The following is a 144179-nucleotide window of genomic DNA, read 5'->3' as shown; positions in this document are numbered from 1 at the left end:
TAGTTTATCACGATGAGTTGTCGGATGGTTGCGTTCAAAGAATTCTCTCTACCGTTCCCACACACATCAGATATTCGTTTCTGACCGACAGACAGACAGACGGACAGACTGATAAGCATCACAAACACACACACACACACACACACACACACACACATACATATTCAAAATGCAAATTATTACATTTCTAGTTACGATTCTACTCTATAACGTGCGTCCATCTGAATGTCTATGAAAGAATAATAATAGGTTTAATATTTAGAACCAATTAACTGCTCGACTAGGCTCTTTAAAGGAAACCAACAACTTTTCTTATTTATTTTTAAGATTTTGCTTATTTTCTAGTATATTTTGTTTGGTTTTTAAAATGTATTTTCTCTTAATAACGTGTTAGCGAACCTAGTAATAGTGTCTAACTTTTTATCTTTGTGACGTAACAAAAATCCATCTCTTTTTTAGGGGTTTCCTTTCCCACCTACCCTCTCATCCTTCGATTTTTGTTACGTCACAAAGATGAAAAGTTAGACACTATTACTAGGTTCCGTGTTAGCAAAAACAGAAACTGTGATACTTATAGATTATTTACTTGGATTGATGTATAAACAGATAGATAGATTGTGATAGTTATGTAATAGATAGTTCGATAGATAGATAAGCACACATTTAGATTGATAATTTGTTAAATAGAATTAGATAATTAGAAAAAGACAAAGAAGTGGATAAATTTTGTAGATTTAAAGATTGATAGATAGATGGGTTGATAGATAGACAGACACACAGATAAAAAGTAAGACAGATAGATAGATGGATGGATAGATAGATAGATAGATAGATATATGTAAACAAATAGATAGATAATTAGATAGGAAGACAAACAGATAGATAGGTTGGTAAACAGAATGATAAATAATTAGATAGATAAACAGCTGGATAGAAATAAAATAGATAAATAGATAATTAGAACTGCGGTAGGTTGTCTAAATTTTGCCAGGTTAATGCAAAAAATTTCGCATTCTATGTTTACTACCGTCAAATATATCAGGGAGGGGAGAGGACAATAATAGATAAATCAATTTACAGCTCTTTCTTTCCCTCAATATTAACAGTATAATTATTTTATAAGATAGCAAGGGGAAGATTATCCTATCGTCTATTGTTCTATCCCCCTCCTTGTATCTATCTATCTATTCATTTTTACTACCTTAAAATAGACACTGCGAAGTATAGTTACACAAAATTTACAATTTTTCAGGTTTGATTTGTTCCGGAAAGAATGTGTCCTAACTTTTGCAATTTCTTTTTAACCCATTCGTGACGAGCTCCCAAAGCTCAAAGTTTTGATTCAACGGGGTTCAACAAAATACAAAATTGATGGTGTTAAATTACAGATCTTACTATTTTTGTTCATAACGACAATTTTCTTCTATTTTGTTGCATTTTAGTACCTTAAAATCAACTTAATTAAAAAAATAAATAACTTCAAAAATGAGAGGTCTACAAAAAAAAAGATTGCATATCTAAATTCTATGGATCATTTTACATCTACTACTTACTAAAAGCATCGACTAGCTATTTTTTTTTAAATCACAAAAGTCACGTTCTTTCAAATTCAATTTTATATTACTATTAGCTTTGCTATTCTCAGAAGGGGGTAGATGGGGTTAAACAATAATAAGAACAGCAAGGAAGAACCCAATCGGTCCAATGGTAGCTTTTGCCTGAATCGAACAGTAAGACAGATTGACAAACAGGCATTGTTTTCACTTTCTAAATGCAAATATATTTAATAAGATGAAGGTGATTTTTTCTTTAAGGTTTCAATTTAATAGGACAGTTCAATTACAATTAATCAACAAGGTTTCATTTATGTAGGGCGATTCTATCAAACCTTTTTCATTCTCTGTTTGAATTAACGTTGGATACTTTAACAAGAAATATTTCAATCCTATAGGATAATTCTTTCTAACTTTAAGTATAGCAGATAGAAAGATAGAAATTGTTTACTACTCGCCAAATATTTGTTGCAAAAATGTAAAAATTTACAACGTTTTAATAGCCGCTAAGGTTTATTTGGTGGGATATAAAATAAACATTTGCACGGCCTAGGCTAGGCTTCACTGAAAACTAGGTATGGCGCGAAAAAGATTTAATTGTCAGACTTAAAAGTTGCAATATTCAAAAAGTGCACACAAATAAATGGCAGACTCAATATTAGCATTATTAAAAATGTAGTGTATCTCAAAAATTGTATTATATAAAAAGACAAACTGTTTACAAGTAGGCATGGAGTTTAAATTTTTTTCAATTCATAGAAAATTTTCTGCATTTTCTGCATATGTGTTAAGGGTAAAAAAGTTTTAACCAAAAAGTACATAGATTCAGATTGAATCATCTTACTGAAAACTTGATTTGTACTATTTTTGGAGGGTAAAGTGAAACTTTAATTTTTTCCTATTAAAATTACATAATTATTGTGAATAATGCTTTTGGCTATAGGCCAATATATAAAATTCATAAGAAGTATAAAGAGTTGTATCCATGAGTAAAAATATTTTTCTAATAAAAAAAATTTAAACTGTATAATATAAGGATATGAGCACAGCCCTATTTCTAAATTTTGTTTGTTTTCTAAATCTATAAAAAATTAATAAATGTAAATATGTTTAATTGATAATACAAATTTAACAGGTACTTAATGCCATTTCGAAGATTTTACTACTAGAAAATTGGAATAGGAAAAAAAATTTAGGTATACAAATTGATTTTTCTTTTGAAAAAGAAATCAATAATATATATCTATACATTTGTTCATAATATATGAATAACTTTGTATTAAGAACTTGTTAGAATTTGATAATTAATATCAAATTCCTAAACTAGTCGCAAATCACATTTTAAAATTGGTTATTTTAACTCATTTTGTCCTTTCATTAAAGAGATTTTAGGACAGTATAAATTAAGAAAAACAATAAACATTTTTCTGCTTGTTGAAGTAAGTTTGTGAGACTTTCACCAAATTTTTGAAGAAAAGACAACAAGAAAAGCGATAAGTTTTAATGTTAGTAGCTTTTTAGTGGATATTAAAGGGTGTTTATGCATATCAGCTTAAGAATCTACTTTTCATTATCAAAACACAGAGTAGCAGAAAGCTATGGGACAATATTTTTATTGTTGTGAAAACCTATCTTTTTGACATAGCCATATTGGACACACAAACATCTCAATTTTAAAGCATTAATCTTATTAATTTTATTTCCTTTGGTAGTTTTTATTGTGTGGGACTGATTTTTGAGTCTAGACTGGGTTGAAACTGTTGAGTCTAGATTGGGTAGAAACTGTTGGGTTTAGATTGGGTAGAAACTGTTGAGTCTAGATTGGGTAGAAACTGTTAAGTCTAGATAATTTTTAACTGTTAAGTCTAGACTGCATAGATGCTGTAAATTCTAGACTGAGTAAAGGTTGCTAAGTCTAGACTAAGTAATTGCTAAACTAAATCTAATATCTAGTCAAAGAGATTTTATTGTGTAGATTATACATATTCAAAAATACTTATGTACATACACAAAAACATTAAACTTATCATAAATTAACTGTGCTACTAAAAAACAAATGGTTTTGCTATAGCACCTATAAAAGTGGGAGGTCTCCGCATCTTATCTTTTCTCTTCTAGATAACAATTTTTCCAAATATCTGTTAACACTTTACTAAATGGTTCCACCAATGGACCCCCAGTTTTTTGGATGCTGGTTTTTAATGTCACAATTTTTATGTTTTACTTTTTATTTCTGAAAATGGTATTCTCTACCAGTAAAGCCAGTCTAACACTGTGGTATGTAGTTTCCAATCATGGAAAGAAAATGAAGTTGCAGATTTTGTCTTTTTTCCACAGTAGCTTTATCCTAATTCTAGCCCCCGCAGGGGGCTCTAACCCTGCAAGGCAATCATAAAAATTTATTTAACCTAAAATAATCAAAAGCTACTGTGAAAATACAACGAAACCTGCTACTTTGTTTTTTTCCATGATCATGTAGTTCCATAAAAAGTTTTAAAAGTGTTGCACCAATAAACCCCCAGCTTTTTTTGTGGTCGCCTGTTTTAAATCACGCCATTTTATAGATATTCTCGAGTTTTAATAATACTTAAATAGCATAGCTATTCCATGACTTTGTCCTTCACTCTTAATTTTATTTTCTGAATATATTTGTTGATTCTGCACTATATTTTTAAACATAATTGTCCTTATTCAAATAAGTAAAAACAAATCTATTTTAGTTTGTTTACAGAAATTTAATAGTTTAAAGATTGGTTCTTTAAATGTAAATCGGCAACGGAATATCTTTGGGGGTTTTGTTCATAGATTAAACATTGTTTGTTTGATTATTAATTTTTTGAATACCAGCCATCGTTAATTTATGCATGTTAGAATCTTTTTTATCTATTCTATGACTTTCATGAGGATTCCTGTAACAATGAGGTATAATTCTATAATCATAACCAAAAAGTTTTCAAATATCCTTTGTTCAAATGAAGCAAATCTGTGAACAAATTTTAATGAGCTCCAGAAATGTATGTAAATTTTAAATCAATAATACAATTCTAACATTAAATTTACTGTAAATCTATAATATGATTAATCAATGCTCTAAACCTAAACAGTAGAATTTAACATCATTTACCTCGTTAACGATATACGTCCGGACAAACAGACAAAGTTTATTTGTAGCGAAGCTTCTCTGTATGTTTTAGATAGACGGTAGGTTAAGCAATTTTAGCCGTCATAAGAAATTCAAATTAAATTATACCGCTAATCTTGCTGGAAGGTTTCGTATTTCTTGTCTTGTAAATAATACTAAAATAGCTTCATTTTTGTATTTATTTAGTGTCTATAAGGATCTCATAACGGCAAGATTGGTTATTTTTTAATTTTTTGAAAAGTTGGTCTTGAAAACTGTTTTTAGGCCATATAGTGGGAGGTAGGGGTATATCGGCAAATCATTACAGGAAAAAACTGCTATATCCACCCTCGAAAAACAGCCTAAAACCTGTCTAATAGAAATATAAAGATTCCCTAAAATCATTTCCAAGATGTTTAACACATCTATATGGATACATAATTTCTGCTTCTATAATATACAAGTTTAATGTTGTTTTGAAAGAACATAAATTTAAATATACATAAAAATGTATATTAACTTACATATTTCTAACTGATAAACAATTTTAAAAAAAGATTTTAAAAAGTTTCTGTTAATATATTTTCCTAAACACTGCACTGGGGCGATTAGGGTCTCCTTTTCTTTGAAGCTTTTTATGGGTATAGGTATATTTTTGAGGAGGATATCTAGATCAAAGAAATTGCCCCTAAAAGGTATAACCCTGCGAGTCCCCCCCCTCCGTTTTTGTACTATTTATTTTAATGCAAATTCCCCTATTGGAGCCAAGCCCCAAGTAGCTAGGGGCGCAGCCGCTTTTAATGAATATTTTAGGGATAGTTGAGGAATTTAAAGCAGTTTCATAATGACCACATTTTTACTACTTGTTAGTAAACTAACAGGGATAAAGGTATTAGACAATGGACAAATATTTACAACTTGTTAGTAAACTAGCAGGAATGTAGGGATATGATAATGGAGAATAAATTAATCTTAACCATCAATATTTACTACTTGTTAGTAAACTAGCAGGGGTGTAGGGATAAGATAATGGAGAATAAATTATTCTTAACCCAAATATTTACTACTTGTTAGTAAACTGGCATGGATGTAGGGATAAGACAATGAAGAATAAATTAATCTTAACCACTTATATTTACTACTTGTTAGTAAACTAGCAGGGATGTGGGGATAAGACAATGGAGAATAGATTAATCTTAACCACTAATATTTACTACTTGTTAGTAAACTAACAGGGATGTAGGAATAAGACAATGGAAAATAAATTATTCTTAACCACTAATATTTACTACTTGTTAGTAAACTGACAGGGATGTAGGTATAAGACAATGAAGTATAGATTAATCCTAACCACTAATATTTACTACTTGTTAGTAAACTAACAGGGATGTAGGAATAAGACAATGGAGAACAAATTATTCTTAACCACTAATATTTACTACTTGTTAGTAAACTAGTAAGGATGTAGGGATAAGACAATGGAGAAGAAATTAATCTTAACCACTAAAATTTACTACTTGTTAGTAAACTATTAGGGATGTAGGGATAAGATAATGGAGAATAAATTAATCTTAACCTTCAATATTTACTATTTGTTAGTAAACTAACAGTGATGTAGGTATAAGATAATACAGAATAAATTAATCTTAACCAACAATATTTACTACTTGTTAGTAAACTAACAGGGATGTAGGGATAAGTAAATGGAGAATAAATTAATCTTAACCACTAATATTTACTACTTGTTAGTAAACTAACAGGGATGTAGGAATAAGACAATGGAGAATAAATTATTCTTAGCCACTAATATTTACTACTTGTTAGTAAACTAACAGGGGTGTAGGGATAAGACAATGGAGAATAAATTAATCTTAACCACTAATATTTATTACTTGTTAGGTAGTAACCTAACAGAGATGTAGGGATAAGACAATGGAGAAGAAATTAATCTTAACCACTAATATTTACTACTTGTTAGTAAACTAACAGGGATGTAGGAATAAGACAATGGAGAATAAATTATTCTTAGCCACTAATATTTACTACTTGTTAGTAAACTAACAGGGGTGTAGGGATAAGACAATGGAGAATAAATTAATCTTAACCACTTATATTTATTACTTGTTAGGTAGTAACCTAACAGGGATGTAGGGATAAGACAATGGAGAAGAAATTAATCTTAACCACTAATATTTACTACTTGTTAGTAACCTAACAGGGATGTAGGGATAAGACAATGGAGAAAAAATTAATCTTAACCACTAATATTTACTACTTGTTAGTAAACTAGTAGGGATGAAGGGATAAGACAATGGAGTAGAAATTAATCTTAACCACTAATATTTACTACTTGTTATTAAACTGACAGGATGTAGGCATAAGACAATGGAGAATAAATTGATCTTAACCAGGGATGTAGGGATAAGACAATGGAGAATAAATTAATCTTAACCACTAATATTTACTACTTGTTAGTAAACTAGCAGGAATGTAGGAATAAGACAATGGAGAATAAATTATTCTTAACCACTAATATTCACTACTTGTTAGTAAACTAACAGGGATGTAGGTATAAGATAATACAGAATAAATTATTCTTAACCACTAATATTCACTACTTGTTAGTAAACTAACAGGGATGCGGGGGATAAGACAATGGAGAATAAATTAGTCTTAACCACTAATATTTACTAATTGTTAGTAAACTAACAGGGATGTAGGGATATGATAATAAAGAATAAATTAATCTTAACCACTAATATTTACTACTTGTTAGTAAACTAACAGGGATGCGGGGGATAAGACAATGAAGAATAAATTGATCTTAACCACTAATATTTACTACTTGTTAGTAAACTAGCAGGGGTGTAGGGATAAGATAATGGAGAATAAATTAATCTTAAATACTAATATTTACTACTTGTTAGTAAACTAGCAGGGATGTGGGGGATAATAAATTAATGTTAAATAGAAAAAAGGCAGGTATAATTTTTATTGATTTAAAAATTACTCCATTAATAGATTAAAATTATTGGCCTTCCCTTCTTCCTCCAATGAGGTCAAAGTTTAGTCATTTATTTAATACAAAATAATACAAAAATATTTTAGTCAAAGATTTTTAAATATTACGACAGTCACTCTATTAAATTAATATATATGTGTTGATTTTAAATTTTAACTTTCAAATATTAAACAGTAAAAATTTTGAATTTTTATTTCCTTATCATATTTTGACTAAATATATACATTTAAACAAAAATTTGAAATTAACAGAAAGTTTTTGTTAAAAGAATATTTATTTTTTCTTTAAATTTGTAGTGACTTCTAGTGGAATTTATTTAAACTATAACTTTATTAAACAGTTTTTGTATTGGGAGGGGCAACGGTTTGAAGTCCTGCCTCTTCAAATAGAATAATCAGTCGGATTAATTTGGAATTAAAGGGATTGAAAGGGGGAGATGTGCAGGTACAATTCAAAGGGGCCTTAACACAGCTCTGGATACAGAGAGGGGTAAGGATGACAAGGGATCGGGTAGGGGTGGGGTGGGTTAGGTAGAGAAGGGGTAAAACAAAATAGAAGGAAAGATAACCAATGCAATGGAAAATTTTGGAGATTATCAAGTTGGATTATATCATGCACTTACCCAAAAGTTTTATAATAACGTTTTCTTGTTGGCTCAACAACTTTTGGTACTCTAGTGGATTTTGATTGGTTGTTTTATTAAGTTGAGTGTTTAAACGTTTTAACCACTAATTTTGATCTATACATAGGGTAATTTTGTGCATCATTTTTTGGGATGTACATCAAATTATCGGCTATTGGGTTATCCCTTTAGATCACTGGCAAGAATGTCAAGTAGCGAAGGCCACAAAAAATCATGAATGGACAAACAAACAAAATTATGTGTCTCTCTTGTGGCATGAATGACAGACCGATGGACCAAGTAAGTTTAATGCAGGATGCTCTTTTAAAAGAGTGTCTTAGAGGGACAGTGACTCCAAAATCAGCCAGGTGACGTCATAAAAATGAGGGAGATGAGAGGAGAAGTGGGAAAGAAAACCCCTAAAAACAGATGGATAATTTCTTGTTTTTATGACGTCACATGGCTGAATTTTGAGTCTCTTTTTCCCACTACAAGAATATCTTCACTAATACAAATCAGCAGTCTTTCATATATATATAGCAGCCGAGAAAACCACCTTTCTCCTGTAGCGTTACGAACGTACTAAAACTAAACTAGGATGACAGCTATAGCTATCTTGGGGGGGGGGGGGGGGGTATCAACGACCTCCCAAGAGAATTCGCCCATAAAAATATGCCCCCTTCCCTCGATTTTTTCTACCTTTTCTTTCTGAAAATACAATTGAACTAGGGGTGTCGACTTCCCCCCCCCCCCCTTTCCACTCAAAGGCCCCTATAAGCCTCTAGGAGCATAGCCGCTATAGCGTAGAAAGATAGTTAGATGTAGGAATATAATACAAAGATAGATAGATAGACGAAAGAAAGAAAAGTAGAAAGATAGAAAGAAAGGTAGAGTTAGATAAAAAAAATATACATAGATATACAGAATTTCAGTAATTTATTTCATGAGCTAAGTAGATTATTACAATATATTTTATCACCAAATTAAAAATTGTTTAACAGCAAGAAAAAGATGTCAACAACTTATACTTTCGCTTAGCTGGTTTAAAGATATTTTTTGGAATTGATTATTAACCTAAAGTCACAGCAATATTGATTTCAATTATAAGTGATTGGAACCCGTCAATAAACAAGAAAGTTACAGAAATTAACGGACGGAAACCAATATGCCCTAAATATTGAGTAGCTTCAATACAAAATAGTAAATTATAGCTTCGTCGAATAAACTTATGTCTTGGAGTGTTACATGTTATGTCTGACTACAGATTTAGGGTGCCATCACTTCCGCTTTGTTTCATATTGTCAATTCATCATATTATTACAATAACCCCATCCACTTTGCTTTTCCCTCATTATTTAAGTTCTTCTTGATGAAGAAAAAAGTCAAAAAGTTTTTGTGGTGTTGGTATTTTTTCAGGGCGATTTATCTTTAGAGGGTGGCTGTACTCTCTCCCAAAATATTTAAAAACCTTTCCGGGACCTATGAGAATCTTCACTGTAAAGGAGAACCATATCGGTCATTCGGTAAAAATAGTCAGACATCTCGTTATCTAAAAAATAGTATTGTACCTTTTTTTTATTACAAAACACATAGCATAAGTAATTACAAGCGGAAATGAATGTACACCTTGAAATTTATTTAAATGTATTGTCTATATGAAAGAATTGCCATTATTTTCTTATTCAATCTTTGTTAGATTAGATAGATAGATAGATAGATAGATAGATAGATAGATATAGATAGATAGATAGATAGATAGATAGATAGATAGATAGATAGATAGATAGATAGATAGATAGATAGATAGATAGATAGATAGATAGATAGATAGATAGATAGATAGATAGATAGATAGATAGATAGATAGATAGATAGATAGATAGATAGATAGATAGATAGATAGATAGATAGATAGATAGATAGATAGATAGATAGATAGATAGATAGATAGATAGATAGATAGATAGATATATATATAGATAGATAGATAGATAGATAGATAGATAGATAGATAGATAGATAGATAGATAGATAGATAGATAGATAGATAGATAGATAGATAGATAGATAGATAGATAGATAGATAGATAGATAGATAGATAGATAAATAGATAGATAGATAGATAGATAGATAGATAAATAGATAGATAGATAGATAGATAGATAGATAGATAGATAGATAGATAGATAGATGGATGAATGGATAAATAGATGGATAGATAGATAGATAGATAGATAGATAGATAGATAGATAGATAGATAGATAGATAGATAGATAGATAGATAGATAGATAGATAGATAGATAGATAGATAGATAGATAGATAGATAGATAGATAGATAGATAAATAGATAGATAGATAGATAGATAGATAGATAAATAGATAGATAGATAGATATATAGATAGATAGATAGATAGATAGATAGATAGATAGATAGATAGATAGATAGATAGATAGATAGATAGATAGATAGATAGATAGATAGATAGATAGATAGATAGATGGATGAATGGATAAATAGATGGAGTCAAATAGATGAATAGATTTAAAGATTCATAGATTAAAATTTAGAAATAGATATAGTGAAATTATGATAATAATATTTTGTCGAAACAATATGAAATCTCTAGGCCAACACTGGATCTATATTTTACTACACTTAATGGGACAGCAAAGTAATTTATTGCTGAATCTTGAGCCTAACTTCTCCCCTTTTTGCCCTATCTTTTTTCTCCTTTTATCTATTTTGTATTATGTCTCCGGGAGACAAAGGATAGGATAGATAGATAGATAAAGAGGTAGATGGATAGATAAAAAGAGCGAAAAAGAGTAAAGTGATGTGTGTCTGTGTGTGCCGAAGGATCTTACTAACCGCTAATTCAAAATGATTCTCCTTTACAGTGTAGCTTCTTATAGGGTACCACCACCCTCCTAAGAGAAATCGCCACTAGAAGAAAATTACTCCCCTCTTTAGATTTTTTACTTTTTCTTTTTAAAACTAAAATCCCCCCCCCCTTTCCCCACTGTTACCCCAATTGCCTCTAGGGGCGTTGCCGCAAGAATAGAAATAAAGAAATACCCAACTAGCAGAATTGCCCATTTTACGCTACCGATACGGGTTGCTGAAAAGTTTGGACACTTTTCTTTATTATATCCAGCTTCATGACAATTTGAATGTTTGGAAATGATTTATTACAAAGTTCGGTGCACCTTAACGAAAGATAGCTTTTTTCATTGTAGTGAAACTACTCTATAATTATAATTTCCGTTAGTTTGTTTGACAGTGTAGTTTGTCTATCCGTCTGTATATCTGTTTATCATTTTTTGTTCTAGTTGCGCGTCAGTCTGTCCATCTGTCTATCTCTTTGTAACCACCTGATTGTCCGTCTATCTGTCCATCTGTCTGTCCGATTCTTTTTCTGTCTGTCAGTCTATTTGTCCATCTATGTCTATTTCTTTATCTGTCTCTTTCTCTGTGTGTCCGTATTTTGTCTATCTGTACATCTGTCTGTCTCTTTGTCCACCTGTCTGTCCGTCTCTTTGTCTGTCTTCCTTACCATCTGTCTGTTCATCTATCCGTCAGTCTGTCTTTAAGTCTGTGATTCTGTCTGTCCAACTTCCAGTATCTCTGTCCTTATGTGTGTCTGTCGACTGTGTATCTGTTTCAAACAATGTAAAAGGAAAACCATATTTTCTCGTTTTCTGTTAAAGATAGACGGCTTATATTTTGTGTGAAGATTCGACAATCAATAAGAATCTTCTCTATAATTACTTTGTCGTTCATATGTCTGTCTGACATATCGTTAAAACTAATTTTTTCGTCTGTTTATTTTGCCGTTCTTGATATATTATGATGTATTATTTCTCAGGGACCAAAAGGGATAAGATAGAGGCCGAAAAATTGATGTACATCCCCAATGATTATATACACAAGATAACACCTTCTGTAGATTACAATTCGCGGTTGAAACGTTTGGACACTCAATTTAAAGAACCAAATAATTAAATTTCAAAAAAGGCTCCAAAGTTATGAAGCCAACGAATATGAAACCGTTATTGTAAAATTTTGAGGCCTATCGTAATAAACAGCCCAATGTCACCTCCCCCTTAATTATTTCTGCTATATACAACTTATGGATATTATCATTCTTGTTTTCAAGACATGTCCTATAAATAACTTTTATTATTTTTAAATTCACTACTGTTCTGCCCTTGATGGGTGGGGTGGGGGGAAAACCTCCCCTACCTGTAATTTTAATCTAAAAAATAGTTCTTAGTGGTGTTTTATTTTTTTGCGGTGATATTTTAGTTGTTCTATAAGTCTCTATGGAAAATAGTCTAATACCTTAAAAAGAAATATTATAGTTTATATGCCGTTTAAGAGATCTTACATTACACTTTCTTTATTTATAAATGTTTATCATTTATGAATATAAACATTCTTGTGAAATTAAGTTTTTGACAATATGCGCATTGAAGAGAATATTATTTAAATCTTTAGAGATAATCCAACAGTTAATGGATATAGAATACGTGGATATATTGACAGGAAAAAATTTGTCGTCAATTTAGGTTGCTAATAAGAAACTCGTTTATTGTTCAGTTCATTCATACAGTATAAGGAGAGGTAATGGGGTAAAGAGGGTGGAAAAGGGGGGGACATCGTTATTTTAGCCAGCTGCGAGTATCACTCTATTAGAGCACATGAAAATCTGGTGCATCATCCAAGTAATGATATATCGATTCAAACATATATGTATTTCATTTTAAATCTCAAATATTATTCAAAAGAATTTGAGTGAAAAACTATATAATCAATAATTCAAACTATTTGTCTGTCCTTCTGCCAGTGATTTTCTCAGCTGGTATTTAAAAAAGACGGCTATAATTTTTGTGAAGATCCTCCTATAAAGATTTTCTACTATACAACTTACTTGGTCCGTATGTCTGTTTGTAAAGATCTAGGACATAAAATTTCTTTGTGAAAAAGATGTGTTTTATGGTACACACAAACATTATCAAATTTCAAATTTATTATTGTTTTATTCTGCTTAATTACATGATTTAAGAAAGTCCATGACCGTATACCCATGACCGCGACCGCGGCTCAACATGTAGCGCATCTGCTAATCCTCGGGGTTCGAATCTCGGCTTTACACCGCGTCATATCTAAAGACGTTAAATTGGTTCCTACTGCAGTTATGATAGGTGCAGGATATTAATTGTTAGATTAGGGGAAATGCCGTTGCCCAAAACAGGCGCAAATCATTACCATTTGCACAGTTCGAACTTCCAGATAAAAGTTGTGCAATCAAAGAGTTGGTGGTCTGTTGGGTGTTACCTGACACCCAAGGTGTTTGGACTGAAAAGGAGAAATTTTGCTCCTCTTAGCTATCCTGTGTTGTTGGACCTGACGTTATAGTGTCATGGACAGCAGCGACGAACCCCAATCTGTCACACTTTGAGAAAAACGATTCCAGTGACGTCATATACGTTTAGGGAAGGGGGGAATGAAATCTCTTCCCTTTTCTCCCATCTCTTTTGAAGAGATTTTCTTCCCCCCTTCCCTTTTTCTTTCACGAAACGTATATGACGTCACTGGAATCGTCTTTCTCAAAGTAGGACAGATTGGGGTTCGTCACAGCAGCCTCCTTAGTATGAGGTAATAATCAGGGATCTAAAGGGATAAGGCAATGGCCGATAATTGTTGTACATCCCTTATGATATGACACAAAATTATCCCCCTGCAGATTAAAGTTAGTGGTTGGATCGTTTGAACACTCAACTTAACAAAGCAACCAATCCAAATTTCATAAAAGTCTCCAAAGGTGTTAAGCCAACAAATAAGAAAATGGTATTGTAAAACTTTGGGGACTAGTGCAATAAACAGCCCTTTATTCCCTCTATTTTTGGGTAATAAAGGGTATACCCGACGACTAAAGATCCTACAAATGAATCCAATTTAGTTAAAAATGACCGTGTGAAGCTTACCTTAGGTAGAGAACCCAATCGGTTCAGTAGTCATCGAACTTAAGCTTCTGACAAAAAAAAACTTAATACTTTCTTTTAAAAAATGATTTAACATTGTAACTTTTTATCTATTTCACTCTTTTTTGTGCTTATTTTACAGTTTAGTAAGATAAGTATTTAGTAATAGGACAAATTTTACAAAAACTTCCACAAAAACATAATTCCCCTTTTTTTTTAAAACATCGCTACTCAATAATTTAGGTGTTCGTTACTCTGTATGCAAGGTAAGAAGCAAGATAAGACAATGGACTAATTTTTTGATGATGAAAACAAAATTACCCCTTCTGTACATTAAATGTATTGGTTGAAAAGTTTGAACACTACTAGTCTACACAAACTAATCACACATTTACAAAAGTACCCACTAGTTTTGGTCCAACAAAGAAGAAACGTATTTATAAAAATTTTGGTACCAGTTGATTTACAGTCCAATGTCCCTTCCCCCCTGGATAAATGTCTATGGAATAAATTTATAACTTTTTTTCTGAAGATGCCATTCACAAGCAATCATGTACTTATCATATATTTGCACTAAATCTAAGATATAATTTCCTAATGTATTTCGTTACTTATGAACTCAACACGTAGCGCATCCGCTCGTCGTCGGGGAGGTGATAGGTTCGAATCTCAGTCCAACACAGCGTCATAACTTTGACCGTTAAAAATGGTCCCTACTGCTGCTATGTCATAAATAGTAAACGCAGGGGAAATGCCTTGGCCCAAAACAGGCGCAACTCATAAGCACGCAAAGTTAAGACTTCTCAGACGAAGCTAAGGTCGTGCAATCAAAGGGTTGGTTGTCTGATGGGTGTTGGATACCCTAGGCGATTGAGCGCGTTGCACTGCAATTCAAAATGAGAGTATGTCTAAAGGTGACGTGGAGAGGACTTGTACCCGAAGCGTCACTTAGCCCCCTTTCATCATCATACTTATGAATGATGTCATCCTTGTTTGTAATAGGAAAATTAATAGTTATATGTCAACAGCATTTAAGTAAACTTTTAAAATTAATCTTTAAATTATTCTTATAGCGTAGCTAAAATACAAATTTAGTTTAGGAAGGTCTGTCTGTCTGTGTACCATTGTGAGTTTATAAAGTATTTTACCTTTTGTCATATTAATTAATTGAATCCATGCAAATGGACTTAAACCTGCCCTGATAAGCTCTTTAGATAATCTGGTTGTTTTTCCATATAGTTAGACATGTGTCTAATTATATCCACCCTCTAACTATCCATCTATATGCCTAACTGTTTATCTATCCATCAAACTATCTATCTATATATCTGTTTATTTTTCTATATAGGAGATATCTATCCATCTAACTATCCATCCAGCATTTAATCCAGTTCTCCAACATTCCTTATTTGGGTATAGTTCCTTTCGTGACATCGCCTGTTCAGTGGCGTTTCATCGTATTTTTACAGTAGCCTTTCTCCTATTTCTAGCTCCTGTAGGGGGCTCTAACCCTGCGGGGCAATCAGCTAACCTAACCTAAAATATTCTGTAAAAAGCAACTGCATAACCCTCTATCTATCTTTACATCTATCCATCCTTCTGCCTAAATTTATTTCTCTCTTCATAGTTCATTTATATATTATTGTACATATATATTTATTTGTGAACTAGCGGCTACGCCCCTAGAGGCATCTAGAGGCACTTGAGGGGTTGAATTCGACGAAGCCCCCCCCCCCACATTTTCAATTTTTGTTTGAAAATATTTTTATATCGGGGGGGGGGGGGATTTTTTCTGGGGGAGATTTCTCTTGGGTGGGTGATGTTACCCTCCCCAAAATAGTTAAAGAAACTTCTTAGGACCAATGAGAAGCTACCCTGTAAAGAAGAACCATATCATTTCAGCGATTAGCAAGATCTTTCGGTACAAACAAACAGAGAGAGAGACAAACAAACATCCTGTTACTTTATAAATAACAATTTATGTCGAATTATCTATCTATCGTTTTTTTATTAATATAAATTACAAAATGTCAGCAACGATTACTAAAAAGTTAAAATTTAACTCAAGTATAGAATAAGGTGTTTAGAAAACTAACAAAAAGTGGAATAGTCCGTTTTTAAGTAAGTGGAACACTAAGAAAGAGAGAGAGAGAGGGGACATTGGGCTATTCATTACATTAGTCCCCAAAATTTAGTTTACTAATGTTTTCTAATTTGTTGTCTTAACATCTTTGGGAACTTTTATTAATTTTTGGTTGGTTGGTTCATTAAGTTGAGTGTCCAAAAAATTTAACCACCAATTGTAATCTTTTTAATTAATTTATCGGCCATTGTCCGTCCATTTTAGATCCCTTTATTATATTTACCTTCTATGAGGAAGGATAGCCCTTTAAGATTTTTGAAACCTATTTTAACCTGGCTGATATGGTTCTTTTTTAAATTTAAGCTTCTTATAGGTGAGGTAAAGGTTTTTGTCTATTTTGTAGACTCTCCCAAGAGAAATAAGATTTTGAAAAAAATCTCTGATTTTGTCTTTATTATATAAACTTAAGTTGGTGGGTTGCCACAACCCCCCCCCCCTCCTATTCGAATTACTAAAAAAATCAAATTTAGAGGGGGGGGGGAGGTTGGATTACGCCTAACTAGAAGTATTTAGTAATACAACAAAAAGTTAACACAAAACATACTCGCAGAGATCCAAAGGGATTAGACGATGGCCGATGAATTTATGTACAATGTACATCCCCCATGATGATAATCAAAATTACTCCTTTATAGATTACAATAAGTGGATGAAAGGTATAGACACTGAACTTAATCAACCAACCAATCAAATTCAGTATTAGACACCAAAGTTGATAAGCCAACGAATACGAAAATTTTTTTCAAAAACTTTGGATACTAAGAAGAAAATAATTTTTATTTCTTATTTACTATCTCTTAAATCCTGTGCAAGAGAAATTGAGCTAAAAGTGTTAAGTTGTTTTTATAAGAATATTTTATGTCTCTCAGAGCTAATATAGATACATTTAAATGAACAAATTCGCCAGCTACTGTTAGTTTATGTCTATTAGAGCTAATATAGATACATTTAAATGAACAAATTCGCCAGTTACTGTTAATTTATGTCTATCAAAGCTAATTTAAATACATTAAGTTAACATAATTCGCCAGCTACTGTTAGTTAATGTCTCTCAGAGCTAATTTAGATACATTTGAATGAACAAATTCGCCAGTTACTGTAAGTTTATGCCTATTTATGCTAATTTAAATACATTTAAGCTACTGTCATTTAATAGATACATTTAAATGAACAAATTCACCAGTTATTGTTAATTTATGTCTATCAAAGCTAATTTAAATACATTAAGTTAACATTATTCGCCAGCTACTGTTTATGTTTATGTCTCTCAGAGCTAACATGGATACATTTAAATGAACAAATTCGCCATCTACTGTTAGTTTAGTTCTCTCAGAGCTAATATAGATACATTTAAATAAATCACTTCGCCAGCTACTGTTAGTTCATTTCTATAAGAGCTTTTATAAATACATTTAAATAGACAAATTCGCCAGCTACTGTTAGTTAATGTCCCTCAGAGCTAATATAGATACTTTTAAATAAATTAATTCACCAGCTACCGTTAGTTTTTGTCCATCAGAGCTAATCTATATACATTTAAAGGAACAAATTCGCCAGCTACTGTTAGTTTAGTTCTATCAGAGCTAACTTAGATACATTTAAAGGAACAAATTCACCAGCTAATGTTAGTTTATGTCTATCAGAGCTAATATAGATACATTTAAATGAACCACTTCGCCAGCTACTGTTAGTTTATTTCTATAAGAGCTTATATAGATACATTTTAATAAACAAATTTGCCAGCTATTGTTAATTTATGCAAATTACAGCTAATATAGATACATTACTGTTAGTATTGTCTTATTGATTTTAAACTTTGCTTATGATTCCTTTAATAGTCAGATAGAATGTTTTAGGTGCCTTATTAAGCTCTTCATTTATGGTTGTTGTTCTTCTTGTTTTTTTTTCCTATACAGGGCGTTTAAAAAAAAACTGCGTTTTCCAAATTTGGGAAACAACCATTAGGAGTTCAAAAAAATTAATTATATGTCAATATTCTCTATAAAAATATGCATCGAAATTGTTACAGGTGTTTTTTTAAAACCTCTGAAAATAATGGCGCATTTTGAAGCATAAATATTTCAAAAGATGCATATAATGCTTTTTTCTGGTAGAATTTTGTGCCTTAAGGTTGGTTTTCAAAAATTTATTCACTTGAAAACAACATCTTAATACGGCCAATACAATTTTTATACCAATTACACTAAAAATTTCATTTAAAATTCCCTCACTGAAAACAAATATTCAGTTTTTCTTTTTGTATACCTACTTAAAGGAAGCCTGCAAGAAATACCACGCTTTAACTGCTGAAAGACTGCCACAAGTAGACCAAATACCCCAAATTTGAAGCCTTCAGCTTCTATAACAAAAAAGTTCTAGGCATTTTAAAATGACATTTTATGTACAATGAAAATTTTGAAAGAATTGCAATGCTCATGTTAAAAACTTTGAAATTAAACTACGTGGCCTAGAAACAAAATTATAAGCTTATTTTTGTCAAAAATTTAGGTTTCCAGTAACTAATTATATTTTTACAATAAAAATACCCATTTTTATAGTCAAAATCATTAAAAAAAAATTAAGTTTTACTTGCGTTGTATCGAATGTACTGTAGCCAATCAGAAGGCTGAATCAGCTTAACAACCAATCACAGCTAAGCTTGTATTAGTTTACCCCTTTGTTTCCGCTATGATTTTCATTTAAAAATGCAATCTATATCGAATTTTTTTCATAGATTTTGACTATGAAATGTGGTGTTTTTATTGTAAAAATATAATTAGTTACATGCAATCTAAGTTTCTGACAAAGATAAGGTTATAATTTTGTGTCTAGGCGACGTAATTTAATATTGTTTTTTTCTTTTATGAGCATTGGAAATCTTTCAACAATTCCATTGTACATAAAATGCTATTTTGAAATGCCTAGAACTTTTTTGTTATTGAAGCTGAAGGCTTTAAATTTGGGGTATTGGGTCTTCTTGTGGCAGTCTTTCAGCAGTTAAAGCGTGTTATTTCTTGCAGGCGTCCTTTAAGAAACATGACCTTAAAAATTGCTCATGTTTGTAAATCCCCACCCCTCATTTATTCCTATTATCCTTTAATTTGATTGACAGGTTAAGATATAAACTCATAATCTATCCATAATTTGTAATTAAATGCTTTAATAAAAAAAATTCAAACTTCAATAACTTTTTTGTCTTTAGAGATTTTTTTATCAAATAAAAAAGAGGTTTTTTTTTACTATAACCTACGTTATTAAAGAAGATTCTTTTACTGCAAATGCATCACAATCAAGAAATGTGAAAAAATGACAAATTGCAGTTTCTTAAAATGCTTTTGTGAGGAGCTAAAAAGCATTTTACCTTTAAAACTCATTAAGGTACTTTTCTTATACCTTTTTCTAAATTAATATTGAAATTTTACGATTTTTTTAATACATAATAAAAGAGTTATTTTAATTTTTCTTGCACAACATTTTTTACATAAAGCATTTTTGGAAACTATGTACCTATCATAGAGGCCATATTTTTAGAGATAATGAAAAACACCTGTTATAAATTTAATGTACTTTTTTACAGAGAATACGGACATATAATCGTTTTTTCTGTATTCCTTCTGGTTGTGTCAGAAAAACGGAAAACGCAGTTTTTTCTGAAACACCGTGTATATCTTTGTCCGTGCAGTCACTGGCGAACGTTTGATAATGCGCTTCCCATTAAATCCAGAGTTTTTGTCTCTCCTAAAATTTACGGGAATTAAAGAGATTTGTTCAGGGAAGGAGAGGACAATGGAAAATAAAGCAATATAAAATTTGAATTTTTACCCAATACTTATATAAAGCAATAGGTTGTCTTTCTGTCTGTTCATGTGACTGTCTGTACCAAAGGATCTCACCTGATATGGTTCTCCTTTTCAAAGTAGCTTCTCATAGGCCTAGGAAAGGTTTATAACCTTGTGGGGGCAGGGGGAGGAAGGGGGAACCATAATCCCCCCAAGAGAAATAGCCCCTAGAAAAAATCTCCCCCTCCAAAAAATTTATGGGAGATTAATTCCATGTTTTATCCCTCCATCTGTGAGAATTAAGGAGATTTAGATTAATACAAATAAATTGGGGCTTTTGTGCTCATAAAGTTAACACATGCAGAATCCATCATTTTTAAAAGGACCTATTTAATAACCCCCCAAATTAAGGCCTGGGCTAACAACTGATATTAATGTTACGTTTTTTTTTCATATTGTAATTCGTAGAAAATTGTTTGTAATAGGAAACGATACATGATTTTTTAGTACGGCCCAGAACCGGTTATAATACAGCAGATATTAATTTATTTCGATGCCATACTGGAATATTTAGTTATTTATCGCATGTTATTATGGACAGCTTTCTGTGGTTATTAAAATAAAAATTTAACCAGTTTTTTTTAGCCCCGGAGGCCCATTTAATTGCTGGATCCTTGATTTCATGTCATGGGCATAGGCATTGCCGAAACTCTTACAATTAATTGCATTCAACGAACAAAGAAGTTGAAGGAGATGTTTTTAAAGTCTTTAGTATGACAGTTTGGTGTAGACTTGAACATAACACCTTCCTATTAAATATGTAAGTTATGTGGGGGGGGGGGGGGGGTTCAAAACTCCACATATGAATTAAAGGATTTTGCCTAGAACAAGTAAATCTTACGCTGAGACACTTTTTGTGATTATAAATTTTACTTTTTTTGCTTCCTAAGAAAATACAAAATATAAAGTTAAATTTATTTGAATTAAATATTAAAATCAAAGCTTTGTGATAATTAGGGTCGGTCCGTACATCCATCCGTAATTTTTTTTTTTTGGGGGGGGGCCATTTTTCTTGAAAAATAATAAAAATAAATGAGGTTAGCGAGATCTTTTGTTACATACACAGTGACAGACAGACAGATTTTTAAAAGCCACAAATAGATCGATCTTAATACAAGGGTGACAACATTCAATAAGCTTAATGACATAATACTGTTTAATGACATACTTACATTTTTAGTAATTGATTATAGAGATGCTTCGCTTCCTTGTTGTCTAGGTATAATATCATACAAAAATATAATTAAAAAACTTGAAAATCTGCATGCTTTTAATTTACTTTCTGGTAAAGATGATAGAGTTACTACGTACAGACTGACCCTTAGTATAAAAAAGGTTTTCATTTTAACAAGGATGACAAAATCCATAAAAGCGAAGCACTGAAACGATAGGACAAACTGACATTAACACTTGTAGATTGTCAGAACTGAATAAACTTTATATTAAGTCTATACAAAATTGTAAGTAAATTTGTTGCAAAACTGATCAAATACATAATACTGTTTTTGATCAGTATTTGAACATATCGACGTTTTTAGGACTTGATTATACAGATGCTTCGCTTATAACATTGTACCTTGATATAATAGGAATCAGTAGTCAACAAATCAGATGAATAGGATAATTTTAACATACAAAAAAATTTGTCAAAAAATTTTAAAAATCGCTTGTTTTAAATGGAAGTACGAACTTTCTGGTAACGATTACAGAGTTGCTACGCTTTATAAGACGTACCTAACTGTTATAGGAATCAGTATGCAAAGTTTTAAATCGATAGGACAATTCTAATAATTACAAAAAGCTTCGCTTTTAATAATGATATGACATATAAATAGATAGTTAAAATTAGAAAAAATAGAAAGAAGTAGCAAATATAAAGAAAAATAAAAGATGCAAAGATATAATCCTGTTGAACTTAGAGGTATTTTCTTGACATAAAACTAACTATCAGGGATCTTAAGGGATAAGACAATGGATGATAAATTAATATACAGCCCCATTGATGATAAACAAAACTATTGGTTGTAAAGTTTAGACAAAACTAGTTTGGAACCGTCATATAAGAAAACGTTGTTAAAAACTTTGGGTACCAGCATAATCTTCAGTCCAATATCCTCTCCCTCCTTAGAAGCATTTAGTTGACATGAATATTCATTGATGTCTGTCGACTTATTAATAATAAATAAAGTGTTCTTGGCTGACATATCATCGAAATGCTGTTTTAGGAATGTCAGTTTTGGCAATATTCATAAGCTATTTTTGACTTATTAAAAGTGGTCATAAATGACGTATTATTAACATACCGTTACATCAGGGGATGAAGGGACATTGTTTGTTACACTAGTCCCCAAAGTTTAATAATAACCTTTCTTATTTGTTGAGTTATCAACTATGGGGACTTTTATTGAATTTGATTGCTTGGTTCATTAATTTGAGTGTCCAAATGTTTCAACCACTAATTGTAATATGCAGTAGGGGTAATTTTGTGTATTGTCATTAGGGATGTACATCAATTTACCGGCCAATTTTTTATGCCTTTAGATCCCAGCTGTTACATCGACATTACATTACAAAAAAAGTGACAATGGCTGACCTATTATCAACATTTCAGTGTATTTTATTTTATTTCGACCTAATAACAACATCTAATGTTTGGCAGGGAAATTAAAATGTGAATGTAAGTTTTCCCATGGTCAAAGGAATCTTGAAATTTTATCTGATCCTATCTACAGGTGTGCATCCATTTCCGCCAAGGATCTGAAGGGTTAAGACAATGGCTGATAAATTGAAGTACATCCCCAATTTGATACACCATATTACCCCTTCTGTAGATTAAAATTAGTGGTCAAAACGTTTGGACACTCAACTTAATTAACAAACCAATCACAATTCACTGAAGTCCCCAAAGTTGTTATGCCAACGAATAAGAAAATGTTATTATAAAACTTTATAAAACTAGTGTAATAAACAGCCCATTGTCCCCTTTCTCTCTGTATTAGAATCAATTCTATAAAATCATGTATTAATCATGGAATTAATCTTTTACTTTTCATTTTACAATCCGCGGATAGCTGTCTTATAATACGATGCGATTGATATATATTCTTTCCGGTAATCATGTAAAGCATCGTATTACAGACAATTTTCCACAAGTACTAAAATAAAAATCATAAAATTATCAAAAATTTAGTCTGAGCCTTCGGCCCTTTGGGGCTAATAAAACTGCTTTTAATCTTACAAATTTTTTATTTTACTATCCGCGAATATCTGTTTATAATACGTTGCGATTAATACATATTCTTTGAAAATCCACACAAAAAAATTTGCTCAGTGTCGTTTCTGTCTGTCTGTCTGTTTGTCTGTCTGTCTGTCTGTCTGTCTGTTTGTCTGTTTGTCTGTTTGTCTGTTTGTTTGTCTGTCTGTCTGTCTGTCTGTCTGTCTGTCTGTCTGTCTGTCTGTCTGTCTGTCTGTCTGTCTGTCTGTCTGTATACTTTATATGAGAAATTTCAGTTCAAATTAGACGCAGTGACATTTTACTGTTTATTACACTGGTAACCAAAGTTTTATGATTATTTTATCTTATTCGTTGGCACATAATGTTGGGTATATTTACTGAATTTTAATTGGTTTAAATTACTAATTTTCAATTTCAAAAATTTCAAAAATTTTCAACTAACAGTTTTAATCTACCTAAGGGATAATTTTGTTTATAATCATTTGACTTATCCCTTTAGATCCCTGCATAAGACGTAACAATAGCTCAACTTCGCCAAAACAAAAATTATAAAGTAAAAAATTTCGTAATGTCGTATCCTTTCTGTCTGTCTGTATTTTTTATTATTTGGTCAATTTTACTTTACATTAGTTTACACGAGGCGTGTAGGGGGTTTAAATTTTCTTTCTTTAAAAAATTAGAGGTTAAATAACACCCCCCCCCCCCCCCTCCCACCAGTTGTCCAAAATCTTAACCAAGAATTGGAATAACAACTTGATTTTAACATCTATTGTCCTATTTGTATGTGTAAACATAGATTTCAGAGATCTTAAAGGATACGACAATTAACCACACAATCCACAAATAAAATTACCACCTTCTGAAGATTAAAATTTTTGGTTGATTAAAATCACTATTAGTTTGGAACAAACGTACTCAAAGTTCTTGAGCCAACAAATAAGATAACGTGGTTATAAAACTTTGTTTATCATATATATTGTTAAAGTGTTCGAGAGAGAAAGATAGAAAAAAGATAGATAGATAAATAGATAGATAGAGAGAGAGAGAGAGAGAGAGAGATAGGCCTAAAAGAAGATACGCTTTTAAAAAGGACACTATTTTACAAAATAGTTTTTATCATAATAATATAGCGGGAAAAAGTGTTTTAAATATCAGCCATGTGACGTAATAAAGATGAGAGAGATGAGATGAGAAGTGGGAAAGAAAAAAAAGATAATCCCTCATTTTTATGACGTCACATGGCTGATTTTTGACACACTTTGTCCCGCTACAAAAATAAAGTGTATTGTATTGATTCTGGGCTGTTTTTGATGTAACAAGGGGCTGCACCCTTAGAATTTAGGGGCTCTGTACTAATTTTTTTTAAAAATAGTCTAAAACCTTCCCAGGACCTAAATTGGAGAACTCAATAGATTCTATGGTTTGCGAGATCGATTAATAAACAGTATAAAATCTAATAATGGAATGCTATTATTGTTATCAACATGGGAGATTTATTTTGACCAGCGGAAAAATTCTATGTTTGATAGTGTCCTTTTTACCAAGTATGTATTGTTTGATTCTACATATGCTTATAGGTTAGTAATATGCGTCGATTTTATATTTTTCAATACGTATTTTTTCTGCGTGTACCGCTGGTCTTGTATGGTTCTCCTTTACAGTGAAGCTTCTTAATTTTGATTTATTTTTAATACCATAATGTAAATTTGTGGGACGACCCCCGTCTCTCAAATGCCCCCAGAGGCCTCTAGGGGCGTGGCCACTAATCTTATTATAGATGACATTCCGCAGGATACTATCAACCAATAAGCCCCAAACAGTATCAAATATTTTTTTTAAGTCTCCTAAATGATGACCAATTTTTGTAAAATTTAATAGTTATAAAATATGCCCTCATTATTGTGTAGGGTTTCAGCCGTTAATGTATAACATGTCAAAAATGAATATAGAATATATACCTATTGTGAGAGATTCTCACATACCCTGATAAAATCTTTCTCCCAGCTGGCTAATATAATACCTCGCATCCCCCCTTATAACTTTATCCCATCCCCTGGCCATGGAGGAACATATTGACCAATATCTAAGTACTACATTAGCAACCTAAATTGAAGACAAAATTAATCTGTCGCAACATCAGCGTATTCTATATCCATTATTAGCGGCTACGCCCCTAGAGGCCTCTAGTGGCACTTTTAATGTTTTTTTATTTAAAATATCTAATTACAGAAATAATTGGTTTATGTTTCGTTCAAGTCTCTTTTTCGGGAGAGGTAATTTTTTTCTTGTGGCGATTTCTCTTGGGAGGGATGTGATACCCTCCCCCAAAATAATTATAAACCTTCCCGGGACCTATGAGAAGCTACCCTGTTAAGGAGAACCCGATCGGTTCAGCGGTTAACGAGATCCTTCGGTACAAACACACAGACAAACACAGAGACATCCTATTACTTTAGTATAAGGATGTCAAAAAATAAAATCGATCCATCCTATGAACCAATACCTCAGAGACAATATTAAAAGTCCCTAAAACTAAACAATGCAGTGTTTAAGATAACTTTGACTCTAAAATAGTTGTCTTAAAATACAGCCAAAAATATTAATAGCGAAGCTACTTAATGATTAGGGCATGAACGAATGTCAGAATGCAAAAGCAACAGCACTCGGAGCAATCAAAAGAAGTTGTTTAAAGAAAATGAATATTTAACGGCGGAAAAATATAAAAATAGCCTTAAAATTATCTTTTAACTAAGATTCGCAATTTTTGTACATTTGTATTGTACGAACGTTCGGCCGTATGGGCCAGTATGGTTTGCTACTATTCAGGGAGGTAGGGGACATTGGACAGTAAATTACACTGGCACCCAAAGTTTTATAACCTCAAGTACTCAAAATACTTTGGGTACTTTTCTTTAATTTTGATGGTTGGTTCATTAAGTCGAGTGTTCAAACGTTTCAAAAATTTTTAGAAGGAATATTTTTGTGTGTAATAATTGGGGATATCAAACAATTTATTAGCAATTGTCTTATCCCTTTAGATCCCTGGTTTGTTGTGCTACTATCAGCAGGCCTCATCTTAAAAGTAATCTTCCCCCAAAATCTGAGAATACCACATTGACACGTATGGGCCAGAATCACAATTAGCCACACAGGACAGTTATGTCCATAAGAAGCGTAGAAATAACATCAATTGGTTATTATTATAAAGGCTAAATATTATATTTAAAAAAATGTTTTTAATATATTGCAGGTTTATAATTTCTATCTAAAAAGAAAATAATATTCAAATATTTTAAAATACCAAATAATATTGAATTTACAACTTAAAAGAATAGGCAACACAATTTGGGATCAGCTGAAAATGGATTTCCTATTCGAGCCCTAATTTCCTAAAGTGTACAGCAGATAACCCAATTATTGCAGACCCTATTTTCAGCGACTCCGGTCAAATGGAAAAGCGATTTAATGTATAAACGATTTATACATTATACATTCAAAAATTTAAATTTTTCAAATTTTGATTTTTTTTAAGTTTGAAGCTTTTTTAGCTAGTAGCAAATATTGAGATAGGACGCGGAAGCTACGCACACTTTCGGAAACTAAAATTCAGTTCATCCAATTTGGAGGGACAAAGTAAGTTAAAGTAGATATTAATATTTTTTAACATATATCTTTAATATCAGACGATATAGTGTGGCCGTTTCTACATCTAGAAGAAGTAAAGTAACTTTGTTTTTTTTACAAAAAGTAGGTGTTTTTTTTGTCAAATTTTAATTGTGGATGCATAAAAGGCAATTATACTTAATTTTGAGGTATTAGGAAGTAAACCTCTCCCCCTTACTTCCCTAATAATATTTTGAAAAAATAGAAGAAGGGAGAAATAGGTGGGGGGGGGGTGTTTTTTTCAGACAGTTTATAAAGCATATCAATGATTTACAAACTGATTATCATATTATGAAATATGTCATTGTTAGTACAATGGATATAGAATACGTGGATATTGTGACAGATTCTCGCTAACGCTGATAGAATGTTTCTCCCAGCTGGCTTATATGATGAAGCCCCCCATTCACTTCATATAAATTTACCCCATCCCATCCTTTACCATGGAGTAACGTATTAATCAATATTTGAGGACTTTATTAGCAACCTAAATTGACCAGTGGCGTGCGAACCGAAGGGGGCATTTGGGGCAATCGCCCCCCCCCCCCTAGCGACCAAAACGCGCCCCCCCCCTGCCCCCCCCCCCTAGCCACCGCCCCCCTGCCCCCCCCTAAATGTTGAAAAATGCCCCATTTTGCCCCCCCCTGGTCAACAAAAATGTCCCTTTTTGCCCCCTACCCTACAAAAAGCAAAACTATCCCAGTTTTCAAAAAAAGATCAAGAAATACTCAAAAAAAAAAAAATTTGGCGCTTCGCGCCAAACAGACAGTTACTATTCATTTAACCTTACCAAATTTTTTAATTAGTGTAGAAATTAGGTTATAATCTTTTTTCACTGAACATAACAAACCAGGTAATAGGAAGTATTTTATTTTGTATTATATAAACTTTTTACCAAAGAAATTTTGTACATCCCCAATGATGATACACAAAATTACCCCTTATATAGATTACAATTAGTGGATGAAATGTATGAAAACTCGACTTAATTAACCAACCAATCAAAATTCAATTAAAGTCCCCAAAGTTGTTGAGCCAAGGAATAAAAAATTTTTATATGAAATATTGGGGACATGATTATCAAATTATTAGGTTATCAGAATTGCATATCGTTATAATAAAGTAACAGGATGTCTGTTTGTCTGTCTATGTGTTTGTGTTGAAGTATCTCGCTAACCGCTCAACCAATACGGTTACCCTTTACAGGGTAGCTTCTCATAGGTCATGCGAAGATTATAACTTTTTTGGGGAGGGTACTAAATAAAAAAAATTGGTTTTTGAATTCAACTCCACCCACCTCAAGTGCCTCTAGAGGCATCTAAGAGGCCGCTAGCTAATATAACAGCACAAACTGTCCGCTTCTATCACAATAATTGTTTAACTTCATTAATTTCTATTGTGTTTTTTGCGAATATTAAACACTATGCATATTTGATAGTATGCGAAAGTGAATGCATACCTTTTAGAAGAATGGGCAAATATTTTGATAAACAAAAATTTAAATAGGACAGACGAACATCCAATTGCTAGCTGCTTTGCTGAAAACTTCCCTGAAAATTGTGTAACACTCGGTCATACAATTTAAAATATCTTCTCTCAAAATTGTTATAAACTCTCCACGGACCCATATGGGCTTCACTGTAAAGAAGAACCATGTCGGTCCAGCGGTTACCGAGATCTTACAGACACAGGAGCATCTTGTTAATTTTGATATAATATTTCCTGCTTATGGGAAAATATTTAAATGGTTCTTAACCAGATGTTTATCACCTATAGTAAACCAATGGATATAGAATACCTGGATATTGTGTCAGGGGAATTTTGTCGTCAATTTAGGTTGCTAATATGGTACTCAGTTATGGGCAATACGTTCCTCTATGGTCTGGGAAGGGGTTAGGGTTTATGGAGGGGGATAATAGTAAACCAATGGATATAGAATACGTGGATATTGTGTCAGGGGAATTTTGTCGTCAATTTATGTTGCTAATATAATTCTCAGCTATTGGTCAATACGTTCCTTCATGGAAAGGGGAGAGGATAGGGTAAATTCATAAGGGAGGGGGATAAGGGTTATTGTTATATTTGCCAGCTAGGAGAAACATTTGATAAGTTTATGCGAGAATCTCTCACAATATCCACGAAAACCTAGACCTTGATTACAGACACTCAGTATACCTAGAATGTACATTGGTTTAAATAGTACAAGGGCAAAAAACTAGAATATTTTGCTATAAAAGTTTGACGAACCCCAAACTGTCCCACTTTGAGATAGACGATTCCAGTGACGTCATATACGTTAAGGAAAGGGGGGAAGAAAATCTCTTCCATTTTCTCCCATCTCTTATGAAGAGATTTTCTTCCCCCCTTCCCTTTTTCTTTCCCGAAACGTATATGACGTCACTGGAATCGTCTTTCTCAAAGTGGAACAGTTTGGGGTTCGTCAAAAGTTTACTTAATATTTAGTTTTGTACATTTTAGTAAGAAAATCCATTGAAAATATTATTAAAACTCGAAACAGCTTACAGTGTCCAATAAAAAATGACGTCATACAATACAAATGACCAATGATAGGCCAGTATACATTGTAATTGGCCAATGGTAAATTGTATACTGTCCTATCATTGGTCATTTGTATTGTATGACGTAATTTTTTATTGTACACTATACGCTGTTTCTTAAGACTCTAAAAAAAAACACAAATGTACTATACAAAATCGGACCCTAAACTACTATCTTATAAGTGTAAACGCGCTTGCTTGTTGTCAGGAATGTGATGGGTAAGACTTTTAGCCCAAAATGTGTCATAACTGAAGATGTTAATAGTTATTTCTCGCATCGTATTATAAACGGCTTTCCGCGGATATAGAATGTACAATTATAAGATTAAAACTAGTTTGTTTAGCCCCGAGGTGACGAAGTCACCGGATAAAAAAACTAGTTTTACTCTTATGATTGTACATTTCTATATTCGTAGAAAACTGGATATAATACGATGCTAGACATAGTTTTTTTCGTATTTGTGAGAACCGGTTCCTATCCATCGGATTCGAATGAATACGAGAAAAATATTTACTTTTGATGCGAGGTAAGTGGTTACATTACAAACCTTAAATAATAGTTACAGGTTGCCTTCTGTATGTACTGTAGGATCTCGCTAACCGCTTCGTTGATATCGTTTTACTTTACAGTAAGCCTTCTCATAGGTTCGTGGAAGGAAAAAACTGTTTTGGGGAAGGGTATCGACACCATTCAACTTTTGTAGATGCTCCTAGAGGCATCAGCCGCTAGTAATGATAAAAGTAATTATTAGATTATGTACATTTAGATTTTCCAGTAAAAGAAAGTTCAAGCAAAACGTTTGATGTTTAGTTTATAAATTTAATTGTAAATCAAATATTATATTTACTAAATAAACCCAAAGATTTTCTATTTTATTACTGTATTACATGTTACTAATCCAATTTAAGAGAATATTGATTTATCATCTATTGTCATATCTGTATAGCCCTGATTAATAATCACCTAATCAATAATTAGTATTTGGAAAATTAGGAATTTTTCAAAAATATTTTAGACAATTAGAGATAGACAATTTATGAATTACTAGAGGCTACGCCCCTAGAAGCCTCTAGTGGCACTTTAAATGTTTGGTTTTTTGTTGCGTTTAAGTTTCTACGATATGTTGCGTAAGAGTCCCTTTAACGATACCTCGCAATGTTACGTAGGAGTCTCTATACTTAAAATAACAATTTCGATTTATTATTATTTCTCTTGGGAGGGTGGTGGTACCCTCCCCCAAAATAGTTATAGACCTTCCCAGGACCTATGAGAAGCTATCCTGTTAAGGAGAACCCGATCGGTTCAGCGGTTAGCGAGATCCTTCGGTACAAACAAACACACAAACAAACATCCTGTTACTTTAGTATAAGGATAATTTGTAGGATTATTACTTTTGTCAGGGATCTATAGGGATAAGACAATGGCCGATAAAATGATGTACATCCCCAATGCTGATACACAAAATAAGCTCATCTGTAGATTACAATCAGCGGTTTAAACGTTTGGACACTCAAAAAAATAAGCCAACCAATCGAAATTTAATCAAAGTCACCAAGGTTGTTAAGTTAAAGAATAAGAAAATGTTATTATAAGACTTTGGGGACTAGTGTAATAAACAGCCCCTCCCTGATCTTTAGTGATGTTATCTATATAAAAAAGTAACAAGGTGTCTGTCTGTTGATCTATTACCCACCCTAGATTTTGCCTACATGCTAGGGGCGAAGCAGCAAGTCAAATGTATATTGTATAAGATGTGCTGAATTTAAATTTCCAAATGTGTACGCAGTTTCCGCGGTGTTTTCTCATCCTATCTTAATATTTACTTCTAGCTAAAAAAGGTTCAAACTTCCAAAATAATCAAAATTTTAAAACTTAGAATTTTGAATGTATAAATCGTTTATACGTTCAAAATTTTGAAATTTTGAAGCTTTTTTAGCTAGTAGTAAATATTAGTAGTAAGCATGAGGAAACACCGCGGAAACTGCGTACACATTTGGAAATTAAAATATACCACATCGTATACAATATACATTTGACTTGCTGCTTATTGGAAATTTAGCACATCTTGTATACATTACCTATAATTAAGGGAAGTTTTTTGAGGCGGTTATCTTAAACCCCCTTTGAAAATTGAGGTGCGTGCAGGTGCACTGATTATTACATGGGTAAGGGAAATTTTGAAACCTTCCTCAAATTATTAAATTAAGGCATTAGCATCTAGGGGCCCTGAATCCAAAGGTATGACAAAGGGGACAGAAAAAAAGCATAAAACCAACCTGGTCCTGTGTGAAGCTTCTCTATAAATGAGAACTCAATTGGATCAGTATTTATTGAAATCTTAGGTTTCAGACAAATAAACTTTACTGCTTTATATAATAGGAAATGATTAGGAGGGTGTATACTAATAATTCAGGCGATAATAAAACTAAAATTATAGGGGGAATATTACAAACCCCCTGAAAATTTTGGTTAGGGGGTTAACCCCCCCCCCCCCCATCATTGATGCTTTTAAATCAATGTTAACAACAAAGAATAGATAACATCTACTTAAAACATATCAAAAGATTTCCATAGTCAAATATTTAAACAATATAACACAAGAATTATTCTTAATGGTAATATTACCTTCAAAGGTCAGGCTGCTATCCATGACACTTAACTTTTATGTGTAATTATGTAAGATAACACCTAACAGACGACCAATTTCAACCCTTTGATTACACGACATTTGTTGGGAAGTCCTCCCTCTACAAGGTAATCAGTTGCACATGTTCAAGGACCAAGGCATTCCCCCTACTTTTACTATCAATGTCGTGTGTTTGTTTATGTACCATTATTTTTCTGTTAAATCATTAAAATTAAGGACTACAGAAATTTAAATTTTATCTTGATGATAAAACATGGTGATTAAATAGATCCCATGTTATATTGATTACAGATAAGTTAGATTTTTATCTATTTATCTACTTTTCAATATCTATCTATGTAAAAAGAACAGATAATTGACTAAAAGTTGTTTTTATCCATCTTTTTATTTTGTTGAAAAAAATATATAACCACTGAGCATTAACTAGATACAACATATTCTTATTCTGTCTATTTTTATATGCATCAATCTATTAATCTGTCTATCTATCTATTTATCTATCTGTCTATCTATCTATCGATTTTCATATCTATCTATCTATCGGTCCATGCATCTATCTATCTATCCATCAATCAATCTATCCATCTTTTTGAAACTAAGAATCCAATAACGTATAGTTTGGAAAGTTGTATTAATGAAAAGTTATGAAATCCATCTATCGGTCATCTACTGTCTATCAATCTTTCTATTTAACTATCCATCGATCTATCGGTCCATGCATATATCTATCTATCAATCAATCTATCTATTTATCCATCTGAATCTAAGAATCCAATAACTTATAGTTTGGAAAGTTGTACAAATGAAAAGTTATGAAATCCATCTATCGGTCATCTACTGTCTATCAATCTTTCTATTTAACTATCCATCGATCTATCTTTTTATTAATCTATCTATCTATCAGTCAATCTATCTATCCATCTGAAACTAAGAATCCAATAACGTATAGTTTGGAATGTTGTATTAATGAAAAGTTGATATTGAATCTTAGAACTCCAAACAACAAAACAAAAGACTCACAAAACCTATATTTCTATTGTAAAGTAGTAGAATGTTTATCAATGGGTATTTTTTAAAAATTATATTTTCAAAAAAATTTACTTAAATTTAATTAATTGATGATCCTTCTGTAAATTTAAAATATTGATTGAAAAATTTGGACACTACTAGTTTGGAACAAACCAAACAAAAATTACCAAGTACCCAAAGTTTTTAATTAAATTCATAGTCCAATGTCCCCTATCTAGCTCCTACAAATCATATATTATTTCTGGTTTCTGAGAAGAAATGGATTGTGCTTTTGTAAATGACCTTAGTAAAAGCATTTCTTTAACTAAGAGGACCTATGCTGTTTTATTGTCACAAATAATGAAAAAGCTAGGGTGGAAACCTTCCTTTTTTTAGGGGGGGGGGGAAGGTGGTTGGTGGAAAATCTTAATGTGGGGGGTTAATTCAAGTTTTGTTTTTTTGGGGGGAGGGGGGGTTAAATTTTTGGTGTGAAATGTAAAAAAATTATACGACGTTTATAAACCAAAGGCTTTGAAACATGGTGCAAAGTGCAAATAATTTTGAGGGTTTCAACGGGATAGGAGGGTAATATTTCCCCCCCGAAAATTACCAGTAATTATAAATCCTACCAAAAAAAAAATATTGGTTTTGTGAGTTAATCTCACTAGAAAGAAGAAGAATGGATATATAAATTGTGGACATTGTGACAGGGAAATTTTTGTCTTCCATTTAGGTTGCTAATATATCAGAAATAGGTCGATACGTTACTCCATGGTCAGGCGATAGGATGGGGTAAAGTCAAAAAGGGGTAATAGAGGTTAAGAGTGTATTAGCCAACTGTGAGAAACATTTTATCAGTGTATGCGAGAATCTCTCACATTATCCACGTATTCTACATCCATTATTTCAGAGGAGGGAGATTTCGAGGGAAACACAGAAATTGGACAATGGACGATAAATTAATCTTCTCCCAAATTAATATAGCTGTTTGTTCATAGCTAATAAAGATTGTAAACTAATTTAATCAACATTGTCCAATACCTGATATATCCCAGGAATGGAGGGGACATTGGACTGTAAATTATGGTGGTACCCAAGGTTTATCAAAGTATTTTCTGAATTATACTTGGGTTACTTTTTTAAAATTTTAATTGGTTTGTTTAAACTAGCAGTGTCCAAAACTTTTAACAAATAATTCTAAAGAGTGATAATGTTTTTCATAATAGGTTATAACCATTTTCCTCGTATTCATTCTAATCCGGTGGATAGGAACCGGTTCTCATCCATACGAAAAAACTATGTCTAGCATCGTATTATATCCAGCTTTCTACGAATATAAAAATGTACAATCATAAGATTAAAACCAGTTTTTTTTTAGCACTGGTTTTAATCTTATAATTGTACATTCTATATCCGCGAAAAGCCGTTTATAATACGATGAAAGAAATAACTATTAAAAACATCAAATGATCGAAATAAAATATTAAAGTGTATGTTAATATTTAGCTGCTTAGTCTAACATGGGTGCTTTCTTTTTTTTAAGTGAATTAAAATAATCGAAAATCATTTAATGTCCATTTAAAACAAGGATGACAGCATTAAAAATAAGCGAAGAAATATTAAAGCGTAAATCGCATATTTCAATAGGAAATATTTTATTAAAAAACTTGATAAGTATAAAAACCCCATCCCATTATTTGAAATAAAATTGAAAATAATATTGTATTAATTTTTCTTATTTGTTGTTTATTATTTTAAGTCAGGTTAGGCTAGGTAATAATGGGTACTGGGTAGCCCTGTTGGGTTAGGGTACCGCAGTTATATGCCCCGAGGGTTTAGACCCCCCTTTACGAGTTAGGCATTGGACAAAAAGCTACCCTCCCTCTTTTTCATTTTATCTTAAAAAAAACAATCTTATTAAAAAAAGGGTTGTGTCGCAAAAAGTCATTACTTACGGATAGACAGACGGACATTACAAATTATCTTCGCAGTTAAACACAAAAAAGTCACATTTAAATTGTGTTACATTTGGACGATTTTTTTATTTCCCCATTACGAATACAGTGGGCACTCACTTCCGAGCATATTTCACGTTATCATTTTATCAGAACCACATATTATTACAACAGCACTCTTCCCCCTGTGAAATTGTGTCTTTATGCAAGGACCTTAAGGATAAGACAAAGGATGATAAATTGATGTTCATACCCAAGAATGGTAAACAAAATTACCCTTTCTGCATATTTAACCAATTAGTTGAAAAGTTTAGACACAATTAGTTTTATACAAAAGTACCCAAAGTTTTAAAGCCAACGAAGGAAAAAATGTGTTTATAAAACTTTAGGCACAAGTTCAATCTCTAGTCTATTTGCGATTATAAAACACGATGCTGAAATGACACAAGTAGGAAATGATCACACACACACAAAAAAGTAAATTTTAGATTTATCTGGTAATGTTTTAAATCAAGTATCGCAAAAAAGTTCATTTTATTGGGGGGAGATTTTAAAAAGGACGATTTATGTCAACTAGTAGCAAAGCAAATTTAATTTCAAATGTACGTCCGTCTGTTTGTCTTTCTGTCAGAAAAATGTATTTTTTTCTCGACTGCTATTGAAAATAGACGATTCCTTTGAATTATGATTTATTCATTTTGTCATCTTAGTAATAGGTGGTTAGACAATTAAATCCCAATATATTGACAGAAGTAAAAATTATAAAACGAAAAAAAGACAAAAAAGTCAGAAATCAAGCGAATCTCCATATATCAAAAAAAAAATTAAGATAAAAAGATGGACAGATAGATTCAATAATAGATAGACAGATATATGGATACACAGATAGCTAGATAGATAGACAGATTGATAAATAAACATTTAAATAGATATAATTATACAGCAGATAGATAGATACATGATTAGATAGAAGGATAGATAGAAAGACAGAAAGATAGACAGACAGATAGATAGATAAACATTTAAATAGATAGATTATTAGATATACAGATTGATATACTGACAGGTAGATAGATAAACATTTAAATAGATATAAGTTTACAGCAGATAGATAGATACATGAACAGATAGAAGGATAGATAGATAGACAGACAGATAGAATGATAGACAGAAAGATAGACAGACAGATAGACAGACAGATTGATAAATAAACATTTAAATAGATATAATTATACAGCAGATAGACAGATAGATTGACAGATAGATAGGTAGACAGACAGACATAAAGATAGATAGATAGTAAAAAATAGACAGATAAACAGAAATCACTCTACTGTGTCCCATTCTAAATGCTTTTTTTTGCCCATCTAAGTGTCGTAGGAATTTTGGGCAACATCCCATTTTGATTAACAGGGAGGTTAGTACCCCCCCCCCCCCCCCTCCCAAAAAAATGAGCCTAGGGGAAGGATAGCCCAATAAAGATTAAATTAATTGAAGACTTTACGTAGAAATAAAATATTTTCTTGGGGTGGGGGGGGGGTTAGGGAGTATTTTCCACCCGAAATTTTCATGATTTTTGTGGAATTTGGGGTATAGCTATAAAATGCTCTATCACTACTATCTATCTATCAGTGTTTTTGCGTTTGTACTAAACTTATACATGCCATTTTGCTGATATGGTATCTACCTGAAACTCTGTAGCATAATAAGTCAGTTTCGGCCACTTTTTAATCCAAATAGTCGACTTGATAATTAATAAGTCAATTATGATTGCTTTTAAAAACTGCAATTTAGTTGATTTAAAGCAAACAGTAGTCAAAGCTGACATAGTATAGTCATGCTATTTCGTATACTAGCGACAATGCCCCAGAGGTCTCTAGGGGCACTTGAGGTGGAGGGAGAGGGGAGGTCGCCCCCCACACTTTTAAGTTTTAAAAGAAAAAGTACAGAAATTAGAGGCGATTATTTTTTTCTGGGTAAGAAATCTCTTGGAAAGGTGGTAGTACATTCCCCATTAAAACGTAATAAACTCTCCCAGGAGAACCATATCTGTCAAGTGGTCAGAGAGATCCTTCGGTACACACAGACAGAAAAACATCCAGTTACTTTTATAGAATGATTTATTAAAAAAAGACAGATGTCTTGGGCTATATTCTGTAAGTTTTTAAAGTGAATAAACCCCTTACCCCACTAGATTGATCTATCTATCTTTTTACGCCAGTATCGCAAAATCTATCGAGGCAAAAATGCTAAAAATTCGCCTTTAATATTGAGATCTGTGTTTGTGTTCTCAGGGAAAGGACAATAGATGATTAATCAATCTTTCCTCCAAATATGTATTTATAAATGTTGTTTGAGATAGGTGTCTGAATTTTTTTGGGGAGATTCCTAATTGCAATGAGCAGCAAATCTTATAACTCTTCTGGTCATGCCGGTAATGCTATAGAGGGAATCAAGGACGTCAAAGCTTTTTGTTTGAGGGTGGTGTAATGAGGGGTTTGAAAGGTTTGAGGAAGGCAATCTCATGTATTTCTAAGATATTTTAAGGAGAGTAAACACCCCCCCCCCAAAAAAAAAAAATAAGATTTGTTGATCCCCTTTACTAAAAGCTTCCACATTATAACTAACTTTGTCTGTCTGTCTGTCAGAATTGCTACGGGCGACTTTAATTCTGTTCGAAAAAGGGAAAAGTAGGTTGCGGGTAAAATCCGTAAAAGTTGTGAGTTTTAAGTTAAAAACAGTGGTAGAACGATAAAAAATTATGTTAAATTTTTTAAAAACATTTTTTGTTTATAGTGCTTTTCAATAAGAAATACACACATTTAGTGAATTTTATCGTTGTACTACTATTTTTAAGCCTTAAAAACACACCTTTACGGATTTACCCGAAACCTACTTTTCCCTTTGTCAGTTTTCTTTAAAGAAAGAATTCTGGCTATGTCAGCGAAGATAATGTACGCTACTTATAGTTGTTGTTATCCTTGTTTTATTATAATTTTGAGAAAAATAATTTAAATTAATCTTCAATTATCCAATCCCTGCGCCTTTAAATTTGTACATCAATCAGATACTAAAAAGACTGAAATTGTAAGCAGGGATATAGGGATGGGATAATGGATCTAGATTCATTTTCTTGGCTGTCTTAAACTTTGGGTATTAGAACTATTACAAAAAAATTTTTATTTTTGCTAAAGACTTCGGGTACAATTAATGCGGCTGAATTTGTTATGCTGGTAGCAGACCAAATTCAACAAAAAAAAAAATTCCAACGCAAGCAAACATCGTTTTAAAAAGAATTGATTACTTTGTTTAGATCTAGTTTTCCGATCTTTCATTTAGAACTCTAAAATTTAATTAATTGCCCATTGTCCCATCCCTGTATAAGTATGAGTATAGCAGCAATAACAAGTTAACTTTTTTATATAAAGAAAGAAGAGTAAAGTGTAATAAATACTACAGTAATAATTTTAGAACATAAAAAGCATGTATAGGGAAAATGTAATGTCCTAAAAAGCGCAGCAATAACAAGTTAACTTTTTTATACGAAAAGAAGAGTAAAGTGTAACATATACAGTAATAATTTTAGAACTTATACAGGGAAAAAGTAATCTTGGGTGAGATGGGAGGTGGGTGTTACCCCCCCCCCATGCCCCCTCTTAATGTTATCCTTATAATTTTTGTTTCCTGAAGATGTCGATAACCACTGAACCGATTGAGTTCTGTACTTCATGGGTGTCTTCATGCCATTTTGATTCTAAATCAAAGTCTTGCAATTGTTTTAGGCTATTTTCATGCCTCTTTCCCCTCCCTCTGGATGCTAGGAGCGCAGTCACAATTTATGAACATTTTAAAATCCGCGAATAAACAATGAAATTATACTTTTTTAACAGCCTTGAGTCAGACGGACAAACGGACGTGTCTAATCAATGAAACAGCTGCGCTATTATTTAGAAAAGATCATTGATATAGATGTTTTATTTTTTGCTCAACTTGTTTTAAAATTTGAAGAATGTTGTATCTAAATCTCTAAAATTGTCCAAAAAAAGAAGAAAAGAGAGAATTTACTCCAATATGCACCCAGAGAAATTTTTATGTGTCTGTACACTGAAAAAAACGATGAAAATTTTTGACATTTTTTGTTTTTGTTAAAAAATTTCATTTTTTAAGTTAGAAAGTGATTCATCTATTATGTTGTTTTCATTATTAGAATTATGTTATAATCATGGATCTTTAATGATAAGACAATGGACGATAAATTGATGTACATCCCCAATGATTACAAACAAAATTATCCTATCTGTAGATTAAAACTGTAATTTGAAACCTGCTATTTTGAGACGACCAATTGAGTGTTAAAAATACCAAGTTTTAAAACCAGCGAATAAGATCACGTGTTTATTAAACTTTGGGTACCAGTATAATATACAACCCAATGTACCCATTTTAAAGATAAAATTGGTTTTGATCTTATAATTGTAAAGTACGCCTGGTACTATGCAGTAGCTTGGTGTACTATTGTATGTACTGCTTCGTAATACGGGGCGTAATCTGTCACTGAATAAATGTTTTTTATGTTATGTTTATATAATTTTTTATTTTCATATCCGCAGAAAGCTGTTTATAATGCGATGCAATGAACAACAAATATTCCTTTTTTATTAAAAGAAAAATTTTTCTGAAATTTTACAGTGCAGTGATGTCTAATTTTAGGCATTCGTTTGCGTTGATTGATAGATTGATTAATGTGCGAGTGCTTTTTTCAGATTAAGTAATAGTGCTTTTGATCAAAGAGGGCTGTTTATTACACTAGTCATTAAGTTTTATAATAACGTTTCTTATTCATTGGCTCAACAACTTTTGGAATTTTTATTTCGATTGGTTGTTTCATTATTAAGTTGAGTGTCCGAACGTTTTAATCACTAACTGTTATCTAAAGAGGGGTAAATTTTGTGCATCAATATTGGGGATGTAAATCAATTTATCGGTTTTTGAGCCAATATAATCTTAAGGGGTAAAACAATGGTCGATAAATTGATGTACACCTCAATAATCACCCCTTTTTGAGGTTTAAATTACATTTTAACTTGATGAAATATTTTTTTGGCGCAATTTACTGATTTTTAAAATTAACACAAGTGTAATTAAAAACAAAACCTATATTTTCAAATTTTTTTAAAACATTAACAAAATTAATAATTTATCAAGAGTTTTCTGATAACATTAAAACTTAAAATGGTGACTTTAAATTGACTACAAAATCACAAATTTTATCATAATTGAATTTTTTCACTTTTCTAAAAAAAATTACATAAGTTTGAATCTTAATGTTTAATGAGCAATTTTTTGATAAATTTTCTATGATATTTTACATACTTTTTTACACAGTTAAAATTTGTTTTTAAGTTCATTTTTCACTATTCACTTTTTTCATGTTTATAAATCACATAATTTAATAGTTTTAAATAACAAATTTTTAATTTAATAATTGAATTTTTTCACTTAATTTTAGTTTTTTATTAGATGTTTTTTGACTTAGAGAGTCATAGGAACTTTTTTTCATTATTTTTAAGTCACTTTTTGTTCAAATTTAGTAAATATAGTCTAGGTTTGTTGTTGTTGGAATTCTCTTATTTAGTGGCGTGCACAGTGATTCACAAATGGGGGCGTTGGTGACCACTTAATCCTCTAAATAGCACCCCAGGGTAAATTCTAATTTAGATTTTCTCATAAATTTTCAGTTTTATGGCCGAACTTTAATAGGAATCACCCTGTGACAAAAATTTGTTTTGTTGACTAGAATGGAGGCCAGTAGTTGTCCTTTGCCTCCAGGCCTGTCCCTCCTCCAGGTGTACACCCTCCAGATCCATCTAAACCTGAAAAAAGAAATATTATTATCAATCTGTTTTTTTTACAATGGCTGATTATTACACTAGTCCCTAAATTTTTATAATAACGTTTTCTTATTCGTTGGCTTAACAACTTTGGGGACTTGAGTGAATTCTTATTTGTTGGTTAATTAAGTTGAGTGTTGAAACGTTTCAATCACTAATTTAAATCTACAGAAGGAGTAATTTGGTTTATCATCATTGGGGAAAGAAATCAATTTATTGGCCATTGTCTTATCCCTGTAGATACCTGAGATAGATTAAAAAAAAAAATTTGCCCCACTATTCGCTTAGAGGGGCAAAATTGCTTTCGTGAAAAATCCACCAAAATCACCATCTAAGCGAAAAGTGGGGCAAATTATTTTTAAAAATCCACCTCTGGTCTTTTTATCCTTCTATTCATCAATATGTTAACCTGTTTTTCTTGTCTATCTATTTTTAATATCTATAAAATTATCTTTAAATTTATCTATCTTTCTTTCTAATGTTCTATCTATTTAATGTTTAATCAATTTATCTAACTACTTATCTTTTCATTTATCTCCTCTATCTTTTTATACTTTTTTTAAAATTATGTATTTATCCATTTATATATTTTTCTTTCTGAATTTATACTTTAATCAAATTATTTCTTCTACCTAAAATCAATCTATCTATCATTATACTTTTTAAAATTGCTTATTTGATTTAATTTAAATGAAATATTTGTTAAAAACTAATGAAGTTCCCAATTAGTGCTTAATTTTACTTAATTTAAATTTCCAGTACATATAAATTGTCACCCTGACTTACTCAATACTCACATATATTACAGGAATAAAGAGATATGTAATATCTCTCTGCCTGTCTGTCTGCCTATTTATCTATCTATCTATCTATCTATCTATCTATCTATCTTTCTTTTTATCTATCTATCTATCTATCTATCTATCTATCTATCTAAATAAATAAATAAAATTAGTTTTTATAAAAACTGAGCCTTTTTTAAATTGAAAAACAAGGATGACAACATCCATAAGTATCAAAGCACAAAATCTATTATGAAATAGACAAACTTACAAAGTGAGTTATATGTTATCATAAAAAATCATTAACGTTTAGTCTTTGAAAATTGTAAAAAGAAAAGCAGCAAAAAGCTTAAAAGCAGTCCAACTGCTAGGGATGTTTTATACTTAATTTTGCACCATATTAATGGGAATGTTCACAAGAAGTTTCAGCCTTCTATCTTTTACATTAGCCAAGAAAATCATGTTTCTACCAAAACGTTTCAGACATACATACGGACAGACGGACATTTCAAATTATAGATTTACTTCGCTACTAAAAAAGATTACTGGACTTTTGTATATAGACATAAATCTAGAAACCCTGAAACACAGAATAACTTTTTGGAGGCCGCTGTTTTGGAGGCCCTAAGGATCATTTAAATTAATTGAAAAAGTTTTTTTTTAAATTGATAGAAGAAGTGAAAATTGTATGCCTTTTTTCAATTTAAAAATCACATTTTCCCTGAAAAAAGTGTCACTTTAGCTTACTCACATACACAAAAACATACATACACACACAAACACACACACATACATACATACACACACCCACAAACACACACACACACATACACACACACAAACACACACACACACAGGGACATAGTTTAGTAAATTCTTTGTAAACGAAATTTAAACGGAAATTGGGAAATTAAAATTTTTCTTTTTGAAACTTGATGGATACAGCCAGGGATCTTAAGGGATAAGACAATGGCCGATAAATTGATGTACAACCCCAATAATGATACAATTAGATTACAATTAGTGGTTGAAACGTTTGAACAGTCAACTTAATAAACTAATCAATCAAAATTCAAAGGTCCTTAAAGTTGTTAGGCCAACATTATTATAGAAGTTTGGGGACTGGTGTAATAAACATCTCAATGTACCCTCCCTCCCTGGATGCAGCAGGCCAAGTTGATACTCAGGGAGAATAGGGATATGCAATATCAAACTGTTATTAATTATATTGACATTAGAACATAGAAATGTAAGGATGTTTGAAGTTTAAAGCTGTATAGTTATTCTTCAACGAACTTATTTTTTTAGTGGGGGAGGTAAAATTTAATATTTCCAAATGATTATAATAAACTCAAATTCGTTTGGAAGGTTTGGTGGGTGACATTTAGCTACTATATAATATAGGATTTGATTTGCAAAACTAAATCTTGAAAAAAAGTATCTTTTATACTCCCTGATTTGAGAGTGTGTTTTTCTTTACTTTTTAAATCTTATTCAATTTTGGGATACGCAATACTTTAGTAGACAATCTTTCTATCTATCTGTCTATTTATTTATCTATCCGTCTATCTGACTATCTATCTGTCTATCTATCTATCCATCTGTCTATCTATCTATCTATCTCACCTGCATGAATATTAGAATAATGTTGGGCCGCAGCCGCCGACGAATACCCGCGATCAAGTGCGGCTGCCGCCGCTGAATGGTGAATGTATTCTCCGCCATGGTTTGAGCCGCCCGCCGATGTTGAAGGATACCATTCCGACATCTCGGTTTTGACGGCGGGCATGCGGTTAAGCAGGAGTGCGGAGTAGCCCGCGTTGCGGCTGTACAGGTCGTGCACTTGCTGAACCGCGGAACGATGGTAGGAACCGCTAGCCTGAAAAAAATTTAAACTTAAAAATGCCAATTGTAATTGTTGGGGGGGGGAGAAAAGGTTGTAGATTATTTAAAATGGCGTTTTGCTCTAATTTCCTCCTATTCTATATTAAATACTATTAAAAAGTCAAACGGTATGGTGATACTGATTAGCTATCCTATCCTATAATATAAAGTAATAAGCTTTTTTTTTGTCTGTATCAGCTTCTTATCAGTTCAGGGTATGCCGCTAGTCCTATTATATAAAGTAGCAAGCTTTTTTTGTTTGTAGCGAAGGATCTCGCTAACCGCGGAACCGGTAGCTATGTAGCTTTGTATAGGTCCAGTGATGGTTTTAGGTTATTTTATATTCAGATTAAAGAATTTGGGATGGTTTCAAGCTATTTTTTAGCCCCTTTATGATAGGGGCGTAGTCGCTAGTATTAATAAAAAGTATTTAGATTTTTTTCGTCTGTTTGTTAGGATCTCGACATCTGCTGGCTTTTTTGTTCATTTTTGGGATTTATTAATCCAATTCAAAATTTCCCTCTCCCTAGGTATGTTAGGACTAGTAGGTACGTTTCTGAAAAATAAAGCCCCAACGGTCCAGCGATTACCGAGATATTAAGCTTTCAATAAACAGACGCACAGACAGACATGTTTCTGCTTTGTATTATACATATTTAGCATAATTGGTCGAAACTATTTTTATTTTATTTTTGTCAGCATATTTGTTCCATTTATACAGGTGTTCTATAACAGAGAGTAATAATAAAGGGAATGGACACGAAAACACGGATGACAAAATCAATAAAAGCGAAGCTCTTAAATGGTCATAACTTAACAAGTAGAGTATCAACGTATAAATAATTTTTTTTTTACATATATAAATGTGAGGGAACAAGGATGACAACATCCATAAAAGCGAAGCACTGAAACGGTAGGACAAACGGACACTAACACTTGTATAGTGTCAGAACTGAATAATCAGAATATAAATGTATAAATGTCGAAGCAAAATCGTAAGTAAAATTGTTGAAAAACTGCTTGATACAGAATAATGTTTATGGACATACTTACATTTTTAGGACTTGATTATAGAGTAGCTTCGCTTATAATATTGTACTTTGTTGTCCCAGGAATCAGTATACCAAAAATCAGATCAATCTGATTATAAGATCATATAAAAATTTGTTGTTAAAAAAGTAAAAAAAATCAACATGTTTAAAATGGACTTACGGACATTCTGGTAATGATTATAGAGTTGCTACGCTTTCTAAATCGTACCTAACTACTACAGGAATCACCATGCAAAGTTTGAAATCAATAGGACAACTCTAACATGCCTAAATTAGCGAAAAAAGCTATCCGTGACGGACGGACCGACGGACCGACCCTAATTATAGAAAAGCTTCGCTTTTAAAAATCAGCCTGTTTTAAATGAACGTTTGGACTTTCTAGTAACGACTATAGAGTTGCTACGCTTTCTAAATGTTACAGGAATCATCATGCAAAGTTTAAAGTCAAGAGAACATTATACAAAGAAGTAATGTTTTTGTTTGTCAAGTAAGATCTTCCTAACCACTGGTCCATTTTTCCATTTAAGACCTCACCTAGGTCCCATCATGGTTTTATGCTATTTTTTTGACTTTTTTCTTCAAATGATTTTAGGCTAATTACTGCCCTCCATCCACTAAATGCTAAGGGCACAGCTGGTTCAAAATAAAAATCCCCCCGTAATTTCTCCATGTTCATGATATAGCATAAAAATGTCTTTTAAAAGGAGTCTACACTTTTTTGGATTATCTAATAGAAATATTTCAGGATTTTGTTTTTTTTACAGTTGTTTTCAAACATAATAAAACTTTAGGTTTTTTTAATACATAAAATTTAAATTAAAAAGCATTTTTTCTTATTACAAATGCTATATCGATTGAAAAGACGCTGTAAGTATTGGTGCAAAAATGGGGACGAATTTCAAATTGATTTGACTGGGCTGGTTTTTTTAAGTCACAAGTGAAGGGAAACCCCAATCTCTTTTCTAGGAGTTTCTTTCCCCCTTCCCTTTTCTTTCCCTTCACTTGTGACGTAAAAAAATCAGCCCTGTAAAATCAATTTGAAATTTCGTCCCCATTTTTGCACCAATACTTACAGCATCAATTTTCAAAGGGAAACAATTCCATAACCATTACTAGAAAATCCATATGTTGATTATAAACTAAATTTTTGTTGATGTGTTGATTTTTTGCACAGCCATATAAAAAAACTGGAACACATAAAATCTTTATATTTCTACAAGTTTTGCTACTGTTGGACGTAATCGTTCTTGATTAGATTCTAAATTTGTCCAAATTGGTGCATGCTACCTTTAACTTGTAAATAGGGATCTTTGACATATATTTAAGAGTTAGGGGGAAATTACTTGTGACGCTTCCCTGTAAAACATTTGGGTTCTTGTTATATCGACAAAGGAATCATATTTGATAAGTTTAAATTAACCATTGAACCGATTGAGTTCTCCCTTTTTAAAAGCTTCAGAGATGGTTTTGGTCTATTTTTCTGCCCCGTCCCTCACATTTCAAATACAGATTCCTTTGAAATGGTTAATGTCGACTATTTGGCATTGAATAAAAGTGGACTTGGCTGACATATAATCTACATACAGCCTTTCTAAAAGGTATTAATAGCTGACTTATATTCGATAAAATGTTTCTTAATAACTACATATAATGTAATGAATAAACTAATGATCATTTTTGTATATAAATCATGGATATTGTAAGTCAACACAACCTATAAAGTTTAACACGGGTAGTGCAGCTGAGAACATAACTAATTGCATATAACTACCAACAGGAGTGCTACAAATCGACCAAAATAAAGAATTGTCCTATTGATTTAAAACACTTGGGTGATATATTTGGTGTTGATAATTTTTAGTTATATGTAATAGATCTAATTTAAAAAGTCATATCTACATTTAAGGAATTAACATGTCTGCTACGATTTCTATATTGTACTTAACTATTAGAGGAATCATTATAAAAGTTTGAAATATTTTTTACTATTCCACCATTCTCTTTTTAAAAAAATGTAGGTACATAATTAACATAATGATGCAAAAAAGCTTTGATTTTAGAAAATGGCGATTTTTTGGAAATAACTTTTTGTAATACCACCCATTTTAAAACATTTGTCCCGTATTAAGTTTTCTGATTTTCTATGCGTAATTGAGAGAAAATTTCAGGGAGGGAGGGGACATAGGACTATAAATTATTCTTGTAGCTAAAGTTTCATAAAAAAAAACATTAGATTAACCTAATTAAGATAACCTATTTGCTGGATCCAAAAAATGGCTGTTTTATTGAATTATTTAATTATTTTTTTTTTTTTGGGGGGGGGGGTTAAAATAGAAATTGATGATTATATATAAAATATTGAAATCATGGTTTGAAATTAATTTTCCCCCTAACACTTGTTAACATATGGATTTTGCTTGTCACCCCCCTCCCCCCCCCCCCCTCCTTCCCACATTCACATGAACAGGGCCAGCTTTTCTGAAAATTATAGGCCATCCAGTTTTGAGATCTAATTGAACATTAAGAGAGTAAGATAAAAGATTTTTTGGGGAGAGGGGGTTGTCTTTATCTAGTGGCGATTTCTCTTAAGAGGTTGGTAGTACCCTCCCCCTAAATAGTTAATAACCTTTCTATGGCCTTAATGAAGCTCCTATGTGAAGGAGAATCATATTGGTTAAGAAGCGGTTAGCAAGATCCTTCTATCAGGCCAGACAGGCAGACATCCTGCTACTATTAAATACGGGTTATTAGGAGAAGTAAGAGTAGACATTCAGTCCAAATACTCTCCTCCAGATAATGGGAGTAAAATTTGTTCTAATGTTAGTATGCTTGTATTCTAATGATGAGGTGTTGAAGTATAACTATATTTAATATCATAAATATAAAAATAATTACTTTAAAATAATTAGTAAATTAAAAACTAAAAGTATTTTTTTTTAAATTAATATAAAATTTTTTACAAGAAATTGTACTAAAAAATATAAATTCATTACAAAAATTTGTTAAATTTATTTGTATTAAAATAATACCAGACATCTAGCGGCAATAGTATTAACTATAAAATCCGTCAATATTTTCTTGCCTTTTTTGTTCTTAATGATTCACTGCTTTTAAGCCTGTAAAATTTAACATGCCACTCAACGTAGTCCAAAATAAGAACTTTTGTTGCATGATAAATTTATTGACAGATGGCGGATTTATGAGTTCCCAAGAGGGTACTTTGTGTGATTGCGCCAATAAATTTGTCTGGAAAATGGGATTTTTATTTACGAAAAAGGGTGCCTGAAGGGTAGGTGTTTCGGAACGCATGCCTTGCCGTTCTCGAAATCTTATCTCCAAGCCCTCCGAATGACCAACATAGCGAAGTTTACAAATATGTATTTATTACCATGAAAACAGTGAGTCTAAAACAAAAATATAAAAATTAATTACATAATATTAATGTTTTATTATTTTTGTAAGATCGAGGTTGCGTGATTTCAATTTAATTAAAAATATAAAATTTCTAAAAAACTTTAAATTGGCACGAAACATATTAAATAGCATCAGAAATTGATAATTTTAGATTCAAATGATCAATAAAATTAAGGAAAATATTCGTATGTCAAAAGTTAGCAGTTAAATGGTCTATTTGTTGAAAAATTAATGTTTTAAAGTTCTTCGTAAAAATATACCATACTACACTTATTATTAAGAATTAAAGATAAATTCTTACCACATATGATGTCAAACTAAGCAGGAAGGCTTATTTGAGATCTTCCACGGATTAGAGCGCATGTATATTCAACCAATACATTATTTTCATTTACGTAGCTCTTCACATGGGAATCATCAAAGGAAAAATGCGCGGCTTCTTGTTTGTTTACAAGCGACGCGCGGAGATAGTTAGGAATGCCGCGTAACACACTCATTCTCTGGTGTAAGGAAAAGGGAATTAATGGGTTCGAACTTGCCAGGGAATACAAGAAAAATCATTCCAACACACACCCGTCTAGTCACTGGGAATCGAACACAATAACTCATCTTAGCATCATGCATGCAGACAGTGTCCACAAAATCACAATCTCATAACGCATAAATTACAAGAGTTTAAAATGGCATGGCCATCAGGCCTAAAATTAATTATGGTAACTTACGAACACCACAATAACTCAAACCGACTCCACTACCACATAAGGATAGGAATAAGGAATGGGAAAAGCATTCAACATTCATGAAATGCACATTTACCACTCACACATTTCATTATATCATGGCCTCATAATCTCAATTAAAGTTAGAATTACAGACCATGTAATTGCGAATACATGAATTAATAATCAATAGTACCTAAACTTTGATTAGGTACCTACATAATAATAGGCAAATGATTTTTATATTAAAAATCGCATCAATAATTAAATAATCAACTCAAACTTTTAAATCAAAAGAAAGAAAGATTAAATAATGACATTTTTTCTACTAAATCTTTTTGCTAGAAAAGAAAAGTAAAATTTTCATAAAAAACTTCTCAAAAATTAGCATTTTCTCCAGCGGAAAAATACTCGGGCTTACATCTAGACATTTCTTAGATAAAATAGGTAAGATCCTTAAATCTAACATGTTTTAATAAAATAGACACTTAAATCTAAATAAAATATGACTGTAAAAAATCATCAAACATCGGAAAATTAAAATTTCATAATTTTAAATCTTCGTGAATCAAAATTGCGTAAAATAAAATTGCAATTGAAATATGCAAATTAAATTACCAAAATAAAACAAAAGCTCAATTATAAGAAAAGAACTTCTCTAAATGCTGAGTTTGCAATTTCTCTCTGTTTTAAGAAGAAAGCAAAAATTAAGGCAATTTAGGGCCTCAGTTAGAATGAACCCCTCAAGATACAAACTAACCAATCTTTCAAATATTAATAATGCCATGTTCCAGCTATCCTGACGGACGTTATGTCTTTCCATCACAATTTTTTGATACTGCATAATTTCCGACAGGATTTCTGGCGCAGGGCTCCATCAACTGAAAATAAACATAATTAGTGATGTTTAAATCAAATCAAAAATTAAAAGAATCATGAATAATTCAAGAAACTTTAAAATCATCAATCAAAGCAATCGAAATAAAATTATCTTATGCTTTAGTTTTGCCGTTCTGTAGTATGTCTGGCCGAGGTAACAGGGCTAAGATACACTATAGAGCGGTCTTATTAAGCTTAAATCTTCGAACTCAAAGAATCTACTTAATTCAAGGCGAAAAAATCTGCATTTTTCTTTAGGTACATCGGTTAAAAGGTAAATAGAAATAATTTTAATATATATGTAATATTAAATTATCTATGTGATTATAATAAATCTTAAAAAAAATATTTGTATGATGTAAAAAATCTCATTGTGTTAATTTTTTATCATATCGAATTTCAATTAAACAAGGATAACAATGTTCGTATTTGCGTAGGTACCTAGGAAAATTTCCGCGAAAAAAATCCCTGGTCCCGGAAAGACTTAAATCATTGAAAAAACTTGCGTAAACGTATAAATAACTTAAGTTTGCATTTCAAATGAAAAAGATCTTGCGTCGATTTGAAAGTTTAAACGAAAATGCGTCAAAATTTGCGTTTTTTGTCTTTCGAAAAAATATCTGATAAATCTACCGTAAAAATAAAATTCAAAGTTAAACAAGAACGATACTTATACTAAACTTTGGGTAGATTGATCTTGAGCAGACGTCTTGCGGAAGTCTCGTTACTCGTGGCGGCTGCGTCATCTGATAATTTGTACTTGCAAACCACGGTCCTCCCACCTAAGCGCACTTCTTCCACACGCCCCAATCTGAACTTCTTCATCAAACTTGTGCTATCGTCGATCAGCACCACGTCTCCCGGCGCGAGCAGCACCTTGTTGCTGCGCCACTTGACGGACTTGAGTAGCTCAGGCATGAGCTGCTCCTTGTACACCTGATGGAACTGACGGGTCAACTCCTCCAAGTTCTCCAGCCTCCTGGTGATGGGCTCTTTACAACCTGTCTCGAAGGTGCAGATTGCATCGTTGGTCCTGCCGCCTAACAGATCAGCAGGTGAAATTATTCTCCAGCAATTGACGTCATCTCCTTGGGTGGCATAGGTCAATGGCTTAGAATTCAAGACTCTTGCAGTCTCAGCACACAACACCAATAAATCATTGAAGGTTACAGTAGCACCAGCCAACTTCTTGTTCAACACACGCTTGACCAGCCCAACCTGCCTCTCCACAGTACCTACGAACGAGTGTGCTGCAGTGGGCACAAGGTGCCATTCAAAATGCATCCTGGTATCCTTCAAAAGTTCATCCATAATTCGTTTGGCACCAGCCATATTGGTGCCTCTGTCTGTAGTAACCCTTCTTGGCATATTGTAAAACGCCTGAAGTTTTCTCAAGCCGTCCAGCACGGCTTCAGTTGAATAATCGGTCAACACGTCAACAAACACAGCCTGTGTGAATCTACAGGCCACAATCAACAACCAAACTTTGTACTTGGTCTTGGAACTCCTAGTGCCAACGCCAGGCTTCGTAACTTCTATCGGCCCCGCAAGGTCCATATGCACCTCCTTGAAGGGCACAGAGGGCTCGACACGATCTGGCAGAATATTAGCAATTGCGGGACTCGAACGCTTGGCATATTCAATGGAACATGCAGCACAACTCTTGACCACTTTCATAGCCTCCATGCGGCCATGTGTGATCCATGCATACCTGCGGCTTTGCGCCAACGTCTTACGATGGCCTCCATGCCCCAATTCATCGTGGGACTGTTGAAGGATGAGCCGCGCCAGCCTGTTGTGGCGGCTGAGCAATACAACACCTGGGCTGTCCTTCATAATCTTCCTGGGGCCTCCAGCAGCGGCCTCAAGAGCCTCATCTCCTCTCCCGGACATTTTTAATATTGTAAATGTCCTAAGAGGAAAACATCCATCATGACCCACTATGGGCCAACAAACCTGGACCTTGTGATGATAGGGTTGAAGGGAGTCGAATTTTCCCTCAGCGTCCATGGTCATCTCCTTCTCTTGGTTGAAGGAAGTCAGAAACAAGTCACAAACAGAATCCATGTATGTATTTGTGAAAGTATAGTTCTCATAATACCTAGAACTATCATCGTTGCTAACACCATCCTCAATTGTTGCAACGCCACGCTTCTTGACAAGCAGCATTTTAAAGCAGTTGGCAGCCTTAAGAACTGCGGCCACAGTCCTCCTTGCCTGCCTGTAGGTCCTTCTTGCCAGGGACCTCCAGAAATCATTGTCCACCACCTGTGTGAACATTACCTTGAGCTTCGCCATCTTGGGATTTAGCTCGCTCTCGGGAATGGATGCATTTACCTCACCCGCCGTCTTAACGGGCCACTGGTCCTGTTCCAGGCGCAACCAGCTTGGACCATCCTGATATGTAGATCCAGGTTGTACATCCTCAATCGTACACAAACCACGGCGATGTTGTGTTGGGTTGGAACCCATCTCCAATCTTCAGGGCTCGTCAACTGTTGTATCTCGGAAACACGATGACTGTTGAAAACATTTAGCATGACACTGTCACTGGATAATTGAGCCAGGGCACAGCTGCTGTCACTAAAAAATACTTTGCCAGAAATGTTGAAAGGTAGGGCTCTGACAACAGTATCCACAAGCCTTGCCAAAATTAGACAACTAAGCATTTCTAACCTTGGTATAGACTCTATCTTCACTGGTGCGACACGTGACTTGGCGCAACACAAAACTACATCATATCCTCCAGGAACTGGCCATCTCAGGTAGGTGATGGCTGCATAGGCCTGGTTAGATGCATCGCAGAAACCAACAAGCATTGGAAGCCCCAACGGCTTATCAGGAACCATCGAACGTCTGAACGACACATTTCCAAGTGCCGAACGGTCCTGGAGGCTGGACACGAGCTCCGACCTCAACTCTCCAGGTATAACATCATCCCAGTTGCATCCATGTATGCAAACTGAGCGCAGACAAAGCTTGGATTTAAGCAGCAATGGCGCTGCTAGACCCATTGGGTCATACAGTTGTTGCACAATTCTCCAAACTTCTCGTTTAGTTATCAACTCAGGTAGACTTCTCCAGAGATCCTCCAGGTCCAGATCTTCTAGTAACTTTCTACCCTTAATCTTCTCGCCGTGGTTGGCTCTGACAGGTAGGAACAACTTATCCTGTTTAGGGTCCCAAACAAGGCCCAGAACTTTGACACTGTCAACATCATCTCCAGAATAAACAACAGATTTAAACTTGAAATTGCCAGGTGCAATCATATCTTCCAGCTCTTGGACCAGCTGGACAGCTTCAGGTTTACTGTTATGACCGCTCAAACAGTCATCCACGTAAGTACAAGTCTCCAATTTGACCGATGGAGGATCTTGATACAAAATAAATTCAGAGCTGAGTGGTTGCTGAACATCTCTCCACACATCCTGCTGGGCTACAACGTCACAACCTCTAATCTTCTCAGATCCATAAACATCTTGAACATCCTGCTGGGAACGTCCACCAAAAATACGACCAGTGAGTCTGAGGGCGGTCACGGCCATATCGCCGGCCAAGGCCTCACCAAAGTTGATGGTTTTGGTGAGGTAGACCTCCGGCTCTCCATCAACTGTATCAGCGAAAAAAACACGTTTCAGCTGAGAATCTACATAGGTAGCTAATAATGAATTGTAGAACTTCTGAATATCAGCCACGAATGCACACTTATAACTTCTGAACCGGATAAGATTGTGCATCAGAGTATATAATGGAACTGGGCCGTCCATCATAATACTATTGAGGCTTAGCCCCTTGCAGCAGAGGCTAGAATTGGCGCATATCCTCAACGGCGTGGAAATAGACTCTTTATATGCGCAGACTAGGCTCGAATAATACACGGGCTTAGTATAAGCTAGGTCTTCTGGCGAAGCTTTCTGATACACTCCACGAGACACAGCTTCTTGGAACACCTGGCAGAAGGTGTCATATTCACCTCTTTTGACCATCCTCTGCCGGTCACGTAAGCAGATTTTGTACGCCTGCTCAGAATTATCAAACAACACACTTGGCGGCTGCTTGTAAGGATATGAAGCCGTCCAAATATGGTTCTCAAGATCTAATGTCAGACCTTCTTCAATCAGCTGCCGCTTACGCACGTCCAAGGCGGACTGCCCGGCGGCTATGGCGGCGCAATGACGGCAGTTCTTACAACCGCTGCACATTGATGGCGGCTGTATTCCCAAACTTTCAGTACTCAGGAACTCCATCTTGCTGACCTCCAACTTCACAGCTTTACAGGCGACAGGATTAGCAACAGTCCTGCCATCTGCAGACACAACTAAATAGCCTGTACCAAATAAGCTTCTGTACAGTCTAGAATCACCAACCATTTTATCTGCACACGGGAACATAGCTGGTGTTAAATGGCCGATAAGAATATCAATCTTACCGTCGACCATAGAAAAATTATCAGGCTTCATGTTGAAAATGTCGGCGGCGGCTGTAGGATCAATAGAACGCAACCCTTCTTCCGTACCAATGCTGGGCACTACCGCCGCCTCCAGAATATGTGAATTCCGGTTGCGGTCAACCAAACAAATCTTGACTGTAGGACATGCTTGGCTCTTTCCATCTGCCAGAGAAATAGTAGCTGTGCGACCAGTTGATGGCAACTCTAACTTCTTGGCAATACTTCTAGAAATCAACGTCAAATTTGCTCCAGAGTCCCACATGGCACTGACGGTGACTTGACGTTTGTCAGCCGCCAATGCCGTGAGCTGCTGCAACATCAGCATAAAATTGTTCTTGCTAAACAATTGTGATTCATACACTGCCGCAACTTGTCCACCAGCAACAGATTCGTGTAACAATGAATTATGAGGCTGGTTGCAACTGTCTATGGTACAGCTGCCAAGTTTATCGGCTCTGGGACAATCGGCCACCCGATGCCCTTTTTGTAAGCAGAGCAAACAGGCGCCTATCTTCTTGATGAAGACTTTGCGTTCAGGAACAGACATATCCCTAAACTTGGAGCACTTAAACAACAGGTGATCAGAGTTACAACCTTCCGACGGGCAAGGCTGTTTCTTCTTGGTCTTAGCTGGAGACCCAGGTTTACCAACGGCTGTAGCTGCGGCCGCAGGATTACCTTTCTTCTTGGAGGGGGTGTCTACATCGATTGAACACCTCATCAAAATGGCGCCACGCTGTTCCTCTATAATCTTCAACAGCTTAGGAATATTTGGGGTATCCATCGAGCCCAACGCCAGGTTGAGCTTGTCTTGAAAATCACGTGGCAACTTCTTGGATAACATCTCCAGAAGGATCACGGTCAACCACTGGCTTGTGGTGACTTCCTCATCATCATCATCTTTAGTCAGCTGCTCGAGCTGGCTAACTGCACCACCAAACTCTGCTAAGACTGTCACAATCTGGTTGGAGTCCGACGGTTTAGGCTTCTTCTCCCATTGGTTGAAAAGGCAGAGCATCTGACGTGTTTTGGACTTAAAACGTGCGTCGAGGTAAGCCCATTGAGATTCATGCGATTGAATCTCAATTAACTGAAGTCTCAACTCTTTATTTTTGCAAACCTTTTCACTGCTCAACAATAACTGTAAATATGACGGGTCCTGTCCTACGGTAAGCTTTTTAAAATTGTCCTTGAAACTTACGTAGGCTGACTCTGAGCCGTCAAAGCTTGGAAGAAGGCGTTCGTCGACACGATTCATATATCCTGGCGTGAATATAGAACCGGTGCCGAACTGTGGTGTGCCAAATGGCGACACAAATGGCGATGCTGTCGAAGCACCCGCCGTCGTTGTAGGCGGCTTCACAGGTTCAAGCTTAACCTCAGCCAGCCGTTTCATCAAAGCAGACAAAGTGTTTATAATTGGTTCTGGTAAGGGAAAGTATGACCCTTTAATAACTTTCACAATCTTTAAGCATCGATCATATAGTTCAGCCTTATGGTCAGGCAAATTATCACCAACTAAATCAACAACACTTTGAATGTCACAAAGCTCTTCCATAGCATCTAGAGCATCTTTCAGAGCGTTATAATCCTTTTGCACAGTAATTATATTAGAATAAATGTCACTAAACTCCTCAAGCTCTTGGATTCTCACACCAAGCTTGCTAAAACCGACCATGATTATAATAATGCGTGGTAAGGTATCACAACCAACACATTCACAAAACTTCACAGATATTTTCTTAGCCGCATCTGTTCTGTCTTGTTTTCATTGTTTCGGAACGCATGCCTTGCCGTTCTCGAAATCTTATCTCCAAGCCCTCCGAATGACCAACATAGCGAAGTTTACAAATGTGTATTTATTACCATGAAAACAGTGAGTCTAAAACAAAAATATAAAAATTAATTACATAATATTAATGGTTTATTATTTTTGTAAGATCGAGGTTGCGTGATTTCAATTTAATTAAAAATATAAAATTTCTAAAAAACTTTAAATTGGCACGAAACATATTAAATAGCATCAGAAATTGATAATTTTAGATTCAAATGATCAATAAAATTAAGGAAAATATTCGTATGTCAAAAGTTAGCAGTTAAATGGTCTATTTGTTGAAAAATTAATGTTTTAAAGTTCTTCGTAAAAATATACCATACTACACTTATTATTAAGAATTAAAGATAAATTCTTACCACATATGATGTCAAACTAAGCAGGAAGGCTTATTTGAGATCTTCCACGGATTAGAGCGCATGTATATTCAACCAATACATTATTTTCATTTACGTAGCTCTTCACATGGGAATCATCAAAGGAAAAATGCGCGGCTTCTTGTTTGTTTACAAGCGACGCGCGGAGATAGTTAGGAATGCCGCGTAACACACTCATTCTCTGGTGTAAGGAAAAGGGAATTAATGGGTTCGAACTTGCCAGGGAATACAAGAAAAATCATTCCAACACAGTAGGTTAACATAAGTTTTTTTTGAAAAATTCTTTAAATGTGATATAATTTTTCTATTCTTCTGATTTTTATACTGATTCCTATTACAACAAGATACAATGCAAAGCATCTCTATAATCAAGTCCGAAAAATGTTAGTATGTCCTTAAACAGTATCATCTATTTAAGCAGTCTTTAAATTAATTTACTTGCCATTTTGTTAAGATTTTAAACATTTATATTCTGCTTATTCGGTTCTGACACTCTACACATGCTTCTGTTCGTTTGTCTTACCGTTTCAAAGCTTTGCTTTTAGGGATGTTCTCATCATTGTTCATAATGATAGCTTTAAGTCTTTTTATATGGTAAAGATACTCTATAAATTTGGTTTAACCGTAAACTTTGTCTGAACTGTCAGGGATCTAAAGGGAAAAGACAGATGCCTAAATTTATGTAACTCCCAATTATGATACACAAAATTACCCCATCTTTGGATAACTATTAGTGGTTGAAACGTTTGAACACTAAACTATATAAACCAACCATATAAAAATTCATTAAAAGTTCTCAAGGTTGTAAAGCTAACGGATAATAAAACGTTATTATACGAGCTTGGGGACTAGTGTAATAAACAGCCCAATGTTCCCTTCCCCCCCTGGGTTTATATAGTAAAGTTACTCTACAAATTATGTTTGTCCGTAAAATTTGTATACTGTGATAAATACACTGAGTGAAAAAAGTATGATACTTCTTACTCTTATTTATTTATTTATTGAAATATATTTCGTTAAACATGGCACCCTCTTCAGTCTGAATGACATAAAAATAAAGAAATTTGTAAAATTATTAATGCAGAAAAGAAAAAAAATTGTAAATATGATCAACCTTGCTTAGCTGGATTTTAATTGTAAACTTATGTCATTTTGGAGCAAGAGACAAAAATCACCGGGGGGGGGGGGGGTTATACTAAAAATATTGTATAATGTACCTGTGCTGCGTACTGCCAGGGGTCCTGAGCTGCCTGCGCGGCCAGGTGGTGGTGTAGGCTATACTCCCCATACAAATCTGTACCTGAAATATTGGAGTGAGGATTATATCAGCATACATTTATCTATCTATCAATCTATCCATCTATCCCTCTATTTATACCTCTATCTATTTATTCCCCCCACTCTCTCTCTATCTCTCTTATTATTTTATATTATTAATATTTCTTTATGCATCCACTATATATTTATCTATCTAGCCGCGTACCTGCTGCCGCCATTCCACAGCTGGCAGCTGTAGCCTTGGCGTGGTAGTTGGCGTTGAAAAAGGAGGGAGGTAGGTTTCTAGCGGTCATTGGTGTTCCTAAAATTAAGATTTTATGTCAGTTATGATCACTTTTACATTTAAGAAGAGTTATTTATATAAAACACAAAAAAGTAGGTAGTTTTGTTTATCATAATTGTGATCAAAGAATAACTGATCATCAATAGTTTTTTTCCCCTGTATACTTTATAATAAGCGAGGAGAGATAGGACATTGCACTGTTATTTACACTGGTACCCAAAGTTTTATAACAAATCTTAATCGTTGGCTTTTACTTTGGGTACTTTTACTGAATTCTGATTGATTAGTTCAAAAATGGTAGTGTCCAAACATTTCAGCCAATAATTTTCATTACGGAGTAATCTTGTTTTTTATCATTGGAGTTATGTACATCAATTTATCGTCCATTGTCTTATCCCTTAAGATCTAGAGAGAGAGAGGGGACTATGAGCTGTTGATTACACTAGTCCCCAAATAATGTTTTCTGATATGTTGGCTTAACAACTTTGGGGACTTAAGTGAGTTTTAATTGGCTGACTCATGAAGTTGAGTGTTCAAACGTTTCAACCAATGATATTAATCTACGGAAGGGGTAATCCTGTTCTTATCATTGGTGATGTATACGAATTTATCATCCATTGTCTTATCCCTTAAGATCCCTGACTATCAGTAACCATAAAGATGGTATTCTAGATTATTATTTCTTCTGGTTTTTTTAAGCTTTCCCACTGACTATTGTGTTGGGTGGGGTAACGTCCCCAAAATTAAAATGGGCCCCCCCCCCCCTCCCTCCCGTAATATTAGATTTTTGAGTTTCAAAGAAATCATAAAGAGACGTTAATCTAATTAAATCAGGTATATAAGGAAAGGTTCCAGGACAAATAAGCCCATCGCAGGGGTTAAGCATTTTTAAAACCTGTAAGGTGGTTTAATATAGGCTAGGTTAAGTTAAGTGTCCTCTCCGACGTTTGTCACTCCTGCGTTTGTCCTAGTACCAAAGGAGAAAGAGAAGGGAAGGGAAAGGGAGTAGAAAGGGAGGGGATAAATAACACATAAATAGGTGACAAACCGACGGTCAAACCAACAGTTGTGAACTGTAGAGTAGATTCTCTACTACAAAATACTTTTTTTTTAAAAAGGGGGGGGGGGAAGTAAAAAGTACCAAAATCAAGCAAACTAGAAAATTGAAATATTTTGGGTGAAAAAAAGCGCTCTTTGTGAAATACCAAAACACACTTTTTGTGATATGTCTTTATACGATTTTTAAAACAAGTAGTTTGTACGTTTTAACGAGGATAAACGTACAGCCTTTTGTAAAGTTGCTGCGCTTATTTTGTTATAATCTATTATAGAAAATAGAAAAAGTTTTTTTGTCTGAAGCTTAAGATCTCAATAACTACTGAATTGATTGAGTTTTCTTTTTTAGGAAGACATCACAATATATAGGTCTCAATATGGTTTTATGTTATCTTATTTCAGATCTAGGCCTTGGGATGGTTTAAGGCTATTTTTCAGACCCCTTCTTACCCATTTGAATACAGAGCCACTAAACGTTAGGGGATCAGCCACTAATCCAATTGTTATTATTAAGTAAGGTATTGTTTTTTTTTGGCAATTTTAGCGGTTTTGAAAAATAGCCTAAAACTTGCAGTTGCTATGATCTGGTTTAAAATGAGATGTTAAAATGGCAGGGGGTTAAATGGGACAAGGATAGGGCTCCTTTAGAAAAAAACGGCTTGGCCTCAAATTTGTTCACCGTTCAAAATGACACACTGTTCATTTAAATGATAGTTTTAGGTTGATATGATAACAACACAATAGCTTTATAACGGAAGTATTAATATAGTATAAATATAGTGTTTAAAATTGACTGCTATATTAACTAGCAGAAAAGTTTAAGAGAAAACATTTTTTTTCAATTAAACTATCCCTATCCATAGGCTATGGGGTCTGTGTGTCACTCCAAGGGAAAAATTATTGGGCTTGTGTGTCATCCTTATGACCCCCCCCCTCTCCCCCCTATGAATAAGGAGTATTGTTTCTACAGGTGCCCCCCCCCCCTCCTCATAATCCCATTAAAAAGTTCTTTTGCAGGGAAATAAGGATCTTTTTTTCCTTCTTAACATTTTAGGCTAGCTAATTTATTTTTAGTAGCGAAGCTACTCTATAATTTAAAATGTCCGTCTGAAACGTTTTGGGGCAAACGTTCTTTTTTCGTCTCCTTTTCGAGATAGACGACGGAAATTTTTAGGGATTAAAAAAGGTTTACATTTTGCATAATTCCATCAAGTTTCATTGAGATATGCTTATTGGTTGGGGTCGATTCCTAGATTTTCACGTAATATATTTTATAAGGTTTCTTGATATATTTTTTCAATTCTTATGTTTAATTTTTATGACACTGCTCTATAGTTTATTTTTTTTTCGGATGTCCATCCATAACTTTTACAGCTTTGCTACTTATGGATGTTGTCATCCTTGTTATATTAAGGTTTTGGATTGGGTTTAGGCTATTTTTCTGCTTTTCTACCTTACAAGAGAGAGATCCTATATGCTAGGTGCGAAGCCGATTTAGAGATAAATAGATTTATGAATCTTCTTGAATTATATTTTTGATTTGCTATCCCCTGTGCTTGGCTAGCTACTTGAATTGCCAGATATCTATCTTTTGCTATTCTATCTCTCGCTATCTATAATTATCTATCCGTTGCCAATGAAAGCTACTTGAATTAAATATCTTATATTGTCTATGTCTTGCTATCTTTAATTTTCTATCCCCTGTCCATGGGTAGCTACTTGAATTGCCAGATATCTATCTCTCGCTATCTTTAATGGGCAATATTTTAAATGAAAACTACATATAACAAAAATGGAGTTTTATTATTTCAGCAAAAAATTTTATTCTAAAGCGACAAAAAACATTATCTTTTTATGTATCCTTATAAAAATAACCCAAATTCTAGCTAACCACTGAACCAATATGGTTCTCGTTTACTGTGTTGCTTGATATAGATCCTGGGAAGGTTTATAAATATTTTGGGCGAGGGTACCGCCACCCTTCCAACAGAAATGTAATTTAAACGTAGTACAATCACTGTTTACTAGAAATTTTTCAGGAAAATTTTGCAGAAATAAATGCACACCAACAAAAGTAATGTCTCTTACATTTTCCCCTTTTTTTTTGACAATTTTTAACCCTTTTTGGGACAATTTTATTCTATTAAATAAAGTAAAAGGTTTAAAATCGCGCTAGCCATTTTACTTTTTTGGGTGGTTCTAGGCAATTTTAAAGTCCTGTTTTTTTTTTCTTTCCCTTTCCCTCCCCATATGACATCAGAGCCCTTAAATGTTCGGGGCGAAGGCACTAAATCTATTTAATAGCCCAAAACATTTCCTAGATACGAAGGTTTCCAACCATCTAATGGAGGAGGGAGAGGGTGGTAAAATAGCCTAAAACCATCCTTGAACCTGTGTGAAGCTTCCCGAAAATCAATCGGTTTAGTAGTTACAAGATCTTAATAAACATGCAATTAATACTTTACAAGTTTACATAATTGTATATTTTTTTCTTAATGAAAGATTTTAAAATTAAAGATTTGAAATTTTAGAATTCATCAATAACAAAAAAAGTTTGTAATAATTATTAATTCTGGCTGTGGCATACTTTACTGTTATCTAAAACTATTAGGACATAATTATCCTTGTAATTCTAATAGGTTATTAAGATAAATCAATATTAAAATTTTTTTAATAAAAATTAATATATCCGGCCAAATTAATATTTATTACTAAACTAATAAAGATAGATTAAAAATAATATTTAGATATTAGTTTTTAATTAATTTTTATTAAATTCCTAAACAGGGTTAATGCAGAGATAAGACAATGGTCGATAAATTGATGTATATTCCCAATGATGGTATACAAAATATCTCCTTCTGTAGATTACATCTAGTGGTTGAAACGTTTGGACAATCAACGTAAAAACCAACCTATCCAAAGCCCCAAAAGTTGTGAAGCCAACGAATAAGAAAACGTTATTATTACACTTTGGGGACTAGTGTAATAATGAACCCATTGTCCCCTCCCTTCCTAGGTTGCTGTTAATATATTGATAAGGAAGGAAGGGGATTTTATCGGTTAATGGATTGTTAACCTTTTTTCACACACAAAATTCGCCCAGCGTCCATTGTCTTATCTATTATTCCTTGACTTATTAAGTGAGTTATGTTTATAAGGCTTGATAGTGCATCTATCCATCTACTTATCTATTTAAGTAAACATTTATTTATCCATCTATCTACTATCTATGCCTGTCTTTTGTATGATTCTATCTATTGATCTTTCTAACTATATGATTGTTTATCTATGTATATTGTAAATAGTCTGTCTATCTATCTACTTTTAGATCTAACTATTTACCATTAGATCTATTTATCTACTATTAGATCTATCTATCTAAGTATTATTCTGCCTAAATGTCTATCTATTTAACTTTTAACTTATCACTTTACTTGACTTATCTATCTATCTACATATCTAAGCATCTATTTATTTTAGTTTCTATTTACTTATATATTTACTTATCTATCTATCTAATAATCTTTCTTTGTAATTATCTATACATTAAGTGTCTCTTTCTTAAGTTTTATTATTTGATTTAAGTATCTTTAGTCTTAATTAAAGTTTATTTCATAATTTGAACTGAAATAAATTAAGCTCATAATAATAACTTTGATTATAGTACGGACGGACGTACTGACATACTACAATTATAGAGAGTCTTTTGATAAAATAGCAAAGCTGTAAATTTTACTATACTTTGAGGTACGTCTTGGCTTACTTTAAGTAAAAGACAGACGGACGTACCGTACATGCTGAGTTCTGACAAATCCTAGCTATAGAGTAGCTGCGCTACTGTCAACTAAAGATAAAATTACGGAAGTAGTGCAGCAATAATTATATAGCTGTTGGCCAAAATGAAATTCAAAACTAAATTTTTATGACTTTCTTATGACCGTGTTAGACTTTGGTTGTGTTATTATATCTACATGCTAGCAGCTACGCCCTCTAGTGGCCTCTAGGAGCACTTCAGGGGTGGGGGTAGATTGAATTCGCAAACCCCAAAATAGTTAGGAGTCATAGGACTTATGAGACGCTACCCTGTGAAGAACAACCATTTCAGCTCAGCGGTTAGCGAGATCCTTAGATACAGCTTACAAGATTTATCAATAAATCACTAAAAATGACCTTTCATGTGTAACTTTAAATTTTTAAAATCCGTCAATGAACAAGAAAGTTTGGCCGCTATTATACAGTAACTTCGCTCATAACAAATTAATATTTTGTTTCTATCTATTTTTACCTTTTTTTCTCTTATTTTTCCCATACTATCTATTCATTATCTATTTATTCATTAATCAATCATCATATGTAATAGGGTTAGTTTAGATATTCGTCGATTTACATCATATACTATTCTATACTTTATGATAAACAAAATTACCCCTTCTGTAGATTAAAATTGTTGGTCGAAAAGTTTGGACATTTATCTTTTGCACCAAGCTATCAAGATCCAATAAAAGCCCCCAATTTTTTTAAGCCAATGAATTAAAGAACGTGTTTATAAAACTTTGGGTACCAGTATAATTTACAGTCCAATGTCCCCTCCCTCCAATTTTACTACTTACGTTCAGTGTATTTTATGTAGAATCTTCGCGTTTAGATTAGATAAATGAATAGATAGTTAGGAATCGAACCCAAAGCCTACACATTATAATATATATTAATATAATAATAATAATGAAAAAGGGGGGAGGGAAGAGTCATTAAAAGATAATAAACGGTCAAACAATGTCATTTATCACTCCCAAGGGACATTTGGGGGGGGGGGGGGAGGTTGTTGCATATTCTTCCGCTCATGTGTAACATCTGAAAATCAACAAAATTGTTGATTATTACAACAGCACAAAATGACCCTGTTTCCAACGTTTATATTTATCGTAAAACAAACAAGAATGACAACATTCAAAAAGGGACATACTTATTATATTATAGAGATGCTTCGCTTAAAATATTGTACCTAAATTATCCTAGGAATCACTGTTCCATTAGTAGATTAATATTAGATATAATTGAATATAGACCAACAGATAGACAGACACACAGACAGACATCCTGTTACTATGAACCACTATGTGGAACTGAAGGCACACTCTCTGTATAATATTAGCGCAAACATAAAGGATATAAATGAATATATACCAACAGATAGACAGACACACAGACAGACATCCTGTTACTATGAAACACTATGTGGAACTGAAGGCACACTCTCTGTATAATATTAGCGCAAACATAAAGGATATAAATGAATATATACCAACAGATAGACAGACACACAGACAGACATCCTGTTACTATGAAACACTATGTGGAACTGAAGGCACACTCTCTGTATAATATTAGCGCAAACATAAAGGATATAAATGAATATATACCAACAGATAGACAGACACACAGACAGACATCCTGTTACTATGAAACACTATGTGGAACTGAAGGCACTCTCTGTATAATATTAGCGCAAACATAAAGGATATAAATGAATATATACCAACAGATAGACAGACACACAGACAGACATCCTGTTACTATGAAACACTATGTGGAACTGAAGGCACACTCTCTGTATAATATTAGCGCAAACATAAAGGATATAAATGAATATATACCAACAGATAGACAGACACACAGACAGACATCCTGTTACTATGAAACACTATGTGGAACTGAAGGCACTCTCTGTATAATATTAGCGCAAACATAAGGATATAAATGAATATATATCAACAGATAGACAGACACACAGACAGACATCCTGTTACTATGAACCACTATGTGGAACTGAAGGCCCACTCTCTGTATAATATTAGCGCAAATATAAAGGATATAAATGAATATAAATCAACAGATAGACAGACACACAGACAGACATCCTGTTACTATGAAACACTATGTGGAACTAAAGGCACACTCTCTGTATAATATTAGCGCAAACATAAAGGATATAAATGAATATAGATCAACAGGGGAATCATTTTTAATTATTACATAATGATAATAGATATTAATATATTAATACAGGGTCATCAAATTTCATCCCACAGAAATTTCATACATATTTTGCAGTTTTTAGACCTTTTTATCAAATTTTTCTTGGGAGGGTTAAGGCATCCCCCCTCCTCCCTCCCTTCATAATAAATATAAGCCTTCTGATAACCTATTATTGGAAGCTAAATTGTAAAGAAAAAGTATGTCAGTTTAGCGGTTAGCGAGATCCTTTGGGACAGATTAAAAAAGACATCCTGGTACTGTACTGGCTTTGTCTGTTCGTCTATTTTGAGATTCATTTTAAATTTATTTTTAACTTCCAAAATTAAAATTTTGGCACACCCTGTATATGAATAATACATATTAGGTACAGATAATAGCACAAATTTTCCCCCAGGTTTAATTATAATAGGAATATTCCATTTTCCCATCATGTTATGCTCTAATTATTACATTAACGACTGCGCCCCCAGCGAGGGGCTGTGAGAATTTTCTTGTGATATGCAAATTTTCTATTTGTGTATTAAACAATCCCCTTAAACAAGCCAGTATTCACAATGGTAAAATATATAGCGACCTCTCATTGGATAGTTGTAAATTTTTTTCTGACGTCATAGTCAGACACTTTTACTGTTTTCGAAGCTTCGCAGTAAAGTATAAAGGTATTCATATCTATTATGTAAGAATTGAACCTAAAATAAAAAATAAAATCTTGAAAAATTGAAATTTTTATTTCAATTCTGTTCAAATATTCTGGTTTCTTTAAATATCAAAATACTGTAACTCAGTGATGTAAGTCATTGGTTGAAATGTTTGGACGCTACTTGTTTAGAACTAACCAATCAAAATTCAAGAAAAGTACCCAAAGTTTTTAAGCCAACAAATAAGATAACGTTGTTTTTAAACTGTAATAAACAGTTCTATATTCTTCCTTCCCTGGTCGTAACTCAGCTACGCTTTCATAGATGTTGTCATCCTTGTTTTTTGAATAAATTATTGATCTAAATTTCAACAAGGGCATTTATGTTTATAAAAAGCGCAGCAACAACAAGCTTAAACATTTGTAATTAAAAAGTAATAATCATTTGAAATATAGATTTTTTCGCATTTTTATAATAAATATTTTTATTTTAGTTTTTTTCGGATAAAAACAAGAAAGTCAGACTGATATTTTTCCTATACAGACTATGACGTACGCACGACCCTAGTCATAGAGTACCTACGCTAAAAAAAAATGAAAAAGACATATGTTCAAAACCATTTAAAAACCATATTGAATTTCATAAGGTAATGAGGGGTTAAAAATTATATAAAAAATGGATGTTTTCATAATGCAGCAATATTTTTAAATTAATGTGTAGTGGCACTTGTTTCGGGGGGTGAGTTTACCCCCTCCCCTTTTAAGTTTTAAAAAGAAATAGTATAAGGTTATAAGGGGGTGGGGTAATTTTTTTCCAGAGCTATTTCTTCTTTGATTGTTGTGGTACCCACCCCCAAAATAGTTATAATTTATAAACCTTCCCAGGACCTATGAAAAGCTATACAAAAAAGAGAACCATATCGGTTCAGCAGTTAGCGAGATCCTTCGGTACAAACAGATAGACATCCTGTTACTTTATATATCTACAGCCAAGGCCATTTTCAAATATACACAAGGATTTAATTTTTGGTCTCGCAAAAACACTTTGTTGTAAAAATGGGATGTAAAAAACGTCCATATAATTAAAAAGGTCATATAAGGATTAATAGCTCCAAAATGATTCAACAAATTTTAAAATTAAATTGTTAAACTTTTCTTTATTGAATATCATGTTAAAAATATAGAAATTTTGTAATATAAATAAATATAGTTAACAGGGATCTTAATGGATAAGACAATGACCAATAAACTGATGTATACACCCGATTATGATAAACAAAATTAACACTTCATTAGATTATTGGTTTGGACAATGGTAGCTTTTATCACCCAACCATCATTTAATAAAAGTTCATAAGGGACGGGACAAAGTGTCTCAAAAATCTGCCATGTAACGTCATAAAAATGAGGGAGATGAGAGGAGAAGTAGGAAAGAAAACTCCTTATAAAGTTATGGATAATCCCTCATTTTTATGACGTCACATGGCTGATTTTTTAGACACTCTTTCCCGTTCCGTTCTCATACCAACGATGGGAGACTGTGGTTATAAAACTTAAGGTACAACTATAATTGTTTTAAAAGATTGTTTAAAAGTACCCAAAGTTTTAAGGCAACGAATGAGAGACCACGTTTAAAACTTAAGGTGCAACTATAATTTACAGTCCAATGTCCCCTCCCTCTCACCGTCAAAATGATCATTAAAGAAACAAAATAGTTTATGTTTTTTGTATCATAAAAAAATGTCTTCCATACAAATGCTAAGATTGAATTTCTTCCCAAGGGGGAAGAATGGGCTGTAGATTAACTTAATCTTCATTGTCCTCTCCCTTTCAAATTTTCCAAAAACTTTATAATTAATCAAAATGAAAAAAAATGTTAAAATTTGTCATCGCGTGGTTTAAAACCATAATTTTTCAATTTTTTGGCAATTTCCAAATAGCTCTAAGTGGACCAAAATATTTTTTTAAATAATAGGTTAGGTTAAGTAAGGTATAAGAAAGTCTCAGAGAGTTAAAGCCCCATAATAAGTAAGAGACATATTTTAAAAATTATTTTGATGTATGGCGGGGGGGGGGGGGGGGGGTTCTTTTGTCCAATCCAACGCTTCGTTTCAAGGGAAAAGTATACTAAATATTTAACTTTAAATATTTTGGTCATTTTATAAATTTTTAATATTTAACTATCTATCTAATTCAGTAAATAATTATATCTCAGTCTATCTCTTTATCTATCCATCTATCTATAAATCTATCTATCTATGTATTAACTTATCTAATCTACTATATTACTTTAAATCGCAAGAATAATCGCTTCAAATGCTTTTAATTTCTAAAGTGATCTTACATTCAGGCAGAATTTATTTTAATTTTAGTAAATAACAGCCCTTTAATTGCATAATATTAGTCATGAAGTTCTGACTAGAACATACCCTCTCCCCTCTGCTTAAACCTGCCCTGAACAAAGACAAAACTTTTCTAAAAATTATGGTTCAGCCATTTGAACATACATACGCCCCTAGAGTCCTCTAGGGGCATTTGGTGGGTGGGGGGGGGTTGATGGGGTTGTAAAGAAGAACCATATCAGCGGTTAGCGAGATCCTTCGTTCACACAGATAGTCATCCTGTTACTTTTATATAAGAATTATAGATTGTAGAAACGCTATTTTTTAGCAAGTTGGCAAAGCCTTAGGAAACAGATATTTTAAATTCTCCAAATCTTTAGCTTCGCGGATTAATAGGTGGGTATGCTAGGAGCGCAGCTGCTATTCTACAGCTTGTTTGGTCTGTACGTCCGTATATATCTTTAAGGATTGATAGGTTTAAATCCATTCTAAAGCTTAAATTAGATAGCCTAATACCATCATGAGACTTGGGTTAATCGGTTCAGTGATTAACGAGATCTTATAAGACAAATTGAACTCTAACTGTATAATAGTGTTATCCTTGTTTTTATAACTTTAAAGAGTGTTTGTCTAAAAAGAAAGAGAGAGAGAATAAAAGGGGAGAAAGGGAGATTAAAAGACATTTTTTGTAATTTAGAAGTTATGTTTCACTTCATTTTAATGCTGATACGCTTATTTTATAACATATTTAGATAGATAGATAAATAAATAGATAGATAGATAGATAGATAGATAGATAGATAGATAGATAGATAGATAGATAGATAGATAGATAGATAGATAGATAGATAGATAGATAGATAGATAGATAGATAGATAGATAGATAGATAGATAGATAGATAGATAGATAGATAGATAGATAGATAGATAGATAGATAGATAGATAGATAGATAGATTGATAGATAGATAGATAGATAGATAGATAGATAGATAGATAGATAGATAGATAGATAGATAGATAGATAAATAGATAGATAGATAGATAGATAGATAGATTATTCTGGGGTAAACAAACTGTAAACCTTAGCTTTCTAAAAACCACAAGTTTTTATTTACTTTTACTACTATTCAGATATAGATAGATAGATAGATAGATAGATAGATAGATAGATAGATAGATAGATAGATAGATAGATAGATAGATAGATAGATAGATAGATAGATAGATAGATAGATAGATAGATAGATAGATAGATAGATAGATAGATAGATAGATAGATAGATAGATAGATAGATAGATAGATAGATAGATAGATAGATAGCTAGATAGATAGATAGATAGATATATAGATAGATAGATAGATAGATAGATAGATAGATAGATAGATGGATGAATAGATGGATTGATAGATAGATAGATAGATAGATATATAGATAAATAGATAGATAAATAGATAGAAAGATAGATAGATAGATAGAAAGATATATAGATCTATATATATAGAGAAATAAATAGATAGATAGATAGATAGATATATAGATAAATAGATAGATAAATAGATAGAAAGATAGATAGATAGATAGAAAGATATATAGATCTATATATATAGAGAAATAAATAGATAGATAGATAGATAGATGGATAGATAGATGAAAAGATAAGGGTATATAAGCCAGATAGATAAATTAGTATAAATAAACTAAGATATATATAGATAGATAGTTAATTAAATGTATAGAATATAGATAGATATAAAGTTAGATATATAGAAGATAGATAGACAATTTTATATCAATTTAATGTCCCAAAACTATTTGTTGTTAATTTACCGTTGAGTATTTTAATACATTTTTAGACCTTGCTTTTATCAAAGTTATTTCGACAAAAAAAATATTTAATATTGTCATACTTTATTTTATTGTTTTCTCGTATTTCTTTGATTAGTTGGCTAAATAGATGGATAGATAAATAGATAGACTTAATAATGGATAAAGAATATATGTATATATTATGACAGACGGAAAGTTTAGGTTACTACATGGAACATATTTATTGGTCAGTTCGTTCATCCAGAATGAGGGAGGGAATGAGGTAAAACGGGGGATGGATGGGGGCATTATTATCTTAGCTCGCTGCGGATTTCACTTTATTAGAGAACATTAAAATCTGGTGTAACATCCCATTAATAATATATCCATTGACATAATAAAAATAAAAAGTTATTTTAAAACATCTTTTAGAGACATTTTATTATGAAGTTAAAAAACACATTATAGAACGTAAAAATCCAATTCAACAAGTACAAATTTATGTCCATAAGTAGCAGAGCTAAAACAAGTTCAAAAAAATTCAATTAAGAGGAGTTCAATTAAAGCTCTAAAAAGTGTTTATTTTTATCATCTAATTTTATGGCTTTTTATTATGAGATACTAAAAATAATACAATAAATAATGAAGAAATTTCTGTAACTATCACAAAGGACAGACAGGAAAATCCTAATTATAGAATAGTTTTGCTTTCTACTTGTAGTAAATTTAGTAAATAGTAGGCGGGGTAAGACAGTTTTTTTTCAATGGGGCGAATCTTAATAAAATCAGGCATTTAGAGGGGAGGTAAGTACGTCCTTTTTATTTTTTTTAGCGAAGCTACTTTTTAGTGAGCCTGTTTGTTTTTTTAGTATGCAGCATACCTTGCATTTTTTTTTTGATTTTTATAATTCATACAAATCTTTTTAAAAATCTGGCATATATAGGGGTGAAGTAAGTACGTCTATTTTTGTTTTAGAAGCGAAGCTATTCTATAAATCTTTATAATAAAGTAACATGATGTCTATGTGATTGTGTGATTGCATGTTTGTACCGAAGGATTTCAGTAACCGCTAAACCGATCGGGTTCTCCTTAACAGGGTAGCTTTTCATGGGTCCAGGAAGGTTTTTAACTATTTTGGGTGAGGGTACCACCACCCTCCCAAGAGAAATCACAAAAAATCGAATTTTTTTACGCACAGAGACTTCGACGCAACATAGAGAGGTATCGTAGAGACTTGAAAACAAAAAAACATATAAAGTGCCACTAGAGGCCTCTAGGGGCGTAGCCGCTAGTTATATATATTGCTGTCGAATATTTCTGTATATTTCTTATATGTATAAATAAAGAAATTGATCTACAACTCGACCCCCACCCCCCTACTAAATATCTATTTAAGCCAACAAAGTTAGAATTCTACACTTAAAATCAGGTTTATGATTTAAACTTTAGGTAGAAGATTAATCTAATGTCCTTTGGCCCATCACTGAATCCCTTTTAGATTATGCAGGGATCCAAAGGGATAAGAGAATGGCCGATAAAACGATGTTCATCTCAAATGATGATACACAAAATTACTTTTTCTGTAGATTAGAAAAGTTTGGACACTCAACTTAATGAACCAACCAATCAAAATTCAATGATATTTCTAAAAGTTACAAAGCCAACTAATAAAAAAAACATTATTATAAAACTTTGAGGATTGGTGTTATAAACAGCCCATTGGCTAATCCCTGAATTTCTTAAAGATTATGTGAAGTAGCTATTTCGGGTAATTAAAACTCATCTTTCCGTACAAAATGCGCGGGAGTGTGCATTAACTTCCGCATATTATTATATTAGCATGTTGTTTCATAGTGCAAAAAAATATAATTCTTACATATAAGTACCAGGATGACTGGGTGTCTGGTTATCTTTTTCTTTTTCTGGTTATTCTCCTTTACAGTGTGGCTTCTCATAGGTCTCGTAGGGAAGGTTTATAACCATTTTGAAGGAGGGTACCACTATTATCCCAAGAGAAATTGCTCCTAGAAAAAATACTCCTTCCCCCACACTTTATTTCTTTTTATTTTAAAAACTAAAAATGCCTTCCCCCCCCCCTTCCCACCTTCACTTCAGATGCCAAAAGAAAAAGGCAAAAAAAAGATGAAGTCTGTGCTGTTGTAATAATATGAAGTTCTGATAATTTGCTAATATAATACATATGCGGATGTGAATGAACCCCACAAAATGTTGTAATAAAAAAGAATAAAGGCAGCGTGCACGCATAAATTTTATATTATGATACTTTGTCGTTAGTTCTTGTTGGGACTTGTTTAAAAATTACAATAGTTTTAATTATTTTGAGAAAAAAAATTATAAAATTCACTCCAGTTTTGTTTGCCCCAAGGGGCTAAAGACCCTGGTATCAATTTAATCCGATGATTTTCAGTATGGATCGGGACCGGTTTTAATCCAGCATATAAGAACAGGTTTTGAAGCCATACTGGGCTAGCCCTTTAATACTCTTGTTTTTCTATATTTAGGTTTTTTTTGTCACTTAGGCATGTTAGAATCAGTTTACCTACGTTTTACTTATTTAAATTGGTTGAATCTATGAAGAATATGGAGAAAAAATACATTATAAAACATCGAGAAACGGCGACAAATTTTGCATTTTATGAAGTTGTGATGATTTGTAGTAAAGTATTTTTCATGTTTGCTCCGCTAGTTTCAGGGATCTTATGCTACAAAGTTAGAAAATTAAACCACGGAAATAGTCTTAAACCTGCCTTAGACTTACAGGTTCCACAAAAATTGTAGACAAACTGTTTATGAGATCTTATTGAGTTTCAAAAAGAAAAGTAAAAAATACTGAGATGTGTAATTGTTTTTCATGGGTGATTTCTATGGGAGTGTGGAGGTAGCCTCTCCCTCAAAAGGTTATAAATCTTCACTGGACTTATGCGAAGCTTCACTGAAAAGAAGAACCAAACACGAACACACCGACATCCGGTTACTTTCATATGCGAATATAGAAATTTTAACATAATTAATCTATTTCTCAACGTTTATGTAAAAAATCTTTAAACAATTTTGTAATTTTTAGACTGTTTAATAATGTTTATGGCAAAAAGTCTTTTCCTTGAGGGATTTATGTATAAGGCAATGGACGATAAATCCAACTTCTTCCTAATTATAAACATGTTTTCAAACATGAGGGATAACAAATAAAAATAAATATTAAATATCTGATTTTTTATAAGTATAGGTAAAAGACAGTTATAGGAAGATAGAAAATAAGAAAGATAGAAAGTAGATACCATGTTATTTAGATATACAGACAGACACAGAAAGCTGACTCTACCAAAGTTAAACAGAATGATAGCTAGCAAGATAGCAAATAAGATAGATAGATACCTTGTTAAAGCTATACTTTTGAGAAGTGCATTTTCACTAAATATAGACAAATAGCTGGATATAAAGATACCTAGATATCCAGAAAGATAGCAAATAAGATAGATAGATACCTTGTTGGTGCTGTGCTTTTGAGAAGTGCATGTCCACTAAAGTCTGAGGATCTCCGGATACCTTTATAAAAAAATATAATCATTAGTTTCCATAACATTATAATAATTCAATCTTATCTATTCAAGGGTTTTATATGTTTTAATCAGAGCTGGATCTTTAAATCATTTTAGTGGTAAGCCAGATCAAGGGAGAGCCGAATTTCAGCCAATCACAGCGCGGCATTTCATAAAATGCTGTGCTCTTATTAGTGGAAAGTTGGCTTACCCCGATCTGGCTCTCCACTAAAATGATTTAAAGATCCAGCTCAGGAGAATGTCAGGGATCTTGATAAATTGACATATATCCCTAGTGCAATGATGATAAATGCAATTACCCTATTTGTGTATTAAAATCATTGGTTGAAAAGTATGGATACTACTAGTATGGATACTTCTAGTAGGTATACTTCTAGTATGGATACTACTAGTATGGATACTACTAATATGGATACTACTAGTATGGATACTACTAGTATGGATACTACTAGTATGGATACTACTAGTATGGATACTACTAGTATGGATACTACTAGTATGGATACTACTAGTATGGATACTACTAGTATGGATACTACTAGTATAAATACTACATAGCTAGTATGGATACTACTAGTAAGGATACTACTAATATGGATACTACTAGTATGGATACTACTTAGCTAGTATAAATACTACTTAGCTAGTGTGGATACTACTTAGCTAGTATGGATACTACTTAGCTAGTATGGATACAACTAGTATGGATACTACTAGTATGGATACTACTTGGCTAGTATGGATACTACTAGTATTGATACTACAAGTATGGATACTACTAGTATGGATACTACTAGTATGGATACTACTAGTATGGATACTACTAGTATGGATACTACTAGTATGGATACTACTAGTATGGATACTACTAGTATGGATACTACTAGTATGGATACTACTAGTATGGATACTACTAGTATGGATACTACTTAGCTAGTATGGATATTACTAGTAAGGATACTACTAATATGGATACTATTAGTATGGATACTACTAGTATAGATACTACTAATAGGGATACTACTAGTATGGATACTACTAGTATGGATACTACTAGTATGGATACTACTAGTATGGATACTACAAGTATGGATACTACTAGTATGGATACTACTAGTATGGATACTACTAGTTTGGATGAAGCAAATCTATTTCTTTACCTTGGTATAGACAACAATATTTCTAGATAGATAGACAGGTTGACTACTCTCCTCCAAACTATAATAAATAGAAATACAGTTAGATAGACAGATAGACATTTCTAGATAAAGAGACAGGTTGACCACTCTCCTCCAAACTAAAATAAATAGATAGATAGATAGATAGATTGAAATATAGATAGATAGATATTTAGATAGATAAATAGATAGATAGTTAAATAGATATAAAAATAGATGAATAGATATATAGATAAATAAATTAATACCTTTCTTCTTGACTGATAGGACTATGGGGTGTGAGTGGTTGGGGTGGGGCGGGTGAGGAGGGCCCACACGACCCGTCCCTAGAATCTGTCCTAGTCTCGGGGGAGTGCTGGTGGTGGTGGTAGACACCCCCCTCGACCTCGTGCGGGGACCTGTATCCCCCGTCCTTACTGCGGGGCGTGTAAGCGGGGTGTAAGACTGGATACTCCTGAAATAAACAAATTTTGTCAATAAATCACTAAATATGACATTTCTGCTTGTTTGTAAAATATCATCCTTAATAAAAGGTAGAGTTTTCAGTCAAAACTATCTTCAGTAGCAGCCAAGAAAAATACCATTGATAGATAGACAGATGGACAAAGTAATTAATACCATTAGATACTTATTTCAGATTTCTATCTCTAATAGCAGTTGCTTCAATTTAAAACTGTAAGCTTATCAGCTTGGGGAATCTTCACGAAAAAAAAGTTCAATCATATCTTATAAAGAAAGACAAACGGACATTTGGAGTGATGTAAAATATTATAACGCGGAGCGGGGGGGGGGATGGAGTATAATTTTATGTTATAATTATGTTAACTCCCCCCTTACCTGTGAATGGTGAATTGGAAAAGATTGTTCCCGTCTATCTAAACCTCCAGTATAAGCTTCTCTGAAAAATATTACAAAATTATATATCTATGTTTGTTTGTCCGTCTTTTTTATTGTCTGTCTGTTTGTTTGTCTGTTTGTTAGTCTGTTTATTTGTCTGTTTGTTTGTCTGTTTGTTTGTCTGTTTGTTTGACTGTTTGTTTGTCTCTCTGTGTGTTTGTCTGCATTCTTGTCTGTTTGTTTGTCTGTGTTAATCTGACTATTTGTATGTCTATTTGTTTGTTTGTCTGTTTGACTGTTTATCTTTTTACATGTCTGTTTGTTTGTCTGTCTGCTTGTTTGTCTGTTTGTTTGTTTGTCTGTTTGTTTGTTTGTCTATTTGGTTAATTGTCTGTTTGTTTGTTTGTCTGTTTGTTTGTTTGTCTGCTTGTCTGTTTGTTTGTCTGCTTGTCTGTTTGCTTGTCTGTTTGTCTGTCCGTTTGTCTGTCCGTTTGTCTGATCTTATGACTGATCTTATGAATCTATTTGTCTATATATTTATCTATCCATTTATATAAATGTATATCCTACCTAGGACTAGGATACTCTTGTCTAGGACTATCATATTGTTCCTGCCGGCTGCCGGCGGACTGTGGGTAAGGATACGGTGTCTCGGCGGCTGCCTGCGGTAGCCGGCTCAAGTCCATTTCGCCTCCAGAATTTGCGGAGGCTTTATACAGTTCCTGAAATAAAAAGAAAATATTTAAGAATGATTATGGGGGAAGAAAGGGTTGTATATTAAAATCTAAATGTCTATCCATCCAACTATTTATTTATCCATAGATTTTATTCATTAATCTATCTATCCATCATTTTAACTGTTAATCCATCTATGTATTTATTCATTAACCTATCAATTCTTCCAACTATACATCCACTAATCTATGTCTCCATCCATCTACTTATCCATCTACTCATTTATTATTCATCTATTAACCAAAAATAATGTTATTAAAAAATAAATATGTTACAATATACTTATACAAATTGCTTTGCTAATAGCCTCTATGTAAGTGTGGGGGAAGTCTGGAAAATAGCCTAAAACCCCCACCAGTCACCTAAAAAGATTCCTTGAAAAAGACAACCAATTCAGACCAGCATTTTCCGAGATCTTTAACATCAGACAAAAAAAACTTATTACTTTTTATTATAGGGTTTGCCTATTCATAAATTAATACATTTATTAATCCAGATCTGTCTATCTATCCATCCTATAATGCTATTAACCCATTGATGTATAAATGGTACTTAAAACCCTCTTACAAATTAAATAGGGTGTCCAAACGTTCACGTTGAAATTGATCTAATCAAAATTAGATTTCCATTTTTTTTACATTTTTAAGTCATAATTTCATTCGAATATATATTTAAATGTCGATGATATATCAGCTATTATCACTCTTGTTTAATTAAGTAAACAATTTAGTAAACGAAAACGAGTCAGTTATGTCCACTTTTACTATACATTTATAGGTTCTAGTTTTTACTATAAATATTAGTTTTTGGCTAAATCGATAAAACACCATTTTTCAAGTATCACTTAACTAATAATCTTATTATCAAAAACATTCTGTTCTATCGATTTTTTAAAATATATTAGGATAGGTATTTTAACTAACAAAGAAGTTAGTTTTTCTTAAACTAGCGTAGCAATAAAAAGCTAATAATAAGCAAGAATAGAAAAAATATATTAATCAATTATAAGTACATGCATTGCATATTGACAAGCCTTATTTTGCTATTTTTTTACTAAGCTATTTTGTATTTTTTCGTAAATATGAAATACTATGTTAATGTGGTAACATGCGGAAGTTAATGCACATCGGAAACCAAACAACGTTTAAAGCTACCCGTTTCGGACGAACGGACTGACCAACCCTAAATGTAGAAAAGCTTCGCTTTTAAAAACATTCCTCTTAATTGATTAATCTCTTTAACTCTTTAATGTATAATTGATTTTTAGGGGGGATTAGAATAGAAATATTTTTATCTATCCATCTTTCTTTTAATACATATTCAATACATATATGTCTGTCTGTCTATTTATTTCTCCCTATCTATCTATGTGCTCATCCAAAAATTAATCATTTTTCTATCAAATTATATAATTGTTTATCTATCTATCTAACTATCCTATCTATCTAATTATCTATCAATCAATCTATCTATCTATCTAAGTATCTATCTATCTAACTATCCTATCTATATATCTAACTATCCTATCCTATCTATCTATCTATCTAACTATCCAATCTATCTATCTATCTATCTATCTATCTATCTATCTATCTATCTATCTATCTATCTATCTATCTATCTATCTATCTATCTATCTATCTATCTATCTATCTATCTATCTATCTATCTATCTATCTATCTATCCATCCTATCGCTATCTATCTATCTATCCATCCTATCACTATCTATCTATCTATCCTATCACTTTCTATCTATCTATCTATCCATCTATCTATCTATCTATATAAGTATCTATCTATCTATCTATCTATCTATCTATCTATCTATCTAACTATCCTATCCTATCTATCTAACTATCCTATCTACCTATCCTATCTATCTTTCCTATCTATCTATTTATATGTAACCTTGATTCTGATTGTTTTTATATCAGAACATTAGGGCACAAGATTACAAGATAGGATAACTGAAGAAAAAATAATATTCTTCAAAATTTATTTATTTTATTTGCCATCAGATTTGAGGGAAATTAAGATTTAGACAGTTTTACTATCTATAATACAAAGTAGCTTGATGTCTGTCCGTCCGTCCGTCCGTCTGAAGCTTAAGATCTCGGTAACCACTGAACCGATCGGATTCTACTCTTCAGGGAATATACCTACTGCTCCTGTGGTGGTTTTAGGCTATTTTCTTGGGGGGTGGGACACCCCCAACCCCCCAAAAAACAAAAAAATCCCCCCCATTTTTTTTTTTTTTTTTTTTAGGAGATTTACTTGGTCCTTTTTTTACGAATTTCACCTTAATTTTTTTTTTATCACCTCTTGGGGCAAAGCCCCTAGAGGCTAGGGGCGAAGCCGCTAGTTGGGTATTAAATCAATTACATTACTGGTCATTACTGATATACTAATACAATAGTATTAAATTAATTTTGCATTGGCCTATGCCTGCCTACCTGAAAAGCACATAAGGACAAAAGACACTGAGTCTAGACTTAACTATTTAATTCTTTCTTTTTTTACTTTTTATTTTCTTTCAAAAAAAACTCTCTCTCTCTCTCTCACCCACTCACTCTTTCTATTTATCTCTCTCTCTCTCTCTCTTGATTTCTTTGTTTTATTTACTAAAGAGCACAGCTATTTTATCCTTACTCTGATAATATTTATCTACTCATAAGCAAGAACTAAAAGGATTATCTATTAACTCCCAATCTATATATCTAGTTATTTATGTATCTACCATTTCCTCTTATTGTCTAACTATCTGTAAAAAAAAATTTTAAATGCTTAAAATATATATTATCTACATTATTTTATTAATCTATCTATTAGATTATCTGTCCATCTACCCAACTATCCATATAATTATATATCTTACCTGACCTTATCTATCTGTCTATTTATCTATCTTTCTATCTATTAGTCTATCTATCTATCTTAATTTCCAACGTCAATTAGTGATTAAGTATTTGAACATGTGATCTAGACAAAACTTTTCCATTCTTTGTTCATTTAATTTAAACTTCTGTATTTTTTAAAGTGAAGCTTTCCTGTAATTAGAGTCGATCCAAATGTCCGTTCGTATTGGATAGCTCTCTAATAGTTAATTGCTATGTTATAAATGTCCTATCGATTTCAAACTCTGTAAGGTGATTCTGTGACAATTAGGTACGATTTAGAATACGTAACAACTCAAAAATCGTCCGTTAGTCCACTTCGTTCACGTATTCTAGGCGGAACCTTTTCTTTATATATATTAAACTTTTTAATGTCTTTTTATTTAGCGAAGCTATCTGCAATCAACCCTATAAGTCTGTATATACGATATTTTAGAGAGAATAATGTTTAATGTAAAGGACAAGATGTCTGCCCCCCCCCCTTCCCCAAAGAAAAAAATGTAATATCTTTAAGAAAAATTTTATAGCAAAAATCCCAAATAAATAAATTAAAATCAAATGCTATACTATAGTCCAAGTGTCAAAACTGAAATTATCGCCATTAATAAAAAATTAAGTGAAGCCTTTCTATTATCAGGGTCTGTTCGTCCATCCATACGTAACGTCTACCTATTTTCGTTAATTGTTAAAATTGTCCTATTAAATTAATTGCAAACATTTGGTTGATGATCCCTGTAACAATTTACAATTTATCCTCACCCCCTTTACAGGAGAGGGGAGAAGCCCCTAGAGGCTAGGAGCGTAGTCACTCACCAATAATCCTAAAACAAAGAAACACTTAACGTGTGTTTAGAATTGGTTAATAACCGTAAAACAAAGGTTTGATGATACGATAGGGTTTTTACAAAGTTTTGTACGCATAGAACGATTATTTCTAGAGTATTATGAAACAAGGACAATGACGTCTAATGGCGTCCATATTAGATAATTAATATTGGTCTTGCTAAGAAGGTTTTAGGCTATTTTTGGGTATTTAGTCAAACCTTAGAAGAAATACACCGTAATTATTAAATTATATTAAGCTCCTTATAAAAAGCTAAGAAATCTGTTCAGCGGTTAGCGAGATTTTAAGCTATAGACAGACTCTTGGACATCCTGTTAATTTTAATTAACAATGGTCGACATCATTTTATTTCGGTGATATGTCAGCCATTGTCCCTTCTTTACTCTAATGTCGAATTAATTCATTGAGAATACAATTAGTGCACTATAAGTAGCAAAAATAGTAATCTACTTGTAACTCTAATATTTGATATTGAGTAGAAAATAATAAAAATTACGAACCTCTGACATCATACAATAGATATTTGATTTGAGAGGGGCGAAGCTACTCTATATTAACATTGTTTGTTTTTTCGTACGTATGTTTGTGACGAAGCTTTACAAAGTGTCGCAAAAAAATCGGCCATTCGACGTCATAAAAATGAGGGATAAGAGGAGAAGTGGGAAAGAAAACCCCTAAAAAAGAGATGGATAATACCTCATTTTTATGACGTCACATGGCTGATTTTTTTAGACACTTTGTAAAGCTTCTTTGTGACGATTAGCTAAAACACTACAAACATAGGATAAAAACTATTTTAACTTTATTCGCAGGGGAAGAAAGATATTATAAAAATGGCTTAAAACCATCAGAGTTTAGCAAGACCCAACGGACAACCTAAAGCAACTTACTACTTTAAAAAAAACACTAGCGGCTGTAGCCCTAGCATTTAGAGGGCTCTGTAATGAAAGGGGGAATATAGGGGACGGGGAAAAAGCCTAAAACCATCCTAAGATAATTTTTTTAAATATCCTAAAAGTACCATATGATCTATGTGAAACTTCCCTGTAAAAGAGAACTCAATCAGTTTAGCAGTTAATCTTAAATCTTAGTTCTTTATATAATAGGACTAGAGTTGGCTCGATATAACTCTCTCGCTATTGGCTAGTGTTCTATAAGTATATATCTATTTATCTATTTCTCAATAAATCAATAAATCAATTTTCCGCCCCCGCCATTACTATCTAAAAGAAAGTAGTGAATATTTAATAATTTAAATGATTTTAAGATTTCTTCAATTATATTTTTTTCAGTTTACCATCATCAAAGGGTTAATATGAATAAAATTTTAGTTTCAATATTTGAACACACAGGAAGTGTCGCCACAATAGAATTCTTTTAAAACAGAGTTTTCTTAAATTTACTATATTATAAATTTTTTAATTTATTTTTTATGATTATAAATTAAATACATCAATATAATGTAAATAGCAACATGAAATGAAAAAAATGAATTTATTTTTAATAAAGTAAATAATGGGTCTTATCGTTCTGGGCAATGAGAGTTTATTATGGATTATGGGAGCACTATGAGTTTTAAACGATTACTTCTTGGAAAATTTGAGCTCGTTTATAGACATTTATTTCCTATATAGATCTGTCATGGATCTTGAAGCAATAAAGCAGGCCCTTTTGTAAATGTTAAAAATTGGAAGAATCTATTAAATAAAAGTTATCGCAAATATACTTAGTAAATAATAATAGCATTACTATAAGACATAATAATCTACTCCGATATAACTTCGTATAATGGTATCCTTGTAAAACATACGATAATAGAATTAAATTAAAAGGTTAGGGAAAATAAAGGGAAATAATTTAGGGATCTTAAGGGATAAGATAATTGAGGATAAAACGATATTATCCCCAATGATTACCCTATCTGTAGATTAATATTATTTGTTGAAAAGTTTGACTATCTATCTATCTATCTATCTATCTATCTATCTATCTATCTATCTATCTATCTATCTATCTATCTATCTATCTATCTATCTATCTATCTATCTATCTATCTACCTACCTACCTACCTATCTATCTATCTATCTATCTATCTATCTATCTATCTATCTATCTATCTATCTATCTATCTATCTATCTATCTATCTATCTACCTACCTACCTACCTACCTACCTATCTATCTATCTATCTATCTATCTATCTATCTATCTATCTATCTATCTATCTATCTATCTATCTATCTATCTATCTATCTATCTATCTATCTATCTATCTATCTATCTATCTATCTATCTATCTATCTATCTATCTATCTATCTATCTATCTATCTATCTATCTATCTATCTATCTATCTATCTATCTATCTATCTATCTATCTATCTATCTATCTATCTATCTATCTATCTATCTATCTATCTATCTATCTATCTATCTATCTATCTATCTATCTATCTATCTATCTATCTATCTATCTATCTATCTATCTATCTATCTATCTATCTATCTATCTATCTATCTATCTATCTATCTATCTATCTATCTATCTATCTATCTATCTATCTATCTATCTATCTATCTATCTATCTATCTATCTATCTATCTATCTATCTATCTATCTATCTATCTATCTATCTATCTATCTATCTATCTATCTATCTATCTATCTATCTATCTATCTATCTATCTATCTATCTATCTATCTATCTATCTATCTATCTATCTATCTATCTATCTATCTATCTATCTATCTATCTATCTATCTATCTATCTATCTATCTATCTATCTATCTATCTATCTATTTATCTATCTGTCTATCTTTCTATCCAACTATCTTTCTATCTATCTACTGTTTTATTGTTTCCTATTATAAGCAGCTGATAATAAGTAGTTTAGAAATTAACATTGACAATATTTATGTTTATACACTGAAGTTAAAACATTTAGATACATAAATATGGTAGATATATGGATTCTTATAGAGAGAGATAGACAAACAGACAGCTGAATAGATAGACAGATAGATTAAAAGACTGATTGATAGACAAATGACAAAAAAGTAGTGAGCTTTTTTGTCTGTACCTATGGATCTCGCTAACCGATGAACCGATATGTTTCTCCTTTACAGGTGGCTTCTTTTATGTCCTAAGATGGTTTGAGGCTATTTTATAAGTCTAGGTATGGTTATAGGCTGATTTTCTGCCCTTCAATATTGCGTCAAATAGAGAGCCCCTAGATGATAGGGGCGCAGCCGCTAGTTAATATATATATTTCTGCTAGCAAATTTTTCAAGTAGGTTTTGAAAAACATCCCAAATCTTGAAATTTTGACCAGGTGAGATGAAAATAGAAAATAAGATTCGTAAGGGGATTATATTATAAACTGGATGCTTCGTCTATAGCATCTAGGCGCTTCTTCCCATTGTAGGTGGTGTTCATGTTCAAATTGGTTTTAAAAAGGAAAATCTTTTTGGTTGTGACCCAAAGCTCTTTCAAACAGGCCTTTTAAACACTACGCCTTTCTAAAAAAAAAGAATCCTGTATACGAGATCTTACTAAACAAACTGGTTAATTGGGGATAAAGAAATCTTTTGCTTCAAGTTTAGAAATTATTAAAATTCACAATCTTACATAGAAACTTAAAAATGCCTTTGGCTGATAGTCAATGTCATATTGAAAGGAAACGGTGACCTAAAATAAGATTTATCTATCTATCTTTCTATCTATCTCTCTATCTGTCTTTTTATCTATCTTTCTATCTATATTTCTATCTATCTCTCTATCTGTCTTTCTATCTATATTTTTATATATCTTTCTATCTATTTTTTTATCTATCTATCTATAATTAATGTAAATTTCCCCTAAAAAATATATAATTGTCGGTGGATAAGGTTGGTAATTGTTACCTTGTACATAAATGTACAATCCAATCAAATTTCAACATTTCCTTCTAAATATATTGGGTTTATGTACATTAAGGGGAGTGGGATATCATTTACAGCCCGTTGTCCTCTTCCACCCTGCGATATGTGAAAAAATGTTAAGGGGTAAGGGTGAAATAAACATCCTTTACCCTTTCACCTTTTTATCTTTATTTTGGAATTTAATATTTCTCTATACATATATCTATCCAACTATATATCCATCTACCTATCCATCTACCTATCCATCAATCTATGTATCCATCTATCTACCCAACTATCAGTATCTATCCATCTATCTATCCACCTATCTATCTTTATCTATTCATCTATTGTTTAATAAAAAACTTTACATGAGCCTATAATGATTTACTTTATGGATGTTGTCATCCTTGTTTTTATTGATATTATACGTTGTTAAATGCGAATATAAACAGAATAATTGGTACAATAACATAAATCACCGAAGGGGTTAACATAAGAGCCCACCTCCCCCCATATTTGCCTTTTTAGAAATGCCCCCACCCCTTAAAAAAGCTCCAACCTACTACAAGATCTACTAAACTTTACTAAAACTAAAAAAATGTTTTTTTTCTTGAAAAAGTTTGTTTTTGGTACACTTTCAGTATGAGGGAAAGTGCTATATACTGTTTAATTTTTCTTCTAGTGACTATCGCAATTTTTTCCCCTTTAATCAAAAACACTGGCTGCGCTCTCAAAAACCCTGTCTGTCTGTATGTTTGCACCGAAAGATCTCACTAACTGCTGGACCGATAAGTTTTTCCTTTGCAGTAAAGATATACATAATTTCTTGGAAAAATTATAGTAAGCATTTTCTAACAATATTCTACTAATGACATCATATCTACGTTCTTATAATGATATAAAAAATAGCTTAAAACCAGAACAAGCACTGAGCTGTTTTCAAGATCTTTCTGAACAAGAACACCCTACTACTTTATCATATAGGATAACTTTAAGTTTCTTTTGAATGAAAATATCCATCACATATCAAATGACATAAAGCTAGCCGCAAGCGCTTCCTCCCCCCTCCACACACACACACACACACACACACAAATACACACACACATATACAAACACACCCCTTTTCCTATATCCATCCATCCATCTAAATCCATCCTCTATAGAAAAAGTAGAACAGACAAAACTTATCCTTATATCTATTAATCTACCAATCTATGTATCTATTTATCTATCAATCTATATACATGTCTATTTATCTACCTACAGGGTGCGGCACAAAAATCCGGACAAATTCTAATTTTTAAACAAATGAACATAAAATCGTAAATTTTAAAGATTTTATTGAATTTTAAAAACTGAGAGGCAGACCTCAACCGCTGGCAGGTCCAGGTCAAAATGTACCTGTCCAAGCTGGCTTAGTTCTCCTTGATAGTGGCAATGAGGGAGGTCTTTGTGGTATGGGCACGTCTATTGGTACATGCTTCAAAGTAGCCCCAGGCCCAAAAGTCCATTGAGTTAAGATCGGGCTGCTGGGAGGCCACATTTCCTTAGGAACGTGAGTAACCGCAGGATCCAAATTCGCCCGACTTTCAAGCTACCCTTAGACACGGAGGCTCTTTTTTGGACCACAGTTGAGCTAGAACGACGTTCTTTACCTTTTTAGAAATGGCATAAAGTTTCAGATAGGGTTGTCAGCGCAACCCATAGTCTAAAATGAGTTTTAAAGTTCAATATGGGTCCCTAAATTCAAGAACCGAGAAATTTTCACGGTTTTTGACTTTTTTACATCTCAAAATCTGCCCCGTTTCACTTTGCTGGAGTGCTACGGCCAAGTCATTTCAGATAGAGCGCTCTAGTCTTTTCTGGTGTCTTACTTATGTATCTAACAGTATCCCCAGCAACTTGCATAACTTTACTTCACCTACAGATGGGCTGAGGTCAGATTTAGTGGGCCCTAGTTGAGAATCCAGATTAAACCACCGGCGCATTTGGAATCTGCCTTGTTGTACATATGTGCTAGTAGCTCGGTGTACACGTCCATCTTCGTCCAAAGATTTTTTAGTGCTAAAAGGTCATTACCTAAGCTTTTTATAGTGGGGTCAAACGTCCTGATTGGTCAAGTAGTTTTGACGCTATGGCCGTTTTAAAAATGTCCGGATTTATGTGCCGCACCCTGTATGTACATTGTATATAACTGTTTATTCTTTTATTTGAACTTTCTAAAGATATAAGTATTACTCTTCTACGTATATTGTTTATAAATGCATATTGTTAAATCGTTAAAACTAATATCAGATTGACTATCTTACTATAGTTATTTATCTATCTAAACCTCTGTCCATAGATTTTCTATCTATCTATCTATCCATATATCTATCTCCCGGAGCGGCTCTTAGAGCATCTCCGTTATGATGAGCGGAAGTTTGGACATTGGGCAAAAGGGAAAAAGAGGGGGGGAAGGGGATGTGGATCAATCTACATTCCCACCAATTTAAACAATAGTTAAATTTATATTTAAGGAGTGAAATACACCCCCTTCCCGCATTCATAGAAAACAAAAAATTTTAGTAAATGGGGGTTTTCACTCCTATATCCAAAGTGAAAAAAACGAGTACTTAGCTATTTTTGCCCTATTTAGCCCGTTGTAAAACAACTTACCTGTAAAATAAATGAATAAATTAAAACTTTATTAATTATTGATAAAATTAAAAACTTAAATTATATGTATAAGATGTAAAAAAAGCATATTTTTATTAGCTTCTTATTGCTTCGCTACTTATGGAAATAATTTACTTTATTGTACGATAACTTTTAGTCACAGGAAAGGGGCGTTTTAGCCCCAAGAAGGGGAATGTGTGAAAATGAGAATTTTTAAAGGGGGGAGGGGGGGGGGTTCGTAGGAAAGGGGAGTGACTAGGTAATTGATTTCATATGACACATATTCATACGGTCAGAAATAGGAATAAATTTTCATATATTTTTTTCATGTATGGGGGGGGGGGGATTTTTTTTCAACCCACTTTCTTCACTCCCCTTTCTTGTCTATTAAAACAAATTAAATGGACAAACATACCCAATGATGTTTCACAAAATAACATCTTTTGCAAAAAATTTTTTTTTAGAAATTTAAAACATCTATTAGATATTTATTAGAATCAATATCTCTAATCCCTGTTTTAAAGACGGATTTTAGGCAAAGATTAAATTTTGAAAGATATGTGTATTATAGGATTATTTACTTGGAAATAAGGGGAAAATTATCTCTTTATTACACTGGTCCCCAAAGTTTTTATATTAACGTTTTCTTATTCTTTGGTTCAACAACTTTGAGGAATTTTATTAAATTTTCATTTTAATTTGATCATAATCTACTGTTGGAGTATTTTTGTGTATCATCATTGGGGATGTACATTATCGATTATTTATCGATCATTGTCTTAACCCTTTAGATCTATGATTATTTATCATTTTAAGGGTTTATTGATAAAATGCATGTAATTAGAAAATATCAAATTCATAAATATTTTATATTTAGAAAAATAGCCTAAAACCTTCCCAGGACAAATTTGAGGATGCTCTTAAAGTTATATACCTTACGGTCCAAGATTGTAATGGACATACGAACATAGTCTTTCTTTAGAGTAGGGGAAATTCGAATAAGGTCATTTAAAATTTACTTATTTAATAGTAATACCTAATATTAGTTTAAAGATAGACTAGTTTATTTCAATTTTTATTTATTGTACATGGTTAAAAAATTGCAACAGAAGTCGACCCCCAACCCCCATTTGAATTTTTTGGTTTTGAAGAAAAAGTTTTTTTTTAAATGGGGTGTGAACATTTTTCACTAGTGGCGATTTATCTTAGGAAGATGGTGGTACCCTCCCCCAAAATAGTTATAAACCATCCCAGGACCTATAAGAAGCTACACTGTAAAGGAGAATCAAATCAGTCCAGTGGTTTGCGAGATCCTTTAGTACACACACCCTGCCTTAACCAAATAAAGGATAAACAAAAATTACCATGAAAACGGACAATGCAGCGTTCAAATAGGACCTAAAGACAAGTAGAATCCATTGAGAATGAAATCTTAGCTGTTCCTTCTTGCCAGATATTTCAATTTTAAGATTTAAGGTGAAAATCACAAAATTCGCCAAATATACAAGGCAAATCTACTATTAATACAGAAAGATTAGATCCATTTTATTTGTTAATCATGCTTCTGATACACTTTTTAAATCAAATATAGTCTTAATTAAGTAAAATCAATGAAGCAGTTGTGATTTGACTTGAATCTGGTTAACTTGTCTTTGTTTTTTTACTTGTTTTCTTAATCATAACAAACACCAGGGACTAGAACTCTTTACACAATGTGTATACACTTAAAATAGAGATGTCTAGGGACACCATCTGTAAATCAGCCAATAGGATGACACTGGAAGAACAATCTGGCTATGTTATTGCTAGAGTTACGTACAGATTTTGGCTCCAAAGTGCAAAATGTTTCATTTTGTTTGCATAATGAGTTACCTATAAATAGATGTATTTCTTAGGTTAAAGCTTTGCTTGAGTAAATCATATCTTGTAAAAATCTATTCTCTCATATAATATGAAACATATGATAAAACATATAGTAGGTCACCTATGAATAGTTGAATTTATTAGGATAAAGTTAGCTTTCCATAAATCATTTTGTGGAAATATTTTGAACTAATTAAGGGCTGAAACTTCCCCCAGTCCAGGGGTTTGGGTGGGGCTAATAATCCTTCCCTAGAAAAAAACCTGCTTATGTTCAATCTGCATTATTTCAATGGATTGTATATAGCAAATAAAAGAAACAAAGGTGTTTGAATGCTAGAATTCTTTTAAGTTTGACTGATTTTGGGTCCAGTTTGACCATCTATATATACTATATCTATTGGTCTAAGATATTATTATACAGGTTATTTGGTTCCTTGACTGTATGATTATCCAGGCTTTGTGTATTTAATATTGTGTTTTCAAGTATTTCTATAATATAAATCTGCTAAGTAATAATTTAAAATCAATCTGTTTCCTTTAGAAGCTTTTCTAAATTAAATTTGTTTAACATAATGGAAGACTGATTATGATTGTAACAAATGTACCTTTGCTCCATATGAATTAAAGTATGTCTATTACTCTGTTTCTGTAAGGTTTCCTTCAAGTTATTGTTTCTTCTTTCATGGTTTCTTCTGCTTTAAGTTGTTGTATAGCTTTGTACTTAATAAAAACTTGCTGCCTTGGTGGAACCTAAAGTCTGTGCTGAGTGGGAATATGATCATAACTATAGATGGAGGAGAGGGATTCTTCTTATTTTAGTTCTTAAGACATCAAAAAATCAATTTCCCTGTTTTAACTGTTTGGTACCAATCAGAGATTTAGAAGATTAACACCTTCTGGTTTATGAATATAAGTCAAGATTTTTTGGTCTGTTACATTAAGTTCACTGAAGATCTCAAGCTTGCTAAACATAGTGCCAAATCTTAGGCTACCCTATATGCAAAGACTTGGACAAGGGGTTTGTAACAAACAGTGTAGTATATCTAGATGGTCAAACTGAACCCATAATCTGATTTACAGAATGCTAACTCTTTCCTAAGAAATACAACAATAATACAATATTCATAGTTGGATTATTATTATACTAGCGGCTACGCCCCTAGAGGCCTCTAGTGGCACTTTAAATGTTTTTTTGTTCCAGTCTCTATGATACCTACCAATGTTGCGTTCAAGTCTCTCTTTAAGTCTCTATGATACCTACCAATGTTTCATTCAAGTCTCTCAGATATTTTCAAAAAATTTAGATTTTTCATGATTTCTCATTGAACGGTGGTGGTACCCTCTCCCTAAATAAATATAAACCTTCCCGGGACTTATGAGAAGCTACACTGTTGAGAAAAACCTGTCAGCGGTTAGCGAGATCCTTCGTTACAAACACACAGACAAACATCCTGTTACTTTAGTATAAGGATATTGTTCGTATATATATCACATTATATGCAGGAATACATTTTTACAGGATATGATTTACCCAAGCAAAGCTTTATCCTAAGGAATACACCTATTTATAGGTGACTCATTATGAGAACAAAATGAAAACAATTTGCCCTTTAGAGCTAAAATCTATACATTTCTCTACCAATAACAAAGTCAGATTATTCTTCCATTGTCATCCTATTGGATGATTTACAGAAAGTGTCTCTAGACATCTCTATTTTAAGTGTATACACATTGTGTTTAGAATTTATGCCCTATTGTTTGAGATGGTTAAGAAAACAAGTAAAACACAAAGACAAGTTAACCAGATTCAAGTCAAATCACAACTGCTTCATTGATTTTACATGACTAAGATTTTATTTGATTTAAAAAGAGTCCTCACAAGCATGTTTTACAAAAAAAAGTATCTCATCTTGCTGTATTTAAAATAGATTTATTTGCCTTTTATATTTGGTGAATTTTGTGATTTTCACCTTAAATCTTAAAATTAAAATATCTGGCAAGAAGGAACAGCTAAGATTTCATTCTCAATGGATTCTACTTGTCTTTAGGTCCTATTTGAACGCTGCATTGTCCGTTTTCATGGTAATTTTTGTTTATCCTTTATTTGGTTAAGGCAGGGTGTGTACAGAAAGTCAAACATCATGTTACTTTTATATAAGCATTTATAAACATTCCTAAATTCATGAAAATCTAAATAAAATAGCATCCTTTTAATAGTGATATAATATAACTCTGTACCGGATATTTAAAATGAAATACATGATACATAAGAGAGGCCGAATTACTGACGGATGGAAGGACCGGCAAAGTTCAAGGTGGGCCTTCCCCTCCGCAAATTATTATATTAATTAATTAATAATTATCGCAAATTACACAATCCTGGTTCTCTAGCCCTTGTGAAAGTGCATATTTTATTACAAATTAAGACAGGTTTGTCTTTTTAAAAAAGGACAAACTGTCAAAGGTACTTGAAATCTTGAAGATAGACCCAATAGTGTTTAGGGACATGTAAAGACCTTTCTATAGACACCTTAACAAGGTTTTCTAACTCATACTTGCCATTTTGGCATAATAAAGACAGACCCATCAAAAATTAATGCATGACGGCTCTGTCTTTTTTAGGAGAATTATAACGGTTCAGCAGAAGTGAAGAAACACCAAAGTTCTGCTGCTAAAGGTATGTACACTCATTTACAATAATGGAGTTCTACAAGGCTCTGTTCTTGGTTCTGAACAAGTGCGGAAGTTAATACACACCAAAGTTCTATTAAAGGTATGTACACTCATTTACAGTTATTGACTCCTAGACTAACAGGGAAATAGGAATAGTGGTAATATCCTCTTAGATATTTTTTTAAAATTTGAAAATTTTGGGTGGTCGAATTACACAACCCCCCCCCCCCCCCCATAACCCGCCATAAGCCACTATATAGTATTATATAAAGTACTGAAGATATTTTTTCTATAGCTTAAGATATTAATAACTACTGAATGCATTGGGTTCTCCTTTTTAGGGAAGCTTCAGGAAGAGTCCTGTGATAGTTTTAGACTATTAAATTTAAGATTTAATTTTAGTGATTGCATTAGGCTATTTTGGTCCCTTTATACCCCTTTAAATAGGGAGCCCCTGGATACTTGGAGCTCAGTCACTAGTCGACTATATAAGCATTTAATAGTAGGCTGACTTACTACCGAAATCTCAACATATATTAACATATATGATGCTATTCTTATAATGAACAGATATACAAAACAAAAAACAAAAATATAACTTTTCATTTTTCCATGGGAAACGTAAATATTCTAATTTCATTCAATTTTCATGAATTTTAATGAACTTTTATGTCAGGGAGTGGGGGGGGGGGGGCACGTTGGCTTTAAAACTCTGGGTACTTTGATTTTTAAATTAGCATTGTCTGAACTTTAAAAATATTTATTTTGATTCTCATAAATTTTATAATTTTTGGATGTACATTAAGTCCCTTTCGGCTTGGAAAAATTCAAGAAATTGAATTTCATTATAGAACTAGCGGCTACGCCCCCCCCCCTACCAAAAAAAGCCTCTAGTTGCACTTGGGATGGGATAGGAAAAGTGAGCCCACCCCCCATCATTTTAGTTTGAGTTTTAAAAAGAAAAAGAAAAAAACAATTTTTTGGGGGGGAGGGGTGGTCATTTTTATCGGGAGGGTGAAGATACCCTCCCCCAAAATAATTAAAGAAAAACCATATCAGTTCAGCATTAAGCGATATCTTTCGCTACAGACAAAAAAATTTTAACGTTTATATTTTTAGCCATCAACATGAATTATTTTTATATCAATAAAAATAAGCATTAGTCTTTATTAAAATCCACTAATTATTATTTTTTACATTGAACTCTAAATTTTACTGGTACCCAAGTTTTAGCCTTAAAACTTTGGTTACATTTAGTACATCTTGATTGGTAATTCTAACTGACAGTGTTCAATCTTTTTAACTAATATTTAAACCTACAGAATGGGTAGTTTTGTTTATCAAATTACCATCTATTTTTTATTGTCTTATCCTTTTTAATTTTTTTATCATTTATTAATAAATATTAAATCAATGATTTATCCATAAACTTATGTTCATAATATATTTAAATTGTAATAAATTAATAAAAAAAACAGATATTTATACAGATTATTTTTATTTTGTTTGTTTTAAACCACTGAATTTATTAGATTCTCTATTAACCCTTACAGATCGGGGGGGGGGGGCTCCAAGAGCCCCCCCCTCTAGTTTTTTCAATCTCATTTTTTTGTAGGTAAGATGGAGTGCTGTGACTTCATGACTTTTTAAGTTTAGTAATTATACGTCGGCAAGAGTTGATTTTATTAGAATATCTGGTCTGTGTCGGTCGTGGTGTCCGGTCAAAGTCGGTTGGGTAGCACCAAATTTAGAAAAAAATTCAAAGTAAATCTTAATTTCTACATTATGACTTTTGTGTATAAGGTAGAAACCTAAATTTTTTTTGGTGAATACTTAGATATCAATGACCTTCTGAGAAAAGTGGTATTATGACCGTTTGGCCGCTCCCTGACCGACTTTGTGACCGATTTTGTCCGGCTTTTACTACAGACATATATCATGAATATCGTGGCTTCTATTACAGCTAGAGACCTATAATTTTTTTTGGTAAATCCTTGAGCAACAACAAACAGATAAAAATATTAATTGGCGCCGCCAACCGCCGTTTTACCGCCGTAACCGCCGAAAATGGCGGTTTCCGTTATTTGCCGTTTTTCGGCGATGATCAGAAAAAGTAATTTTTTTTTGTTATGAAAAAAAAAAGTTCGTCCTAAAATTTGGTCATCCTAGCTGCAAAATTGGCCGCTCTACAGCTGTTTTAAAATTTAGCGGCTGGCCGCTAAAAAGCGGCTAAGGAGCGGCCTGGCCGCTATGATTAGAAAAAGTAATTTTCTCTAAAAATACACATGAACCACCAGAAAAAAAATTTACGTCTTTATCTGTAACAGAAGCCGAGATAGAGGGGGGGGCTCTTGGAGCCCCCCCCCCGATCTATTAAGGTGGGAATTGGGGCCCGAGCTGTAAGGGTTAAATTAATTCTTAACATACATACAAGCTTGGGGGTGCAACCGCTAGTTGATTATACATATATAGCCTTATTATAAGAATTTTTATTTAGACCTTTTGAAGGCTTTAGAAATACTTTTATATTAAAACTTTTATTAATTAAATCATATTTATTCTTATATTAAAATAAATATTTTCATGTGCCTAACTGTTTTTAGCTGTTCAAACCAATGCAATGACAGGCAAATTCAGTCTTAGATTTTGTACAGTAAAAATCCTGTACATTTTTTTCAGAAGGTTTAACTAGAATGTACAAAACAAAGAAAATGTTTCAAACTAAATATTAACTTAACTTTTAAAATCTGTATTTTAGGGGCTATTTGGCATTGTACTCTAGTGTACATTCTCTGTACTCTATAAACTCTACATTCTAAGACTATTGGGTATCTGTCTCCGCTCCAACCATGGGAACTCGAAGCTTGGTATTCCAAGCATTCTAAACCTTTCAGGCCAATACACACACACACACACACATACACACACACACGCACATACATACACACATACACACACACATACAAAAAAGGCCATATATACTTTTACTTTCAGAATAGATAATGAGATAAAAATAAAATAGGCCTTACATTTGAATCTTCTCAAAAAAAGATACAAAAAAATATTTCTTCATAATTCATATTAAAATCTATTTTAGAATATATTTGTGATTCTTTTAGGGGGGGTTTTTAACCCCACCCAAAGACTAGCATTAAACACCTACGAGGTCAATATTTTAGGTTCTTATTTTGAACTTTTTGTATCTTTCAATCTTTCTATCGATCTTTCTATGTATCTATCAATTTATATGTATATCTATGTATTTATCCATCTATCTATCTATACATCTATCTATCTATACATCTATCTATCTATACATCTATCTATCTATACATCTATCTGTCTATCTATTCATCTAGCAATCTATCTAACCAAAATATTTTTAAAGCTACTTTTTAAGTGAAGTATATGGGTTTTTAAATGTTCTTACAAATAGGCAATAATAAAATAATTAAACTAGCATATGCTGTCAAAGACTGACATACTTCTAGCCCCTGTGGGCTCTAACCCTGCAGGGAGCTTTTCCTTCCTATATGATCTCTTTCAACCTTTACTAAACCTAACCAAAAAAACATCTATAATACTTATTTTTTCTTTTATCTGAGGAAAACCGCCATTTAGCTGGTTTTCTTCAACACCCCATAAATACATTGCAACCGCTAGTTGGCAGGTTTATTGGGTGACAATCTAAGCTCAAGTCAAAAATAAGAAAACCTGGGTTTAGCATTTTAAATTTCCAATAACTCATTTTACAAAATCTTCATATACAAATAAGCAAATTATGTCCATTTTAAAAACACGCTTGTTTATTTTTATGCTACCAATTTGATTATCCTACTAACTTGATTTTTGTAATGATGATTACAAGTACGTTTTGGCACAAAAATGAAGCAAAGCTCCTCAATAATTAAGTTTTAAAATGTAAGTACGTGCATTTAATTTAATTTCAGTGTAAATATGATCTCGCTCTATATTGTTAGTGTTCGTTTGTCAAATTTTCTGATTTTGTGGGTTTTTCCTTTTATGGAAGTTGTCGTTCTTTTTTAAATGCGAGATGGCAGAAAAGCCAATAAAACGCATTTGAGAGGTCCATTACCCCCCATAAATCATCAGGGACATAAGGGGTGGGTAAAATCACTTCAGTTTTACAACAAAAGGATTTTGGGTTAGGTAAATTGTTTAGATAAAATATCATTATAAGATTTTTCTCGTATTCATTCGAATCCGGTGGATAGGAACCGGTTCTCATCCATACGAAAAAAACTATGTCTAGCATCGTATTATATCCAGCTTTCTACGAATATAAAAATGTACAATCATAAGATTAAAACCAGTTTTTGTAGCCCGTGAGTGTGACTTTGGCACCTCGGAGCTAAAAAAAAACTGGTATTAATCTTATAACTGTACATTCTATATCCGCTAAAAACTGTTTATAATACGATGCGAGAAATAACTAATCAGTCTATTCATCATCTGAATTTGACAAACAAATGAATGTGCTTTATGACATTGTTGATTCAAATAAAGATTGTTCTCAGGTTGTTAAGGAAATCAATCAACTAGTTCAACAGCAACAAGAATACTTTAAAATGCTTGTTCAATCAAACTCTGAAACTTTTCAAATGAGGGCCCTATTAGTAGATGGGCTACCAAATAACTTTACTTACAAAAATTTTAGAAACTCAAAAAAGCAATGCCCTAACTTGCTTGTGGATAACAAGTTGATTGACTGTCCAAAGAAAATAGCCAACATTTTTGGTGATTTGCATGCACAACTAGTGTGCCCAAATGTTATGCCAAATTCGAATTTAGATGAACTACTTAATTTTTTTGATTTAAAGCTTGATAATATGTATCCTAAAATTAAGCATTTAACGAATCCATATTCAACAGCAGGTGAATTTAGAAAAGTTATCAAGAGCATGAAGTCAAATAGCATGCCTGGTCCAACTTCACAACCAACACAATTGTTTGCTTTCTTGCTTGATAATTTACCTAAATTCACCACTAAAGCTTTTAACAACATGTATGATATTGATTTGGATAATTCTAGTTTATCATTTGTTAAGGAAAGAAATATTACATATATTCCCAAACCAGGACTTGATCCAACAATACCTGGAAACCGCCGCCCTATTGCACAAATGGAAAATGTTTTGAAAATTCTTGATAAAGCAATTAATAAAAAAGTTACCCCTTTACTTTCTAAAATTTGTCATTCTGACCAATATGGATTTATACCTAAGCGTCATATGGCCAATGCCACTATTTCTATTGTAAGCATAATAAATCACATAAAAGCACACAACTACAATAGCCAACTAATATTTTTTGATCTACAACGTGCATATGATAAGGCATTACATTGTGTATCAAATACTATCATTAAACATATTTTTCCAGAAGGCAATTTTGCAAAATCTTGGATATCTCTTACAAATGGCGGAAGCTTTAAAATTGTTGTAAAAGGAAACTCATCTAAGAAATATAAAAATAAAATTGGTTTCTCTCAAGGGGCACCTTCAAGTGGAAGTTTATTTGATATTTACAACCACATATTTTATTGTTGTTTAACAAGTCCTAAAATTAAAAACCTAACTTTGAAGTTGGATGGAAAACCATTTGATCCAATATTTTTTGCTGACGATGGCTTTAATGCCTTTCAATTAAAATCAAATGAAGACATACAATTGGTTTCCAACTCACTTCAAAAATTAGAGTCAACAGTAAACATCAAAATCAACTTTCAAAAAACTAAAATTATTACGCATGGGGAGTGTCCTCTTAACATATCAATTCTAGGGACTAAATGTGATATAGTAAAACATTTAGGGGTATATTTATCTTTTAATTTGACTCAAGCAGCAGATTATACATATGAACAGTTATTTGAAAAACTTAACACAAAATCTCAAAAATTTGCATTTTTTTACAGTGATAATGTTTTCAAACGTAGAAACATTACTTTCTCCTTAATGAACACCATGGCTTTTCATATTTTTAGAATTTATGCTCCAAATCAAAAGCAAATAAAAAAACTTTGGAAAATAACAGCAAAATTTCTTTGGTCCTCTAAAAGCAATGAAGGCAACAATTCTTATAGATACAAGGTTGCAAAAAATAGAATAGAGATGGATTTTTCTCATGGTGGGCTAAATATGTTGCTACCATCTCAACAATCATTTATTATTTGGTTTAATGCTTTTTTAAATCTACTAAAGCACGCCCATCTTTTTCCAAACTCAAATATTTCAAGACTTTTGTCTCACAAACATGTACCAACAAGTAGTATTTTTGACAACCTTGGATCTGAAATCTTTCATAAATATATTAAAAAGTTTAGAACCTTTTATCCATTAGAAAGTGGACTAATGTTTAGAAAAGCCAAAGGATTTTTAGTACTTTTAGAAAAGCATAGAGAAACCTTTCTTCATTCAAATATTACTTCATCTGTTTGGGCAAAAAATGTCAAATTTAACAATGTTGATATAATGGAACTAAACGAGCATGGACTAAACACCATTGCATCAATTCTTGATTTCATCAAAATACAGCACAAAGTTTTATATCGGCCATTGTTAAATTCTGCCATTAAAGAAAATCTTACTGAGAAACCAGTTCTATTAAAACTACAAAAAGTGGTGGAAAATGTGTGTAGTGGTTTTGAATTTAATAACTTAATTTGTTTAACTGAATCAAAACAAAAGTTTGTTTTGAAGCCTATCATAAAGCTTTTTGAAAACTCTCCCAGAATATATACCTTTCATTTTAAAAAAACAAACAAAGAATTATTGCAAGATCAATTTGTCCCCCCTTCATTTAAGACTAGAAAAATGGATAAAAAATACAATCCAGATTTTGAGGTTTTCAAAAATAGCCTTAATAAAATTCTGTCGCTACCTATTGTTTTATACTATAAAAGTTTCCTGTTTGAACAATTTAATCGTACTCTTATAAGTAGAAACAAATTGTATGAAATGAAATTATTGGATAATAATCTTTGCTTGAAATGTAACGTAAAAGCAGACACTGATCATTCAATTATGGAATGCTACTTCCCTAGTTATTTTACGCATTGTCTCGCTTTATTTCTTGATGACTACTACAATGATGGTAAACCAGATTTTATTTTTTTGAAAGAAAACTTTTATCTGTTCAATATACATTTTCCTGTATATCAAAATGATGAATATATTCAAATTAGTATTTTAACACTTATAGCAAAAGACAGATCATTAAAAATAAGCAAGGATGAACAAATATTGAAATTCAATGATTTTAATTGTTTTGCTCAGACAATGTTTATTGCTCAATTTGCTTCTAAAATTCTTAATAACACTGGAATTAATAGTAACTTAACTGATAAATTTATTGATTATTTGATGCTTAGTAAAAATAATGTCCAGTTATTTCGCATTAGCTAGATAGTATAATTTACAATATTGTATTATCATAACATGATAATTATACCATATATTAAATGTGTTTAATTTGTTTCATTGAAATAAATTTTAAAACAACAACAACATCTATCCATTCCATCCGTTAGTCTATCTTTCTATTATCTATCTATCCATCCATTAGTCTATCTTTCTATTATCTATCTATCCATCCATCTACCTTTCTGCTTATCTATCTATCTGATTTATCTGTTTATCTTCCTTTTAATTGTCCATTCATTCATCTATCTATCTATCTATCTATCTATCTATCTATCTATCTATCTATCTATCTATCTATCTATCTATCTATCTATCTATCTATCTATCTATCTATCTATCTATCTATCTATCTATCTATCTATCTATCTATCTATCTATCTATCTATCTATCTATCTATCTATCTATCTATCTATCTATCTATCTATCTATCTATCTATCTATCTATCTATCTATCTATCTATCTATCTATCTATCTATCTATCTATCTATCTATCTATCTATCTATCTATCTATCTATCTATCTATCTATCTATCTATCTATCTATCTATCTATCTATCTATCTATCTATCTATCTATCTATCTATCTATCTATCTATCTATCTATCTATCTATCTATCTATCTATCTATCTATCTATCTATCTATCTATCTATCTATCTATCTATCTATCTATCTATCTATCTATCTATCTATCTATCTATCTATCTATCTATCTATCTATCTATCTATCTATCTATCTATCTATATATCTATCTATCTATCTATCTATCTATCTATCTATCTATCTATCTATCTATCTATCTATTTACACATTTATGAATCTACCCATCTATGCATCTACTACCTATTTACCAATCTATCAATCTATTTATAGTCTATAAATTATCTATAGACTAACAAAAACCTGTATAGGGACATATATTCAGTAATTTTAATCAATTAAAATCCTGTAACTTTTTTTATTTAAAACATGTCCTTTGATTTTCCCTTGAAGCGAAGCTATTCTTCTTTAGTTTGCGTATGTCTGTCTGTACGTCAAAGTAAGTTGAGCTACGACTTTAATGTAAATTATCAATATGTTGTTAGCTTGTCATTGCTGCGCTACTTATGGTCATATGATTGTTCTTGTTATTGAAAATTTGTGTGTGTATGTGTATACGTCTGTCCCTCTCCCTGCGACGAAAGCTCTTAATGTTAAATAGGATATTTAAAATTCTTTAGCGAAGAATATCTAAAAAAGGTTCTACTAGTTTTCTCACAGATTGTTTACGTTTTGCCTATCTGTCTGTCCTTCTGGCTGTGTGTGTTTGTTAGTCTGTTTGTTTGTCTGTTTGTTTGTCTGTTTTTTTGTCTTTATGTTTGTCTGCTTGTTTGTCTGTTTGTTCGTCTGTTTGTCTGTCTGTTTGTCTCTTATTTGTCTGTTTTTTTGTCTGTCTGTCTGTTTGTTCTATCTGTATAGTTTGGCCAATTGTCTATTTGTTCGTGTTTCTGTCTGTTTGTCAATCTGTCTGTCTGTCTAACTGTTTGTTTGTCCATCTGTCTGTCTGTTTGTCTCACTGTCTTTCTTTTAATATGTTAATTTTTCTATATGTCTATCTATCAAATTATATTTATCTATGTATGTATATATCTACTACTTGAATATTCATGTATATACTATCAAATTATTTATCCATCTATATTTCTTTATTATTCTACTAGTGGCTTCGCCCCTAGCCTCTAGGGGCTTCGCCCCATGAGGTAATGGAAAGCCAACCCTCTAGAATAATTTTATAGTTATATTATAAAAAAAACTTAATTCTTTGCCGAATTACTCTTTGATAAAATTAAACCCAGTTTGTGCGCCGTATGCAAAAAAATTTCAATTTGTAAAAATTAAACCCAGGTTGTTCACTGTATATCTCGTACGGGGTGAGCATAAGCGAGTACCCCGTATGCGGCGCAAGCTCCGATAGTCCCACTGATTGAATCACATATACACAAAAATTGAAAACTCTCCTCTGTAAATTTTATTTAATACCTATAATTGCAACAACTTTTTAAAGATGTCAATTTAAAAGTTACAAAAAGCCCAAAAATTTTTATGGGTGAAAATTTTTTTTTTTTGGGGGGGGGCTTCGCCTCATGGTGCAGTGGGGTTCCCCCCACCCCAATTACTGGTTTTTGTTTACAAAAATAAAAAAATGTAAAAATTTGGAAATGGGGATTTTTTTATTTTTAGGGGGGTTGGGGTGTCCCATCCAGGGGCGTCCAAGCTTTTTATTTTGGGGGGGGTAAAAATTTTTTAGGGGGGGGGTAATTCGTGTTTGGGGGGTTAAAATGGCGCGCGAAGCGCGCTGCAAATTTTTTTTACCCCCCCCAAAATTTTTACCCCCGGGGGAAAATTTGCTTGGGGGGGGGGTAATTTAAATTTTATTAAATATATAGTATTAAAAATGCGCGCGAAGCGCGCAAAAATTTTTTTTATTAGAGATTTTTTATTTTTGGGGGGGTATTTACCCCCCCAAAATTGTTTGGGGGGGGTAAATACCCCCTCTTAAATAGTTAGGGGTGCCTACGGCACCCCCAGGGTAGGGGTAAATTTTGAATGGGGGGGGTAAAATGAAAAAAATTTTGGGGGTGCCTACGGCACCCCCAAAATCGTTTGGAGGGGGTAATCGCCCCATTACCCCTCCCCTTGGACGCCTATGGTCCCACCCTCCTAGAAAATAGCCTAAAACCACCAGAGGGCCAATAGGTATATTCCCAGAAGAGTAGAGCCCAATTTGTTCAGCAGTTACTGAGATTTTACAAAAAATGTAAAAAAAATTTTGGGGAGGGTGATTTTTTTAGTTTTTAGGGGGGTTGGGGGTGTCCCACCCCCCAGCAAAATAGCTTAAAACCATCACAGGACCAGTAGGTATAATCCCTGAAGAGTAGAGCCCAATCGGTTCAGCGGTTACTGAGATCTTAAGCTTCAGACGGACAGACAGACGAAAAGACGGACAGACATCAAGCTACTTTGTATTATAGATATTTATCTGTATAACTATCAATCTATTTTAACCAACAATCTATCTATCTATCCACCATATTTTTTTTGCATCTATCCATATATCTATTCATCTATTTGTTCATCCACATATCTATCTATCCATCTATTTATCTATGGGCAGTTTGAATAAGATCGATTAGCATTCTTTCAAATCTGTCATGCACGAAATTTTCGGTAATGCACCTCTATTCACACACACACACACACATACACACACACGCACGCACACACACACAAAAGTACTCTTCATAAATCTTCCCCACCCCACCTCCCATCTATCACATAAAGTATGTGTCATGTAAGATCAATTGAACGGCTTTACTTATTTATATATGTTATTTCCAAGAAAGCTTCACATACATACCTAGAATAGAAAATTAATATTACTGTTTAAGTGCCAAAGCATTCATCTCACACTCATGCCCTTTAGCCCTTTAATTTCACGACCTTTTTCAGTAGATTTTAACTGTGCCTCGTTATGTGGTTGCATCTGTTTATAAGCGAAGACATTCCTTACGCTTTTACTATTCAAGTCTACCAACATTACATTTTTATTATGACGAAGTATCTTTTTTCTAAAGATTGGATGTGTTACCTTTTACGATAAAGCCTATCCATCTTTCTAATATCCTCATGTATAAAGTAGTAAGGAATTGTTCGTTTGTCCGTTAAGATCTCACTGAACCGATTGAGTTCTCCATGTTGGTGAAGCTTAAAATAGATCCTATTATGGTTTTAGGCTATTTTCACCCTCTAAATACAAAGCCTCTAGATTTTAGGGGCGCATCCGCTATTATCATCATAAAAAGAGTTTTAAATTACATGAAATAGTTTGGGATAGGATTAACAATTTTTTGCTCCTTCCCCATTCTTTAGCAATTATAACACTTTGTTGACTATCTATCTATCTATTTATCTTTCTTTCTATCTTTCTATCTATTCATCTATTAATCTATCTTTCTATCTATTTATCTATCTATTCATCTATCTTTTTATCTATTTATCTATCTTTCTATCTATACATCTATCTAGACGAATAGATGCATGGATAGACAGACAGATAGATACATAGATAGACAGATAGATATACATATTTGCAGTATAACCTTGCAAAGCCCAATACAAATAGGTAGATAGACAGATGGATACATAGATAGACAAACAGACAGATACATAGATAGACAGACAGATAGATACATATACAGATAGATACATAGATAGACAGATAGATATACATATTTGCAGTATAACCTTGCACAGCCCAATACAAATAGATAGATAGACAGACAGATACATAGATAGACAGACAGATAGATACATATACAGATAGATAAATAGATAGACAGATAGATATACATATTTGCAGTATAACCTTGCACAGCCCAATACAAATAGAAATTCTTGAAATACTTTTCTTTCCTGCATATATACAATAGATATAATCTAGATATATACTCGCTAAATCAGCCAATAGGAACACAGTAGAGGAACAACCCGGCCATTTTATTGGTTCGAAATTGTACAGATTTTGGTATGAAAGGATAAATCTTTTCTTGGAGCTGCACTGTAAAGAAGCATCATATCGGTTCAGCGGTTAGCGAGATCCTTCGGTGCACTCAGACAGATAGACATTCTGTTATATAAGAAAATGAAAGGGATCAAAAATGACATATTCTTGATGAAATAAGAATTGTCGATATAAATCAACAAAATATAATGTAAACACAAGGCTACTGGACTTAACAGGGAATGATTTTTATGTAAACGCGTTTTCTTGTACTTTGGCTTAAGACTTTTTAAAAAATTTTGATTGGTTGTTCATTAGGTTGGGTGTCTAAATATTTCAACCACAAATTGTAATATACAAAAAGGTTCATTTTGTGTACCATAATTGGGGAATGGGATGTACAACAATTTATCGGCCATTGTCTTATCCCTTAAGATCCCTAGAACGTGGGTCAATTTTTGTGTCGACTTTTTCTCCTTTAATGGCAAATATTTTTGTGGCCCCCTTATCAAGATGAAAAAGTCAAGTTTTGTTTCTAAAAATCTCTTTGATGTACCAACTAACCACTCAGGGACAAGGGACGACAATAAATGATTCTTTCCCTCAAAGTCGTATGGGTGAAATTATGCTTTGGTATCTTACAATTATATTGGGGAAAAGAAAGGTTGAGGATTAATTTGATTTTATTGTCTCTTCTCTCTCTCTCTTTCCGAAAAACAAATACAAATCACTGAAAGAGAGAAAGAGAGTGAGAAAGATAGAAAGAGAAAGACACAGAGAGAGAGAATGAGAGAGAGAGAGAGAAAATATTTTTTTTCTTATTTGAATATGTCCATCTGTCTGTCTGTCAGTCTGGTGAAATGTAATTTACTTAGAGATTACTTAGAGATATACTTTTTTCTTGAACAATATGCATCTTTGCCTTGCTTCTTATAAATGTTGTCATCTTTGTTATTATGTACCACCCCCTCCCCCTCCACCAACTGAAAAAAAACTGAAACATCTTTATTTTCATGTTCTCACGGATATAACAAAATATTTGGGGGCCACACAAAACAGTCAAAATTTAATGAGAGGTCAAATAGCTAAACATATATGAAGATGTGTTTATCTGTTATATAGAATACCATCTATTGTTATGTGTCTCTAGCATCTTTAGGCTCTATTATATTGAAGGTTCAGGAAAATAGCCTAAAACCATCCTGATAATTAAAACTAAAAGTAACAAACAATCCCAGGACCAATATGAAAATTTCTTAAGAAGGAAAACTCAATCGGTTTGGGGGTTAGCGAAATCTTAACGGACATTCAAACAAAACATTTTACTACTTTGTATAATAGAAAATCCGCAAATTTATTGAAGTTTTGTGATTAAAATTTTGGCTAATGTTTAATATTCATTTTTTAGTATAACACTTAAAATTTGATTTTTTAACAATGGCGAAGGGGGGTTGGGAAGAGTAAGGGGGGATAAAATCATAATTTTTTGGACCTTTAACATGTCTTTTTTCCATTGGCTGTACTAAACATTTAAAAGTATAGATAGATACATAAATATAAGTTATGAAAAAAGTATATAATTTTTCTAGAAAGATTGAAAAACTGATATAGAATATATTTGTAGTAAATACTAATAGACAGCTCAAAATAGCTAGAAAAGATAGATAATCTTTATATAAAAGTATCAAGATGTCTGTCTAACTTCCTTCAGTGATGCTTTTCATAGATCCAGGTAATTTTTATGATTATTTGGGAGGGGGAGGGGGGTATACCACCACCCTCCAGAGTGAAATCGCAACAGAAAAATGAAGAGAAAAGTTGAAGGTCGAGTTACCCAACCCTTTATTTCCTCAAGTGCCCCTAGAGGCCTCTAGGGGCGTATAAATAATAATATATTTAAATAGTATTATTAAATTGATTAATAGATATGTAATTATCCGATAAATATTCATTAATTTACAAGCATTTTTACTCCAAAAAATTATAAACTATCCTATGCAAAAAGTTAGAAAAGGGGATTTTTTCCATTGACCCATCCCTACTAAAAACGCATTTAAAAAGATAATATTGGACATTAATTACTAAATAACCTAATTTATAAGTGACAACAGAATAAAAAATTACCTTTTAAAACTCAACATCAAGTGGGGGGGGGGCTCAAAATTTTTAACTAAAGGTACTTAATCTTATCATTATATGACCTTTTTTCATAGAGATAAATGGATAGTTAAAAAAAAATATAAATATATGTTTTTCAACAATAACTTTTTTAACCTAGCCTAACCCAAAATAATGTCAAAGGGAGGGAGGGTATATTGGAATAAAAATCAAAAAATCAGTCTATAAAGTTTTTTAAACACATTTTCTTATTTGTTGGCTAAACTTATAAAACTTGATTGTATATTTCGAACCAACCAGTCGGGGTAATTTTGATAATCATAATTTCGGATGTACATAAATTTTCCGCCCATTGTCTTACCAGATTTAATTATTCAACAAGAATATTCTGTATTATAGTTTGCTGTCTTCTTTACTTGGCTATCGTTTCAAAAAGCTTTGCTTATATTTATTTACCCCTCTCTTAAACTCTGATATTGTATACTAGAGTAATAGATATATGATTACTTGGATATTGCATCAAATTTTCGAATATTTGAATAAAATGATACTTTCAGGAGGCTAATATAATGACCCCCCCCCCCCCACCCCACTTTTGACTACACCATCCACTCCCCTGACCATGGAGGGACGCATAGATGACTATATTAGCAACCTAAATTGACGAGAAAATTCCCTTGTCATAACATCCATGTATTATAAATCCATTGTGTGAGTGTTGGGGGTTACTTTTTTGGTGAGGGTGGGGGGGTCTTTTTGATGAGGGTGGGGGGTATTTTTGAAACTAAATATCTAAATTGCCTTCTAACTGCCCCTCATTTATAATAATTTATAATCTCGACACATTATCAGTATAATATATACTTTTTATAATTTTAAATTTTATTAATTTATCTACTTATCATTTATCTAATTTTCTTTCTATTTATTGGTTTATCTATCTACTAACGGCTACGCCCCTAGAAGCCTCTAGAGTTCTAAAAGTTAAAAAAAGTATTATTTTTTTTGGGGGGGGGGGGGGGTCATTTTTTATTCGGAGGGTGGAGATACCCTCTTCAAAAAAGTTAAAAACCTTTTTTAGTATTTTGACAAGCTTTACTGTATAGGAGAACCATATCCTTTACTACATACAAAAAAAAGCCTACTACTTTATATAATAGGATATATCTACCTATCCCCCCGCAAGAAACAAGTTTGGATGAAATAATATTTCTATCTATCTATCTCACTATTTATCTATCTATCTATCCATTCATCTACTCATCCATGTATATATATATCTATCTATCTACCTACCTATCTATCTATCCATCTATCTAATTTATCTAACTATCTATCTATTTCACTATATTTTTTTATAGAAATTATAAAATTAATTCATTCCTATCTTTTTATCTCTTTTTTTATTTATCCATCTTTATATTTATTCTTTAAAAAAAAACTTTTTTTTCTTAAACTTAATAAAAACAAGAATGACAACATCCATAAAAGCGAAGCTCTGAAACGGTAGGACAAACGGACATTAACACTTGTATAGTGTCTGAACTGAATAATCAGAATTATAAAAGTATAAGAGTCGAAGCAAAATTGTAAGTAAATTTGTCAAAAATCGCTTGATACAGGATAATGTTTATAGACATACTTAGGGCTTGATTATAGAGTTGCTTCGCTTATAATATTGTTCTTTGTTGTCCCATGAATCAATATACCAAAAATCAGATCAAATGGATAATTAGATCACATAAAAATTTGTTGTTCAAAAAGTAGAAAAATCAGCATGTTTAAAATAGACGTACGGACATTCTTGTAATGATTATAGAGTTGCTACGCTATCAAGATTGTACCTAACTACTACAGGAATTATCATGCAAAGTTTGAAATCGATAGGACAATTCTAACATGCCTAAATTAACGAATAAAAGCTATCTATCTCGGACGGACGGACGTACGAACGGACCGACCCTAATTATAGAAAAGCTTCGCTTTTAAAAAGATTTTCTAAATTTAAAACAATGGTGTACGCATGGGAAAAGCACCCCCCGCTGGGACAGCCAAGGGGGTTTTAACTTTGATCAATTTGTGGGGCGGTGTGATGTCAAAGCACCCCCTGGAGTGACACATACGGCTACTTAATACCCCCACCTGGAAGGAAGGGAGGGGGATTAAAAAGTCGGCAACCCCCCCCCCCCCCCCATTTCCCTCAGATATATAAGAATATCAAATTTCTTTATACATTTGTATTTCATGCTGGGTCACTCAGATAAACTAAAGGGTTTTGGAGTCATCAAAAACACGTAGAATCACAGTTGAAAAAATAACTGACATAAAACTATAAATAATACCAGTTGGGTGACGTTTATTTCCATATACAGAGCAGACAACCAACTCTTTAGAATGCCGGACCTTTGTTTATAAGTCCTTATTGTGTAAGGTTTTGAGTTGGGTCTGTTTTGGGGCAAAATAATAGCTTAAATATATGCAGAGTGTTAATCCAGGGGTCTAAAGGGATAAGACAATGGCAGATAAATTGATGTACGTCCTTCATTGATGATACACATTATTACCCTAACTGTAGATTACAATTAGTGGTTAAAACTTTTAGACACTCAACTAGATGAACCAAACGGACCCATCCAAATTTTAGAAAGTCCCAAAAAAATGTTAAGCTTACGAATTAGAAAACTTTGGGGACTGGTGTAATAAAAAGCCCAATGTGTCCGACTTCCTTGGTGTTAATCATTTATAATCATTTCTCCATTAATGTTATTAATTGCATCATACCTAAGACGTTAAAAATGGTTTTCGCTGCTATTATGTCAAGAGCATGACATCAAAACTATGGGTAGGGGTAAAATACTTTGTGTAAACACAGGCTACAGCACATATATCTAGACGAAGGTCGTGCTATCAAATGTCCTGCAATCTGAAGATTGACAACCTTATGTTATTTTGATTGGTTATAAGGTCCCGGGAAACCGCCCAAAGACCAGTGAATCTTAATATCTCTATTAAATATCTTGCCTTTTGTTCTAAACGTTTCTTTTTAAAACACCACATATCTTAAAGGATAAGACAATGGATGATAAATTAATATGCAACTCAAAATATGAAAATCTGTAGAAAAAAATTAGTATCTACTGCAGTTCACGGTAAAATATTGCTGGTAGGCAATATTTCCAAAAATCTATGAAGTTTAAAGGCTGCTAGCTGTCAAACGGCTGAGCGTACAGATCATGCCCGCACACTGTTTTAAGCGGCATAAGAAGGCCTACAAATAATCTGGAATAGCCATAAATCAATAATGCATAATTATCTCCCAGTGCAGAGAAATGCGCGAAAAAGACCTAAACTTTGGGAACCAGGTAATTTACAGTCCAATGTCACCTCCCTCCTTTTCAAACATTTAATATAAAACAAGCATGACAACATCCATTATTAGCGAAGAAATTCACTGTCTTAAGCTATTTCATTTAAAGGTGGATTGAAAAAGTGAATTATCGCTTTAAGAGTATTTAGTTATTTTGGTCGTCTTTGGATGTTGTCATCCTTGTTATTACTAATCTAAAATAAATATAGAAAAATACGTTTCGTCCCATTGATGATAATTTCAACACGCGGAAAAATTCTCGAAAATAATCTTTAAAAATAAAAACCCTGAGAAAAACATATCACGACACAAATCATTTAAAGACCAACACTTCGAAAAAAATTAAAATCCAATTAACAACTTAACTACCGTTTGCGCCCCTAGAATATACGGGCTTTGTATTTAAAGGGGTAAGAAATGGATATGAAAATCGCCTAAAACCATCCTTAAGAAGAAAATAGCCTAAAAATATCCTTCGACCTATGTAAACCTTCCCTAAAAAGATAACTCAATTAGTACAGTAGTTATTAAAATCTTAAGCTTTAGACAAGTATAAACTTGATATGTTCATAAACAGCGAAGCAATAAAAAGCAGACAATATAAGTATGTTGTCTTTTTTTCCATATAAACTTTTAATGGCTACTTATGAATACAATTGTCCTTGTTTCATAAACAAATTTTTTCTCACGTTGCTAAATAAGATACCCCCACTCTTTTATATAAAATAAAAGTTTTTTTTAATTCCAAAGTAGGGCAATATATTGTATTTGTTGTTTAACAAAATTAGAGGTTAAAAAGTTTTGACACTACGAGTTTGGAATCAACCCAAAAAATCTTAATAGTACCAAAGTTTTTAAGCCAATCAATAACATAATGCGCTTATAAACTTTATGAACCAGTGTAATTTACATACCAATGTCCCCTCCCTCCCTAACTTATATCTACCTATCTTAATAGCAAGTTTAATTAAATATATAAACCCAAATTAGTAAATTGAAAATGTTCATTAAATATTGCCAAGAAAAAATCTACGATTTAGTAATTGAGAAAATCCATCGGTTTTTTTAAAGCTATTCTGGCCTTTATAAACATATTTTTTCATTAAATTATCATATTTTTGTAGCGAAACGTTGGTCCGTTCGTGCATTCGCATGATTTTTTACTTACGTACATTTAGAATTACAGAGTAGCTTCGCTACGAAACTACAAGGTTGGAGTTTAGTTTACACCTCAACGAAATTTTATGCTGAACATATTGAGTTTTTTTTTGGCTGTAACGTAAGCCCTCTCAAATGGTCAAAAAAGACTCAAATCCGCTGACAATTTGAGACGAGATCGGAATACTAATTTTTTGCCAAGTTTTTTTTTGTGTGTATGTGTGTGTGTGTGTTTTCTGTAAGCAAAAACGCGAGCATAATGTCGAGAAGGAGATTAGTAAAAAATCAATATTTTCAAAAAAGAGGATTGTTACTTATATCTTAATTTTTTTTGTATCAGCAAAATACAAATTTAATAGATTTTTAATAGGTGGTGGTTTGACTTTGAAGAATATTACATACTTTTAAAAGATTCTATTATAGACTGCTTTCTGTATTAAAAAAAATAAAAATATTATATCAAAACCAGTTTTGTTAATCCTAAGGGGCCGAAAAACTGGTATAATTTTATGATTTTATTTGAATATTCGTCTAAAATTGTCTGTAATACGATGCTATACATGATTTTTCAGTATGACTGAGAACAGTTTCTTATCCAGCGGATATAATCGATTTCGAAGCCATACTAGAAATAATATTAAACAAGATATTGTCCATCCGTCTGTTTGAATAATCAAGTTCTTCGCTACTTATGGATGTTATCATTCTTGTTAAAGGTTATTTGCAATTTGCAAAAACAAGCGTTACTTTAAATCTATCTTTCTATCAATCTGTATATCTATCTATTTTAATCAATTATTAGTTTTAAATGTTTTAGTGACCATTAACCAGTTTGATATGCTTATAAAAAGTCTTTTTATTTCTTTTTTTTATTCAATGTAGGTTTTTTATTTTTTGGGTATGTATGATTAAAACTAACCCTAAGATAAAATTTTGTCCATTTCAGTATTGGTTTATGTCCAGAAATACGGAAAATTTGGATGTCCAGAGGCCATGATTCAGCTAAATAATTGCATTGGAAATCGTACAAAAATTTATATTTTTGTGGCGAAATGTTGGCAAAAAACTTGGTTCTTATGGAACTAAAGGAAAGCAGGTAAAAAATTATTTTTGTGGCGAAATGTTTTCAAAAAACTAATCTTTTTATTGTAACTAGAGGGAAGTAGGTAAAAAAAAGGGGGGGAGGGAGAAGGAAGTTGGTTGTGGACAAATTTTCACTAAGAATTGTTTGTCAGAATCCAAGTCCCTTGTCCCTATATATGTAGTTTCAAAGGGTTAAACTCATTTTTCGTTTGCATGGACTATTTATATACAAAAGCATACAAGACATGGATTTTCACCACGGTTAGGGGTGTGCTTGCATCAGAATTTAATTGACAATGATACACTATCATTTTTTTTTAATTTAATAAATAATTTAAAATTTTATAAAAAAAATTACCTTATCACAAATTTCTCTTTTAAAGTGCATCGCGGCAGCCGCAGCCACAGGACTTTGGTCCTCAGCCGCGGTCTGCATCTGTTGCGGATTGTTTGGCGGCTGCGGACTGGTCATGCCTGTTTTTTTCACATTTGTAAAAAAAAATAACAAATTAACTGGTACCCAAAGTTTTAGTTAGCTGATTAAACCTTTGAATACTTTTATTTAATTGTGATTAGTTGGTTCCGAATAAGAAATGTTAAAATTTTTTAACCTATAGTTTTAATCTACATAATGGGTAATTTTGTGTATCATCATTGGGAATGTACATCAATTTATCGGCTCTAGATCATTGGGATCTTTTAAAATTTTTTCTTTTTATTTTAAGGTGAAGAAAGCCCCATACCCCAGCGGGACTTTTATAACCTAACCTATCCTATAAATAAGCAGCATACGATAATTTTATACTTTTTCGTGAAGAAAAAAGTGTTTTTTTATATTTTTTTTTTAAACGTGCCTTGATGCTGTGGTGTAGTTGGCGGTTGTATGGCGGGTCCACCGCCGGCGGTTGCAACGGAATTTGGGCTGTTGGCGGCGGCGTAACTATTTTTTCATTTAGGATCAAATCTTAAATTTTTATCTAAAGTATTTTAATATCTAACAAACGGCAAAGCTAATTTTATTATAGATTAAATATTCAACTTTAAAAATGCAAAGCTTTTCTATAATTGTATCATTTCTGACTTTATGTCAGTAAAACACGGACGGTTAGGATGTGTAACTTTTTAAATTGTGAAACAATTGTCTGTTGAGTTTAGAAACTTTATTTTTATATATTTTTTTCATCAAATATTTTGTGCAACAATAATAATCTACAAAAAATCTATTGAAATATTGAGCTTTTAATCGTCAGATTTTTTGCATTTAAAAAAAATCTTTTTGGTGATTTTTTATGTTTAGGATACATAAAAAGATAAGCTACTCTATAACTGTATGTAGCTATGATTTAAAAGTTGAAATCTTCGCTTTTATGGATTTTGTCGTCCTTGTTTAAAGTTTCTATCGCTTTTGTTACTTTTTATCTGACCATTTGCTAAATAAATTCAAACAATTCATAGATTTTTTTAGGCTAAAATGAAAGCGACTAAAATAAAGTTTCTATTTCTGCGCTTTTTCGAGAAGCTTGACATTTCGACAATTAGATTTGATGCAAGACCTGTTATACGGCTGGTACATCACGCCAATACAACTCATCTTTTTTATTGACCAATTTTTAGAGAAAAAAAGCACAACTCAATGCCTAATTTTTTTGCCCATTTATCTCATTTTTTTTATTAAAAAAAGCGTAAAAAAATCACTGTTTACAAAAATAACTAAATTTTAACGTTTTATTATTATTATTATAAATCACTTTTAATGAATATTTTTACTTTTTAAAATCACTTAAATTTTTGTCTTTCTCTGTCTCTCCTTTTAACAACTAAATATTTCAGCGGCCTAACTCTTGGAGGGGTTGCCCATACCCTTACTTGAACTCTAAGAGGGCTTGCCCATACCCTTAACTTTACCCTCCTTGAATATCTCTTCCGCTATACATCCATCTATCTATTAATCCCCCCCCCCCCCACACCAGAGGAAAAAATGCCCACATGGGGGAAATCTTTAAAGGAAGTCATTTCTTACGGAGGGACATGGGGGGGAAGTAATAAGATGCATTAAAAAGGAAGGGGAAGGATGCAATGTATGAGAGAAAATCCGTAGGGGGAAAAAGGGGTAGATATCAAGGGTAAGAGGGAAAGAGAGGTCACATAAAAAAGGTATGGGTGAGTCTAAGGGGGGGGGGGGATGAATAAAGAAAGGAAGAGAGGTTAAGATGCAAGGAGCGTTTATCAATTTTCTCTGAGAAAATTTATAGATACATAGTAGAGTTAGAATTTTAGAGTAGCTGCGCTAATTAAAATAGATTATCTATCTAATTATTTTTCTAGTCACTAAAATAGGTGGATGCAATTCTATGTGTATGTACATTGAGATCTCGTAAATAACAAGTAAGTTTTTCAGGGAATGTTTGAACTGGCTCCAGTCAGGTTTTAGTCCATTTTTTGCTATTTTGCAAAAACAACCCTTTGATTGCACGATCTTTGTCTGCGTCTTTATATTGGCCAATGTATTAAACCTGCTCTTACTGACAATGTAAAAAGCACCTGACATAACAGCAGTAGGCTCTATTAGTAATATGTCTAATAGAATGATATATTAAGAAAGATGTATATTATAAAGAAATGAAATAGGTTTGTTTTAGCCGAAATTCATAATTTTTTTGCAGGGATTGATGGATGGGACATTGAAATAATCCCCCCTCCCCCCCCCCCCCAACAATTGCAATGAATATATATAATATTTCTTGTATTGATAAAGTGATTTTTTGCAGCTGGCTAAAATAACAATACACCAATGCCCACCTTTACTCCAACCCCTCCCCTCTTAATGGATGAGGAAACTGACCAATAAATGAGGTCTTTATTAGCAACCTTAATTGATAATATTTTTTTCCCTGTTATTATCTTGTCTTATCCCTAAGACAATATTTTCTAATTCTCCGTTAATATTCTCTCACAGCTGTCGGAGCGAAGCTACTCTATAGTTTTGGAGGTATCTACGTCCGTATATTTTCTCATTTCATCAAAGTTTTGAGTTGCTATTATACTAACAACAAAAAAAACAATTCTATCGTTTTTTTATGCTTAAGATAATACATTAATTTACCACTTCTGTTGTTCAAAATCAGTAGTTGAAACGTTTGGACACTCAACTTAAGGAACCAACCAAATAAAATTCAATAAAAGTTCCACAGTTGTCAAGCCAATAATGAATTAAAAAACGTTTATATAAAACTTTGGGGACTGGTGTAATAAACAGTCTAATGTCCTCTCCTTCACTGATTAAATGATAATATTTTTGAAAACCTACAAAATTTCACACATTTCAGGAAAAATTTTATCTTTCATTACAATATCCCCAAGTAATTTGATAGCCTTATGATATTAATATAGTTTTATGGTCATAGCTTTTAAATGAATTAAATATGGCTTTATTTCAAACTAGCGGTTTCGCCTCTAGCATTTAAAGCCTATGCTTAAAAGGGTTAGGGAAAGTAAAAAAAGCTTAAAAATATAATGAAAATTAATATCTGTAATTTAGAAATCCTAAAACCAGCCCAGAACCTGTGTAAAGATTCCCTGAAATGGAGATCGCAATCGGTTCAGAAGTTATAGAAATCTTTAGCTAGAGACTAAAAAACCTTACTACTTTATAAAATACTAACGGCTACGCCCCTAGAGGCCTCTAGGGGCACTTGAAGAGGGGAGAGTCGAATTTGATAACCCAATTTATTATTTTAGATTTATAAAGAAAAATTTTGAAAACTTAATGATCTAGGAATCGATCTAGCACCGCAATTAATAGACAAATCTTAATAAAACCTGATGGAAATATGTAGAATATGAGCATATTCAATCCCTGATAATTTCAGTAGTCAATCCTGAATAGGAATAAAGAAAACCACAAAAACCTAAAAATCTAGAAATCAATCTAGCACCCCAATAAATAGACAATCTTAATAAAAACGTTGTCAAAATATTTAGAATGTAAAATTGATTAATCCGTAAAAAAATTAAGCACTCTTTTTTGGAAAGGAGTTGAGAAAATCACGAAAACTTGAAAATCTAGGAATCGATCTAGCACCCCAAATAACAGACAGATGCACAAAACAATGTAAAGATCAGAGGGCATATGTAATAAAAAATACACTAATTACAGCTATCTATTTTGAATAGAAGCCGAGAAAATCACGTTTCCCCCATAGCGTTACAGACGGACTGACAGTCAGACAAAGTGATTTATAGAGTATAGCTTTGCTACTAACAAAGGGAATATCAACAAATTATATAGACAAACGAATATTGATAAAGAGAGCGTAATTGTGCATATGATATTAAAAGAATTAAAAAATCTGAGCCAAAAAAATTAATTAAATACGTTTGTAAATTGCTAAAATACACTATATTGACATACTAATTCATTTCTTATTTTAGAGATGCTTCACTTATTACAGTGAATTTATCCCTTATTTACATGACAATAGTACAATATATCATAGTACATACGATCAGTATGGCTAAAAACCGGTTCTAATTCAGGGAAATTAATCTGTTTTGAAGCCATACAACTGGAAAGTTAATTATTCTCTAAATTTTTAATACAAGCGTGCGAACTTATATCAATTTAGAGTAGATGCGCTACTATGAAAAAATAACTGTCTCAAAGTACATTATTAAATAAATTTCAATTTAATGTTTTAAAAAAATATATATTTATTAATCTCGTCTAAAGAGGGTTAAATTTGATGCTAATGCTATTTTTAATTTTGTAAAATTTTAGTTTAGAAAAGTACCGCCAGGTGGTAATAAGTTTGTTTGTTTTATCCTATTTATTGATTTTTTTGTACTACTTTATCACAAATTTAAATTCTGTTGTAATTTTTTTATTATTTGATTTTTAAAAAAAGAAAAAGTTTAAATAAATATTTTGTTTGAAATGCAGGTACTTTCAAAGTTGATAAAATATAAATAAAAAAAAATAATTACACAACTTGAATTCTTTGTACTCTAGATAAATAACAAATAATTAATATTTTATGTAGGGAGGTTAAAATATATATTATTTTACACCCTCAAATTCATTGGTGGGGAGTATTTGATTTACAATTCTACTCCCTTTCTGGACATCACGGGGAAGACATTGAAATATCCCTGAAAATTTTAGCTCTTCATCTTGAAAAGGAGTTGAGAAAAATCACGAAAACTTGAAAATCTATGAATCGATCTAGCACCCCAAATAGACAGATGTACAAAACAATGTATAGATTAGATGGGCATATGTCATGAGAATATTCACTAAAATTACAGATGTCTATCTTGAATAGGAGCCGAGAAAATCAAATTTCCCCAATAGCGTTACTGACTGACTGACTGCCTGACGGACGGACTGACTGACGGACAGCCAAAATGAATCATAGAGTAGCTGTGCTACCAAAATTATATGAATGCTAATATTATTGTCATTATTAAAAGATAGTTGTAACTGAAGATTGCTTTAATGCATGAAACATGATGTTTTACAGATTATGTTTTGTTATTCTTTCTATGTGGACTATATCTATTTATCTATCTACGTATAATCTATCTATTTTAATATCTGCATATCTATCTATCTATCTACCCATCTAATTAAACGGTATATATCTTATTTTATTTTAAAATGTCAAAAGTAAGGAAATCAAATCTATCAAATATTCTTAAATTAATCACGGATCAAGTAATAAATCAATGTTTAAAAAATTCATCTTTGGAGGATGGAGGTACCCCCCCCCCCCCCCACAAAAAAAGTTAAAAACCTACCCTGGAATATGAAAAGCTATTTGTAAAGAAGAACCATATTGGTCGCGTGGTTAACGAGCTCTTAAACTACGGACATACTACTACTTTCAAATAAGAGAATTTATATTTAATATTAACCTATTCATTTGTCAATTCTATTGACGATTTAAACCTGTTGCATTGATATTCCTGTAACAATGAGGTATATATTTTTGAAAGCGTAGCAACTCCATAATCACTAGCTAAAGATTGAAATAAATTTTCTCTTATTTTTGCATGGTAGAATTATCCTATTAATTTGATTTTTAGAGTGATTTCTTAGATGATTAGGCGCCATCTTTTAGGTGTAGTATACTCTATAATCTAGACGTTTATATCAAGCATAATTTTATCAATTTTCTGATTTATTTTGCTTTACTTTTATAGATGTTGTCATCCTTATTAATTCTGTGGCCCAATTTTTAAAGCAGTGCCGAACAAAAAATGACGTCATACAACACAAATTACCAATGAGAGGACAGAATACATTTTACAATTGGTCAATTGCTATGTATACTGGCATATCATTGGTCATTTGTATTGTATAACGTCATTTTTTATTAGGCACTATCAACTGCTTCCCAATTTTTGAGCTTATTTAATTTTCCCTATCTGTGTATTCTCGTATAATATTGAAAGTTAATAATTATTAAACTTGAAATTTTTGATGACACGACATTTAATTATTTGTGTTGTAGCAAAGCTACGCTACGATTAGGGACTTTTAAAATGTCAGTACGTTCTTCACTGAGACTTATTTGACTTTATATCCTATTACACAAAGTAGTATGTTATTTTGGTTGTTTGACGCTTAAGATTTCAATAACTACTGGAACGATAGAGAAGGTTCACATAGGTCCTGTGATGGTTTGAGGCTATTTTATTTTCAGATACAAGTTTAGGGTGGTATTAGGCTATTTTCTGCCCATCCATTCTCCTACGAATAAGAAGCCCATAGATACTAAGGGCGCAACCGCTAGTCCTATAATTTCAAGTAAAGCTAAGCATTTTGGAAGTTAATAGCCGAATGAGTTATATTTTTAACTTTATGTCTTATGATAGTTTTAGAAAATTTTTGTAAGCTCGCTCTCCCCTAGAGGCTAGGGGCAAAGAAGCTACTATTTATAAAATGATTTAAACAAGGATGACAACATCCATTAAAGCAAGGTCAACAAATCAGTGTTTAAACTATAACTTATTATTTTGAATTTAAGGTTTATAATCAATAGGACTATTTTAACATCCCAAAATGTATGATAGGAGCTTTTTTATGGTCATATTGGCGACATAATTGTAAAAAAGCTTTGCTTTAAACAAAAAACTTTTTGAAATTTTAACACTTTCTTAGTGTAAAACAATAAAAATTAAGTTCGGGTATTGTTTTTAAATTATCCATCCTTAAAAATTCCAAAGTCGACAAAAATTTAAAATCCTTTACATCGAGAGAGAGAGAGAGAGAGAGAGAGAGAGAGAGAGGGCGATGGAGGGAGAGAGAGTTCATATTTGTGTGTTCAATAATTTGCTCCTAGGCATAGCAATACATTTGCCGCCAAATTTTCCTCCTCCCTTGTAATTATCCGACCAATAAGAGACAAGAAGCAGATTAAATCGACCAATCAGAGTCGAGCAGCTCAAAATTTCGATCAATGAGAGATAATATATAAGTTTTGGCGGCAAATGGGAGGATTTATTAATATTAAGAGTAAATATTGAATTATGAAGGGCTACATACCAATACAGTAGCTACTATATAATATTTTATATCTTATACAAGATAGATGTAGATAGATAGATAGTTAGATAAATAGTTAGATAGATAGTTAGATAGATATAGTTAGATAGATAATTAGATAGATATAGTTAGATAGATAGTTAGAAAGATAGATAGAAAGATAGATAGATAGATAGATAGATAGATAGATAGATAGATAGATAGATAGATAGATAGATAGATAGATAGATAGATAGATAGATAGATAGATAGATAGATAGATAGATAGATAGATAGATAGATAGATAGATAGATAGATAGATAGATAGATAGATAGATAGATAGATAGATGGATGGAGGGATATTAGGTTGATAGATAAATAGAGAGAAAGAGAAAAAAATATACTAGAAAATAAAAGTAATTATTTTACTATTGGAATCTTTTGAAAAACAAAACAATAATAATTATGTCTATAAGTAGCGCAGCAATAATAAAATTACAACAATTCTTATCTATAAACATTGATTGTACGTGTTCGACAGTCCGTCCGTCGAAATGAGGCTAAAGATCTTTATAACCGGTGGACCGATTTGGATCTGCTTTTCATGGGATACGGAATATACTAACTGAGCTGGATCTTTAAATCATTTCAATGGTGCGCCAAATCGGGGTGAGCCAACTTTCCACCAATGAGAGCACAGCATTTTACGAAATGCCGCGCTGTGATTGGCTGAAATTCGGCGCACCCCGATTTTGCGCACCATTGAAATGATTTAAAGATGAAGCTCTGGTAATACCATGGTTTTATGCTATAAATAAGAGGTCGAAGCCCCTAGAGGCTAGAGTCGAAGCAAATCGTAAGATTATACAGTATAACACTGTAAAAGTATAATTTTTAACTGGTATTATCCATAAATCATGAAAATTCAGTTATAATTCAGAAAATTAATTTGAAATTTTTTAAAACTATCAAGAAAATGGAAGTCATTTTCACTGACAGACAGACAAAATTATATATCAACTACACTTTTAATAGAATTAAACAAAAAAAGAATTTTTCTTTTAATTTTACAGTTTTATAAAATTTGAATAATAAAATGGAATTTTTAAAAGTGTTTATTAATGACGAGAAATTTATAACAAAAAAGTTTCTTATATCTTTTCAATGGAATAAAAATCTAAAATATTTTTTATGTAAGTGTTTTTATGTCCCTCTAAAATCTCGAAAACAACTGAACTGGTTAGTAAACTATTTGTAAAGAAGCTCAATATTTGATCCATGGCAGGTTTAAGGCTATTTTGCGAGATCAGGAAAAATTCTTGTGTATTTAGTATCAGATTGTAAATAGAAAAAAAATATAATAAAGAAGGCTGAATCAAAAAATTCAATGTTTATTTGCTTTCAGACGATGATTATAGAATTGCAGTGCTTAGAATATTGTAATTTATCATCCCAGGAATCTACATTTCAGGTTTGTAATAGATACGAAACTTTTAACATGTTTAAATTTATGTTAAAAGCCATTCGTAAAGAAAATAAATGTAAAAAGTTTTATAAAAAAAAGAACAGTTTTGTTTATTTATTTATACCTTAAACTAGCGGCTCTACCTATCTAGGGATTCTCTTTTTAGAGGGGTACGAAGGAGCATAAAACAGCCTAAAACAATCCCAAGACTCAAATCTAAAACTTAAACAGCCTAAAACCCTCCCGGGACCTATTCAAAGCTCTCCTAAAAGGAAGAACTTAATCAGTTCTATAGTCATCGATATATTAAGCTTTAGGCAAAAATAACTTACTACTTTATATAATACTAGCGGCTACGCCCCCTAGAAGCCTCTAGGGGCACTTAAGGTAGGAGGGGGAAAAGTCGACCAAATCCAATTTTAAATTTGTGTTCAAAAGAATAAAAAAAATATTTTTTTTAGGTGGAGGGGGGTGAAGACACACTTCCCAAAAAAAGTTTAAAACCTTCCCAGGACCTATAAGAAACTTCACTGTAATGGAGAACAATATCGGTTCAGGGGTTAGCGAGGTCCTTCGGGACAGACAAAAACGCTTACTACTTTACATAGAAGAAGAAAGATAAAACTTTCCCTGATCTATAAGAAGCTTTACTTTAAAGGAGAACTATGTATATCGAATCAGCAGTTAGTGAGATCCTTCGTTACAGACAAAAAAAAGCTTACTACTTTACATAAAACGATATATAGGGGAGTATGAGCAATACAGGAAAACATTAAATGATGCAAATGTATTAAAATCTCGGTACATCTTCCTTATCTATCCGTGTTAAACATCAGTGTTGTTATTACAACAACATAGCATAACTTTATTTTAGCATTAGAATTGCAATAATTGTTCAGTGTCGATTTATAGATAAATAGTGTTCAAAAAAACTAATCACTTCACTTTTTCATTTTAAACCCTACAGTTTTGGTCAAAAAACAATCCAATTCATGCTCAAGCAATGCCAATTAGAAAACAATATTGAACTTTGAATCTACTTACATCTCCAGAGCACTACAGCTCGAGTCCTAGCCCTTGTGGAGAATTTTATTTTATTTAAAACACATGACCTCCTAGTCTAGCAGGGAAGTGGTAGTATATTTAAAACTTATCTTGTATACCAGTGTCAACACATGACCTCCTGGCCTAGCAGGGAAGTGGTAGTATATTTAAAACTTATCTTGTATACCAGTGTCAACACATGACCTCCCAGTCTAGCAGGGAAGTGGTAGTATATTTAAAACTTATCTTGTATTCCAGTGTCAACACATGACCTCCTAGCCTAGCAGGGAAGTGGTAGTATATTTAAAACTTATCTTGTATTCCAGTGTCAACACATGACCTCCTAGCCTAGCAGGGAAGTGGTAGTATATTTAAAACTTATCTTGTATTTCAGTGTCAACACATGACCTCCTAGTCTAACAGGGAAGTGGCAGTATATTTAAAACTTATCTGTTATACCAGTGTCAACACATGACCTCCCAGTCTAGCAGGGAAGTGGTAGTATATTTAAAACTTATCTGTTATACCAGTGTCAACACATGACCTCCTAGTCTAACAGGGAAGTGGCAGTATATTTAAAACTTATCTTGTATACCAGTGTCAACACATGACCTCCTAGTCTAGCAGGGAAGTGGTAGTATATTTAAAACTTATATGTTATACCAGTGTCAACACATGACCTCCTAGTCTAACAGGGAAGTAGTAGTATATTTAAAACTTATATGTTATACCAGTGTCAACACATGACCTCCTAGTCTAACAGGGAAGTGGCAGTATATTTAAAACTTATCTTGTATACCAGTGTCAACACATGACCTCCTAGTCTAGCAGGGAAGTGGTAGTATATTTAAAACTTATATGTTATACCAGTGTCAACACATGACCTCCTAGTCTAACAGGGAAGTAGTAGTATATTTAAAACTTATATGTTATACCAGTGTCAACACATGACCTCCTAGTCTAACAGGGAAGTGGCAGTATATTTAAAACTTATCTTGTATACCAGTGTCAACACATGACCTCCTAGTCTAGCAGGGAAGTGGTAGTATATTTAAAACTTATATGTTCTAACAGAGTCAATACATGACCTCCTAGTCTAACAGGGAAGTAGTAGTATATTTAAAACTTATATGTTCTAACAGTGTCAACACATGACCTCCTAGTCTAACAGGGAAGTGGTAGTATATTTAAAACTTATATGTTATACCAGTGTCAACACATGACCTCCTAGTCTAACAGGGAAGTGGTAGTATATTTAAAACTTATATGTTCTAACAGTGTCAACACATGACCTCCCAGTCTAGCAGGGAAGTGGCAGTATATTTAAAACTTATCTGTATCCTGACAATTCATTATCCAAAAATTTTCTAAATATTTGCCGCATTCCCCCCCACCCCTTGCATATATGGGGAAGGGGGTGTCGCCCCATTCTCGCAAAATACACAATTAAAATATTTGGTGCCTCCACACCTTTTGAAAATAGCTTAAAACCCTGGTAATTGACTAGAATAGTTTTTTTAAAAGCAGAACTAAATCTGGACAGACAGACGAACGAACAAACAACTTTTGCTTATTTCTAATTCGATTTTACATCCCTTTCCTCCCTCCAAATAGCTTAAAACCTGAACAGACCAACTCAAAGCTGTCGTGTAAGTCAGGGTTTACTAAGGAAAAAAACTAAGTTTACAAAGTTTAGGTTTTTCGAAAATTTTTTTATTCCGTTTAAGTATGTATATATAAACACCCCCCCTTTATCTCTTTCCCCCCTATCTGACCATCTAGCCTTCCCTATTAACCCCAGAATACGATAAATATGCAAACTCACCTCCATTCTTACCCTTCCCCATGGGCCTACGGATGGCGAGGCATTAGTTTGGGGGGAGGGGAGGGGGGGGAGATTTTCTTTACAAGGACTGTAGTCTAGAAAAATACTTGAAAAAGAAGATAAAATTTTTAGGGAAGTGTAATTCCCTCCCCTCTCCTTTCACTAGAGACTTCTTTGCTGAAAATGTTGTGTCTAATCGTATTAATATTGCAAAAAATCTATGAAATTTTATATTAAAAGCTAATACATCTTTCGGACATACTGACATTCTGAGTAAAGATTATAGAGTTACTATGCTTTCTAAATTGTACCTAACTGTTATAGGAATCACATTGCTAAATTTACGATTAGAGCTATCCGTTATTGACATACATTCGGAAGGACCGACCTTAAATGAAGAAAAGATCTTCTATAAAAAAAAATTGAAACGTACAGTCCTTATAGGCATTGCCTTTTCTTCTTATTAAAGTGGTCAAAAATTAGAAACAGGGAGCTAAAGGTATTTTCCCAGAGAGAAAGTCTGGCTTACAAATAGCAAGAAAATTTTGTATTTTATGGTGTGGCTGTAACTCAACTAATAAATAAATAGGTGTTGCATTAACTAAGCATAGAAAATATATACTTTTATGTTAGAGATGTGTGTGCGAATGGGGCGTTTGTCCATATTTAGGTATGGAGACCGCTCTTCTATGAGTACTACTAAATCCTAATTTTAATGCAATACACATAGACATTCTCATCGTCGGTTCGTTTGTTTAGAATGCTTAACCCTCTATTCCCACAAGTATAATACGAATTTAGTTGAGCTGGTGGAAGCTCAACAAAAGACCCACGCGAAGTATTATGTTGCTTTAACCTAAGAATAAATGGTTGGTTTTGATATTCGATCAGAATTATATAAGTATATTAAGTATTAAGGAAGGAAAATGTTTTTATAAAGTGTATTTATATCACAAGTGCATAAGTTAAGTATGGAAATATTTACAGGATAAGTGTTAAAATTATAAGTAGAGTAGGACAGAAATGTGCCCTAAGTCCCAAGCAGTGAATTGTGCTAAGTGTTAGAGTTCTAACATAAGGCCTGAGCTCAATTCATGCTAAGTACTAAGGGGCCTAAATTTAAACTACAATGCATGCCAAACAACTAAGTCATTACCTTTTTAAAGCCAGAAAGAGAAGTTGATGGTAGGAGAGTTAGTAAATAACTGAATAAATTCAAGAGGTACATGCTATAACATTAGCTCTGGACCAGGATTTTAGTGTTTGTCTGTGCAATTAAATATCTGTGTGTTAATATGTGACGTAAATCAGGCATAGTTGTAGGCATACATATATGTACTAGTTGTTTATATGATTACATTAACTATAAACATAATATCTTTAATAAACATATACTATTAGCAAATCACATACAGATTACCATGAATAGGCTTTCGTTACCCATATATGGTGTCATATAGGTAGAAACAGGCCTATGAATGCATAAATTGATACAAATAATGCCTTGGGCCTAGCTAAAGTAATTGTGTCTTGCCCCTGAGTGCTACTAGTTAATTGCAGGGCACGTGTCAATCAAAGGTTCATAATATGATCTATATAGTGTTGATTTTATATCAAGCATAGATAGATAGTTGTGGATGCGAAGCATTTCTGTAAAAGTCTCATATGTACGTTCAAAGAATTTGAAAATTGAGGATCGCATCTCCAATGGGGGTAAGTTGTTAAAAAAGAAAAAAGAGAAAAAGAAAAAGTTTAGTAGTCCCAGTATATAGGCATATATAATAAACTATAAATGTATTCCAAGCTAAGTTAAATACGCTTTCCATTAAGAAAGTATGATTTGCGTATCTTCATAGCTGGGTATACAAGATGATAAACCTCCCAAATAGAATACATTCTTTTCTTGAGGGGTTTAGTTTTATCTAACTTTGTCACATCAATAAATGTTTTTGCATTGGTTGTTCTGGATAGTTCAGCTTCTTCTGATGATGAACTAGGTGGTGAAGTGCTCTCGTTCGAAGTGTAGGTTGAGGTTGGGGGTGAGGTAGATATGTAGCCAAGGGCGGCCACTTGTGCTACCTCGTTTCCATTCTCGTCCAAGGTGATTGAGTGATTTTCCAGGTCATAGTAGAGTTGGTTGAGGTCATCAGTAGAGAGGGACAGTGTGCTGCTAGAGCTGGTGTCACTATCGGTCTCCACTCTACTATCTTCTCTGGTAGTCAGGGCTGTATTTAACAAGAAATTCCTGATGGTGATGGACAGGTTCTCTGAGAATCCATCGTACTCAGGTGTGGTGATGATGTTGTTGTTCTCGTCTATTGTGTCAAGGTGTTGACAGGAACACAACCGCAATCCGTCCAAGGTAGGGTGGTGGTAGGGCTCCAATACTCCATGATCATCTAGGTTATCTCCAGGCTGGTCCATGGTAGATCCTAAAAAGAGTTAGTGCGCGTGCTCCAACCGGTTCCTTGGGGTATCCTGGCTATGGTAATCTAAACAAAAGAAGTTTTAATAATCTTTTATTAATCCTTTTATCCCTGGGATATTCTAGAAATTCTTTCGTTACAGATAGACCTATAATGGATTGGTTAGTTATCTCTATTTCTGTTAAATATAACTGTTTCCTGAATATAAACAATATTTTATATAAAAATATATAAGTACAATTAGTATTTACATATCGTATTATTTTCTTTGGTTACATTACTCGTATGTATGTAAAAATATATGATTTTACTAACAATAGTTGGTAACCCTTTGTTTGTATATTTTGTATATGTACATATGGTTTATACCATCGTTGGTATTAGCTGTATTTATGTTATTTTTATCATGAATAAATTTTTATCATTTTAAAGACTAATATCTTACATTACGTCGCTATCAAGTGTACCTTTTAAACTTAATATCTATAAAATATATCGTTCAACGTCCGTAATTAAATTTTACGTAACAATAAGTTGTCAACCCTTTGTTTATGTTTGGGCGGTCAAAAGTGATAGGGGTTGGATTTGAGCGAGGTTATAAAAAGCTGGCGGCCCAGTAATTATGCTCATTTATATAATAATTGTCTTTGCGAGCGGAGCTTGCGTTCGAGTGTTTAATTTTACCGCTAAATTCCAAGAGAATTTATATAAAAGTGATAAAATATAGTAACCCGTTTGTTTTATATGAATGTTTTTATGTTATAGATTGTTGATGTGCTCATTATTGCATTCGTTAGCCATTATTTAAGACCCAAGAATCTTATTTTTCTTCGTTGATAAGACCTTTATCACTGTATTTTTAAACGAAAGTGGGTTTGAAGCAATATGGATACATCTTCAATATATGACAATTTTGTTTTATATAATATTTGTAGTTTTGATAGGACATATCTGAGTCAGCAAGTAAATTGACGTACCTTGTTTTGTTTACGTTTTCCGTCTGCAAAAGTTAAATTCGTTCATCGTAAACAAAACTTATAATGACACAGATATATTCCATCATTCTACTCGTTTTAACTTTTGATTATAGCGTTCCCTTTGTATAATCAAAACTTATTTGAGTCCGGATTCAAATCTTCTAAAACAATTTTACTATAGGTTTTTTAAAATAAGATTTTCTTTTTACTTAATTCAATTATAATGACGTTAATTGATAGATTATTTACGTTACGAGTAACTCAACCATATTATATATATAAAAAATATGGTCGCTTACAAAAATTATATTTAGCTAGCTTTATCTAAAGTGTTTTTAAAACGTCATTGGAGATATTCAGATTTAGCTAGTACATAAGTTTTTAATTGCTTGATACATCATAATGAATATGTTTTTGATAGCTCAGCGATAGCTATTTTTAAGCGTTGAATCATGTAAAATTAATTACATATTCTTTAACTTAATTGAGTCTAATAAAACAAAGTTTTAATGTTTAAATAGCTTAACGATAGCTATTTTTAAGCGTTGAATCATGTAAAATTAATTACATATTCTTTAATTTAAAGAATTTTACTTTTAGATAATAAATCAAAGTTTTAATGGTTAGGAGGTTCAACCATAGTTGCTTAAAATACAAAAAAATTATTCGTGTGTACAGTCTTTTTCATAAAATTAACTTTACTATATTGCCTTTCAGAATCACTAGTCCTCTTATTTTAAATTTACATTCGCTCATAATGTATGTGCCTGACAGCCTGGACGCGCATCAGAATATTAAGGAAAGATTCGAGGAATCAATGAGGGCGGCTGCGGCCACTCTCGCCAATTCCTCGTTTCTTGAAAATTCCTTAGACGACTCGAGTTCAGTGTACAGCGACCAGTCTGGGATGCCAAGCCTTGCTGATGTCGATGACTATGGGGGCACAAGTACTGTAGAGTCCGAAAGGGATCAAGGGGAGATGTTCGGCAACGAGCATCTCTCACTGATGCTTAGTAGAACGATACAAATCATCTGGTCTCTCCTCAATTCGGTGATGCAGAACTCCTGCGGTGACATTGGTGACGATGTTGCCGGAGGTGATTCTGGGTCTGCCGAGTTGGGGAGAGACCAGAAGACGAGTCTGGACACCTTCAACATGGATGGCTTAATTAACATGTTGTTGGGGTTTGGCTTGTTTTCATGTGCTCTTATAGTGGTCTTCTTCGGCGCTGTAGGGCTTGAGACTCTCACACGTATTGACGACACCTCAGACAGGTCGTTGGCTCGCTGGATAAGAGATGTATGTACGCGCCTCCGAAACATAGGCGTCAGGACCATTGAGCTTCTCCACTGCAGTAACAGGACCAACAGGACTAGAGCTGGGGCTATGTCGCCAACTGCGGAGCCGTCGGACACCATGTATGAAGCCGCGTCCTCTGAGATTGATGATATTCTGTCGGATACACAGGTGAGTTTTCTTCTGTTGTATATTTCTTTTTTTTTTGTTTTGTATAATTTTTTTCTAGCCACCCGTTTTGTCTAATAAAGCATCATGTTGGTGTATGGTTGTTCTGTCCTATTCTCACTTCCTCAACATTGACTTTCGGCTCTTCCATATATATCGCTCACCGTTTGTCGTCGTTTTATGTCGCCAGAGAAATCTGCTCGGTTACCGCAATTAAGTTGAGATACCAGTTAACATTTACTAAAATCTTAAGTAGCAACCTAATATTATTTCCCTCTGGGAAAGTTAAGAGTTTGCTCGTGCCGCACGTTTCTCATTGGGGCTTAAATGTTAGATCAAGGCTTTAATGTTTTCCTTTTGTTTTAGGCTCCCTCTGCTAGTCCATCGACTCCAGCAGAAGTGAGGTCCAGAATTGGCCTGTTTGCCGTACACTGTTTGTCTGCTACTGAGGATCGGATTACTGGAAGAAGTGTGCCTGTGGGCTTGGAAACCTCGACGGGAAGTCCTGGCTTCCGTCCGTTGATTGTGGATCAAACAGAGCGTTTACATGTAAGTATCCATGCTTTAGTTTTCTATTAAATTTCAGAAAGAGGCTGTATATTTGTACACGTATCTAGAGGTATTTGCAACTAAAATTCTTTTATTGGTAGAATATTAATCTTAAAATGTATGGTTGCATAAGCATTTTTGAACCGATCTAAGATTTTAATTCTAGTATAAAGTGAGTTGAATTGCTACCTAATCATATAGCTTTACAGGATTTTAGGCATTCTCATTTCCTGACTTTCCTAGACTCATTGTTGGTATTGCGATTAAACTAATAAGATCTATTATATTTTAGGCAACCAACTCCATCCCCCTGGCACACTTTTACACCAATATGGGGAGGTGTAATCGAGTCAGCTCTGAGAGGACAGCTGAGGTATCCAGCGACAGCTCTTCCTTGAGCTCTATTATGTGCTTAAGTCGCATTGAATCTCCTTCTGCAGCTGATTTGTCTGTGGTAAGTTTGATAAGCTCTTATAATATTTCTTCGTTGCAAAAATTACGTAACTTAGACTAGGCTATTTAGCTCAGCTAGCTATGCTTTTAGACAATAACTTTACTTTAACTATGGTGTAATTTCTTCCTAATAGTTAATAGCAAGATTCTAGATAAAGTATTAGTAAAATTGACTCATAAACATATATGGATTAACGTTGATAAATTTTCTTGTGAACATTTTATTAATATGGTTGTCTAATAACGTCCCTTTTCTTAATTTTAGGATGCGGCCAGTTTAGTCCCACTGGTTGACGATATCGAGGACCCCGATCTTCCGCCGATTAGATTTAATGCGGTGACTGATGAGATCGAGTATCCCACTCCACTGCGGGTCCTCAGTTTAGAACGTTTGCGCCGCTCCATGCGTACTCCAACGCCTGCTATCCTGGAAGAGATAACATCAGCGGAGAGTAGCTTCAACTCAGCTACGCATTCCTCAGATAACAACAGGACAGAGGATTCCGGCGTCGAGGGAGTCCCTCGACGTCGGGGTCCCATGTTCCCTAAACGCACGCCGTGAAGTGGCGCTGTTAGCTTGGTTGAAACTATGACATACAAATTTTAAGACAATGACCAGTTTTAGACAACATGTGACTAAATTTACAGATTTTCTATTCTTATGTAACTAGTCAAAATAGTAACCACTATGAAGTAAAGACTTTTGTTATTAGACATTATGACTTTTTATACTGTACAAAACCAAACATTAATTTACACTTCTGCCATTATATTATGTACATATATGTTTAGTCTGTAAGGATATTTAGTATGTAAGGAAATGATTATAAGGTTGTATTTTCTTTATGCCCATAATTTTAAAACTTCATTCAATTCTTAATTACTGTCTTCGTAAATGAACTAATCCTTTTTCTTTCTCAATAGTATATTAACAACTGTAATTGCAGCCTTATATCGCAGTATATTCATTCTTGTTAGCTTGTAAGGGTCATGTATATATAGATATTTTAATCGAACTCGCAACTCAGTACCTTTTCTCTAAATTTCATTTATATCCATCCCTGTGCATTAATCGTGAATTTTAATTGTGCTGTGATATAGAGAGGACTTGTAAATAGCATATATATTTTTTTTTTTTGTAAACAATATCTAAGTAGACCGAAAGACTGACGTTTAGACAAAATCATTTACATACGCTTATTCAAGTATTTTTAAGAAAACTCATGTAAAGGCTGTTTGTAACTCAAGTAATTAAAGTAATATCATTGATTGGATGATCTCATTAAGGAAGTTTTATTTAATTAGTAAGGCTTAGAATAAAAGGTTTTCCCCTTTTAAATTTCAATACAATAGTCATAAAGTTTAAAGTCTCAAGGTAAAATGTTCTTATGTCCCTTTTGGATTTAAAACTAAGTCTTAATTCCAACAAGTAGAGCTAAAATTTTTTTTTTTGTGCTCACGTTGGCTTGTTGTTAGGCTATGCGCTCTTTATATGTACAAATTCAACATTTAGCGTTTGATTAATCGTATTAGCAATCTCGAAGTTTTATTATGTGCCAATATACAGCTTATGTCCAAATTATATTAACTAAGATGTTAAATTGTCAGAAAACTTCTTACTATCATAATGTTTTCCCAATACTTGTAAAAAAAATAAAAATTTATGTTCTGTTTTCAAAATTGATTTAAATTTTAGTTTTCACCAAAGAAAAATATTTGTCAAAATTTTGATACCATTCTAAAGATTATTTACTTTTGTTTAAATAAATATAGCAATTTTAAGTAGCGTATACACTGTTATTTACTGATTTAGTATTTATTGTGTACAACTCCCGTTTACGTAGCTACTCTATAAGTATTATTGTCTGTTCCTTAATTTAGTTAGATACATAATTAAAGTTTATTTTTGCAAGGTGCTTAATTTAGCTTACATTCACTTGGTTTATGATAACTTGTATAAATAACAACATTTCTTGTTATGTTCTTTTTGATATCCCTACTATGATTTATGCGATTAATTTCCTATCGTTTTCAATAATTACATAGAGATATATGAGAATATAAGTATTTTACATCAATACACATATGTACAAGAGGTTTTATCATATGCAAAACTTTTATATCGTTAGGATACGTCCGTACGTCATTGTTAGAAATCAGATTATAAGAATCAGTTGTAATCTAGTTTACTCTTCGTGGATAGTGGGGAGAGTACAATGTCCAGAAATAAGGAGGACTGTGTCTCTCAGATTCTCTATTTGGCGTGCTACTGCCCGTAATTCGTCTGTTATAGTCTGTCGGTTTCTATACTCTTGCTGTCTATACCGTATAACCAAACGGTTGTATGCGTCTCTATAAGTGTTTCTAAGTATACGACAGTGCAAGTATCGTACAATACGACTAGGTTGGCTGATTCCACAACTAATTTTAAACGCTAACATTTCTTTAATCATCGTAAGCAAGTTATAACAATATTCTACTAGGTTTGCGAAGGTCTCATGTAGAACCCGTTGTGATCTAGGCATAGGCTTTCGGAATCTAGTTTGCATTTTATAACTTTTGTAAAATATTCTGTTAAGACTTACGTGTTATGTGATAACTGTAGTACTTCACAAGGTTGGTGATTTCCTCACTTGTGGATATGTTATAGTAAACTGACTCAATTTCAGGGTAAAATTTAAGTTATCGTTATTGTTTACTACTACTAAAATTCTGAGTGGGCGTTTCCTGTCCGAAGTTATAATTAAAGTTTTTGACATATTTTTTTTGTATGTAGAGTGGTTATAGTTTCTAATAACTAATCAACTCATCATAATTCAAGGTGTATATATATAGGTTGCCTATTAGTACTGCTATGTTTGTACACTTTGTACAATTTGTATTAAATGTTTTAAATAGTTTTTGTGTAATTTTTAGGGTGCGTGTTTAACATTCGTAACATTCGTATTTTTTTGTACAATCTGTATCAATCGTTTGACTCTGTTTGCCTATACAGATTCAAAACTCTCTATATGCAAAAATTTGTTTTATGTAAGTGTTTTTGAGGGGATCGACTCTTTAGTCGACGTATATTGCATATAGTTGGTCTCCCCGTTGAAGAGAAAAGATGTATATTTTACCACTGAATATATAACCTTGAGTGGGAAAATTTACATGAATATGATAACTTAGTTATCAGATTAGAATAACATATTATCATATTGTTCACAAGTTTACAGGGTAAATGGAAATGTAAATTATGGTTGTGAACTTGTGCCATTCCGAAATCTGACATGTCTATCATTTATTTTCCTAAGTCGTCGACCTCCGGTAATGAATACGGAATCGAGTGTCATGTCCTCGTCGTCACTTGAGTCCTCTATGTCCGAATCAGAATCTAATGGTTTCTTATTTTGTGACGCTTCTTTTCGTGTTTCTAAGGGTGAGTGTGCGCGTATTCCTGGTTGTGGATCTTTTGAATTAACCGGAAATATAAGCGGAAGTGTGTCATTTTTAACTAATGTGGCTATCTCTTGATTTGTGAGTTTATTATAAGGCTTTGTGATAATATCCCTTATTTCCTCTGGGAGGGTATCAAAATGTTCGTCAATTGGCTTGAACTTTTTGATTTCGTTGAAAGAGTATTTAAATATTTCAGTCTTCTTGTCAGAAATTCTTTCAAGCGTGCAACTGTTAGGGCTTACATCTAAAACTCTATAGGGTGAAATATGATAGATAGGTCTAAGATTGGGGTTAACACCAGGTGTAATAGTGTTATTTCTAACCAAGACAAGGTCTCCTATATCAAATTGTTTGTGTATGCGGGTTTTGTTAATATACTTTAGTCTTGCCTCCCTTCCCTTTTCAATAGCTTTTGCTGAAATGTCCAAGTTTTCTTGTATACCGTCTGAGAGGTCTTGCACATAAGCTTCTGTGCGTGCTATTTCAGGGTGATATTCATCCGGTTTTATTGCTCCAAAGAACAATTTAGACAGGGAGCTACGTGTCCCGAATAATAATTCCATGGGTGAAAATCCAGTTTTTGGTATTTTAGTGCAATTATATTGTCGGACTATTAACGGTAGTAGATATACCCATGAGGTTTTTGAGTCTTGCGCCAAAATTTTAATGATTGGCCATTTTATTACTTTGTTGCTAGCTTCCACCAATCCTTTAGAGGGTGAAAAGTACGCAGTAGAATACAAAACTCGGATGCCAATAGAAGCAAAGAATATTAAATTTTGCTTATCTAAAAATGATTTTGCATTGTCGCACAATATTTGTCTGGGGGAGAAATTAGGATAGAAATAAAACATGAATTTGTTTATAAATTCACGGGATGTGAGTGATTTCATGGGATATGCAAGAATCATTCCTGTTAGTTGGCAGACTATAGTGAGGATATGATTATAACTACGATATGGGGGCAAGGATTGTATATAGTCAATACTTACACATTCAAAAGGTCTTGAAATTGTACTATAAGTTCCTACTTGTTCTAGTTTTGTAGATGAATTTTGAAGTTGACAATTTAAACAAGATCTAGTGTAATTTCTAACATATTTCTTAAGGTTAGGGTGGAAGAAATTTTGCATATTCAAAAGCATTTTAATTTCTCCACTATGTACTAACAAAAGATGAGTATAGCATACTAATACTGGTAATAGTTTGGTTGGGAGATAAACCTTTAAATCTCCTTTTATTTTTGTGAACAGAATCGTGTCCTTAAGTTCGTAGTTCTGTCTTTTATAAGTGTAGGTGCTTGATTTAGAGGTTAGACAACGTGTGTAAATATCAGAGTATTCCTCTTTTTGGTTTGCAATTATATTTTCTATGCTAATCCTTTCTTTTAGGATTTCCAAAGGTCTTAGTATTTTGCCTATAACTCTATGTTCTGCGGCAAGTGAATTTATGGTGATTTTGGGTTTTTGTTGCTTTGGTTGTGGGGGTTGTTCATCATAACCCAAATAGTCGGGGTTATCCATAATGAACTGTGTCCATTCCTCAATAGTCCAAACTTTATATTGGGGTAAGTTATTTTCAAACCCAGATTTAACAAATTTAGGTAGGGCTACCTTTTTAATGCTTGGTAAAGTAGCCTTATATGCCCTTGTTAAGAAATCTGCCAAATTGTCTTCTCCTCTTAAGAAGGACATTGTTAGCTTCGGTATTAGAGTCAACAGAGTGGTATTCCACCTCTTCAATTTATTAACGGCTGTTAATGCTTTAGGATTAAAGAGATAATAAGCACACTTTGCGTCTGTTAACAAAGTACATTCACAGCTTGGACCTATTAGAGTTCTAAACGAGTTTGCTGCATAAATAATTCCTAGGATTTCAATGTCTATGATATGTAATCTTGACTCAGCAACGGTAATTTTCTTTGAGGTGTATGCGATAATTTCAAACATAGACGCTAAAGATTTTAAATTAAAGCTATTGGTTGATGAAACCATTGCGGGTCTTACTATGTGTTGCTCTTTGTGTCCATATAGTAAAAATACAAAAGGGGGTTTTGTTTTGTCTGAACAGTGTTGAGTGACAGGTTTGACACCCTCTATATTTGTGATAACTATCACAGGACGGTACATAGCTACACTAAGAGCTTCAAATATGAGTTGTTGCGGATCTAGATATACATATCCATGCTCTAGTTTGCGAATAAATTCTAAGAATTTATCCCTATCATTATTAAATACAAATTGAATATACTTTTGTCTCAACATCGTAGAACGTATAATTTTTGATGCTCTTTGCAGGATAGTGGTCAAAGGTGTTTGAACTTTATTTAGTTCTAGAAGCAATTGTAAAGATATCCCGAGGCTATTGTGTACAGTGTCTTCAGGATAGCCCAAAGTTTTACTAGCCAAATATTCAAACTCAGGTGGTCCATCTTCAGACATACGCTTCGCATAATCCTTAATGTTTTCACCTTCATTCTGCAAAGGTAGGGGTAAAATTGGTAACCTATTATCATAAATAACATGGTGTACAGGGTCATCGAAATTTAGCCCAGGGGGTAGGGTTTTAGCCTGTAATTCTGGTGTCACTATTTGCGCTAAGACTGCCGAATATGAGCCAGTTGAGGTGCCGGCTGCGTCTGACAAGATAATCTTAGGTGCAGATAAGTTAACTAATTTGCTGAAAATTGGTCCTGAGGCTAAAGCTTTCTTAATGTCTTCGAATGCTTGTCTTTGTTCTGGAGTTGGGACAAAAGTTTTACCTATTCTAGTAGAAGTAAGTGAAGTTAGAATATGTGTAGGAGCCATAATATCAAATCTTAAATGTTTATGCATACTCTGTAGTACTCCCATAAAAGATCTCATTATAGTAATATCAGTAGGCATGGGAATATTTAGAAGTTTTTGTACTCGCCTTTGATCTACACAGCAATAATTATGTGAAATGAAGAACCCAAAGAAATTTACCCTACTTTTAAAAAGTTGTGATTTCTTTAAACTAATCTTTCCTTTATGCGTGTGTATTCTCCCCATAACTTTCTTCAAAATCTTAAAATGTATATTCAATGATTCTGATCTAGTTTTAGCTAGTTCAGTTGAGACAATGAAATCATCGTAAATGTGTTGGACTTCTGGGATAGGTGAGTATACCATCTTGGCTAAATCACCATCCATTACAACATTACCATTATCATCATAAACCAATTCCCAGTGTAATATCTTTTCCATAAAGCGTGATAGACTTTCAGGTGAAGTCTTAATGCCGGTTGGTAAGGATGCATGTCTAAAAGCTCCTAAGGGGGTTGCAAACAATGTTAGGTCTCTGCAAGAAGGTTCTAGCGTTATACTATGAAAGGCGTTAGCCATATCACTACTACTATGCACAAATTTGTCCCTTAGAGACTGAATCAAATTTTCTGCTGTGGGTAGCAGTGCAGGTTCAGATTGCAGACAAGGATTCAATTGTTGAAAATTTACAATTAAACGAGGACAGCTCCCCTGATCCGACTTTGGAATCAGATAGGCTGGGCTTGCATAGTTGTTATAGGAATCCCCATCCAAATTAGCTCTTTCAATGGTGCCGTTCTTTAACAAAAACTCTAAGATAGATTGCATTTGCATTTTCTCTACGGGTGATAAATAATATAATTTCTTATGCTGGGGTAAAGTTTGACCAGGTTTTAATCTAATTGTATAATTGCCTAGATATTTACTCATGTTACCTCTATCAGTAGAATGTGTAGATATGATATCAGGGTAAGATTTTAGGAATATGTCTTCTATATAATGTCTTACCTCTGGTGGATAGTCTGACAGCACCACAAGATCCTCTGGTTTAACAAACTGATCCTTAGGCACACTGTAACCAGTAGGTTCTGTTACATAGTCCATGAGGTTATCGGATTCAGCTATATGTTTTAAGCCAAGTTCAATAACGTCATCACTATTTTCAAAAAGCTTATTCTTTTCAGGATCTGGTGTAGTTAGAATTTCATCAATATTAGAACGGTAGTCAGATAAGGCTACTCCTGGTACTGGAGTGTCATTGTTTATAGCTGTAGGATTCGGTATATATCCATCAGCTAAAGGAAAAGATCGTTCTACCAGATTGATGGCGCTGTATTTTGGTAGCTATAAGAGTTGAACTGAGTGGTTTCTGGTGTCTAGTGAGATCTGATTGATGGCTGGAGCCGTATCTTTTTCTGCGTGTCGCTCCAGGGCTTGTACAATCTCATCTAGCTCAGTTGTCACAGATACATTGTGTAGGAATGATTGCGTAAAATCAAAGTCTGTGGTGATCTCCTTGACTACAAATTGGTTGCTTGGTTCCAAGTATCCGGTGATAACAGTGTTAGTGATTGCATGTTCAGTGACATTTGTTATCATTGCTCTTCCACTAAGTTGTCCTCGGTTGTTGACAGTCAGTTGCGTTTGTCCAGGTTGAATTTTAATTCCTCCATTTCTATCATTGGCAATGTGGTCATCGCTGAGAATGACTTTTGTTCCAGGAGCTAAGTTGAAGAAATGGTTGATGTTCATTTCTATAGTCTGAGTTTCATTAGGGTCAATTTTGTCTATTGTCCCTGTGCAGAGTTGTAACTCATAATCAGAACAGAACAGGCTATCTAGTACTCTCCCAGGATGGAACATAGAGTATAGATATGGTGCTGGCGGGTGGTTATCCGCAACGAAAGTCAACCCTAATTGGAGATCTCTAATGCCGTTCATTCCAATGATCATAGGTGTGACATTCTTGTGTTCCTCAGGTACAATCATAAATGGTACTGGTCTATAGATGCCTGAGAATTGTGTGAGACGAATCATGAGAGTTATCTCTCCAGCTACTGGGATTTTGTGTCCAGAATAGCTGACAAGAACCGTGTCACTCTTTTCCAGATGGTTCTTAACCTCATTTTGTTGTACTCCAAATAACATACCAAAATAGCTGGTTGACATGATATTTCTGTCTGCTGCTGAGTCAAACAAAGCTGTCATGTATACATCGTAGTTTCCATTTGACATACAGCCGGAACAGTTCAGGTACATTTTCCTATTTTCATCCATGATAGCTGCTGAACTATCGACCGCTAAAATCTTGGGGTCGTTTGGATCCATTCGAACGGTGATAGCGTTAACTCTACCTGTTCTGCCACGCTCCTTGGATTGTCCATTGGCTTTGGCCTCAACCCATTCTTCATATGCCTGTCTAAACACACCACCAGGTCTTACTTTACCACTATGGTACAGTTCCATCATTGCTGGTCGTCCAGGGCATAGGTGTTGCGCGTGGTATAGGTCTTTGCCATACTTCTTGTGACAGCTTGGGCAGTATCCGGATGTTAGTGCTGTTTGATATTGTCGTCCTTGGTCATCACACAGTAGTCTGCATCCATCGGATATTTTGTGGGAGTTTTGACCACATGCACCGCAGTAGCGCTTATTGGATGTACTATAGGAGATATGATAATCTTGTTTGGTGTTCTTTTGTGGTTGCCTATCTCTATTATCCCTGTTTTCTCTGTTGTAGGTTTTAGGATAGGCTGGTTTAGCAGTAACTTCTCTAACTGTTGGCCTTTTATAATAGCTTGACGTAGCGGCAACTTTAGCAGGTTGTTTGTCTCTGTTCATTCTTGTATCCCTGTCATGTGAGTAGTTGGTGTTGTTCGTCTTTTTATGAAGCGATAAGTCTCCATTGTAACTGGCTGATACACCATTCTGCTGTAGGTCCAGATCTAGGTCTTCAGTTCTAGGATACATGGAAGCGGTCAACTCATGATATGTAGGGGATCTTCCAAGATCATGTGTGAGATTGTGATGGTTTTCAGATGCTATATTGCGGCTATTTGTTGGTAAGCTACGTTTGAGTGCCTCCACTGCAGTTATGTTGAATACATTCTGTCTTTCCTTCTTGTCTGTATAATGAACAGCGGCTCTGCTGGCAAGATTCTGAATTGTACTGACAAGCTTAGGGAATGACATGGCTTTTGTTCCCTTAAAGGCTATCAGCTTAGCTTGAGCTTCCTGTGGGCTGATGAGTATATCATACTGTAGCAGTAAGCTATTGTAGACACTTTCAATGGATAGTCCAAGATTGAAACTCTGCTGGATAGTAGTATATGCTTCGCCAGTTGTGGTTCTAAGCATAAAGGTTTCAAATTCTGATCTTGAGAGGTTACATAACTCCTGAGCAGTGTTCATCTCTGATAGGTAATCAGTAATGTAGGGTGGTTTACCATCTCCTTTGAAGCAATGCTTGAGAGGGAAGGTTCCATTGGCTAACTTAAGCTTTTGATCGTTGCTTAGGGTGCTCTTACTTGCATAGCTGCTTGGTGGTTTAATTCCAGTTTGGTTGGTGAAGTTACTGAAGTGTCGTTGAGTGCGTTTGTCATTCTCCACTTGTACAATACGCTGGGCTTCTAACTCAACTTCACGTCTTTGTTCCTCTTTGTATTCCCTCATACTCTGTGTATAGTTGGTACAGAAGTTCCTCATCATTTCTGAATCCACACGTAGGTTGGGGTTACAAAGTCTTATTGTATCCAGGAATTGTGGGAACAGGAAGTTTCCCAGAGGATCTGCTAGTGTTGCTCTAACATATCGATCTCTGATCAGTGCGTCTGGTGAGTCCTCTCGCATGGGTATGGATCTTACAGATTCCCTGTCTGGTTCTGGCGTCTGGGTTCTCTCACCATTCTGTTCTGGTTCCTCCTGGTTGGGCATTGGTTCCTCTCTTCGTGTATCATCTCCTGCAGAAGCTGCATCAGCTGACGGAGTTCTTCTTCCAGGCGTCGTCGAGCGTCCCCGACGTGGAGTGTTCGCCTTTTCAGCGTTGTCATCTTTCTTACTTTTATTAAATAATGGCATTACAGCTAGCTCAAAGCTTTTAAACTTTCTATGAGTTCTTTAAAGAAGCTTATGAGATGTTGTACTATTTTAGGATTTAAATAGCAGAGGTACAAGAAGAAACCGACTAATGCACTTAACGTTAAAACAATCAGGAATTGTTTACAATAACAAATTTTTCTTTTAAAATTGTTAAATATAGATGAGTATGTATTGTCTACTTCACCTACAGTTGTTTCTACGTCGTGAATGCTTGCGTGTGAGCTTGGAATCTTATTCTGGAGTGTGCGCTAATGCACTCTTATCCTTAATTAAGCTCAACTGTAGAAACACTTTTACTTAGATTTATTCTATATTTGCTTACAAAGCTAATGTGGGTTAGTTAGCTATACAAATTAGCTATAAGGTTAGATAGAATGTTAAAGTTTGCAGCGAAGTTAATTTGGGTATGCTAATATACTATCACAAATTAACTGTTATTTGCTTAGGCGTCGACTTTTCCTAGCAAATGTTATTGTTGAGAAAAACAGCAATTTATAATCCTTGTTGAATTCTTACTTCACTCTAAGGATATGTAGCTTACAATCTGCTTATTCCTGTAAGGCTTTATGAATATAACTTACTAAGGTTCACTCCCAAAGGATCGTCTATATTCTAATAGTATTGCAACTGTTTTGCCTGAATATCAAAGATCTCGCACCCAATACTTATAGTTGTATTAGGGTATGCCTACCAATCCTACTAAGTATTATTCGCGAATTATTACGGGGCTTCACTTGTGATTTCAATCCTTATAACTATATTATTGAGACTCAATTTAGATTATCCTATATATATGAATATAATCAGTCTGTTTTCAAGGTTATTATAGACCGGATGTGCTCTACTTAATTAGTGAGAACACAATATTCTATGTGTCTTACTGAAGTGTGATATCCTACGCAAGGTGATCAATCTATACGCTGGAAGTTGTCAATCAAACTCTTTAAAGTAGACTACAAGGTTGGTGTTATTGCTTGGTCAAATATTATTGAAAATCAAATTAGCTGAATTAGTGCACTTTTTTTTTTTCTAAAAAGGTAACAATTTTAGATTATAAAGACTATGAACTATATGTACACACTTTATTTTACTTGGTTATAGATTTTATACTAATAATCCTAAGTAAAATTAAATTTTCTCAATGGTATAAAAGAAAATATTCTTTCTTTGTTTTAATCCGGATGTTTTATAAAGACAGTAGAGTACTTCCAATATTACTTGCTACTTCTTTTAGAGACGTCCCAAGACTCCCAAGATAGGCTGCTGCAACCTTTTGCTGCGTTTGGTTACTAGAACTTTGTCTCTTATAAGTGTGCTTTTAAATTACATATAGGGCTTAGGTTGTTGACTATACTTTTAAATCACTAATATTCACTATCACTAATGATTGATGGTTTATAACTCTTCTCAAGTTGTCTGTTGAATTCTGGCGGCACATGAAATAGAAATTTTAGCATTAGCAAAGCAAGTAAAAATTTAGTTTTCATGTCCTACTTATTGTTGAGTGAACTGTTTATTGTATCTATGTATGTGTTTGTAAGGAACATACAAACAAAAGAAAATTTTCTAAGTTAAGATTGAATTAAAAACTTTCTAAGTCAAAATAAAATAGAATCACTCTAAGTCCAAAGTTGGAAAATTTTGACTAAGTCCAAAAAGTTTCTAATGAGATTATTCTAAGTACAAAATCAATAAATTTTGGCTTAGGAAAAAAAATTCAAAAATTATCTTAAGTACAAAAGTTAGCAAAGTTTGACTAAGACAAAAAAAAATTTTTTTTTTTTGAAATTATACCAAGTACAAAATTAGTGAATTTTGACTAAGTCCAAAAATCTTTCAATGAAATCATGCTAAGTACAAAAATAGTGGAATTTTCTTGAGACAAAAGAAATAGAATTACTCTAAGTCCAGACGTGGAATATTTTGTCCGAGATGAAATTTCCTAACAGTTCATTCACAAAGCTACTTTAGAGATTGCCTATAAGTCAAAAGAAGTAGAATCACTCTAAGTCCACTATTGGAATATTTTGACTGAATGCAAATCTCGCTAAGTTAAGGATTTTAAAATTATAAAGTATTAGAGTGTTAGAATTATCCTTCACCAAAAGAAGTAGAATCTCTCTAAGTCCATAATTGGAATATTTTGGCTAAGACAAAAATACTCTAAGATAAAATTTTCTTTTAAGTGTGGAAAATGAAAATTGTTAATCTAGTTGGAAAAATCGTAATTATTACAAGTCCGAAATTTTGGTAAATTTCCAACCAAGTTCACAATTTCATAAAAATTACTATAAGTCCAGAAATTCGAGATTCTCTCTGTAACAAAAGAAATAGAAATGGTGCTAAGTCCAAAAGTGGAATATTTTGCTCAGAGTCTCAGGAATTATTTCTCTGATTGCATACAGCAATTTGTCTACACTTATATCATTCCAACCGATCGATGTTGAGAATATCTTTGAGACTTTGAAATATTTTGTTTGACTCAAAATTTTTGGAGGCTATGGTTATTTTGATACATCCGCGTATAAATCAGAATTGCATTAAGAATATAAGTCCTAGGCATGTATAAGTAAGTGCAAATCTCAGAAAATCGGTTCTAACGGCACCAAAGTATTAGTACAGTTTAACTTGTGTATAAATGCTACAAGTTTGTAATAATCTTTTGGCCCTTTACTACGACTCAAGAGTACTAACTGCTTTCGGCATATTGTTTCGGAAACATGGCTCCAAAGACAATATGTATCCCAACTAACAGCGTTTCCCGTGTTCTATAGGATTTGCTCCTAAGTTTTCATTTAATAAAGCAGTTCAAAATGGTCCTTTACAAATAGTATTTTGATAGCTTATAAATGAAAAGTTACTCCATGCTTGATTCTTAATAAGTTCTGGTTTAAGTATCAAAGATTCAAGTATTTCAACACTTAGAGAATTTTCGAATAAGTAAAAATCATACTAAGTCCGAAGATTTATATATATACTCCGCCACCTAGCACAACTCCTAAATTTCAAAATTCTGACTAAGTCCAGAAATCAAAATTTTGCACATAGCTCAATCATAGATTATTCCAACCCAAGTGTTTTACTAAAGAGAGGCGGACATGGAGGTGCCGGTGTGCTGGTATTCTCTAGGGCCTCTAGAGTGTCAACCAGTGCGAGTGTCCTTATAGGGCGGCGACCAATGGCCACAAATATGCTAGCATTCTCTAGGGCCTCTAGAGTGTCAGCTAGTGCAACTGCTCGTACACGAGGCTCTCAATTGCATTTGTGTCGTGCCTTTCAGTCCCTATCTCTTCAAACGCCTCATAGTCCTAACCTTGCTCTCAAATAGTATCACAGGTTTTGGTAAATCCGATTTTGCCATAGCTACAATTATTCGATTTTGGTAAAAATACCTGCCTTAGGCGGTTCGGGTACGGTAAGGAAAAAAAAGAAAAAATTTTATGAAGTAAAATTTTTCTAAGATACAACCGGTAAGTTGCACCATTGTGTGTGCGAATGGGGCGTTTGTCCATATTTAGGTATGGAGACCGCTCTTCTATGAGTACTACTAAATCCTAATTTTAATGCAATACACATAGACATTCTCATCGTCGGTTCGTTTGTTTAGAATGCTTAACCCTCTATTCCCACAAGTATAATACGAATTTAGTTGAGCTGGTGGAAGCTCAACAAAAGACCCACGCGAAGTATTATGTTGCTTTAACCTAAGAATAAATGGTTGGTTTTGATATTCGATCAGAATTATATAAGTATATTAAGTATTAAGGAAGGAAAATGTTTTTATAAAGTGTATTTATATCACAAGTGCATAAGTTAAGTATGGAAATATTTACAGGATAAGTGTTAAAATTATAAGTAGAGTAGGACAGAAATGTGCCCTAAGTCCCAAGCAGTGAATTGTGCTAAGTGTTAGAGTTCTAACATAAGGCCTGAGCTCAATTCATGCTAAGTACTAAGGGGCCTAAATTTAAACTACAATGCATGCCAAACAACTAAGTCATTACCTTTTTAAAGCCAGAAAGAGAAGTTGATGGTAGGAGAGTTAGTAAATAACTGAATAAATTCAAGAGGTACATGCTATAACATTAGCTCTGGACCAGGATTTTAGTGTTTGTCTGTGCAATTAAATATCTGTGTGTTAATATGTGACGTAAATCAGGCATAGTTGTAGGCATACATATATGTACTAGTTGTTTATATGATTACATTAACTATAAACATAATATCTTTAATAAACATATACTATTAGCAAATCACATACAGATTACCATGAATAGGCTTTCGTTACCCATATATGGTGTCATATAGGTAGAAAAAGGCCTATGAATGCATAAATTGATACAAATAATGCCTTGGGCCTAGCTAAAGTAATTGTGTCTTGCCCCTGAGTGCTACTAGTTAATTGCAGGGCACGTGTCAATCAAAGGTTCATAATATGATCTATATAGTGTTGATTTTATATCAAGCATAGATAGATAGTTGTGGATGCGAAGCATTTCTGTAAAAGTCTCATATGTACGTTCAAAGAATTTGAAAATTGAGGATCGCATCTCCAGAGATAGATAACTACAACGATGGCGTGGCATAAAAACAGCAAGAAACTAAGTAGTATGGGGTGTGCAATTTAACTGATTTGAATAGGTGTTGCATTAACTAGAAAATATATAATTCTTGTTCAAAGATAGATTAATACAACGATGGCGTGGCATAAAAAGAACAAGAAAATTAAATAGTTTAGGGTGTGGCTGCAACTCAACCAAAAGTGTTTATTTGTCACTAAATTGCAGAACACTACTTAAGAACATACGTACATTTTTACTTTGCTCAAAATATTGAACCTTGTTGTCCTAGGAATCTTGGATCCTAAAAACGTATTGTCAAGAAAGTTGAAATCAGTATGTTTTAAATTGACGTACAGACTTTCTGGCAACTATAGTATAGGTGTAATGCTTTATAAATTATATCTGATAGGAATCATCTTTCAAAATATGAAAGCGATAGGACAATTGTAAAATGCCTAATATAACCATAAGATATATCCGGACGGACAGACCGACCTTAATTATAGAAAAGCCTCGCGTTAAAGTAAAAGACGCTGAAACAACAACATACTACTATACGGAAAAGAAACAAAATACTTCATCAAGTTGAATT

The 144179-nt window shown here is 32.9% G+C and overlaps 2 protein-coding genes across 2 annotated transcripts; one reads left to right on the top strand and one right to left on the bottom strand.

The window, feature by feature from the left end:
• Positions 1 to 40498: 40498 nt before the first annotated feature.
• Positions 40499 to 112821, bottom strand: LOC145304600 (uncharacterized). Its single transcript, XM_080146517.1, has 12 exons — positions 112523 to 112821; positions 111824 to 111909; positions 111328 to 111443; positions 76253 to 76404; positions 75683 to 75743; positions 75094 to 75299; positions 74828 to 74885; positions 73593 to 73653; positions 58123 to 58218; positions 57857 to 57939; positions 43657 to 43909; positions 40499 to 41230 (listed from the first exon to the last, which is right to left on the bottom strand). Exons 1-12 carry the CDS (start codon positions 112558 to 112560, stop codon positions 41151 to 41153), a joined length of 1290 nt encoding a protein of 429 aa, XP_080002643.1. The 5' UTR covers positions 112561 to 112821; the 3' UTR covers positions 40499 to 41150.
• Positions 112822 to 128577: 15756 nt separating this feature from the next.
• LOC145335469 (uncharacterized) lies at positions 128578 to 129668 on the top strand. Its single transcript, XM_080181230.1, has 2 exons — positions 128578 to 128701; positions 128966 to 129668. Exons 1-2 carry the CDS (start codon positions 128579 to 128581, stop codon positions 129260 to 129262), a joined length of 420 nt encoding a protein of 139 aa, XP_080037356.1. The 5' UTR covers position 128578; the 3' UTR covers positions 129263 to 129668.
• Positions 129669 to 144179: the final 14511 nt, after the last annotated feature.

The sequence above is a fragment of the Acartia tonsa genome, chromosome 13 (assembly GCF_053477335.1).
Source record: "Acartia tonsa isolate MP-2025a chromosome 13, ASM5347733v1, whole genome shotgun sequence".
NCBI lineage: Eukaryota > Metazoa > Arthropoda > Copepoda > Calanoida > Acartiidae > Acartia > Acartia tonsa.
This window is presented reverse-complemented; position numbering and strand designations above follow the sequence as displayed.

Bases quoted from the DNA above. Each gene is read 5' to 3' on its own strand.
- LOC145304600 (XM_080146517.1), bottom strand. From the start codon at position 112,560: ATGAGTTGTATTGGCGTGATGTACCAGCCGTATAACAG. The intron at 75,300-75,682 runs GTAAGGGGGGAG...TGTTTATTTCAG, and splicing joins TTCCAATTCACCATTCACAG to GAGTATCCAGTCTTACACCC. The intron at 73,654-74,827 runs GTAAAGAAATAG...TTTTTTATAAAG, and splicing joins ATATTGTTGTCTATACCAAG to GTATCCGGAGATCCTCAGAC.
- LOC145335469 (XM_080181230.1), top strand. From the start codon at position 128,579: ATGGGGAGGTGTAATCGAGTCAGCTCTGAGAGGACAGCTGAGGTATCC. The intron at 128,702-128,965 runs GTAAGTTTGATA...TCTTAATTTTAG, and splicing joins CTGCAGCTGATTTGTCTGTG to GATGCGGCCAGTTTAGTCCC.